We start from the raw sequence: 142895 nt of genomic DNA on the forward strand, positions 1-142895 counted from the left end.
CATAGCTCTGCCATATAGTGCTCTGCACCGTTGCCCCATAGCTGTGCCATATAGTGCTCTGCACCGTTGCCCCATAGCTGTGCCATATAGTGCTCTGCACCATTGCCCCATAGCTGTGCCATATAGTGCTCTGCACCATTGCCCCATAGCTGTGCCATATAGTGCTCTGCACCGTTGCCCCATAGCTGTGCCATATAGTGCTCTGCACCATTGCCCCATAGCTGTGCCATATAGTGCTCTGCACCATTGCCCCATAGCTGTGCCATATAGTGCTCTGCACCATTGCCCCATAGCTCTGCCATACAGTGCTCTGCACCATTGCCCCATAGCTGTGCCATATAGTGCTCTGAACCATTGCCCCATAGCTGTGCCATATAGTGCTCTGCACCATTGCCCCATAGCTGTGCCATATAGTGCTCTGCACCATTGCCCCATAGCTGTGCCATATAGTGCTCTGCACCATTGCCCCATAGCTGTGCCATATAGTGCTCTGCACCATTGCCCCATAGCTCTGCCATATAGTGCTCTGCACCATTGCCCCATAGATGCTCCACATAAATCTGTGCTGCTGCTGCAATTAAAAAAAAAAAAAAACACATACTCACCTCTCTTGCTTGCAGCTCCTCGGCGCCATCTTCCCGGCGTCTCTCCGCACTGACTGATCAGGCAGAGGGCGGCGCGCACACTATATGCGTCATCGCGCCCTCTGCCTGAACAGTCAGAGCGGAGAGAGAGACGCCGGGAAGATGGAAACAGCGCCCGGCGGGTGGAACGAGGACAGGTGAATATGCGATACTTACCTGCTCCCGGCGTCCCGCTCCTTCCCCCTGCCTGTCTTCGGTGCCGCAGCCTCTTTCTCTATCAGCGGTCACCGGCACCGCTTCATTAGAGAAATGAATATGCGGCTCCGCCCCTATGGGAGGTGGAGTAGCCTATTCATTTCTCTAATGAGCGGTCCCACGTGACCGCTCAGGGGAAGAGGCTGCGGCACCCGGAGACAGTGGGACGTGCAGGGGGGGCGACAGGAGCCCCAGAAGCAGTTAAGTATATGACAGTGCTCACCCGCCGACCCCACCACCGATCATGACTCGAGTATAAGCCGAGGAGGCACTTTCAGCCCAAAAATTTGGGCTGAAAATCTCGGCTTATACTCGAGTATATACGGTACATATGTGGTGTAATACTAAGTTTGGGGTGTTGCTTTGTGACACGGTGACTGATTTTCCATGGTGTCGCACCTCAAAATGCAAATTACAGCATCTGAGACACAATTACAAATGTTTTCAAAAGTTTTATCCAACTGCAATTTGCATGATACCCTTCTGCAATTTTGAAGTTTTTTTACAACGAAAATTTCAGCTCACAAACAGTCGCCCAACAGCAAGTCGCGCAAATGTTTTTGATCAAGCAACTTGTCTGAGGATTAGTGTCGTGTGAAACATGGTTGCTGTTCTACCCCAGCCTTGCTCTGCATTTATTAAACCGGCATTGGACAGATGGGATAAAAGCATGACCAGTGTCGGACTGAGGTGCCAAGGGCCTACCAGTAACCAACGCAGGGCCCAACTTTTCAGCCTCATGTAAATGTGACATTTTCATCAATCATAGATTTATATAACAATGGACTGTGTAGATTGCTAAAGGAATAAGATGCCGCCTCTGTCTGTACATAGTGATTCAAGTACATAGTGCCAAGTACTGCTCATATAAGAAGGTGGTGGCCTACCGGAGGATTCTCCTGTTCTCCTGTGGGCCAGTCCAAGCATGAGCATGACCATGATGGAGGCAGTCAACACCCACGTACAGGAGCGGACACGGACAAGACCACTGTGCAAGAACAATATATGGGGCCTTTGCAGTGCAATATCTCATCATGATGCACAATTCCACCTGCTTTGGAGGTGGTAGTGTCCCTCTTACCTCTTGGAACCCTTTGTGCACCAATGGTATGTCTTTTCCTGCTCGTGTATGTGTTCATTAACAAGACGGAATATGCAGTGACGCTGGATCATATCTAGCCTTTTTTCATTCTATAGCCTAGGCACAAGAGAGGGATGACTCAGCTTGGTGTAGAGTCCCATCTATGTCTTCATATCTATCATCCTGCTTCTGTAATAGACTTATCTGTCCACCACAGTTCGGCACTGACTACCTTGATAGGAGTTGGTGCTCTTTTCTGCTGAGCTGTCCTGACTGCTCTTCGGTGGGGGTGGTGTGGACTTCTCTGCTTGGTGGTCATCTTTGGGGACAACTAATAAAGTATCCAACACTAGTGTGCTCATACCGGATTGATCCTTTGGATCATTACCCAGCTTTGTCCCTTGTTTATTCCACAGTTGATAATCTTCTGGATTTGACTCGAAGGTCATCTGTTTATTCTTTTGCCCAATATCTCAGTCAAACTCTCTGGACATGAACCCAACTAATCCCCTAAATCATCTAATTTTGGCATTGTCACCATCTTTCTCATTCTGAAACCTGTACCATCAACTCGCTCCACCGGCCAGCAGCTACTCCATAAATACAACCCGGGGTTCTCTACAGCAAAGGCCAGAACCTCATTTACTGATTATAGAGTGACCTTAGACCTGGCCAACGGAGTGAGGTGTGCCCGGTCTGACTGTCAGTGGTGGTCTTTTAGAACTGACGGATACATTATCGCTTCAAGCAGAAAAGTTGTCAGGGATGTTTTACCAACTTACCTGTTCTCCCAGAGGCACATTCCTCAAATACTGTAAGTGTTCAATGTGTTTGATCTTTAAGGAAATCTTTTGTAGACCAAATGTATGCAAAATACCACTCTAAAATGGAATATTCTAGTGCCACATAGTATTATTCTGGCCACTATCGTAATATTTCAATTTCCAAGGCAGCCCTCTATTGTACTATCGATAAGTACATTTATAGAAATTCCTGATTATTCTATGAGAAAGAAGCTGGCCTTTCTAGAAGATGGCATAGAAAGAAAAGCTAAAAAAAACACCACCTCCTAGAGACAAAAAGACAGTAAAATGGTGAAGAAAAAAAAATATAGAAGTAAAAAGAGTTTTCTAAGCTTAACCCCTGTCACCTGCTGCACATTTAAGGTGCAACTCGGTAGTGGGTGTATGGAGCAGGCTCATGCGTTGAGGGCCCCCCATAAAGGGCAGGTGACACTTGTGTATTACAGCCAGGACCTGCCTCTAACAAATGCAGATTGCGCAAAGCATGTGGGCAGGCTTCAAAGGAGACCATGATTTTTGCTATATGCAGCAAAGCTGTGGCACTGCTGTATATAGTGAGTCGCCCGCTAGGGCGTGGGGTACCCAGTACCGGGTCCAGTGTTCACAGGGGGATGTCACGGTGGCGGCCCGATCCGTGGCCCTCGGCACCCATGTAAAAGGGGAAATTTGAATAAAGTTTATGTTCGTGACGCCACCTGTGGTATTCGGTCAGTGGGGACCGACGTTGCTTAGAGGGGTCCTCTAGGGTGATGTTATGGCAGCTAGATGGTATAACTTCCCACAGGTGAAGTATATCCCCAGGGCTCCTGGTGTGTAGATGGAAGATGGTGAATGGTGCAGTAAGGAATGAGGACACGGGTTTGCAATCTCTTTACCTGGTTTACTGAAGACTTCAGGCAGCCACAGTCCAGGGTACCAAATCACAGGGCAGGCAGGGTCCAGCCGGCTTGGAAGCGAATCCAGAGTCCCCTTTACCAGGTGGAGATGAAAGCCTTCCTCTAGCGCGGTGGTGTTGTAGTCTCTTACTGCTTATGGCTTCAGATAAGGTCCTCACAGTTCTTCTCTCTGTCCCCCATATAGGATAAGACAATACCTGCATGACAGGTAACTCAAGCCTTTTTACAGGGACTCTAGCACACCCCGGGCTCTATGTGTCACTGTGTCTTCAGGTGTGTGTGGTGGACAGGTAACTTGCAATTCAGCTGTCCTGCCGGTCTCTGATGTAAGTCTTAGAGTCCCTTACAACCTCGGTAATCCGGTTACCGGTTATCTGCGCTTCAGAGGGAGATAGTTCACTCGCAGCTGGTCTCCCCTCATGTCACTCTCCTGTGCTTCGCTCTCCTGCACGCTCACTGAACAATGTCCTTTCCTTTTGTATGTCTCTTTCTCCAGGAGCTGTAGTACTTCAGACTACACGGCCCCTTCAGACGTTCTGACACTCTGTCGATCTGCTCTCTTCTCTGTCTCTCACTTTCTGAACGGAACTGAACTCTTTCCTTCCAGATCAGAATGTATTTATAGGGGAGTTCACCCTAAACTAGGCTTAGAGCTCCCCCTTCTGACCTGGAATGTGAACAATGTTGTATGCATAGTGATTACCTGATAAAATATATCCTTCATTGCTTCCAAACGTAACATCACTCTCCCCATGAGGAAAGCAATTCTACTGTGACGACCAGGACCCTGGGGCGCCACAATGGCACAAACGATCACACAATGGCAGCTTCAAGTCCCCTAAGGGGACTAACAAGTACAATAAAAAGTTTTAAAAATTATGAAAGAAAAAAAAAATTAAAAAAGAATTAAGAGTTCAAACCACTCTACTTTTCCCCACGAAAAATAAAGATAATAAATATAAACGAAACACACATGTGGCATCGCCATGTCCAGAAAAGTCCGATCTATCAAAATCTAAAAATAATTACCCCAATTTAAACACTGTAAACAGAAAAAATTAAGAATGTCAAAATTACGTTTCTTTGGGCGCTGTAATATCAGTGCAGGTTCTAGTGGTTAAACCCCCACCGATCAACAAGTTATTACGGTACATATTTTGCTCCCTTAAAGGGACTCTGTCACCTGAATTTGGAGGGAACAATTTTCAGTCATATGGGCGGGGTTTTCGGGTGTTTGATTCACCCTTTCCTTACCTGCTGGCTGCAATATTGGATTGAAGTTCATTCTCTGTCCTCCGTAGTACATGCCTGCACAAGGCAATCTTGCCTTACGCAGGCGTGTACTATGGAGGACAGAGCATGAACTTCAATCCAATATTGCGGCCAGCATGCAGCCAGCGGGTAAGGAAAGGGTGAATCAAACACCCGAAAACCCCGCCCATATGACTGAAAATTGTTCCCTCCAAATTCAGGTGACAGAGTCCATTTAATGAGGGTCTATCACCAGTTTTTATCATTAAATTTGATCTTACAGGGATTTTACGAAAGCTTGTTTGGCAGCGGTATGTCAGAGTCGGATCTCCATAAATACCGGCCGAAACTGTCAATGTAAATATAGGTATGATTTGTTTTTTGTGTGTTTTACTGGTGGGCTGTAAAAAAAAAATCAAGCATTAATGTTTTATTTTAAAAAAATATTTTACTTTTTTTTATTATGTAAAATCTGAAAAATAAGTTTAAACGTTTTAATATTTTCAACACTAGCTACTGACATTTGCCATGAAAACCTAGTGTACTGCTAGCTCGGATTACGACTGCTGTAAATGTGGGTGGGATCTGATCACGTGTGTGATGTCACTCCTCACCTGCCCTTCTGGATTTTTGCAAAATGCTAAAGTTTAGAATTCTAGTGCAGAGGCATTTTGTTGGTGATTAGAGATGTGAACAGTGTCACTGAGGATAGAGGGCAATGCCGATCCGGTTGTTTACTGGTCTTTGCAGAGATCTGTGTGGAGCAGTAATATCATTGCAGATGCAGCGCTTAGATCACAGTAATTACACAGCTCAGCAGTTAGTATTAGTGATGTGCGAACAGTGGATGTTCAGGTCTTTGCAGATTCAGCTGAGTTTGGTTAGGGTACTAAAACAGTACGCAAACTCGAACCCGGACTTTTTTAAGATGAATTGTAGGCCTGGACATCTGTTGTTTTCCATGCCGTTGTCTGCGTGACATCGGCGGTAATATCGTAAGAGCTGCGGTTCCAACGTTGTCAGATGACAGCATGTGAGCCAGCAGCTGTGACCGTCGATAAAAAGGTTAATGACAGTCACAGGCGTTGGCTGATGAAAGAGTTCTACTCTCATCAGCGTGATTCCTCATGGAGAAAGCTTACTCGAAACGCACATCCGGGGTGGCCTCAATTTTTTGGCCCGTGCACCTTATACAATAGGTAAATGTCTTTGATATGAGCTGTCTTTGCATACACATGCATTTTTACTAGGTGCTTCATTTACACAGATCAGCAAACAGGGCAAAACGTATCTCTTAGCACAAGCACTTTCCTTTATGATATGGTCTTTACTATGAATGAAGTTAAGGCTTAATCATTTGCACGCAAAGAGTTGTTTACACTAAGTTTTGGCATTATATATTGATGTTTTTTGTGGAATTTTTCCTTGGCCAATTTTCCATTTCAGCGTTGCCAGTTATGAATCCTATCTTTATCTACCTCTGTATTTTTGTTTGAATTTTTTTGGTTATATTATGTATAATTGTAATAATAAAATCATGTTTATTTTATGAAGTCAGCACTCCAATTTTCTTGTTAATCTCATCAGTGTACACCTGCTGTCGCTGATAGTAGCTAGAATAAGCTGGAGTATTCTCCAGTCGGCGCCTGTGCTATAAATAAATACATTAAAAAAAAAAATAATGTGTGGATCTCTTCTATTTTTGATAAAAGATGCAGGCAAGACCAACAACTGCAACCCTCAGGTGTCAGCTTTATCATGGCCATTTATCAAAACTAGAGCAGTCCCATGTCATTTTTTTAAATTATTTAAATAAATAATTTAAAAAATGGGTTGGTGTCTTCCCCCATTTTTGGCAACCAGTCAAGCTAAAGCAGACATCTAGCTAGGGCCTGGTACGGTAAGACTGGTATGCTTCCCCTCCCCCAGCTTAAAAATAGCAGCCTGTAGCCACCACAGAAAAGGCACATTTATTTATTGGTTCAGCTGTTTTATGACCGCTGATATCAAGTGCAGGAGTTAGTAATGGAGAGGCATCTATAAGACACCACCGTTACTATCCCCATAGTTAGGCTGGCGTCACACTAGCGAGTTTTACGGACGTAAGAGCGCAGAAAATACGTCCGTAAAACTCACCAAACAAACGGCACAATTATTCTCAATGGGTCTCGTCCTATCAGACGTATATTACGGATCCGTATTATACGGCTTTCTATGGCCGCACAAAATCGCAGCATGCTGCGTTTGTCAGCGTATTGCGCAAATAATACGCCAATGAAAGTCTATGGGGGCGAGAAAAATACGGATTCCACACGGACCAGCAGTGTGACTTGCGAGAAATACGCAGCGGTGTTAGTGAACAGCCGGTAATTCAATTGCCTGCTTTTCATTTCTCCTTCCCCAACCCGACAGGATATGAGACATGGTTTACATACAGTAAACCATCTCATATCCCCTTTTTTTTTTGCATATTCCACACTACTAATGTTAGTAGTGTGTATGTGCAAAATTTGGGCGCTGTAGCTGCTAAAATAAAGGGTTAAATCGCGGAAAAAATTGGCGTGGGCTCCCGCGCAATTTTCTCCGCCAGAGTGGTAAAGCCAGTGACTGAGGGCAGATATTATTAGCCTAGAGAGGGTCCATGGTTATTGGCCCCCCCTGGCTACAAACATCTGCCCCCAGCCACCCCAGAAAAGGCACATCTGGAAGATGCGCCTATTCTGGCACTTGGCCACTCTCTTCCCACTCCTGTTGTGAATTTGGATTCTGGGCTCCCCCGGTGGCCGCTTGTGGAATTGGACTTGTCATCCTCTTTCCTGTTTCACCTGGTTCCATCAGTAGTGGGTGTCGCTATTTAAGCTCATTTCTCTGGTGGTTTCTTGCCGGTCAACAATGTTATCTGATGCCTCTCAGTGCTTGTTCCTGCTTCTAGACAACTTCTAGATAAGTTGGACTTTTGTCCATGTTTTGTTTTGCCTATTTGTTCCAGTTCACAGCTGAAGTTTTGTTACTGTGTCTGGAAAGCTCTCGTTGATCAGGGATTGCTACTCTGGCGTTATGAGTTAATGCCAGAGTTTAAGGTAATCTCTGGATGGTGTTTTGTTAGTGTTTTTCTGCTGACCATGAAAGTATACTATCTGTCTTCTGCTATCTAGTAAGCGGACCTCAAATTTGCTAAGACTATTTTCCTGCTGCGTTTGTTGTTTCATCTGAACTCACCGTCATTATATGTGGGGGGCTACTGTCTTCTTTGGAATATTTCTCTAGAGGTGAGCCAGGTCTTATATTTCCCTCTGCTAGCTATTTAGGTCTTAGGCCAGAGCTGGGCATCTAGCGATAAATAGGAAATGCTACCTGGCTATTTCTAGTTGCGCGGCAGGCTTAGTTCATGGTCAGTATAGTTCCATCTTCCGAGAGCTTGTCCCTCTATAGGCTTGCTATGATCTCTGCCTGCAGAGATCATGACAGTTTGACCGGCCACTAAAGTGTTAAAGACCCAGGTTGAGAAAGGAGAGTTATAAGAAGTCTGCTGGAATTTTTTTTTTTTTTTTTTTCCTCCAGTTTGCCTTGCTGCAGTCTTTTTTTTCTCTCTCTCCTCCTAATCTCTGTATGCTCTGTGTGCACCTGACAATAATGGATCTCCAGAGTGTAACTGCGGGTTTGAATAATCTCATCACGAAAGTACAAAATTTACAAGATTTTGTGGTACATGCTCCGGTATCTGAGCCGAGAATTCCTTTGCCGGAGTTCTTCACAGGGAATAGAGCTAGCTTCCAGAATTTCCGAAATAATTGTAAGCTTTATTTGTCCCTGAAGTCTCGTTCAGCTGGAGACCCTGCTCAGCAGGTTAGGATTGTGATTTCCTTGCTCAGGGGTGACCCTCAAGATTGGGCCTTCTCATTGCCAGCAGGGGATCCTGCGTTACGCGATGTGGATGCGTTTTTTCTGGCCTTGGGCTTGCTTTATGAGGAACCTCATTTGGAACTTCAGGCAGAAAAAACTTTGATGGCACTATCTCAGGGGCAAGACGAAGCTGAAGTTTTCTGCCAAAAATTCCGTAAATGGTCTGTGCTTACTCAGTGGAATGAGTGCGCTTTGGCGGCAACTTTCAGAGAAGGTCTCTCTGATGCCGTTAAGGATGTTATGGTGGGGTTCCCTTTGCCTGCAGGTCTGAATGAGTCCATGACAATGGCTATTCAGATTGATAGGCGTCTGCGGGAGCGCAAACCGGTGCACCATCTGGCGGTGTCTATGGAAAAGACGCCAGAAAGTATGCAGTGTGATAGAATTCTGTCCAGGAGCGAGCGACAGAATTTTAGACGGAAGAATGGATTGTGTTTCTATTGTGGGGATTCTACTCATGTTATATCAGCATGCTCTAGGCGTACAAAGAAGCTTGATAAGTCTGTTTCCATTGGCACCATTCAGTCTAAGTTTATTTTGTCTGTAACCCTGATTTGCTCTTTGTCATCCATTGCCACGGACGCCTATGTTGACTCTGGCGCCGCTCTGAGTCTTATGGATTGGTCCTTTGCCAATCGTTGTGGTTTTAATTTAGAGCCTTTGGAGACTCTTATTCCTCTGAAGGGGATTGACTCCACCCCATTGGCTAATAATAAACCACAATACTGGACACAAGTAACCATGTGTATCAATCCGGATCACCAGGAGATTATTCGTTTCCTGGTGCTGTATAATTTACATGACGATTTGGTACTGGGATTGCCATGGTTGCAGTCTCACAACCCAGTCTTGGACTGGAGAGCAATGTCTGTGTTGAGCTGGGGATGTAAGGGTATTCATGGGGACGTACCTTTGGTTTCTATTTCGTCGTCCATTCCCTCAGAAGTCCCTGAGTTCCTCTCTGATTATCAAGACGTCTTTGACGAACCCAAGCTTGGGTCGTTACCTCCGCACCGTGAGTGCGATTGTGCCATAGATTTGATACCGGGTTGTAAATATCCAAAGGGTCGTTTGTTTAATTTGTCTGTGCCGGAACATGCTGCTATGCGGGAATATATAAAGGAGTCTTTGGAAAAGGGACATATTCGTCCATCTTCTTCTCCCTTGGGAGCTGGGTTTTTCTTTGTCTCAAAAAAAGACGGCTCTTTGAGACCATGTATTGATTATCGGCTTCTGAATAAGATCACTGTTAAGTATCAATACCCATTGCCATTGCTTACTGATTTGTTTGCTCGTATAGAGGGTGCTAAGTGGTTCTCTAAAATTGATCTTCGTGGGGCGTATAATTTGGTGCGGATCAGGCAGGGGGATGAGTGGAAGACCGCATTTAATACGCCCGAGGGCCACTTTGAGTATTTGGTCATGCCTTTTGGTCTTTCTAATGCCCCTTCAGTTTTCCAGTCTTTTATGCATGATATTTTCCGCGATTTTCTGGATAAATTTATGATAATATATCTGGATGATATTCTGATTTTTTCTGATGACTGGGACTCTCATGTCCAGCAGGTCAGGAGAGTTTTTCAGGTTCTGCGGTCTAATTCTTTATGTGTGAAGGGGTCTAAGTGCGTTTTTGGGGTCCAGAAAATTTCCTTTTTGGGGTATATTTTTTCTCCCTCTTCCATTGAGATGGATCCCGTCAAGGTGCAAGCTATTTGTGACTGGACTCAGCCCTCCTCTCTTAAGGGTCTTCAGAGATTTTTGGGCTTTGCCAACTTTTACCGCCGATTTATTGCTGGTTTTTCGGATGTCGTTAAACCACTGACTGATTTGACCAGACAAGGCGCTGATGTTGCTAATTGGTCCCCTCATGCTGTAGAGGCCTTTCAGGAGCTTAAGCGCCGTTTTGCCTCTGCCCCTGTGTTGCGTCAGCCTGATGTGAATCTGCCTTTTCAGGTTGAGGTTGACGCTTCGGAGATCGGAGCTGGGGCAGTGTTGTCGCAGAAAGGTTCCGACTGCTCCGTCATTAGGCCTTGTGCCTTCTTTTCTCGCAAATTTTCGCCCGCAGAGCGGAATTATGATGTTGGGAATCGGGAGCTTTTGGCCATGAAGTGGGCGTTTGAGGAGTGGCGCCATTGGCTCGAGGGGGCTAGGCATCAGGTGGTGGTATTGACTGACCACAAAAATTTGATTTATCTTGAGACTGCCAGACGCCTGAATCCTAGACAGGCGCGCTGGTCTTTATTTTTTTCTCGCTTTAATTTTGTGGTGTCATACCTACCGGGTTCTAAGAATGTTAAGGCAGATGCCCTTTCTAGGAGTTTTGACCCGGACTCTCCTGGTAATTCTGAACCCACAGGTATCCTTAGGGAGGGAGTAATTTTGTCGGCCGTTTCTCCTGATCTGCGGCGGTCCTTGCAAGAGTTTCAGGCGGATAGACCGGATCGTTGTCCGCCTGATAGACTGTTTGTTCCGGATGATTGGACCAGCAGAGTCATCTCTGAGGTACATTCTTCTGCATTGGCAGGTCATCCCGGAATTTTTGGTACCAGGGATTTGGTGGCAAGATCCTTCTGGTGGCCTTCCCTGTCACGAGATGTGCGAGTCTTTGTGCAGTCATGTGACGTTTGTGCTCGGGCCAAGTCTTGTAGTTCTCGGGCTAGCGGACTGCTGTTGCCCTTGCCTATTCCTAAGAGGCCTTGGACACACATCTCGATGGATTTTATTTCGGATCTGCCTGTTTCCCAGAAGATGTCTGTCATCTGGGTGGTCTGTGACCGTTTCTCTAAAATGGTCCATTTGGTTCCTCTGCCCAAGTTGCCTTCTTCTTCTGAGTTGGTTCCTCTGTTTTTTCAGAATGTTGTCCGATTGCACGGTATTCCTGAGAATATTGTTTCTGACAGAGGTACCCAATTTGTGTCTAGATTTTGGCGGGCATTCTGTGCTAGGATGGGCATAGATTTGTCTTTTTCATCTGCTTTTCACCCTCAGACTAATGGCCAGACCGAGCGGACTAATCAGACCCTTGAGACATATCTGAGGTGTTTTGTCTCTGCTGACCAGGATGATTGGGTTGCTTTTTTGCCATTGGCAGAGTTCGCCCTCAATAATCGGGCCAGTTCTTCCACCTTGGTGTCCCCGTTTTTCTGTAATTCGGGGTTTCACCCTCGATTTTCCTCCGGTCAGGTGGAATCCTCGGATTGTCCTGGAGTGGATGCGGTGGTGGAGAGATTGCATCACATCTGGGGGCAGGTTATGGACAATTTGAAGTTGTCCCAGGAGAAGACTCAGCGTTTTGCCAACCGTCATCGTCGTGTTGGTTCTCGGCTTTGTGTTGGAGATTTAGTGTGGTTGTCTTCTCATTTTGTCCCTATGAGGGTCTCTTCTCCTAAGTTTAAACCTCGGTTCATCGGCCCTTATAGAATATTGGAGATTCTTAATCCTGTTTCTTTCCGTTTGGACCTCCCTGCGTCCTTTTCCATTCATAACGTTTTTCATCGGTCGTTATTGCGCAGGTATGAGGTACCTGTTGTACCTTCAGTTGAGCCTCCTGCTCCGGTGTTGGTTGAGGGTGAGTTGGAGTACGTTGTGGAGAAAATTTTGGACTCTCGTGTTTCCAGACGGAAACTCCAGTATCTGGTCAACTGGAAGGGTTACGGCCAGGAGGATAATTCTTGGGTCAATGCATCTGATGTTCATGCTTCTGATCTTGTTCGTGCCTTCCATAGGGCTCATCCTGGTCGCCCTGGTGGATCTGGTGAGGGTTCGGTGCCCCCTCCTTGAGGGGGGGGTACTGTTGTGAATTTGGATTCTGGGCTCCCCCGGTGGCCGCTTGTGGAATTGGACTTGTCATCCTCTTTCCTGTTTCACCTGGTTCCATCAGTAGTGGGTGTCGCTATTTAAGCTCATTTCTCTGGTGGTTTCTTGCCGGTCAACAATGTTATCTGATGCCTCTCAGTGCTTGTTCCTGCTTCTAGACAACTTCTAGATAAGTTGGACTTTTGTCCATGTTTTGTTTTGCCTATTTGTTCCAGTTCACAGCTGAAGTTTTGTTACTGTGTCTGGAAAGCTCTCGTTGATCAGGGATTGCTACTCTGGCGTTATGAGTTAATGCCAGAGTTTAAGGTAATCTCTGGATGGTGTTTTGTTAGTGTTTTTCTGCTGACCATGAAAGTATACTATCTGTCTTCTGCTATCTAGTAAGCGGACCTCAAATTTGCTAAGACTATTTTCCTGCTGCGTTTGTTGTTTCATCTGAACTCACCGTCATTATATGTGGGGGGCTACTGTCTTCTTTGGAATATTTCTCTAGAGGTGAGCCAGGTCTTATATTTCCCTCTGCTAGCTATTTAGGTCTTAGGCCAGAGCTGGGCATCTAGCGATAAATAGGAAATGCTACCTGGCTATTTCTAGTTGCGCGGCAGGCTTAGTTCATGGTCAGTATAGTTCCATCTTCCGAGAGCTTGTCCCTCTATAGGCTTGCTATGATCTCTGCCTGCAGAGATCATGACACACTCCCGTGTAGCTGCTCATGGTTGTAAAAACCCCGGGTGCTGAAAGGAAAGCTGGGTGATCTGTACTTACATTGAGTTGCGGTGAGGCGCCCTCTGGTGGATGTTCTCATGAACTGCAGCCTTGGAAAAGTTCCCACGCTCGAGTTCATATGAGTTCATCCAGCAGAGGGCGCCTCACCGCGACTCAATGTAAGTACAGATCACCCTGCTTTCCTTTCAGCACCCGGGGTTTTTACAACCACGAGCGAGTGCTTTAGCGCAGCTCCTGGCTGTAAAATGATTTAACCCCTTCAGATGGATTTACTTCGTGGGACCTGACAGTTCATCCGAAGGTATGTATATTGTTGGTTTATTATTTTGCCAAGCGAGGGTCTTCTGGATGGATTGAGAGAGCAATAAAATACTAAAACAACCTGTTTGTTTATTTCATTAAAATACTTTTTAATAACGTGTGCGTGTGTTTTTTAACCCTTTCAGACAATTGGATTAATAATGGATAGGTGTCATAATTGATGCCTCTCCATTATTAATCTGGCTTAATGTCACCTTACAATAGCAAGGTGGCATTAACCCTTCATTACCCCATATCCCACCGCTACACGGGAGTGGGAAGAGAGTGGCCAAGTGCCAGAATAGGCGCATCTTCCAGATGTGCCTTTTCTGGGGTGGCTGGGGGCAGATGTTTGTAGCCAGGGGGGGCCAATAACCATGGACCCTCTCTAGGCTATTAATATTTGCCCTCAGTCACTGGCTTTACCACTCTGGTGAAGAAAATTGGGCGGGAGCCCACGCCAATTTTTTCCGCCATTTAACCCTTTATTTTAGCAGCTACAGCGCCCAAATTTTGCACATACACACTACTAACATTAGTAGTGTGGAATATGCAAAAAAAAAGGGATATGAGATGGTTTACTGTATGTAAACCATGTCTCATATCATGTCGGGTTTAGGCAGGAGAAATGAAAAGCCGGCAATTGAATTACCGGCTTTTCACATATATCGCGCTGAACTAAATATAAATACATAATATATATATGTGTGTCTCAATTACATATATATATATACTGTATATATGTTTTAGCGGACATTTGAGCACATAAATCCATTAGATGTCGGTTTTGCAAGCCTGCGAGAAAATATCGCAGTACGGATGCCATACGGATTACATACGGAGGATGCCATGCGCAAAATACGCTGACACACCCTGCCTACGGAGGACATACGGATCACTATATTGGGAACATTTCTCTGTATTACGGCCGAAAAAACGGACCATATTGTCTTACACTGAGTGTGACGCCGGCCTTAGACTGTAAAAAAGACAGCCAGAATAAAGTAGTTTAATTGAAATAAAGACACTGACACCTTATTTGAAATAAAAATAAAAAAACAAACATATACTTGCCTTTACAGCTAATACACTGAAGCCCATGTCCCCTGTAAAAGAATAAAAATAATAAACCACCATAATCCAAACCTGTCTGATGAGAAGATAATCCACTAAAACCCATGTCCTCTGTAAAAGACAAAAAATAATACACCACCATATTCCTCACCTGTCCGATGATAAATCCATATCTGTCCCATGAAGATCTGGATGATTTGGATAGCGGTCACATCAGTGATGCGACTTCTATCCATGCCAGCCGGCTCACACTGAGACAGGAGAGTATTCAAGCTCCTGCAGTGTGTAGCACTGAGCTGACATGAGCAAGGTCACTGAAGTTCATAGCTGACTGAACCAACAGTGACCTTTCTCAAGGCAACTCAGTGCTACACACTACAGTACCGTGATTACGCTCCTGTCTCACTGATGTTACTGCTCTCCAAATTATCCGGATCCTTCTGGGACCAATAAGGATTATCTCCTCATCGGACAGGTGAGGAATATGGCTGTTTATTATTTTTTGTCTTTTACAGGGGACATGGGCTTCAGTTGGTTAGGCATAAAGGTGAGTATAACTTAGCTTTTTTATTTTTATTTCAAATAAACGTGGCAGTGTCTTTATTTCAATTAAAGGACTTTAATCTGTCAATACAAAGCTGACATAAAGGCCAATACTATTACCCCAATTGCCACCACTGCAGGGCAATAGGAAGAGTGAGGCTAAAAGCTATAATTGGTGCATCTAATGGATGCACCATTTCTGGGGCAGAGTCAGCTTATGATTTAAGTTTGGGAGGGGGCCAATCTCCATGGCCCCTTCGTAGACTATTAATATCAGTCCGCAGGTGTCTGTTTAACCTTTGCTGGTTACTGAATATTATTATTATTTATTGTTATAGCGCCATTTATTCCATGGCGCTTTACATGTGAGGTGGGACCCCACATTTTTGGGGGGTCTCCCCCATAATAACCAGTAAAGACTAAGCAAACAGCTGTGGTCGGATATTAGTAGCCTGGGAACCTTTATTGATATTGGGCCATTTCCAGAATATTAATATCAGCCCCAGCTTTCTCTAAGCTTATGAAAATTACTGGGGGAACCCAAGCAATTTTATTTTTTTTCTTACTTATTAACAAGTACAGTAAGTTTTTAGCAGCTGTATAACTTGCTTTGCAAGCACCAGTGCCAGACTGAGGATGGACTGCGAGTTCGGCATTCATCAGTCCGATACTCGAGCTACCATGAGAACCAGTGAATGTGAACTCAGATAAAAGGTTACCAGAGTTAACAGCCACCAGATCTCCAGCTCCCAGACTAAAAAAAAAATCAGCTCTAAGCAGCCCCAGATATGGTGCATCCATTAGATGCGACAATTTAGGTGCTTAGACTCGCTTTTCCCACTTGCCCTGGTGCAGCGGCAAATTGAGTAATAGTTGTGGGGTTGATGTCAGCTTTGTAATGTCAGCTGACATCAAGCCCATGGGTTAGTAATGGAGATGCTCAGGTCACAATAATTACTGTTTAGCCCAAGTCCAAAGTCCAGGACTTCGGCAGTGACTTCCCCCATCAGGGGTGAGCATAGTCACTGAATGAAGACATCGCTGCAACACTGGTGCCCGGACCTGTGCTCCCTGGCAATTACTTTGATCAGAGTGTTGCAATGACGTGACTGATCCACTCAGACCCAAATCATTACAGGTCATAGGGGGAAGTGGAATCACAGCACTGGGCTGCAATATAAAAGTGTCAGGCTCCACCTACAGCTGTGAACTGGTCATGCCAAAGAGTGGGCACAGTTCAGAGCTTATGTGGCCACAGTATGGGAAATAGGGTTGAACATAGACCACAGTCTATGATATGGGGCTGCTGTATTTGCTGTGTGTAAGCGTCGTGCTTGACACAAACAAAACAAATTACACCATTTAATTTCATACACATTTTAATAAACTTTTTAACATAAAGTCCAATCATTTAAAAAAAGAATTTGTTCCTTTAATGTATCTAAACTTCCTGTGCATTTATAAATTAATAACTAATGTGCTGGTGCCATCTGGTGGTGGCATGAATGTAAAACAGTAGGCTAGAATGTTCCTCAGTAGTATACAGCCATACAGACAAGAACAAAAGTTTTGAGACTGACACAAATTTTTGGTTGTCTCACAATTTACTGCTTAAATGTTTTTAGATCTTTTACTTTGATTTTATGGATATTGAAATCCATCCACTCCTGTGGCTTCGGATCCATCCCTGGAGAGGGGTGTTCTCAGTGCGACGTCCAGTACATCCCTGGAGAACGGTCCACACCTGTTGCTTCCGATCCATCCCTGGAGACGGGTCTACTCCCAGTGACTTCCAGTCCATCCCTGGAGAAGGGTCCACTCCCTGTGAATTCTGGTCCATCCATGGACAAAGGTCCACTCCTGTGGCTTCCGATCCATCCCCGGAGAAGGGTTCATTCCTGTGGCTTCCAATCCATCCCTGGAGAAGGGTCCCCACTCACAGGGACTTCCGGTCCATCCCTGGAGACGGGTTTCCTTGGTCTGTTATGATGTCCTCAGTTTCGTAGGATTTTCTCAGTCTTTTGTGGTGTCCTTGGGCTCATGAAGAAACCTCAGATTTGTGGAATGACCTCAGGCATATAGGGTGTCCTTTAGCAGATTGATTGACTTTAGACACCTGAGATGTCCTCAGGCTTGTGGGATGACCTCAGGCTTGTAGGTTGGGTTTCGGCTTAAGGGGTGACCTTGGGCTCAAGACTACCAAGGTCAATAACCTCTTTACCAAGAAGACTCACCCTTCCCTGCTCTAAACTACCAACCATATTAACCCCTCTAATACCCCCTAACCACAGGAATGTAATCCTTTAACCACAGTACACCACCAATAATAATAATAATAATTTTATTTATATAGCGCCAACATATTCCGCAGCACTTTACATTATAGAGGGGATTTGTGCAGACAATAGAAATTACAGCATAACAATAATCACAGTTCAAAACAGATTCCAAGAGGAGTGAGGGCCCTGCTCACAAGCTTACAAACTATGACTAAAAAGGGGAGACACGAGAGGTGTATGGTGACAATTGCTTTTGTTGTTCGGACCAGCCATAGTGTAAGGATCGGGTGTTCATGTAAAGCTGCATGACCCAGACACAGAGGCTATTAACTGTATAAAGTGCATGAGAACATGATGAGAGGAACCTGATTATGGTTAAGTTTTTTGAATGGGCCACACAGGGTTAATTAGGTTAATGCGTTGAGGCAGTAGGACAGTCTGAACAAATGCGTTTTGGGGGCGCGCTTATAACTGTGTAGATTGGGGATTAATCATATTAACCTGGGTAGTGCATTCCAAAGAATTGGCACAGCATGTGAAAAGTCTTGGAGACGGGAGTACGAGGTTCTGAATATTGAGGATGCTAACCTGAGGTCATTAGCAGAACGGAGAGCACGGGTAGGGTGGTAGACTGAGACCAGGGAGGAGATGTGGGGTGGTGCTGAGCCATGGAGTGCTTTGTGGATGAGGGTAATAGTTTTGCACTGGATTCTGGAGTGGATGGGTAACCAGTGTAATGACTGGCACAGGGTAGAGGCATCGGTGTAACAGTTGTGAGGAATATAGTCCTGGCTGCAGCATTCAGGACAGATTGGAGCGGGAAGAGTTTGGTAAGAGGGAGATCGATTAAAAGAGAGTTACAATAGTCAAGACGAGAATGAATGAGTGAAACAGTAAGTTTTTGCAGTGTCGAAAGTAAGAAAAGGGCGAATTCTAGAAATGTTTTTGAGATGCAGATAAGAAGAGCAAGCCAGTGATCGGATGTGGGGGGTGAATGAACGCTCAGAATCAAGTATGACCCCAAGGCAGTGGGCATGTTGCTTGGGAGTAATGGTGGAACCGCACACGGAGATGGCAATGTCAGTCAAAGGTAGGATAGTAGAGGGAGAAAGCACAAGGAGTTCAGTTTTTGACAGGTTCAGTTTCAGATAGAGGGGGGACACGATGTTAGAGACAACCGTAAGACAATCACTAATGTATTCTAAAAAGGCAGGCATGATATCAGGAGAAGTGTATAATTGGGTGTCATCAGCATAGAGATGGTACTGGAAACCAAATCTACTGATTGTTTGTCCAATAGGGGCGGTATACAAAGAGAAGAGGAGGGAGCCTAGGACTGATCCTTGAGGAACCCCAACAGTAAGGGGAAGGTGAGAGGAGGAGGAACCAGCAAAATATACAGTGAAGAAGTGGTCAGAGAGATAGGAGGAGACCCAAGAGAGAACGGTGTCCTTGAGGCCGATGGAGCGGAGCATAGTGAGGAGGAGTGTAATGAATCCCCAATGGCTAGGGATAGCACAGGACAAGCAAAGTACAAATAGATAACGGACGAGCTCTAGGGTGATGGAACCTGGGCTGACCGCTGCCCTACGCCTGACAAACGCAACTAGAGATAGCCAGGGAGCGTGCCTACGTTGGTTCTAGACGCCACGCACCAGCCTAAGAGCTAACTAGTACTGCAGAGAAAATAAAGACCTCACTTGCCTCCAGAGGAATGAACCCCAAAAGATATAGTTGCCCCCTCACATGTATTGACGGTGAAATGAGAGGAAGGCACACACATAGAGATGATATATATAGTTTTAGCAAATTGAGGCCCGCTGTAAACTAGAAAGCAGAACGATACAAAAGGGGACTGAGCGGTCAGCAAAAAACCCTAATCAAAAAAACCATCCTGAGATTACAAGAACCCATGTGCCAACTCATGGCACATGGGGAGAACCTCAGTCCACTAGAGCTACCAGCTAGCATAGAGACATAATAAGCAAGCTGGACAAAAAAAACAAACAACTGAAAATCAGCACTTAGCTTATCCTGAAAGATCTGGGAGCAGGTAGGCAGGAACCAAACAGAGCACATCTGAATACATTGATAGCCGGCAAGGGAATGACAGAAAGGCCAGGTAAAATAGGAAACACCCAGCCTCTGATGGACAGGTGGAAACCAAAGGCCGCAACCCACCAAAGTCACCCAGTACCAGCAGTAACCACCAGAGGGAGCCCACAAACAGAATCCACAACAGTACCCCCCCCTTGAGGAGGGGTCACCGAACCCTCACGAGAACCCCCAGGGCGATCAGGGTGAGCTCTATGGAAGGCGCGGACCAAATCATTCGCATGAACATCGGAGGCGACCACCCAGGAATTATCCTCCTGACCATAACCCTTCCACTTAACCAAATACTGGAGTTTGCGTCTGGAAACACGAGAATCCAAGATCTTCTCAACAACATACTCCAATTCTCCCTCCACCAGCACCGGAGCAGGAGGCTCAACCGAAGGAACAACGGGCACCTCATACCTCCGCAACAATGACCGATGGAACACATTATGAATAGCAAACGATGCTGGGAGATCCAAACGAAAAGATACAGGGTTAAGAATCTCCGAGATCCTATAAGGACCGATGAACCGAGGCTTGAACTTAGGAGAAGAGACCGTCATAGGGACAAAACGAGAAGACAACCACACCAAATCCCCAACAAGAAGTCGGGGACCCACGCGGCGACGGCGATTAGCAAACTGCTGAGTCTTCTCCTGAGATAACTTCAAATTGTCCACCACGTGATTCCAAATCTGATGTAGCCTGTCCACCACCACGTCCACTCCAGGACAATCCGAAGACTCCACCTGACCAGAGGAAAAACGAGGATGAAACCCCGAATTACAAAAAAAAGGAGAGACCAACGTGGCAGAACTAGCCCGATTATTAAGAGCAAATTCGGCCAGTGGCAAAAAAGCAACCCAGTCATCTTGATCAGCAGAAACAAAACACCTCAAATAAGTTTCCAAGGTCTGATTAGTTCGCTCCGTCTGGCCATTCGTCTGAGGATGGAATGCAGACGAGAAAGACAAATCAATGCCCATCTTGGCACAAAACGTCCGCCAAAATCTAGACACAAACTGGGATCCCCTGTCAGAAACGATATTCTCCGGAATCCCATGCAAACGGACCACGTTCTGAAAAAATAAAGGGACCAACTCAGAGGAGGAGGGCAACTTAGGCAAGGGCACCAAATGAACCATCTTAGAAAAGCGGTCACACACAACCCAGATAACGGACATTTTCTGTGAAACCGGAAGATCAGAAATAAAATCCATGGAAATGTGCGTCCAAGGCCTCTTCGGGATGGGCAAGGACAACAACAACCCACTGGCCCGAGAACAGCAAGGCTTAGCTCGAGCACACACTTCACAAGACTGCACAAAGGTACGCACATCCCTAGACAAGGAAGGCCACCAAAAAGACCTGGCCACCAAGTCTCTAGTACCAAATATTCCAGGATGACCAGCCAACACAGAAGAATGGACCTCGGAGATGACTCTACTGGTCCAATCATCCGGAACAAACAGTCTTTCTGGTGGACAACGATCCGGTTTATCCACCTGAAACTCCTGCAATGCACGTCGCAAATCTGGGGATACGGCGGACAATATTACCCCATCCCTAAGGATACCAGTAGGCCCAGAGTCTCCAGGAGAGTCAGGCACAAAACTCCTGGAAAGAGCATCTGCCTTCACATTCTTTGAACCTGGCAGGTATGAAACCACAAAATTGAAACGAGAAAAAAACAACGACCAACGAGCCTGTCTAGGATTCAAACGCCTGGCAGACTCAAGGTAAATGAGATTCTTGTGATCAGTCAAGACCACCACACGATGTTTAGCACCCTCAAGCCAATGATGCCACTCCTCAAATGCCCACTTCATGGCCAAAAGCTCCCGATTACCCACATCATAATTGCGCTCGGCGGGCGAGAATTTTCTAGAGAAGAATGCACATGGCTTCATCACCGAGCCATTAGAACTTCTCTGTGACAAAACCGCCCCCGCTCCAATCTCGGAAGCATCAACCTCAACCTGAAAAGGAAGTGAAACATCTGGTTGACACAACACAGGAGCAGAAGAAAACCGGCGCTTAAGTTCCTGAAAGGCCTCCACGGCCGCAGGAGACCAATCAGCAACATCAGCACCCTTTTTAGTCAAATCAGTCAATGGTTTGACAATACTGGAAAAATTAGCAATGAACCGACGATAAAAATTAGCAAACCCCAAGAACTTCTGAAGGCTCTTAACAGATGTAGGTTGTGTCCAGTCACAAATAGCCCGAACCTTGACGGGATCCATCTCAATAGTAGAAGGAGAAAAAATGTACCCCAAAAAAGAAATCTTCTGGACTCCGAAGAGACACTTTGAACCCTTCACAAACAGAGAATTGGCCCGCAGAACCTGAAACACCTTCCTGACCTGTAGAACATGAGACTCCCAGTCATCAGAAAACACCAAAATATCATCTAAATACACAATCATAAACTTATCCAGATATTCACGGAAAATATTGTGCATAAAGGACTGAAAGACTGACGGAGCATTGGAGAGTCCAAAAGGCATTACCAAATACTCAAAATGGCCCTCAGGCGTATTAAATGCGGTTTTCCACTCATCACCCTGTTTTATCCGCACCAGATTATACGCACCGCGAAGATCTATCTTAGTGAACCACCTAGCCCCCTTAATGCGAGCAAACAAATCAGTTAATAATGGCAATGGATACTGGTATTTGACCGTAATCTTATTCAGAAGGCGATAATCTATACAAGGCCTCAGGGAACCATCTTTTTTAGCCACAAAAAAGAAACCTGCTCCCAGAGGGGACGAAGATGGATGAATATGTCCCTTTTCCAAGGACTCCTTAATATAATTCCGCATAGCAGTATGCTCTGGCAGTGACAGATTAAATAAACGACCCTTAGGGAACTTACTGCCAGGAATCAATTCTATAGCACAGTCACACTCTCTATGAGGAGGGAGCGAATTGAGCTTAGGCTCCTCAAAAACATCCCTATAGTCAGACAAAAACGCAGGGATCTCAGAAGGAGTAGATGAAGCGATTGAAATCGGAGGTGCATAATCATGAACCCCCTGACATCCCCAGCTTAACACAGACATTGTTTTCCAGTCCAGGACAGGATTATGAGTTTGTAACCATGGCAGACCAAGCACTAGTACATCATGTAAATTATACAGTACAAGGAAGCGAATCACCTCCTGATGAACGGGAGTCATGCGCATGGTCACTTGTGTCCAATACTGCGGTTTATTCATAGCCAATGGTGTAGAGTCAATTCCCTTCAGAGGAATAGGAACTTCCAGAGGCTCCAGACTAAAACCGCAGCGTTTAGCAAATGACCAATCCATAAGACTCAGGGCAGCGCCCGAATCCACATAGGCATCGACGGAAATGGAAGACAGTGAAAAAATCAGAGTCACAGACAAAATGAACTTAGGCTGCAGAGTACCAATGGCAAAAGATTTATCAACCCTTTTTGTGCGTTTAGAGCATGCTGATATAACATGAGCTGAATCACCACAATAAAAACACAATCCATTTTTCCGCCTATAATTTTGCCGTTCACTTCTGGACTGAATTCTATCACATTGCATAGTCTCAGGTGCCTGTTCAGAAGACACCGCCAACTGGTGCACGGGTTTGCGCTCCCGTAAACGCCGATCAATCTGAATGGCCATAGCCATAGACTCATTCAGACCTGTAGGCGTAGGGAACCCCACCATAATATCCTTAATGGCCTCAGAAAGACCATTTCTGAAGTTTGCAGCCAGGGCGCACTCATTCCACTGAGTAAGCACCGACCATTTCCGAAATTTTTGACAATATATTTCCGCTTCATCATGCCCCTGAGAGAGGGCTAATAAAGCCTTTTCAGCCTGAATCTCTAGGTTCAGACATGGGAGTGTGAACAACAAAATCCTGTATGTTTTGAACTTTTGCCGCAAGATTACTCAGGCTGGAAGCCAAACTCTGGACATCCATGTTAAACAGCTAAGATCAGAGCCATTCAAGGGTTAAGAGGAGGTAAGACGCAGCTAGACAGCAATTAAGGGCTAGGCAGCAAAACTCTGAAGGGAAAAAAAAAAAAAAAAAAAAAAATTTCCCTTAAACAGTTCTATTTCTCCTGCTTCAGCCCAAACAATTAACTCTTTGTGGGCCGGCTATACTGTAATGAATCCCCAATGGCTAGGGATAGCACAGGACAAGCAAAGTACAAATAGATAACGGACGAGCTCTAGGGTGATGGAACCTGGGCTGACCGCTGCCCTACGCCTGACAAACGCAACTAGAGATAGCCAGGGAGCGTGCCTACGTTGGTTCTAGACGCCACGCACCAGCCTAAGAGCTAACTAGTACTGCAGAGAAAATAAAGACCTCACTTGCCTCCAGAGGAATGAACCCCAAAAGATATAGTTGCCCCCTCACATGTATTGACGGTGAAATGAGAGGAAGGCACACACATAGAGATGATATATATAGTTTTAGCAAATTGAGGCCCGCTGTAAACTAGAAAGCAGAACGATACAAAAGGGGACTGAGCGGTCAGCAAAAAACCCTAATCAAAAAAACCATCCTGAGATTACAAGAACCCATGTGCCAACTCATGGCACATGGGGAGAACCTCAGTCCACTAGAGCTACCAGCTAGCATAGAGACATAATAAGCAAGCTGGACAAAAAAAACAAACAACTGAAAATCAGCACTTAGCTTATCCTGAAAGATCTGGGAGCAGGTAGGCAGGAACCAAACAGAGCACATCTGAATACATTGATAGCCGGCAAGGGAATGACAGAAAGGCCAGGTAAAATAGGAAACACCCAGCCTCTGATGGACAGGTGGAAACCAAAGGCCGCAACCCACCAAAGTCACCCAGTACCAGCAGTAACCACCAGAGGGAGCCCACAAACAGAATCCACAACAGAGGAGCTGATGATCCACAGTATTGAATGCTGCAGAGAGATCCAAGAGAATTAGCATGGAGTAGTGAACATTAGATTTAGCTGTTAGTAGATCATTAGAGACTTTAGTGAGGGCAGTTTCAGAAGAGTGTAAAGAGCGGAAACTGGATTGTAGAGGGTCAAGAAGAGAGTTATCTGAGAGATAGCGGATAAGACGGGTGTGGAACAGGCGTTCCAGGAGTTTAGAGATGAAGGAAAGATTAGAGACAGGTCTATAGTTAGCGGCACAGTTTTGGTCGAGGGATTTTTTTTTAAGTAATGGATGTATGATGGCATACTTAAATGAGGAGGGAAAGATACCAGAAGAGAGAGAAAGGTTGAATATTTTTGTTAGGTGAGAGGTGACAGCAGGGGAAAGGGACTGGAGATGTGACGGAATGGGGTCACTGGTGCAAGTGGTCGGGCGAGAAGACGCAAGGAGCATGATTACTTCTTTTTCTGTAACTGGTTCAAAATCAGAGAGTGAACTAGATGCAGTACAGGTACATCATAGGTCACCTCCCTCTCTTTGAATTCATCAGCTGACATGTGCATGGTATGAAGGGATTGGGAGATAATTTCCTGTCGGATATGGTCAATTCTTTCTTTGAAGTAGTTGGAGATCCGTGGTTGGGGCCTGCACTCTTGGTAACAGTGGTAATGTTTTTGCCACTCTATCCCACCAGGGAAAGTGCTTATTTAGTGCACTTATAGAAAGCCACAGCACTTTACAGACAATATCTTCACTGTCTTCATTGGGGCTCAATCTAAATTACCTATCAGTATGTCTTTGGAGTGTAGGAGTAAACCGGAGAACCCGGATTAATCCCACGCAAACGCCTCGCAGATGTTGTCCTTGGTGGGATTTGAACCCAGAACCTCAGCACTGTAAAGCAACAGTGCTAACCACTGAGCCACCACATTCATTGCTAAATGTACCCTATGTATAGGTACATCATAGGTCACCTCCCTCTCTTTGAATTCATCAGCTGACATGTGCCCCTAAGAGCCGTGGGTGGAATCCCAATCCACCCGTAGCTGTTAACATGTAAAAAAAAAAAAAAAAAAATCAGAACTCCTAAATTACGTTTTTTTGGTCGTCGCAACATTGCATTAAAATGCAATAACAGGCGATCAAAATATTGTATATATCCCAAAAAGGTATCAAAAAACGTCAGCTCGTCACACAAAAAATAAGACCTCTCCCAGTCCCAGCAATTATGTTGGTATGGGTCTTGGAAAATGGCAACTTTTTCTTTTTTTACACCACTTAAATAAAAAAGAACATAGACATGTTTGGTATCTCCGAATTCGTAATGATCTAGAGAATCATAGTGGCAGGTCAGTTTTAGCATTTATTGAACATGGTTTAAACAAAAAATTGTGAAATTGCCCTTTTTTGCCATTTTATTGCATTTTTAATTTTTTTCCCCATTTTCCAGTACACTATATGGCAAGACCAATGGTGTGGTTGAAAAGTACAAAATGTCTCGCAAAAAAAAACCAAGCTCTCACCTGGCCATATTGGTGAAAAAATAATTTAAAAAAGGGTTATGGTTCTGGGAAGAAGGGGAGAAAAATCAAAAACTCAAAAATGGAAAAACCCAACATGGTGAAGGGGTAAAACCACAAGGCAAATAAGCTTTTGTACCGCTCTAGACGAGAAAGACAACCTAGATCATTAAAGCAATCTTAGTTTTAGACAAACCTCTTTTTGACAGAGGGTATCTGACAGTGATTTATCAATCAATTTTCCTGCAGTGCCCCCACAGGAGAAGAGAAGAATTACAATTTATCCATTGAAAACAATGGGAGAAAAACAGTCCTCCAAGCATAGTAAATCATGTTAAAAAGTGCATAAAAGTAAAATAAAAAAAATACAATATGCATGAAAAGGGAAAATTTCTTATAAATGATAAGGATCATTTAAACTTTTGACTTATGAAGGTAATTAATATACAAGTAAAATTAATACTGGTATCAAATGAAAAATCCAGAATCAAAGACATATTGCTAGAGCTAGTAACCCTTTAACCCCTTTCTGACCTCGGACGGGATAGTACGTCTGAGGTCAGAAGCCCCGCTTTGATGTGGGCTCCGGCGGTGAGCCCGCATCAAAGCCGGGACATGTCAGCTGTTTTGAACAGCTAACATGTGCCCGTAATAGGCGCAGGCCGAATCGCGATCCGCCCGTGCCTATTAACTAGTTAAATGCCGCTGTCAAACGCAGACAGCGGCATTTAACCGGCGCTTCCGGCCGGAAATGAGCGCATCGCCGACCCCCGTCACATGATCGGAGGTCGGCGATGCTTCTACATTGTAACCATAGAGGTCCTTGAGACCTCTATGGTTACTGATCCACGGTAGCTGTGAGCGCCACCCTGTGGTCGGCGCTCACAGCACACCTGTATTTCTGCTACATAGCAGCAAACATCAGATCGCTGCTATGTAGCAGAGCCGATCGCGTTGTGCCAGCTTCTAGCCTCCCATGGAGGCTATTGAAGCATGGCAAAAGTTAAAAAAAAAAAAAAAAGTAAAAACAAAAATGTGAAAAAAATAAAAAAAATATAAAAGTTTGAATCACCCCCCTTTCGCCCCAATCAAAATAAATCAATAAAAAAAATCAAACCTACACATATTTGGTATCGCCGCGTTCAGAATCGCCCGATCTATCAATAAAAAAATAACGGGCGATCAAAAGAACGTATCTGCACCGAAATGGCATCATTAAAAACGCCAGCTCGGCACGCCAAAAATAAGCCCTCACCAGACCCCAGATCATGAAAAATGGAGACGCTATGAGTATCGGAAAATGGCGCAATTTTTTTTTTTTTTTTTTAGCAAAGTTTAGAATTTTTTTTTTTACCACTTAGATAAAAAATAACCTAGTCCCAAACAAAAAACAAGTGTGGGACTGCACTTTTTTTTCAATTTCACCGGACTTGGAATTTTTTTCCTGTTTTCTAGTACATGACATGGTAAAACCAATGATGTCGTTCAAAAGTACAACTCGTCCCGCAAAAAAATAAGCCCTCACATGGCCATATTGATGGAAAAATTAAAAAGTTATGGCTCTGGGAAGGAGGGGAGCAAAGAACGAACACGGAAAAACGGAAAATCCCAAGGTCATGAAGGGGTTAAACACTAGATCAGTTTTAGAGGGTATGAAAAAAATTATTATATTTGTATTTCTTTATTTTTACTCTTTGCACTCCCGCAGTGGTCCCTTTTTTATTTTTTTTTAGGCTGCGATAACAGTACCCTATATAGGTTGATTTTTAATTTTTTATGCCATACAACAATTTCATACAGTTCCTATGACTAAGGGCGCCGTGGTGCGCCAGAAACGCGTCAGGCAAAGAGAGTTTTTTTCTCTTTTTTTAATATTGTTTTTTAAAATGTCCTAATAAATTTTGGTTATTTTACTTATACTGGATGGATGTGCTGGAAATCCCCATTTCTCCTCTCGTCTACATCAGCTGTTAATCACCAGCAGGTACGGCACCCACCGGTTATATTCATTTGCAACGGTTCTTAGATGCCTGTCTCGGCGTGTCAAGCTTCAACCCTTCCTCTTCCCCCTCCTCCCCTTTCTGAATTGTACAACAATTTCATAGATGATGCTGAGAGGACACTAAATATCTGCATCTTACTTGATGATGATCTTTATAAGGAATTTTTTTTTTTTTATTATGGATCTATACTAATATATTTATTAACCCCTTCCCGACCCATGACGCCACGTAGGCGTCATGAAAGTCGGTGCCAATGATCGCTGTTGTGAATTCCGTTCTCGGGCTCCCTCCTGTGGTCTTGAATGGTACTTTGGTGAGTTCTGTCCTTGGACACCCTCTGGTGGCTTTGAGTGGAACTGCTGATCTTTGAGGTTGGCTTTCTCAGCTGCTCTCGTTTATTGCTTCTGCTGGCTTCCCTATTTAACTCTGCCCAGGTCGTTAGTTCATGCCAGCTGTCAATGTCTCAGTACTGGTTCAGATCTCTCTTGGATTTCTCAGATGACCTGTCTACTCCAGCAGAAGGTAAGTCCTTGCTAGCCATTTGCTGTTCATCGGTTTTTGTATATATTTTTCAGTACATGCTATGTTTCTAGTCCAGCTTGCTATTATGATATTTCCTTGCTAGCTGGAAGCTCTGGGGGTGCAGAGCTGCACCTCCACACCGTGAGTCGGTGTGGAGGTCTTTTTGCACACTCTGCCTGGTTTTTGTAGTTTTTAATACTGACCGCATAGTTCCCTTTCCTATCCTCTGTCTATCTAGAGAAGTTTCGGCCTCCTTTGCTAAAATCTGTTTCATTCCTGTGTTTGTCACTTCCCTCTTAACTCACAGTTAATATTTGTGGGGGGCTACCTTTACTTTGGGGAATTTCTCTGAGGCAAGGTAGGCTGCTATTTCTATCTTTAGGGGTAGTTAGCTCTTAAGCTGTGAAGAGGAGTCTAGGGAGAGTTAGGGACGCTCCACGGCTATTTCTAGTGTGTGTTATAGTATTAGGAATTGCGGTCAGTAGAGTTACCACCTCCTCAGAGCTTGACCCAGGTTTTCTGTTTTAACCATCAGGTCACTTCGGGTGCTCCTAACCACCAGGTCCATAACAGTACAGCTGGCCTACAAAGTGTTAATGCATCTCAAAAGAGGGATAAGAGAAGTTCTGAGTCAATTTTTTTTTCTTTGCAGCTTGTTTTGTCTTTCTTTTCCCCTTAACCTCTGGGTGGTTCAGGACTCAGGTGTAGATATGGATATTCAAGGTTTGTCCTCTTGTGTGGATCAACTCACTGCTAGGGTACAGAGTATTCAAGATTATGTAGTTCAGAATCCGATGTTAGAGCCTAGAATTCCAATTCCTGATTTGTTTTCTGGGGATAGATCTAAATTTTTGAATTTCAAAAATAATTGCAGACTGTTTCTTGCTCTGAAACCCCGCTCCTCTGGTGATCCCATTCAGCAAGTAAAGATTATTATTTCTTTGTTGCGTGGTGACCCGAAAGACTGGGCATTCTCTCTTGAGCCAGGAAATCCTGCATTGCTTAATGTGGATGCATTTTTTCTAGCGCTTGGATTGCTTTATGACGAACCTAATTCTGTGGATCAGGCAGAAAAGATCTTGCTGACTCTATGTCAGGGTCAGGATGAGGCAGAAGTATATTGCCAGAAGTTTAGAAAGTGGTCTGTGCTTACTCAATGGAATGAATGTGCCCTGGCAGCAATTTTCAGAAAGGGTCTTTCTGAAGCCCTTAAGGATGTTATGGTGGGGTTCCCCACGCCTGCTGGTCTGAATGAGTCAATGTCTTTGGCCATTCAGATTGATCGGCGTTTGCGCGAGCGAAAAGTTGTGCACCATTTGGCGGTGTCCTCTGAGCGGAGGCCTGAGCCTATGCAATGTGATAGGACTTTGACCAGAGCTGAACGGCAAGAACACAGACGTCAGAATGGGCTGTGTTTTTACTGTGGTGACTCCTCTCATGCTATCTCTGATTGTCCTAAGCGCACTAAGAGGTTCGCTAGGTCTGTTACCATTAGTACTTTGCAGCCTAAATTTCTCTTGTCTGTTACTCTGATTTGCTCACTGTCGTCCTACTCTGTTATGGCATTCGTGGATGGACTTGGAGTTTGCCAGGCACTGTGGTTTTTCCTTGGAGCCTTTGCAGAGTCCTATTCCCTTAAGGGGGATTGATGCTACGCCATTGGCCAAGAATAAACCTCAGTACTGGACTCAGCTGACCATGTACATGGCTCCCGCACATCAGGAAAATATTCGCTTTTTGGTGTTGCATAATTTGCATGATGTTGTCGTGTTGGGTTTGCCATGGTTACAGGTTCATAATCCAGTACTGGATTGGAAATCAATGTCTGTGTCTAGTTGGGGTTGTCAAGGGATACATGGTGATGTTCCTTTGATGTCAATTTCTTCTTCTACTCCTTCTGAAGTCCCTGAGTTTTTGTCAGATTACCAGGATGTATTTGATGAGCCCAAATCCAGTGCCCTACCTCCTCATAGGGACTGTGATTGCGCTATTAATTTGATTCCTGGTAGTAAGTTCCCTAAGGGCCGACTGTTCAATTTATCCGTGCCAGAACATGCCGCTATGCGGAGTTATGTAAAGGAGTCCTTGGAGAAAGGGCATATTCGCCCGTCTTCGTCGCCGTTGGGAGCAGGGTTCTTTTTTGGTGGCCAAGAAGGATGGCTCTCTGAGACCCTGTATAGATTACCGCCTTCTCAATAAAATCACTGTCAAATTTCAGTACCCTTTGCCTCTGTTGTCTGATTTGTTTGCTCGGATTAAGGGGGCTAGTTGGTTTACCAAGATTGACCTTCGAGGGGCGTATAATCTTGTGCGTATTAAACAGGGCGATGAATGGAAAACAGCATTTAATACGCCCGAGGGTCATTTTGAGTACCTGGTGATGCCATTCGGGCTTTCTAATGCTCCATCTGTGTTTCAGTCCTTTATGCACGACATCTTCCGGAAGTATCTGGATAGGTTCATGATCGTATATTTGGATGATATTTTGGTCTTTTCGGATGATTGGGAGTCTCATGTAAGGCAGGTCAGGATGGTGTTCCAGGTCCTTCGTGCTAATGCGTTGTTTGTGAAGGGCTCTAAATGCCTCTTTGGAGTTCAGAAGGTTTCCTTTTTGGGCTTCATTTTTTCCCCTTCTACTATCGAGATGGATCCTGTTAAAGTTCAGGCCATTTATGATTGGACTCGACCTACATCTGTGAAGAGTCTTCAGAAGTTCCTGGGCTTTGCTAATTTTTACCGTCGCTTCATCGCTAATTTTTCTAGTGTGGTTAAGCCTTTGACTGATTTGACGAAGAAAGGCGCTGATGTGGTGAATTGGTCCCCTGCGGCCGTTGAGGCCTTTCAGGAGCTTAAACGTCGTTTTACTTCGGCCCCTGTGTTGCGTCAGCCAGATGTTTTGCTCCCTTTTCAGGTCGAGGTTGATGCTTCTGAGATTGGGGCAGGGGCTGTTTTGTCTCAGAGAAGTTCTGATGGCTCCTTGATGAAGCCGTGTGCTTTCTTTTCTAGAAAGTTTTCGCCTGCCGAGCGTAATTATGATGTCGGCAATCGGGAGTAGTTGGCTATGAAGTGGGCATTTGAGGAGTGGCGACATTGGCTTGAGGGAGCCAAACATCGCGTGGTGGTCCTGACTGATCACAAGAATCTGACTTACCTCGAGTCCACCAAGCGGTTGAACCCTAGACAGGCTCGATGGTCACTGTTTTTCTCCCGTTTCGATTTTGTGGTCTCATACCTTCCGGGATCTAAGAATGTGAAGGCTGATGCCCTTTCTAGGAGTTTTTTGCCTGATTCTCTGGGAGTCCCTAAGCCGGCTGGTATTCTTAAAGAGGGGGTGATTCTGTCTGCCATCTCCCCTGATTTGCGGCGGGTGCTGCAGGAGTTTCAGGCTGATAGACCTGACCGCTGCCCAGTGGAGAAACTGTTTGTCCCTGATAGATGGACTAGTAGGGTTATTTCTGAGGTTCATTGTTCAGTGTTGGCTGGTCATCCTGGGATTTTTGGTACCAGAGATTTGGTTGCCAGGTCCTTTTGGTGGCCTTCCTTGTCACTGGATGTGCGTTCTTTTGTGCAGTCCTGTGGGACTTGTGCTCGGGCCAAACCTTGCTGTTCTCGTGCCAGTGGGTTGCTTTTGCCTTTGCCTGTCCCGAAGAGGCCCTGGACACATATTTCCATGGATTTTATTTCTGATCTTCCTGTCTCTCAAAGGATGTCTGTCATCTGGGTGGTTTGTGATCGGTTTTCTAAGATGGTCCATTTGCTACCCTTGCCTAAATTGCCTTCCTCCTCTGATTTGGTTCCATTATTTTTTCAGCATGTGGTTCGTTTGCATGGCATTCCGGAGAACATTGTGTCGGTCAGAGGTTCCCAATTTGTTTCTAGGTTTTGGCGGTCCTTTTGTGCTAAGATGGGCATTGATTTGTCTTTTTCTTCAGCTTTCCATCCTCAGACAAATGGCCAAACCGAACGAACCAATCAGACCTTGGAAACCTATCTGAGATGCTTTGATTCTGCTGATCAGGATGATTGGGTGACCTTCTTGCCATTGGCCGAGTTCGCCCTTAATAATCGGGCTAGTTCTGCTACTTTGGTTTCGCCTTTTTTTGTAATTCTGGTTTTCATCCTCGTTTTTCTTCAGGGCAGGTTGAGCCTTCTGACTGTCCTGGTGTGGATTCTGTGGTGGACAGGTTGCAACAAATTTGGACTCACGTGGTGGACAATTTGACGTTGTCTCAGGAGAAGGCGCAACGTTTTGCTAACCGCCGTCGCTGTGTTGGTCCCCGACTTCGTGTTGGGGATTTGGTTTGGTTGTCTTCTCGTTATGTTCCTATGAAGGTTTCTTCTCCTAAGTTCAAGCCTCGTTTCATTGGTCCTTATAAGATTTCTGAAATTATCAATCCTGTGCCGTTTCGTTTGGCCCTTCCAACTTCTTTTGCCATCCATAATGTGTTCCATGGGTCGTTGTTGCGGAGATATGTGGCGCCTATGGTTCCTTCCGTTGATCCTCCTGCTCCGGTGTTGGTTGAGGGGGAGTTGGAGTATGTGGTGGAGAAGATTTTAGATTCTCGTATTTCGAGACGGAAGCTTCAGTACTTGGTTAAATGGAAGGGCTATGGTCAGGAGGATAATTCCTGGGTTGTTGCCTCCGATGTCCATGCTGCCGATTTGGTTCGTGCCTTTCATTTGGCTCGTCCTGATTGGCCTGGGGGCTCTGGTGAGGGTTTGGTGACCCCTCCTCAAGGGGGGGTACTGTTGTGAATTCCGTTCTCGGGCTCCCTCCTGTGGTCGTGAATGGTACTTTGGTGAGTTCTGTCCTTGGACACCCTCTGGTGGCTTTGAGTGGAACTGCTGATCTTTGAGGTTGGCTTTCTCAGATGCTCTCGTTTATTGCTTCTGCTGGCTTCCCTATTTAACTCTGCCCAGGTCGTTAGTTCATGCCAGCTGTCAATGTCTCAGTACTGGTTCAGATCTCTCTTGGATTTCTCAGATGACCTGTCTACTCCAGCAGAAGCTAAGACCTTGCTAGTCATTTGCTGTTCATCGGTTTTTGTATATATTTTTCAGTACATGCTATGTTTCTAGTCCAGCTTGCTATTATGATATTTCCTTGCTAGCTGGAAGCTCTGGGGGTGCAGAGCTGCACCTCCACACCGCGAGTCGGTGTGGAGGTCTTTTTGCACACTGCCTGGTTTTTGTAGTTTTTAATACTGACCGCATAGTTCCCTTTCCTATCCTCTATCTAGAGAAGCTTCGTCCTCCTTTGCTAAAATCTGTTTCATTCCTGTGTTTGTCACTTCCCTCTTAACTCACAGTTAATATTTGTGGGGGGCTACCTTTACATTGGGGAATTTCTCTGAGGCAAGGTAGGCTGCTATTTCTATCTTTAGGGGTAGTTAGCTCTTAGGCTGTGAAGAGGCGTCTAGGGAGAGTTAGGTACGCTCCACGGCTATTTCTAGTGTGTGTTATAGGATTAGGAATTGCGGTCAGTAGAGTTACCACCTCCTCAGAGCTTGACCCAGGTTTTCTGTTTTAACCATCAGGTCACTTCGGGTGCTCCTAACCACCAGGTCCATAACAGATCGCGTCCCTGCAGATCGGGTGAAAGGGTTAACTCCAATTTCACCCGCTCTGCAGGGACAGGGGGTGTGGTACTTCAGCCCCCCCCCCCCGTGACTACGATCGCTCTGATTGGCTGTTGAAAGTGAAACAGCCAATCAGAGCGATTTGTAATATTTCACTATGAAAACTGGTGAAACACTGGTCTGCACCCCCCCACCGCTACCGATCTCCTCCCCAGTCTTCCATCCTGTGCTCCGCTCCCCTCCGTCATCCTGTCCGCTCCCCCGTCCTCCTGTCCGCTCCCCCTGTCCTCCGTTCCCACCCCCCCTGTGCTCCGATTCCCCTCCCTCATACTTACCGAGCCTCCCGGTGTCTGTCCGTCTCCTCCACGGGTGCCGCCATCTTCCAAAATGGCGGGCGCATGCGCAGATTCGTTCCAGCTACATTTTGATCACTGTGATAAAACCTATCACAGTGATCAAAATAAAAAAAATAGTAAATGAAACCCCCCCTTTATCACCCCCATAGGTAGAGACAATAATAAAATAAAGAAAATAATTTTTTTTTTCCACTAGGGTTAGAACTAGGGTTAGGGGTAGGGTTAGGGGTAGGGTTAGGGGTAGGGTTAGGGTTAGAACTAGGGTTAGCGTTAGAATTAGGCTATGTGCACACGATGCGGATTTGGTTGCGGATCCACAGCGGATTGGCCGCTGCGGATTCGTAGCAGTGTTCCATCAGGTTTACAGTACCATGTAAACCTATGGAAAACCATATATGCTGTGCCCATGGTGCGGAAAATACCGCGCGGAAATGCTGCGTTGTATTTTCCGCAGCATGTCAATTCTTTGTGCGGATTTCACAGCATTTTACACCTGTTCCTCAATAGGAATCCGCAGGTGAAATCTGCATAAAAAACACTGGAAATCCGTGGTAAATCCGCAGGTAAAACGCAGTGCCTTTTACCTGCGGATTTTTCAAAAATGGTGCGGAAAAATCTCACACGAATCCGCAACGTGGGCACATAGCCTTAGGGTTGGAATTAGAGTTAGGGTTGGAATTAGGGCTACGGTTGGAAATAGGGTTAAGAATAGGCTTGTGGTTAGGGTTATGGTTAGGGTTAGGGGTGTGTTGGGGTTAAAGTTGTGGTTAGGGTTGGGGTTAGGGTTGGGATTAGGGTTAGGGTTGGGATTAGGGTTGTGGTTAGGGGTGTGTTGGGGTTAGGGTTGTGATTAGGGTTATGGCTAGAGTTGGGATTAGGGTTTGGGGTGTGTTGGGGTTAGTGTTGGAGTTAGAATTGAGGGGTTTCCACTGTTTAGGCACATCAGGGGTCTCCAAACGCAACTTGGCGCCATTGATTCCAGCCAATCTTGCGTTCAAAAAGTCAAATGGTGCTCCCTCCCTTCCGAGCCCTGACGTGCGCCCCAAACAGTGGTTTACCCCCACATATGGGGTACCAGCATACTCAGGACAAACTGGGCAACAATTATTGGGGTCCAATTTCACCTGTTACCCTTGCGAAAATAAAAAATTGCTTGCTAAAACATAATTTTAGAGGAATGAAAAATTATTTTTTATTTCCACGGCTCTGCGTTATAAACTTCTGTGAAGCACTTGGGGGTTCAAAGTGCTCACCACACATCTAGATAAGTTCCTTGGGGGGGTCTAGTTTCCAAAATGGGGTCACTTGTGGGGGGTTTCTACTGTTTAGGCACATCAGGGGCTCTGCAAATGGAATGTGACACCCGCAGACCACTCCATCAAAGTCTACATTTCAAAACGTCACTACTTCCCTTCCGAGCCCCGACTTGTGCCCAAAAAGTGGTTTACCCCCACATATGGGGTATCATTGTACTCAGGACAAACTGGGCAACAAATATTGGTGTCCAATTTCTCCTGTTACCCTTGGGAAAATAAAAAATTGCTTGCTAAAACAATTTTTGAGGAAAGAAAAATGATTTTTTATTTTCACGGCTCTGCGTTGTAAACTACTGTGAAGCACTTGGGGGTTCAAAGTGCTCACCACATATCTAGATAAGTTCCTTGGGAGGTCTAGTTTCCAAAATGGGGTCACTTGTGGGGGGTTTCTACTGTTTAGGCACATCAGGGGCTCTGCAAACGTAACATGATGCCCGCAGACGATTCCAACAAAGTCTGCATTCCAAAACGTCACTACTTCCCTTCCGAGCCCCGGCATGTGCCCAAACAGTGGTTTTCCCCCACATATGGGGTATCTGCGTACTCAGGAGAAACTGGACAACAACTCTTGGGTGAGATTTCTCCTGTTACCCTTGGGAAAATTAAAAAATTCTGGGCTAAAAAAATATTTTTGAGGAAAGAAAACACATTTATTATTTTCACGGCTCTGCGTTATAAACTTCTGTGAAGCACTTGGGGGTTCAAAGTGCTCACCACACATCTAGATAAGTTCCCTTGGGGTTCTAGTTTCCAAAATGGGGTCACTTGTGGGGAGTTTCTACTGTTTAGGCACATCAGGGGCTCTGCAAACGCAACGTGACGCCCGCAGAGCATTCCATCAAATTCTGCATTTCAAAACGTCACTACTTCCCTTCCGAACCCCGACGTGTGCCCAAGCAGTGGTTTACCCCCACATATGGGGTATCAGCGTACTCAGGAGAAACTGGAAAACAACTTTTGGGGTCCAGTTTCTCCTGTTACCCTTGGGAAAATAAAAAATTGTGGGCTAAAAATCATTTTTGAGAAAAGAAAAATTATTTTTTATTTTCATGGCTCTGCGTTATAAACTTCTGTGAAGCACTTGGGGGTTCAAAGTGCTCACCACACATCTAGATTAGTTCCTTGGGAGGTCTAGTTTCCAAAATGGGGTCACTTGTGGGGGAGCTCCAATGTTTAGGCACACGCGACATGGTGTCCACTAATGATTTGAGCTAATTTTCCATTCAAAAAGCCAAATGGCGTGCCTTAACTTCTGAGCCCTGCCGTGCGCCCAAACAGTGGTTTACTCCCACATATGGGGTATCATCGTACTCAGGACAAACTGGACAACAACATTTGGGGTCCAATTTCTCCTGTTAGGCCGGCGTCACACTGGGTATTGCATACGATGCGAGAGCATCGGATGCGATATGCTAATGACCCTCGGTTCCTGCTCGCAGCAGAGCAGGAGCCGAGTGTCATGCGTCTGTGCTCCGATTCTCTCGCACAGGGAGGATCGGAGCACAGCTGCAGAGGAGGCGAAGAAATGAATTTCTCCATCTCTTCCATTGCTGGGGTCCGCTTTTAACGCACGTCACTCGGATGATGTCCGAGTGGTGTGCGCTGTCTCACTCGCACACATAGGCTTATATGGGTGCGAGTGAGACCAGAGTTTTCCTCGGTCCGAGACAATCGCAGCATGCTGCGATTGTCTCGGACTGAAGAAAACGGCCGACAAAAAGTCGGCTGCTGGGAGCTGCCCCATAGCTGAACATTGGTCCGAGTGCAATGCGATTTTTTATCGCATTGCACTCGGCCGTTTAAAACGCCAGTGTGACGCCGGCCTTACCCTTGGGAAAATAAAAAATTCCGGGCTAAAAATCATTTTTGAGGAAAGAAAAATTATTTTTTTATTTTCACGGCTCTGCGTTATAAACTTCTATGAAGCACCTGGGGGTTTAAAGTGCTCACTATGCATCTAGATAAGTTCCTTGGGGGGTCTAGTTTCCAAAATGGGGTCACTTGTATGCATCTAGATAAGTTCCTTGGGGGGGTCTTGTTTCCAAAATGGGGTCACTTGTAGGGGAGCCCCAATGTTTAGGCACACAGGGGCTCTCCAAACGCGACATGGTGTCCGCTAACGATTGGAGCTAATTTTCCATTCAAAAAGTCAAATGGCGCGCCTTCCCTTCCGAGCCTTGCCGTGCACCCAAACAGTGGTTTACCCCCACATATGAGGTATCGGCGCACTCAGGAGAAATTGCCCAACAAATTTTAGGATCCATTTTATCCTGTTACCCATGTGAAAATGAAAAAATTGAGGCTAAAATAATTTTTTTGTGAAAAAAAGTACTTTTTCATTTTTACGGATCAATTTGTGAAGCACCTGGGGGTTTAAAGTGCTCACTATGCTTCTAGATAAGTTCCTTGGGGGGTCTAGTTTCCAAAATGGGGTCACTTGTGGGGGAGCTCCAATGTTTAGGCACACGGGGGCTCTCCAAACACGACATGGTGTCCGCTAAAGATTGGAGACAATTTTTCATTCAAAAAGTCAAATGGCGCTCCTTCCAAGCCCTGCTGTGCGCCCAAACAGTGGTTTACCCCCACATATGAGGTATCAGCGTACTCAAGACAAATTGGACAACAACGTTCGTGGTCCAGTTTCTCCTTTTACCCTTGGGTAAATAAAAAAATTGTTGCTAAAAGATCATTTTTGTGATTAAAAAGTTAAATGTTCATTTTTTACTTCCATGTTGCTTCTGCTGCTGTGAAACACCTGAAGGGTTAATAAACTTCTTGAATGTGGTTTTGATCACCTTGAGGGGTGCAGTTTTTAGAATGGTGTCACTTTTGGGGATTTTCAGCCTTATAGACCCCTCAAACTGACTCCAAATGTGAGGTGGTCCCTAAAAAAAAAGGTTTGTAAATTTTGCTGTAAAAATGAGAAATCACTGGTCAAATTTTAACCCTTATAACTTCCTAGCAAAAAAAAATTTTGTTTCCAAAATTGTGCTGATATAAAGTAGACATGTGGGAAATGTTATTTATTAACTATTTTGTGTCACATAACTCTCTGGTTTAACAGAATAAAAATTCAAAATGTAAAAATTGCGAAATTTTCAAAATTTTCGCCAAATTTCCGTTTTTTTCACAAATAAACTCAGAAATTATCGATCTAATTTTACCACTAACATGAAGCCCAATATGTCACGAAAAATCAATCTCAGAACCGCTAGGATCCGTTGAAGCGTTCCTGAGTTATTAACTCATAAAGGGACACTGGTCAGAATTGCAAAAAACGGCCAGGTCATTAAGGTCAAAATAGGCTGGGTCATGAAGGGGTTAATATTTTCCTTTTTTTAAAAATTAGATTTTTCTTCTCCTAAATGGTCGGTCCTGTGTGTACATTAAGTTATTTTAAGGAAGGCCGATTTCTGCCATTTGTAAAATTAAATAATTTATAGGCTTGGGAAAATAAAATAATAACAAAAAATAAAAAATAAAATACAAATCTTACTCACCCTCCCCAGGTCCAGTCCCGAGTCTCTGCTGCTGCCCCCAATGTCTGAAGACATCGCTACAGCCAATCACTGAGCTCAGCGCTTCTGTCCGAGCATCTAAGAGCAACTGAGTTCACTGATTAGCTGCAGCGCTGTTGATGTGAGATCAGCGCTGCGCACAATTACAGACACCGAAACTTAGTGCTGGACCTGGGAAGGGTAAGTAAAGGACACTGACACCTCCCAACTGGAGACCCTAATCCCAGCCGACCCCGGGACCGTAGAGGAAAGCTGGAAGTGACGGCCCTGCTCACTCGCACTGTCCTTCCGAAGTCGCAGGGCGCGTCCTGCCTGTTACTGTCTCCTCACGGATCTTCTCGGCTTGACCAACGTCGGGAGTCTCTCAGGACTGGACCGAAGTGGACTAGGCCTCGGCTCTTGATGGCCGACGTCTGGTCTCTTGAGCTGTACCGGTGTAGGACCCGACTAGCTCAGAGTCCTCCTGTGCGGAATATGGGCCTTGTCAGGCGATGGCCGACGCCTCGATGTCACAGGCCTGTAACGCCGGCCTCAGCGACATCCCTGGCGCACGTCTGCTTCACTTTCTTCTCTGGCGCCAAGTCTACCTGCGGGTTGGAAAGCATTCAGGAAGTCCTTCCTGTGGGTCACCTGATCAGATCCAGCACAGCACACTAAGTCGCTCCCCCTGCAAATCTTCCAGCACAATATGGTTCCGCTTGATTTCATCTGGCCAGCAGATGCCAGTCTCTCCTCAGTAATGGCACGTCATTGCTCTTCAGAGATGTCCCTGCTTCTTATCACACCGTCGGGAAGGACTTTTTCACCCTGAAACAAAACAGATCTTTGCAGGTTGTGACTTTTAGACGTTTTTGGTTTGGAGCCACTGTTCTGGATTATTATTATTATTATTATTTATTTATTTATAAAGCACCATTGATTCCATGGTGCTGTACATGAGAAGGGGTTACATACAATTTACAGATATCACTTACAGTAAACAAACTTACAATGACAGACTGATACAGAGGGGCGAGGACCCTGCCCTTGCGGGCTTATATTCTGCAGGATTATGAGGAAGGAGACAGTAGGTTGGGGGCTGCAGGACCTCCGGTGTTGGTGAGGCGGTAGCTTCGGTAGTGATGAGGAGGCAGCGGGGTCAGTGCAGGCTGTAGGCTTTCCTGAAGAGATGAGTTTTCAGGTTCCGTCTGAAGGATCCGACTGTGGTTGATAGTCGGACGTGTTGGGGCAGAGAGTTCCAGAGGATGGGGGATATTCGGGAAAAGTCTTGGAGGCGATTGGATGAGGAGCGAATAAGTGTGGAGGAGAGAAGGAGGTCTTGGGAGGACCGTAGATTACGTGAGGGAAGATATATGGAGATTAGTTCAGAGATATATGGAGGAGACAGGTTATGGATGGCTTTGTAGGTCAGTATTAGTAATTTGAACTGGATACGCTGAGGGAATGGGAGCCAGTGAAGAGATTTGCAGAGGGGGGAAGCGGAGGAGTAGCGAGGAGAGAGATGGATTAGTCGGGCAGCAGAGTTAAGGATGGACTGGAGAGGTGCAAGGGTGTTAGCAGGGAGGCCACAGAAAAGGATGTTGCAGTAGTCAAGGCGGGAGATGATGAGGGCATGTGCGGCGCGCCCCCACACCGCCGCAGGGCCGAGGGGTACCCGGAGCCGGGCCTCTAGTTCTCAGTCTCGGGGTTGTCACGGTGGCTAGACCCGGTCCGTGGCCCTGTCCGTCAGTGGGGGACGTCCGGTGTAATAGGTGGTAGTAATGGTACGGTTGTGGGGTGTAAGTCGCGGTAAATAACGAGGACACCAGGTTGCAGTCTCTTTACCTCTTTACTGGAGATCTCTGAGTCCTCAGTCCAGAACACGGTTCACCAGGCTACGCAAGTCCGGCCGGTCCAATGGCACCTCCAGAGTTCTCCTCTCAGGTGGAAATCTGTGCCTTCCTTCTAGCGCTATGTGTTGTAGTCCTTCCCTGCTGTGCTCACGGAAAGTAACCCCACAACGGTTGTGTCTGTTTCTTAAGTTCCCTCACAACTCGATTTGATGTTCCTCTGTAATCCACCCCTTCCCTGTATTCAGGTTGGAATGGCACCCGTTTGTCAGGTAGGCCTGGAGTTCTTCCGGGACCCTAGAGTCGCTCCTCTCCCGCAATTGCCCCCCAAGACTTCATAGGTGATATGTGGTAGACAGCCCGCCTGAGACCGACTGTCCTGCCGCTGTTTGGAGTATGGCTTGAAGCTGTATTCTAATCCACTCCCTCTGCGTTCCGGCCACCGGTATTGCGCCTCAGCAGGGTGCTGCCTCTTTCAACAAAACCCCTGCTGGTATTCTCCTTCTGCTTGATCTCGTTTCTCACTCAGCACAATCTATCTCGCTTCTAGTCCTTTCTTGAGTCCCGCCGCTTCCAGGAGCCTGCGCGGACCCGTTACGTTCTTTCTATGCCAAGCCTCTGCCAGGATCCCACCCCTGGCAGAGACCCTACAGTCTCTCCCTTCACAACACCCCCTGCCACAGGGTGTTGCTCCGTTCAATCCCGTCAGCGTTCTCTTCTAACTTCCTGCCTGACCCCCAGTTTACCCACTATGGTGGGGAGTGGCCTAATGAATAGCACCCTTAGCTCCCCCCGGAGGCCCAGCTGTGAAACATATTGGTGTCTGTGATACCTGATTGGAGGAACTCCTTCGGTGCCATCGAACGTACCATGGCTCCCCTTAGCGGCGAAGCCACAGCACTGCAACGACCAGGACTCTGGGGCGCTGCACTCCCCCCTGGTTAAACACAGTACTCCGGGACTGGGAAGAAAAACAACAATACAGATTAGCAAAAAGACATACAATTTTTTTGAGTGCAAAACGATAAGTATACTTGAACAGGCTTCCCTTTATGGGAGGTGAGGACACTTTTAACGTTACAAACATGGTCAACATTATAAATTACAGGCTATGCATAACTCCTGTTACCCAACCGGGTATTCTACTTAGTGCACATTCTGGAACAATAAATTAACATTGCCTTTAAGAAACATACACTCTTAGTTTACCAAAGGCCTTCCTATAATCACATTACAGGGTAAGGTAACTTCACATTCTCCTACTTTGAACCTGCAGGACCGCCTGTCCCTATGGCACCAGACCTACTGCCTCTCCTTTCTTTTACAGGACCGCCCCGTTCAGCCAGGGCCTACTGCCTTTCGCTACTATACATAGTATAGACATAACATTCCTTTCGTTTAAAGAACTCTGAGCCCGCTCTACTCGGCTCCTTTAAGGACTCACTCTCTAACCCCTACGGGTTCGCTTTCTGTCCTTAGTAACAAAGTAACTTTCTATGGGGACGCAGGGTTGACCTTCTATCCTCACCTTCATCATTACTTCTTTTACTTTCAACTATGCAGACCTCTACATCTACCCCTACGGGCTCTCTGCATCTTTTCTTTCTGCAAAACATTATTTAGATTTCACATTTCAACAAATTCAACACATATAACTTAGCATGTAAAACAGTTACATTTCTTTTCAAGGCATCATTATGGCATTACTGTTCTGCAACAGTATCTCTCTCAAGTTCAATTTCTCACATCCCCTTTAAGAGGGGACCAAGTCTTTCTGAGGTAGCTCGTCTTCTCAGCCTACCAGTCCATGCAAAGGTTCCGGTATGGTATCTTCGCAAAGTGTCTTTAACTAGAACCGGTAGGAAAGGTATCTTCACAAAGTGTCTTTGGCTCAAACCAATAGGGCAAATATCTTCGCAAAGTGTCTTTGGCTAAAACCAGTAGGGAGCACCTTTAAGAAGGTGCAAACTATTTACAAAAGAAGTTCGAATCATGCACAGTCCATGATTACTGCAGTTTGTATAACTTTGTGCAAAAACTTCAGAAAAAAGGAAAACAAACAAAGGGGATCCCGGGTCAACAGAGGGATCCATTAACCCTGGGCGGGTTTAGCAGCAACAGGAACAGTTAAAACAATAAAGTAGCAACTATTTACATTTTCAGGTTTCCGAGGTTTACTCTTTTTCAGGCGGCTCGGGCTCCTGCCCCCCAGCCACCGTGGTGCCAGCGTCCGCGGTTCGAACGTGAAGATGAACTCGACTGGCCAACTCGGTGGCCGCAACCAGGCGCACCGTTGCGATGGTGACAAGATCGGGTGCTCCTGGGACCAGGTCCGAGGCAGTAAGGGTCGCGGCTCCAGACATACACCGCCGAACATTCCGTGCATACCACCCGAGCGGGTTCTGGTGGCGGCTGTAGGTCACCGAATCCCCCTTTTGCAATGGTTCTCCACTTCGGCCACAGCAGGGAGCCCTCACGTTACAGTGCGCAACAAAAACGTCAGTATCCAATCCTGGCTCGTGTATGAGGCCCCACCCTCTTCTTGCATGGTAGGCCAACACAGTGCCCCGCCTTGTCATGTCTCTGTCATCCCATGCCGGAGGGGATTGTTGTATTCTCGATGGACCCATCGGCTCGGCCTCTTTCCGGCCTTTCCACTGTAGAATCAAGCACTGTCTATATTGTTCCCATGTAAGCACCGCAAGAGTGGACCCGTTCTCCCGGGATCCATCTGCTCTAAACCAGGGGGTGTCCCACCGAAGAACTACTCCATCTAAGCTCACATCCACAGGCTCCCCCACTCCAGTCGACAGCGGTGGCACCATCCTCCCCAGGTCATCGGGGGATAACACCATTAGCCCTGCCGAGATAAGTCGCTCCCTACTGCGATAGAGGTGGGTCATGGAAGCGGGCTCGCGGAGGGGAGCAGGGACGTCGGCCATACCTGCGCCTAATATAGTTCCATCGGTGTCGCTCCGGTCCGTTAACGAGGACGCTGGAGTCTGCTGCAGCCCGGACCGGGGCTCCTCCAATGGGATGCTCGGATTCGGCTCCGCTGGCTGTGGTTCCTCCTCCTCTAACTCCGAGGTCGGGATTGGTGGACGTAACTCCGCTGTCGGGTCCGCAGGCTTCCGGTCCATCTCCGGTGAAGAAGGGCAGGCCGGAACTGCTTCTTCCTCGCTCAGGCACTCGCCGTTCATCATCGCTGCCTGATAGTCGGTGGCAGTGCATGCACCTAACTCCGCCATTTCTCCGAGGTCGGGCTTCTCCGTCACCAGCTTCCCACCGTTGCATATCAAGGGGTGTTTCTCTTCTGCTTTGGGGCAGGTCATTCCTCTGCAGCCAGAAGTGCAGGGGGCGGTAGCCATTTCTCGCGCCACACTGGGAGTCTCCGCCCATAACACGCCCTCCTTCCCCTTCGGTGTAGCAATGGCGGCGCCTTTTGGCGGGAACTTTTGGCGGCTAATGGCGCAGCACAGTCTTACAATAAAGTACAGTCCAAGCACAACAAATCACAGTCTCTAGGCACACATGACCTGATTCTTCAGGCTTAAGTAGATCCTGTTCGTGACGCCAAATCTGCGGCGCGCCCCCACACCGCCGCAGGGCCGAGGGGTACCCGGAGCCGGGCCTCTAGTTCTCAGTCTCGGGGTTGTCACGGTGGCTAGACCCGGTCCGTGGCCCTGTCCGTCAGTGGGGGACGTCCGGTGTAATAGGTGGTAGTAATGGTACGGTTGTGGGGTGTAAGTCGCGGTAAATAACGAGGACACCAGGTTGCAGTCTCTTTACCTCTTTACTGGAGATCTCTGAGTCCTCAATCCAGAACACGGTTCACCAGGCTACGCAAGTCCGGCCGGTCCAATGGCACCTCCAGAGTTCTCCTCTCAGGTGGAAATCTGTGCCTTCCTTCTAGCGCTATGTGTTGTAGTCCTTCCCTGCTGTGCTCACGGAAAGTAACCCCACAACGGTTGTGTCTGTTTCTTAAGTTCCCTCACAACTCGATTTGATGTTCCTCTGTAATCCACCCCTTCCCTGTATTCAGGTTGGAATGGCACCCGTTTGTCAGGTAGGCCTGGAGTTCTTCCGGGACCCTAGAGTCGCCCCTCTCCCGCAATTGCCCCCCAAGACTTCATAGGTGATATGTGGTAGACAGCCCGCCTGAGACCGACTGTCCTGCCGCTGTTTGGAGTATGGCTTGAAGCTGTATTCTAATCCACTCCCTCGGCGTTCCGGCCACCGGTATTGCGCCTCAGCAGGGTGCTGCCTCTTTCAACAAAACCCCTGCTGGTATTCTCCTTCTGCTTGATCTCGTTTCTCACTCAGCACAATCTATCTCGCTTCTAGTCCTTTCTTGAGTCCCGCCGCTTCCAGGAGCCTGCGCGGACCCGTTACGTTCTTTCTATGCCAAGCCTCTGCCAGGATCCCACCCCTGGCAGAGACCCTACAGTCTCTCCCTTCACAACACCCCCTGCCACAGGGTGTTGCTCCGTTCAATCCCGTCAGCGTTCTCTTCTAACTTCCTGCCTGACCCCCAGTTTACCCACTATGGTGGGGAGTGGCCTAATGAATAGCACCCTTAGCTCCCCCCGGAGGCCCAGCTGTGAAACATATTGGTGTCTGTGATACCTGATTGGAGGAACTCCTTCGGTGCCATCGAACGTACCATGGCTCCCCTTAGCGGCGAAGCCACAGCACTGCAACGACCAGGACTCTGGGGCGCTGCACATGCACAAGCATTTTAGTAGATTGAAGGTTGAGGAAAGGACGGATTCTGGAGATATTTTTGAGCTGGAGGCGACAGGAGGTGGAAAGAGCTTGGATGTGCGGTTTGAAGGACAGGGCAGAGTCGAAGGTTACTCCGAGGCAGCGGACTTCCGGTACGGGGGAAAGCATGATGTCATTGATTGCGATAGATAGGTCAGGTAAGGAAGATCTATGGGATGGAGGAAAGATGATGAGTTCAGATTTGTCCACATTGAGTTTGAGGAAGCGAGAGGAAAAGGAGGATATAGCTGATAAGCACTCTGGGATTCTGGATAGCAGAGCGGTGACGTCTGGGCCAGAGAGGTAGATCTGAGTGTCATCAGCATAGAGGTGGTACTGGAATCCATGGGACTTTATGAGTTGTCCCAAGCCAAGTGTATAGATTGAGAAGAGTAGGGGTCCTAGAACAGAGCCTTGGGGGACTCCAACAGAGAGAGGGTGGGATGAGGAGGTAGTGTGGGAGTGGGAGACGCTGAATGTGCGGTTGGAAAGGTATGAGGAGATCCAGGATAGGGCGAGGTCTTTGATGCCAAAGGAGGAGAGGATCTGTAGTAGGAGGCAGTGGTCAACTGTGTCAAAAGCAGAGGACAGGTCTAGAAGGAGGAGTACAGAGTATTGTCCATTAGCTTTGGCGGTAAGTAGGTCGTTAGTGATTTTGGTCAGGGCAGTCTCAGTTGAGTGATGGGGGCGGAAACCAGATTGTAGATTGTCGAACAACTAGTTAGATGAGAGGTGGGAGGAAAGTTCGGCGTGGACGTGCTGCTCCAGGAGTTTGGAAGCGAAAGGGAGCAGCGATATTGGGCGGTAGCTGGACATAGCAGTTGGATCGAGGGCTGGCTTTTTAAGGATAGGTGTGATTGTGGCATGTTTGAACGCAGAAGGGAAGATGCCAGAAGTTAGTGATAGGTTGAACAGGTGGGTTAGGGATGGGATAAGTGTGGTGGTGAGGTTGGGGAGGAGGTGGGATGGGATGGGGTCGAGCACCCAGGTGGTGAGGTGCGATTTGGAGAGGAGACAGTTAAGCCCCCGTTCAGTGATGTTGGATAGGGAGGTTATGGGGTTTGGGCATTGGTCTGGTATACAAAGGGGTTGTGGTGGTTGAACAATGAAGACTTGCCTTGTTTGGTCGATCTTATTTTTAACCCCTTCCTGACGTCGGACGGGATAGTACGTCCGACGTCAGGTCCCCTGCTTTGATGCAGGGCTCCGCGGTGAGCCCGCATCAAAGCCGGGACATGTCAGCTGTTTTGAACAGCTGACATGTGCCCGCAATAGCGGCGGGTGAAATCGCGATTCACCCGCAGATATTAACTAGTTAAATGCCGCTGTCAAATGCAGACAGCGGCATTTAACCACCGCATCTGGCCGGGCGGCCGGAAATGACGTCATCGCTGACCCCCGTCACATGATCGGGGGTCGGCGATGCTTCAGTATTGTAACCATAGAGGTCCTTGAGACCTCTATGGTTACTGATCGCCGGTAGCTGTGAGCACCACCCTGTGGTCGGCGCTCACAGCACACCTGATTTTCTGCTGCATAGCAGCGATCTGATGATCGCTGTTATGTAGCAGAGGTGATCGAGTTGTGCCTGCTTCTAGCCTCCCATGGAGGCTATTGAGGCATGGCAAAAGTAAAAAAAAAAAGTTAAAAAAAATGTGAAAAAAATAAAAAAAACCAAATGTTTAAATCACCCTCCTTTCGCCCCAATCAAAATAAATCAATAAAAAAAAAATAAAACCTACACATATTTGGTATCGCCGCGTTCAGAATCGCCCGATCTATCAATAAAAAAAAAGCATTAACCTGATCGCTAAACGGCGTGACGAGAAAAAAAATCGAAACGCCAGAATTACATTTTTTTGGTCGCCGTGACATTGCATTAAAATGCAATAACGGGCGATCAAAAGAACGTATCTGCACAGAAATGGTATCATTAAAAACGCCAGCTCGGCATGCAAAAAATAAGCCCTCAACCGACCCCAGATCATGAAAAATGTAGACGCTACGAGTATCGGAAAATGGCGCAATTTATTTTTTTTTTTAGCAAAGTTTGGAATTTTCTTTCACCACTTAGGTAAAAAATAACCTAGTCATGTTAGGTGTCTATGAACTCGTAATGACCTGGAGAATCATAATGGCAGGTCAGTTTTAGCATTTAGTGAACCTAGCAAAAAAGCCAAGCAAAAAACAAGTGTGGGATTGCACTTTTTTTGCAATTTCACCGCACTTGGAATATTTTTCCCGTTTTCTAGTACACGACATGGTAAAACCAATGATGTCATTCAAAAGTACAACTTGTCCCGCAAAAAATAAGCCCTCAGATGGCCATATTGACGGAAAAATAAAAAAGTTATGGCTCTGGGAAGGAGGGGAGTGAAAAACGAATACGGAAAATCCCACGGTCATGAAGGGGTTAAAGTGTGTGGCAAAGTCCTCAGCAGAGATGAGGGAGGTTGGAGGGGGCAGTGGGGGGCGGAGGAGGGAGTTAAAGGTTTTGAATAACTGTTTGGGGTTGTAGGATAGGGAAGATATGAGGGTTGTGAAGTAGGCCTGTTTAGCAGAGGTGAGAGCAGATTTAAAAGTGAGTGTTGCCTGTTTGAATGCAGTGAAATCGTCTTGCGAGTGTGTTTTCTTCCAACGCCGCTCCGCAACCTTGGACACATGCCGGAGCTTTTTAGTGGTGTTATTGTGCCAAGGTTGTCTATTGATGCGTCGCACTCTGCCATGGACGAGAGGAGCAACCGTGTCAATAGCTGATGTGAGAGTGGCATTGTAGAAAGCAGTGGCAGTGTCTGTCGTGGAGTGAGGATATGGATGCCAGTGGTAGGATGGAGTCAGAGAGCGTGTGGGTGTCTAGGTGTGCAAGGTTTCTGCGTGGGTGCTCATGTTGCTGGACGTGGATGACCGGTGAGGAGGACAGGGATGAGAAGGTGAGCAGATGGTGGTCGGATAGAGGGGAGGTGGTGACGTTAGATAGAGAGCAGAGACGGGTGAATACCAGGTCTAGTGTATGTCCGTCTGTGTGGGTGGTTGCGGAGGACCATTGAGTAAGTCCAAAGGATGAGGTAAGGGACAGAAGTTTGGAGGCTGTTGACTGAAGGGTATCAATGGGAATGTTGAAGTCACCCATGATGATGGTGGGAATGTCAGCAGAGAGAAAGTGAAGAAGCCAGGTGGAGAATTGGTCAATAAAGGCAGTGGCCGGTCCTGGAGGCCGGTATATGACGGCCACTTGGAGGTTGGAGGGAGAGTAGATGCTGACAGAATGGACTTCAAAAGAGGGGAGACTAAGGGAGGGAAGAGGCGGGATTGGGTTAAAGGTGCAGTTTGAGGAAAGGAGAAGACCCACTCCTCCACCATGTTTGTTGCCGGGTCGAGGAGCGTGGGTGAAGTGGAGGCCTCCGTAACACAGAGCAGCAGGGGAGGCGGTGTCAGAGGGTGTTAGCCATGTTTCTGTGAGACCAAGGAAGGCAAGATTGCGAGAGAGAAAAAGGTCGTGAATCACATGGAGTTTATTGCAGATTGAGCGGGCATTCCAGAGAGGGAACAGGGCGGTGGGCGTCAGGGGCACGGGTTTTATGTTGGATAGGGAGCGATAGGAGGGAGTAGTAATGGGAGGTATGAGATGTGAAGGTCCAGGGATGGGAAATATGTCTCCAGCAGTGAGGAGAAGCAGAGAGAGAGAGAGCAGGTGGGAGAAGGAGAGTGGCCGACTTGTTTTATGTTCTCTTAGGACAGATTTGAGGTTGAGGATCAGGTCAGCAGAGGAGGACAGGTGAGGAGGTAAGAGGGAAGGGGAGATGATTACTAGGTTAGAGAGTGCTGGGGTTTGTGATAGCGAAGGAGAGAGAGGATTAGTGGAGCAAATACTGTAAGGGCACATGTAAACATGGTGAAGGAGTAAGGGTACCGTCACACAGTGCCATTTTCATCGCTACGACGGTACGATTCGTGACGTTCTAGCGATATCGTTACGATATCGCAGTGTCTGACACGCAGCAGCGATCAGGGACCCTGCTGAGAATTGTACGTCGTAGCAGATCGTATGGAACTTTCTTTCGTCGCTTGATCACCCGCTGACATCGCTGGATCGTTGTGTGTGACAGCGATCCAGCGATGTGTTCGCTTGTAACCAGGGTAAACATCGGGTAACTAAGCGCAGGGCCGCGCTTAGTAACCCGATGTTTACCCTGGTTACCAGCGTAAACGTAAAAAAAACAAACAGTACATACTCACATTCCGGTGTCTGTCCCCCGGCGTCTCAGCTTCTCTGCACTGTGAGCGCCGGCCAGCCGGAAAGCGAGCACAGCGGTGACGTCTGACGTCACCGCTCTGCTTTCCGGCTATGGTGCTTACACAGTGCAGAGAAGCAGAACGCCGGGGGACAGACACCGGAATGTAAGTATGTACTGTTTGGTTTTTTTACGTTTACGCTGGTAACCAGGGTAAACATCGGGTTACTAAGCGCGGCCCTGCGCTTAGTAACCCGATGTTTACCCTGGTGTTAGAGCAGAATCCATTTTATCTTGCTTGCCTCCATTTTGTATAAGTGTTATTAGAGGTCAGAAAAGTAAGATATAATTCACTATTCTTCATTGTGCTGTTATCGCGAATTCCTAAGAACTAATTGAAGGAGTGAATGTCCTTGGTAAGATAACGAATGATGTACTGTGTAAAATATGTTTGCAAAACTGTAGGGAGATTAGGGATTAAAACACTCCGACGCTTAGCCCATACATGGGGAATCCGCCTCCAACACAAGAATGCATAAAAGTGTGTGTAAGCTCATTAAAAACTAGAGATATTTCAAATACAGCCCTGGCGTACTGTGTCTTATCTCTCTGGTGCCGTGACTTCATCTCTACAGTGGACTCATCAGAGAGTAGGTCGAGACCTGCGACAACACTGGTTACCCGGGGACTTCGGCATCGCTCCAGCGCCATGATTGCAAAGTGTGACCGCAGTCTACGACGCTGGAGCGATAATCATACGACGCTGCGACGTCACGGATCGTGCCGTCGTAGCGATGAAAATGGCACTGTGTGACGGTACCCTAAGATGGGTTAATAGAAAAGCAAGGTCCAAGTAGTAAGAAGTGCTTACTCAGCAGACATACCCAGAAGAGACAGATCATAGAGTGGGGTCCTGACTAACTGCCGTTGAAATAACTGCAGCGTCTTAATGCTTTGCTGCAGAAATGCGCGTGCCTGACCCCACACGCGTGTCCCCCTTAAGAAGCTACTAAATTTATAGGACTGAGTAAAGGATCAGGTGAGAGGGATTGTGGGTCCTTATTTGGGATAAATTAGCAATTGGCCAACACCCCAGGGGAGGTTACATGATCAAAGGCACTGGGCCTGGCTGCAAACATATGCTCTAAGGGTATGTTTCCACGTTCAGGAAACGCTGCGTTTTTTACGCTGCGTTTTTCCGCAGCGTCAAAAACGCAGCGTCCAGATGTTACAGCATAGTGGAGGGGATTTCATGAAATCCCAACTCCACTATGCGTTAAAAAACGCATGCGTTTTTGCCGCGAAAACGCATGCGCGGTGCGTTTTTTCAAAACGCAGCATGTTGCTACAATGAGCAAAACACGCAGGAACACCGCAGGTGACCTGCCAGTGACCTCAGGTGCAGTTTTGGTCAGGATTTTACTTGCATAAAATCCTGACCAAAGCCTGAAGCAAACCTGACCGTGGACACATACCCTAACACCTTGAACACGCTAATATCTCCTGTGACCCCAGCATGGATGTACAGCAGTAATACAATGCAACAAATGAATTTAACAAACATTCAGCAGGTACATTAAAGGGAAGGTTGCAGGATCATAGGTGGGTGGCAGATAACAGCAAAGGATGAGGGGAATATACCAGAATAGGAAGCGCATTCCTTTATATCTGCAGTCTGGTACCCCTGCTCCTGTCTGTCTGCTCTCCACTGCCTGTCTGCTCTCTGCTGCCCTCCGCCTGCTCTCTGCTGCCCTCCGCCTGCTCTCTGCTGCCCTCCGCCTGCTCTCTGCTGCCCCGCCTGCCCCTGTCTGTCTGCTCTCTACTGCCCCTGCCTGCTCCTGCTCTCTGCTGCCCCCACCTGCTCTCTGCTGCCCCACCTGCTCTCTGCTGCCCCCACCTGCTCTCTGCTGCCCCCACCTGCTCTCTGCTGCCCCACCTGCTCTCTGCTGACCCACCTGCTCTCTGCTGTCCCCGGTAGTTAGTAGTTACTGTTTGACTACCTCTAACTAGTCACTATAGAGAAGGGGCAGCAGAGAGCAGACTGCGTAGTAGAGAGCAGGCAGGGGTAGCAGAGAACAGACACAGACAGGAGCAGGGGTACCAGAATGCAGATATAAAGGAATGTGTATAAATCCTGGTATATGCCCCCCCCCTTCCATGTACCGTATATGCCAACAAATCCATGTATATGCACCCACATCCTGGTATATGCTCCACCACCCTAAATATGTTCCCTAAATCTATGTATACAGTATGTTCCCCCAATTCATGTATATGCCCCCACCCTAGTATATGACCCCTAATGCATGTATATGCCCCGATCCATATATGTTTCTTTATTTACTCACATAGCGCCATTAATTCCTCAGCTCTGTATGTTCCCCAATCCTGGTATATGCTCCTCCAATCCATGTATATGCCCCCATCCTGGTATATTCCCCAGCCTTGTATATGCCCCCATCCTGGTATATTCTCCAGCCTGGTATATGCCCCCATCCTGGTATATCCTCCATCTCTGTATGATTGGCCGGGATCATGTATTGTGGCGCACAGTCCTCGGATGCACATGAAGTAACGGCCGGCGTCGCCGGGCTCCTCATCCGCCGGGCCACCGATAGGGAACGGCGATGGCGTGCGTGCACACAGGGTGGGCTGGTGGTTTCCCACCACTGTGCTATGTGCAACTCAGAACCACGCAGAAATAGTCACAAACTCTCTTGTCAGACGCCATAACGAGCTCACTGATGGACTCTCAGTTAACTCATTCTGCAGCAGGAGACAGAGCAGCGCAGAGGGCAAACGCTGCTACATTATTGACAAATCCTTACAGCAAAAACGATATTTAGCCCAAAATACAGGCATCTAATTTTAGATAAATCCTCCTCAAAAGAGGAAACCCCCATTTAAATATTATGTTGATGTCTCTGAAGACTAATCCACGTTCATTAAACAAAATAATAAAAGTAAAATAATATAGAATATTACAGCATGATCATAAACTCCCCAAACCCTCAACCACAGGCGAAAAAGACCGAGACTCGTCCGCTATTCCAATCTCCTGCTGTAAATCTATCGCATATCAAACATACAAGCTAAAGAAGTCTCCCTGAGCTCCACAAAAATGGCCGCACTGCAGACATCGACTACATTGGTCTAGCCCTCTAGCGTTTAGCGATGTCACTTCCTAGGCTCCACCCACAAAGTCCAAAAATGGCCGCGCCGGTCCGAGCTTCACCCCTATTGCCATAACGTGTGGGAGACACGCCCACTGCCAGTGTGATTACCTCATTTCCGCCCTGTGGGAGTATTTAAGCGGCCGCGTAGCGGCGGAAGTTCCTTTTTCATTGCAGCGTGCTCGGCTGGAAGGTAAGCGCCTGGTCGCACAGGGCGGCGTGTGTTCGGGTTTCTTTGTCTTTTGTTCCTGTGAGTGATGTAGCAGTGCTGGGACTGTTCTGCATCATAAACGTCGATGCTGGCTGCCCCTGCCATCTTATGGGTGGTAATTAGCTAATTTGTAGGAATGTTTACTTAATGGAGAGTGTGTCTGATAGAAGAAAAAAAAAAATATATATATATCTATCTATCTATCTCTATCACTCTTTAGGGCATCCCATGTAAGAATGGCTGTTATAATAATGTTTTTTAGAGACCGGCTCTTACACAGCCATTCTGACTTGTATTTTCAAAGTAAGTATACCAGCCTCATCAGGTACACAATCTGCTCAATGCTGTATATAGTTTGAATTATGAAATCTGGTGACTGATTCCCTTTAGTTTGGTTTGCAGCATGTCTGTCCGGCCGTGAGTGAAGGGGCTAAGCTGCTGGCCGGTGTCTTATTTCGCTTATTAGTGAAGGATTGGACATGCTGAAATCCAACTGCCCCACCATTATTGGCCTCCTGGGTGGAGTTGCAAACCTCTACATACACTTTAAAGCCCCCCCCCCCTGTTTTATGTTTTTGGCCTATCCTCAGTCTGGGTGTGCTGCCCACCGACTGGGGGGGGGGGGGTCTCATCCTTGCGCCCCACTGCCCATAGAGAGCTTGCGGCACACTTAGCTGCTTTTTGCCCTTGCTGATTGCAGGGAGAGAAGGGATTTGGGGGGCCTCAGAGCTGCGCCCTGCATTTAGTGTCAGGATCCAGTTCCAATGGATGCTGCTTCCAAGCCCCCCCCAAAAGGGCATGTAAACGGATAACACAAAGCATTGTATTGAGGACCCTTTTTGCACCTTTGTCGCTCCTGCAAGTTCTCCCCTGCTGTGACAATTCCAGGATGTCTGCTGTGCAGATTACCAGATCTAGTGTATGGTGCTTGGCATCTAGCTAAAAAGGACAGCAGAGCCCATGTGCTGCTCTATCCCACCCCCTGTGTTGTCAGGACTCCTGTAATGCTTCTGCCACATGTCCTTTTCAGCTGGATGCCAGGCCCCACTCTTATCGCTTTTTACCTGAACTATGATGAGTCTATCCCGAACCTGACCTGTCTGATGAGACGCCTTACTATGGATCTGACTGCTGAGTTCATGGTGGTCCGGTCTGGTTGACCCAAAGCTCTTACACAATTCTTTTGTTTTCTGAATCTGATACATTGCATAGGCATGTGTACACATGCTGCCACCTAGAGGGCTTGCTGAACACTGCACCAGCTTGGTTGTGTGCTTTGTTGTCTCCAGGTTATTATGTAATCTGAAGCCTGAAACCCCCGATTCCAGTGATGTCACTTACTTGGCCTCTTAATCTGTTTTCTCTGAATGCCGGGCTCAGTCTAACTCTGTACACCTCACTGATTGGCAGGTCTATGTGTTCACTGTGCATAGGCAGAAAGCTGGCAAACAGCAAGAGGTCTACATGGCACAAGACAACTAGTCTTATATTGATCAGTTATCTGCAAAAGAATATCAAAATCACAATTTGTCACTGGAATCAGGGTCTCTGCACCTGCATCATAATAACCTACTGACAGATGGTATGAATTGAGTTGGTGCCCTGAATTTCACCCTGAATATGTAAATTTATTTATTTATTTTTCTAATCTTAAGGCACAAAGATGGCCGCACAGAATGAAGCACCATTGTGGGGTCTTAGGTGAGGACTTCACCACTGCTTATTAACTCCGTTCCTTGGTCATTAGCGCAGATGATGTTTATTCTCACGATGGTCTTCCGAGCCTCAGGCGAGGTCCTGACGACACTGCCTACTGGCGTTACTGATGCTGTTCCTGACCCTGGATATGTCATCAGCACAAAGTTCCCGTAATAACGAGGCTTTGTTTTGCAGGTTGTTGTCACATGGTGAGCTGAAGACGAATAAGATGTAATGGAGCGGGATTACTCCTAGGTGAGGGGGAACGTACTGTTATCCTATAGGCTGTATGTCTCCACACTGTATGAGGTGGTGGTGCCTCTGTGCTCCTGCTCACTGTACACTCCTACTCACCAGAGGTTGCTGCGACTCCTGCTTGTCTAACAATCTTTTGCCTGAACTATGATGAGTCTATCCCGAACCTGACCTGTCTGATGAGACTCCTCATTACGGATCTGACTGCTGAGTTCAGTGGTGCTGAAGACTGATGCTATTATACTATGCCTGGTTTGCTTCTTAAAGGGACAGGCCTACTAAATATCATGGAATAAACTGCTCCTGCCAATCAGGAGCTGGCCACATAGCATGATCTTTTAATGTGCATCTGTGCCAAGTCTGAAGATGGAGACCCTACTTCATGCTTGCTGACTGGCACCCAACTAGTGTAATGAATGGGTCCAAGCTTAATTTATAGGGACCAAGCAGGATAGTTTTAAAGCAACTGGATGCTCAGTGAGTGCATTATATTGGGGGAACCCTCAGAGCAGATGTACTTTTTTTTTTTTTTTTTTTTGCATATATTTAATCACAGAAGTGGATCTATACAAAAATATATCATATTACATATCTGTAAAATGTTTTACAGAAGTGTGTGTGTTATAGTCTGTATTGCTGGCTCCAGAATGAGTTTACTGAGAATCTCAGTGAGCAAATTCTGTCTTTCAGATGCTCAGAAAGGGCAAATTTGTTAAGCTCAACCTTGATGTTGTGAACGGACTCTGACAGGCTCTCGGCTAACTCATTCTACAATGAAAGGTATAATAAAAAAAATATATACATATAACTATATACTAAATTTTCCCTGTCATTCAGCAATGTACTTGGTAGATGCCTATTCATTCCAATGCTGGCTTTGCTTGACATGTGCTCTTGTATTTTAGGTAAAGCCATGGCCAATGAGATCGGAGGTAAGACATCAGCGCTGAACATACTACATGGGAACATCTTAATGCAGATGATGTTTATTCTCACGATGGTCTTCCGAGCCTCAGACGAGGTCCTGACGACACTGCCTATTGGCGTTACTGATGCTGTTCCTGACCCTGGGTATGTCATCAGCACAAAGCTCCGGTAATAACGAGGCTTTATTCTGCAGGTTGTGTAACAAGCTAACCGGAGGCTGAACATGGCCCTCGCTGATCCTGGAAACCTGCAGGTATAAAATGTTGGAGGACTCTGTTCCGTCATTTATTTTCTTTAGAACTATTACTATTAGACTTGATCTGATTTTTGCTTTATTCGAACCATGATGAGTCTATCCCGAACCTGACTTGTGATGACACAACTCCTTACGGATCTGACTACTGAGTTTACCTTAAGGCTGTGTTCACATGCACGAGATTTCTGAAGCCTTATTGCTGTGAAACGCTGCATGTGAACATGGTCTTATACAAGTGTTGGTCTGCAGAAGGCAGCGCAGACATTCTGGTGGCTCCCATGTAGAAAGCTTGATTGTGGCAGCCATGCCTTCCACTTGGATCTTGAGGTCTTGCACAACTTATTTCTGAAAGCTAATCTTATTTTTATTCCCACAGGTTCCTGGAAGAGGATGAATGAACTGTGAAAATGTTTTAAAGGTAATTCTGTGCTGATTGCTTAAAGGGGATGTTCTGGCTCTGCTCGCTTCTGCATTGGGAGGTGGTCGGTGACATCACATCTACTGGTCAACATAAGAAGTAGTCACTGGACATCTTTGGCCTCCGACTGGAAGTGAGCGAAGCTGGAACACCCCGTTATTGGGGAGGCAGATGATTTTTACTCACGATGGTCTTCCAAGCCTCGCTGGTGAAGAGGCTCTGACGATGACGCCAAGTGGCTTTGCTGATGCCTATGTAGTCTTATCGGAAGTCTGGATAAGTAGTTGTCTGGTTATTGACTTGTGACTTGGCTTTTTAGGTTCCTGAGTGGGGCTGAGCCCAGCCAAATCTGAAATGGGTTTTATTTGGAGGATGAGAAGCTGAAGTCTTCATCAGGTATGTTCTTCAATCTGATTTTTAGGTCTTAAAACAAACCATTATTGTTTAAACTACAGAAATCCTGAAGAGTTTAAAGCAAAAAAACAAACATATGCAATAGTATCCAGAACACAAAATACATGAGAAAATGAGACTTCTCCACCTGGTTATGGATCTGTATGATCTGAACTGTGATGAGTCTATCCCGAACCTGAGTGTATGATGACACTTGTCTATGGATCTGACTGCTGAGTCCTGTGACCATCCCTCTAGGTTGTCCAGATGATGAGTTGAGGTCACTAATGTCTGGTTTTCCTTCCAGGGTCTCTGGGATTCTGGCTGTTACCCAGCTTGCCTGCTTTATGGTAAGTTGCGATTGGCAATCCCCCACAGTTACTTGCCTATATCCTGTCGATGATGCCTTGTAATTTACCTACATTGCTTGATTTGCTGTGAGAACACTCTGATACACTGAGACAGTCAAGGTCTCCGCTAGTGACGACCTGCCAGTGGCTGAATATTAACTTTAAATTCCTCCCTAGGAAATTGGATTGCCGAAAACTGACGACTCGGTGTCCTGTCTGGTTCGGGGGGCTCAGCTGTGTTGACCCTACAGAGAATGTCATTGCACACTGTACTCTATGCATTTATCTTCATAAACTAAATAAAATGTATGCAATAAACTGTGGTGCCTTTCATTAAAGGTTGAGATGGAATTTCCGCCCCCAAAGAAAAGCAAGAAAATTGAGCTGCTCCCAAATCGGCCAGTGCAGACTAACTGTTGCAAAATGTTTGCCAACAGTAGAATGACATTACCAGGCTCTAAAGCCCAGCCAAGTAGTGTCTGTTACGTATGGCTGTGGGTTTTCCTCTTGGGCTGGTGTATTGGTCAGTGGTTCATGGCCAGACTACTTATTATTATGCCATTTATTCCATGGCGCTTTACATGTGAGGAGGGGTATACATAATAAAAACAAGTACAGTCTTAAACAATACAAGTCCTGGTACAGGAGGAGAAAGGACCCTGCCCGTGAGGGCTCACAATCTACAAGCGATGGGTGAGAATACAGTAGGTGAGGGTAGAGCTGGTCATGCAGCGGTTGGGTGGATCGGTGGTTACTGCAGGTTATAGGCTTGTTGGAAGAGGTAGGTCTTCAGGCTCTTTTTTGAAGGTTTCGATGATAGGCAAGAGTCTGTGGTAGAGAGTTCCAGAGTAGGGGTGATGCGCGAGAGAAATCTTGTATGCGATTGTGGGAAGAGGAGATAAGAGGGGAGTAGAGAAGGAGATCTTGTGAGGATCGGAGGTTGCGTGCAGGAAAGTACCGGGAGACGAGGTCACAGATGTATGGGAGAGACAGGTTGTGGATGGCTTTGTATGTCATGGTTAGGGTTTTGTACTGGAGTCGCTGGGCAATGGGGAGCCAGTGAAGGGATTGACAGAGGGGAGAGGCTGGGGAATAGCGGGGGGGACAGGTGGGTTAGTCGGGCAGCAGAGTTTGGAATAGATTGGAGGGGTGTGAGGGTGTTAGAGGGGAGGCCACAGAGCAGGAGGTTGCAGTAGTCCAGGTGAGAGATGATGAGGGCATGGACTAGGGTTTTTGCAGATTCTTGGTTGAGGAATGAATGGATTCGTGAAATATATGAGTTTAAGTCGGCAGGAAGTGGAAAGGGCTTGGATATGTGGTTTGAAGGAGAGATCAGTGTCAAGGATTACCCCGAGGCACCGAGCTTGTGGGACTAAGAGTGGGCAGCTATACACTGTAAATGGATAGGTTCGTTGGGGGGTCGTGTGAGATGGGGGGGAAAGATGATAAATTCTGTTTTGTCCATGTTAAGTTTCAGAAATCTAGCGGAGAAGGATGAAATGGTGGACAGACATTGAGGGATTCTGGTTAGTAGGGAGGTGATATCTGGTCCACAGATGTAAATCTGTGTCATCAGCATAGAGATGATACCGAAAGCCATGAGATTCTGAGTTGTCCCAGGCCAAAGGTGTAAATGGAGAATAGCAGGGGCCCTAGGACTGAACCTTGTGGGACTCTGACAGGGGGCGAGGTGAGGAGGTGTGGGAGATGCTGAATGTCTGGTCTGTTAGGTGTGATGAGATCAGGATAGGGCCAAGTCTTGTGATGCCAAGGGATGAGAGGGTCTGTAGTAATAGGGAATGGTCCACTGTGTCAAAGGCAGCCGACAGGTCCAGGAGGAGGACAGAGTAGTGTCGCTTGCTCTTGGCGGTTAAGAGGTCATTGGTGACCTTGGTTAGGGCAGTTTCAGTGGAATGGTGTGACAAGAAGCCAGATTGTAAGCAGTCGAAGAGGGAGCAAGAAGAGAGATGGGAGGACAGTTCAAGGTAGACGTGGTGTTCCAATAGCTTGGAGGCATAGGGGAGAAGTGATAAAGGGCGATGGCTAGATACAGAGGATGGGTCGAGAGGGCTTTTTAAGGATAGGTGTGATGGAGGCATGTTTAAAGCTTGAGGGGAAAACACTAGTTGGTGATAGGTTGAAGAGATGGGTTAGGGTTGGGATGAAGACTGTGGTGAGGTTTGGGATGAAGTGGGAGGGGATCGGGTCAAGTGCTGAGATGTGATCTTGAGAGTAGAGTGGAGAGTCGATATTCTGTAATGGTGGAGAAGTTTGTTTTGGAGGTGGAGGGCTGGGAAGTCGGGAGGAAGGGCTCTGGGGGTTGACACAAATGGGAAGGTGGCTTTAAAGGCTCGATCCTGCAGACTTGTGTGTAACACTGGCTCAGAGCGCCCATATATAACTGCTGTGATCTTATTGGTGACTCCTGCGCTTAAAATCTCTGCCCAAGCACTGATCACAAGTGAGTTCAACTCTGTATTTCCCAGCCTTTGTCATTCCATATGGTGTCTTGTACCTTACATAATGTTAGTTTGCATATCAAGGTTTCAATTAAATCACTCGATCACATGTACTATACATTGCAGTGCAAAATCAGTCTCCTATAAATGCTCATTTTCACAGGAGAATCATCATGAGAGGTCTTGGCAGACCCTGATAACCCATCAGTGTCCTGCAATCATGTCACTGCTGTCTAGAATTTAGCATGTTAGGTGGTCGGACCTCCGCTCCACCCACAGCTGGTAGAGGAAGATGATGGCTGAATAATTTAGCCAACATCTGCAGGGAAAGATGCAGGCTCAGCTTGCATCAGTCATGGACCTGACCATTGGTAACTGGTAAGTTATGTGTTGAAGGGTTTAAAGCTAGCAGAAAAAAAGTATAAAAACAATACTTTGCAAACTCCAGCCATTCTATCACTGCTGCTTGTGCTAAGTAGTGCTCAGCATTGGACTGATTTCCATGGAGAAATCCCTTTAGTCCAGTACTGATCGCTCATCGGCGACGTGCCGGTAACACTGTACAGGGCGAGTGCTTCTGACGTTCAGTTGGGGATCCGTGGTGTTTATGGCACGGGGTAACCTGCACCCATCCCTAGGGCCATACTGACGTATTGAGCCTCGGTTTCTTGCACCAGGAGACTGCACCGCTTTATAATGTGGAGATACCATTTATTCCCGTCGGAAGCGCTCTGCATGTACAGTTTTAGCACTCGGTGCTGGACAGGGTGTGGAGCTGGTAGAGGGATTCCTTGAGGGAATCCCAAGTCTGCCACTGAAGTCTCCAGGAGAGCAGCAGTCATTGTGCCCTGACCAGCGGTGTACCTATACTGTATATGCTCAGCCCAGGTTATATCACATACCACTCGACTGTTAATTCTTGTGTGGCTCCGGCCTAAGGCTAAGTTCACATTGGTGTTTGAGTCTGTGGTGTGCTGTGGACTGAAATGCGAAGGTAAGTCCAGCCTTAGTCAGTCTCTATACACCATTTATTCCTGTCAGAAGCGCTCAGCATATACAGTATTAGCACAGGGCCAGCCGGGGCGCAGACCAAATCCCTCTACAGCCCCAGTGCTGAGCAGTCACTGTGCGTCCTGACAAGACACTTGCACCCTGTTGGCTATAAGGTCTCGTGTAGCATACCAGTTATGTACACTATTACTACGACTGAGCTTCTATACATGCTGTGCTTTACTCTGTACCCACAACCGGCCTGTAATCTGAGCGTGTCTCAGGACACCGTAATCCCAAGATGGCCGCTCCCATCAACTGGGATTCTCTCAACATAATTCTTCTACTCATAGATATTACGCTTCCAAATGTGGTCTCCTAACTATGATATAACTGTGAAGGTGATGGGTCCTCTTTAAGTGTTTGGCATATCCAGTAGACAGATACATGTTGGTCATAAAGGTTGCTTTTTCTTCTGTAGAAACTAATTCCCACTTTTCCCATTTATTCCATGTTTAGGAGTAGAGAAATAGAATTGATGGAAGGAAAAAAAAAATCTGCTTAAATGAAGTACAGGGAACCAATTTATTTAAAAGGCCATTTTATCACATGGATCTTTCCTTGGTTCTAAACTTGAAAGCCACATCATTCTCGGAATAATGAATTGAGGCCAGACCAACAGTATTGCTGAGCAGTAGTGTGAACATGTCTGTAAAGGGCAAATCCTGACCCAGGAGAGGGTTCACAATTGAGTTTTAACACCAAATTCTTTTGGTCATTGGGAAGAGAAGTCCACACTTTTTTTTTATCCCCTGAGAAATGTTTAGGCTGAAGTACACTTAAATAAATCCACATCAGTATCTTAATTTATTGATTATTAGGACAGGTAGTCACTCATTCTTATAGACACCGAGCTGAGTATGGACCTCTTCCATGATGCTGGCCAACAGCTCACTTTCCCCTAAGCTCATGATAGGGCTTTCTTTCAATTCTGAAATAGACAAGTTATACATGGCTGAATATGGAACGTTTGACTTTAATCCAAGTTTTCAAATGACATGGAAGATCTTACCATTAGGTTGTTCCTCGTAATGACAGTTCCTGTCTATATGCCCCATTAGATGAGAAGTATCACCACCCCTCTGAGCCCCTGTGTAAAAGATCTTCTCATGATGTTTGCTGTGGCCAACCAGCAGACTGCCTAAACTGCTTTTCCCCTCCCCAATTTGGACCTGGTTCCATTTTTGGAAAGGAATGGCCAGAAACGTGTTTCTAGGAAGCTTCTGGGCAAGGAAATAATATTGCTTCCAATCTACCTACAGAAGAAAGAGGCTTCCTGATGTTGACTGTGGGCTAGATGGCATTAGGTGGTTCTGGTGGCATAATCGCACCTTATAGCCATTTTCATCATGGGCTTCACATCACATTTGGATTAGGTTTTGCGTGGCATATTAGATATCAACTTAGTACTGTAGCATACGCCTAGTTTACATGATTACACCATCCAAAGCACTATCCTGTAAAAATGTATGTTAAAAAAAAGGGACTTGTGTTTGTGACAGATCCCATAGTGATATCACTTAGAGGAATCCACTTGTCCCACCAAATGCATCGGCTGAAGTCACATCCAGAGTACTGCAGCCAGTCTGTGAGTTCTGTGAATTGTGCTGGCTACTCGGGCAGAGCCGCTGAGCTATTACTGGCTGCAGCCGTGTAGATGTGAAGTCAGCGCTGCAGACAACACTGGGGACAGCGGCGCAGACTCAGCGCTGGACCCAGAGAAGGAGTAAAGCACTGTTTTTTTCTAGAAAAACTGATTTTCTGGAAGTGGAAAATCCCTATAAGGTAGGGATTTAATTTGGGCAATGCTATAAAGTACATGTCCCATAACCCATTCCCTTCACATCTAAACATCTTGTTGGGACTCAAAGGAAAAAAAAATTGGTGCTCCATGTAGTCCAAGCGAAGGATGGACATGTCATTTTGTCCACTGGTTTTACCATAGGAACCCTGATTCTATACCCTCCGTCATATGGTGAAAACTGAGCAGATGTGAAGAAGCCTTAGGTTTCTATTAACCACCATTTGACTGTTCTAGACCAATTCTGGGTATAGCGCATATACATGTTGGATGAAAGTTGGCCGAACCCACCACTGGACTGAGAAGGATCGGTCAGGTGGAATTACAATGCCTGTTCCTTTTGATTTTGGGTGACATAAGCCTCTGCCAATGGCTTTCTCCTCTCTCCCACCATTGAAAACTAATGCCCGGTAGTGATGAGCGAGCATGCTCGTGTCCTAATCAAAGTATTTTGGCGTGCTCGGAAAATATGGTCCAGTCTCTGCCACTACATGTGTTGTGGCTGTTCGAAGCTGCAACACATGCAGGGATTCCTGTTTGTTAGGCAAATCCTACAAGTGTTGCGCCTGTCGAACAGCCGTGAGACATGCAGCCGCGGGGACTCGGAACATATTTTTCGAGCACGCCGAAGACACTCGATTAGGACACGAACATGGTCGCTCATCACTAATGCCCATTCATTCAGTATGGTGTAGTCGGGAGAAAGCAGTCTACTGGACGATAGGCAACCTCATGAGTCATGACCACATTGGGCCCAGAAGATAAGTAATGGCTTCCAGGAGCTTTCCTATTACCTTTCAGCAGACACTGCCTCACATGTTCTGCTTCATAACTCAGACCCGTGCTGTTATTGAAGTTCAGGTGTTTTGTAGTAGGAGGAAGAGCAAATTTGGTTTCCTTCCCATTAACCATTAGGGACGTTGGTGACCACATAGAGGAAGGGATCTGGGGAGGAAAAAATGACAACAAGATCATACATCTAATACATATTATTTATAAGGAGGCTACATTCCACGATGAGTTTTTGGTGTGTTTTTCAAAAATTTGTAGAACCTAATTTACTTAATGGGTCCAGAAAATCAAAAGCTCATCGTGGGACCGTAGCCTGAATGTTCTACACATCAGTTATGTCTGAACATCCAACAGGCACATCAACGAACTAAAATTAGAGGCTTTGTCCACTTAAGACACCAGACAATTAGGAAAGTATGGAGTGCAGACTGTAATCTGCCAGAATGTGTTTGGTTCCTGTAATTCAGAGTAGTGCTTGCCTATAAGATCGTCTACCTCCAAGACCACAAGAGGTGAACGTTAACCTAGGCAAACCGTAAAATCTAAAATTACAAATTCCTTCCGTTCTTGCGAGGATTTTTAAGCAGTATTCACATGTAGCGTAATTGCTGCATATATTTTGACAAGCAGTAACGATCTCTGATTATTGCTTTTTTTCTGCATTTTCCCTTTATTTTATACTTTGTGTAGATTTATAGCCTGGTTTTTAATGCATTTTTAAAGTACCGATAAACTTTAATTTTGCACTTAAAAAATGCAACAATCATTGGAAAAAATGATCATATACTTTTAGCCATTGCATACCTGGATGATTCCCTTGGTGCCAGAGATAACGGCCTGATTTGGCATTTCGGACACCATGGTGCAGGTGAGGATGGCCTGGCGTTTCCTGGAATACTGCAGAATGATTGTCACTGTCTCATCAACACCTAAGGATTTGAGGAAAATTAATTGGGTTCCATCATATAACTCGTTGTAGGAACATTCCCGTAAAACTGTGGTTCAGCTTTGCACTTTTAGGCTTATACCTTAGGTGTAAAATAAAAACTGGAGTCTGGTTGACTCAAGATTGATAGGGAAAAGAGGTGGGAGAAGGATTGGGTTTGATGAATTTCAACAATCCCTCTGTTCTTCTGGGAGATAAGCCACCACCAACAAAGGTTCCCCCAAGGTGTTCCATCAAATCGAATGGAATATTTGACGGAGGCTCTTCACACATATGGATAGTCCAACATTCCCCTTTATGAGCTTTCTTCAGTCTTGAAAACCCATGCATGGTTGGCAGAACCAATGCTCATGTATGGGGGAGATGAAAGAATGATCAACCAAATGCTCCATATGTTGGAAAGCTATCTAAGGAATATGGGCAACCTAACAGAGTCAAAGAATCCCAAGCAGAGAATCCTTGTGTCATGGTCTTCAGCCCCTATTCTACCTTTAGCACACTGTTAGATTCGGCTAGAACGTTCCTATAAAGAGTTCTTCAGATATTACCATCACTGAATGATCTCTGGGGACCAACCTTCACGGATTCAAAGGGAGGCAGTGCCCAATACAGTTTGCCTTTATTCCTCTGCATCAAAACGTTTCTGGCCATCTGCAGTACGGCATCTTTTTGATGAAGGGGGCAACTGCAGTTTCAACAGGTCCGGTTAGCCACAGTGGCTGCTATGCAGGGTAAAAATTAAGCAGACGCAGAGCTGAAGCAACACTGCAGCCCGTTATGTCCTTGACTTGGTCCTCGGATGTCATGAAGTGATGACAGATCCTAACTGGAAACTGTCACTTATAAAGATCAAAATAGACCTAGAAATTCTAATTCTTACATTCTATCGGTCTGACATATTACGTTGTGAGAGAAGCTTACCGGTTTCATGCAGAAATCCTTTGGCAGTTATAGACTCCGGTTTTTCTCCATTAAATACCATGGAGGCAAACTGGATACAATAGCAACCAATATCCAGAATTGCTCCTCCACCAAGTTCTTTTTCGACTGACCGCGCCACAGCAAGCAAGTTTACACCGAACTCTGCCCGGACAACATTCACCTCTCCGATAACTTTCTGATGAAGCAGAGAACGGATCTCTTCGTAGACTGGAAAAAAACGGCTCCAGAAGGCCTGTATGAAATGCAATATACCAGTGATGAAAAGGGTTATCTGGTTTTAAAAAAAAAAAAAACACACTTCTCACTTTCTCTCTCCCCATCCAGTAGTGAGGCTTTGGCGGTCTACCAGGTCTTCGTGTACAAGCGGCCAGCCTATGACTTCTGTAACCAATCATTGGCCTCTAGTCAGGAATTGCACCACTGGCATCATGGTCCATAAAGAAGATCGAGAATGGATAAACTAACCTCCATTAAGAAGAGATTGTGTTTCCTTGCAGATGAGATGATCTCCTTAACTTCTGTAAGATTCATGGCCATCGGTTTTTCACATAAGACATTTTTTCCATGGTTAAAAAACAGAAGAACCAAATCCCTGTGAGCAGGATGAATGGCCCCAACGTAGATGATATCTCAAGAAGAAAATTAGATGAAAACATCAAGATGATCATCTTAGTACGTGAATTAAACATTAAGGTATAATTGCAAACAAAATTATCCAATCTCCCCCACAGCAAAATTGACAAACTTTCTGCCGTTTTCAATAAACCAATGAAACGAGCAATGTAAATATCTCAACACATCTTCCCCCACGTCATCACAAAATGTCAATTTTACTGATTAATATAGTCTCAGAATTATTCACCCAATACATGACAAACTTTTGTTGTAGAGGATCTCTGGCTGTTATAACCTGCTGCAGATGTGATGTATTACAACACACCAGCTTCTGGGGAAGTTCATGAAACCCAAGAATATTGTATTGACCCGGTAGCCATTGCCCTTGTGAAATGAGCTAAGATTCCTCGGGAACGTGGACAGAAGCTTGTGTCTGGCTAGGCTTCGCGATCGCAGCAGGTCATAACAGCCAGGGAGGCTCTACTAAGTTGTGAAGATGCTTGTTATGGAGGGGGGGGAATAGTTCTTTGTCAGAAGTGCTGTGGTATATGTATGTCCAGTTGATTGAAGGGAACTTTGCACTTTTATTACCGGGGAAGGGGGGGGGGGGGCATAACTTTGGAATGGAGAAGCATAGAAAAAAAATGCTGTCCGTGAAAATAGCCTAACAGTGCACAATAACCTGGTGTCAGAGATTTCACTGCTTACCCACTTCTGGATCTTTGGCAAGTTCTTCATATGCCCCATAAACTTTAGGAATGTTATGATTTTGGGCAAATTCCTTGGCACGGTCCAGGTCTCTGGCTGCCACCGCCGCTACCTGAAAAGGTTAAAGGAAAATCATCTACTAAGTGCAATTATCAGGGAAAGAAGAAGATTTTACCTTACTTAAGTTATGTGTTTTCACCCTTTTATCGCTGTTAAAAATAAGAGTAAAATAACATTTGGTATCGTAAAAGTCTACGTCTATAAAAATTATGGAATTAATTAAGCTGATTGTTAAATGCCGTGAAGAGAAAAAAAAATCAAATTGCCAGAATTGCTGTTTTTTGGTCACCTTCTTAAAAAAAACCAACATTTTTTACAATATTATAACAAAAATAATAATATAAATAAGTTCACTATTTCATCATGCTTGGATTTTTTTCTCAAGTTTTGGCACATAATATGGTAAAATAAATGGTGCTATGGAAAAGTGCAACTCGTCTCAATGAAAAAAAAAAACAAGCCTTCATATGTTTATGGCTCTTGGAAGAAAGTGAGATAGCAACAAAAAAAACACAAAAAAAATCCTTTGTCCTTAAAGGGGTAATCATGTCATTAAATCAAGGCTACAAACTTAATTCTTAAAGTGAACCTGTCAGGAGGATTGTGCACAGTAACCTACAGACAGTGTCCGGTCGGCGCCATTATACTGATTACAATGATACCTGGTGATGAAATCAGTCTTGTGGTTGTTTATGCAAACTAGGGGGCAGGTCAGTGAGGGATCAGTGACCTGTCAGCAGTCTGCATTATGAATACCTAATCAGAGCACCACATGAAGACCCCCCACAGGCCGCCCCGGGGCACGAGCATATCATTAACTCAAAACTGACAAAAAAGATTTAAAAAACAACCACAAGACGGATTCCATCAACCAAGGTATAATTGTAATCAGTATAATGGTGCCAACTTGACACTGTCTGTAGGTTACTGAGCACAATCCTGCTGACAGGTTCCCTTTAAACCTCAGATGCCAGTGATTTTTCTCGTACGCAATAAAAAAGTACACGTTTTTCACAAATCATTGATGGTAAATTTTTCATGCATGTGCTGTCTAAGATTTTCATGGGCCCAGATTTGCATGGGTAATTTTGATTTGTGATGCTGAAGAAGAACAAACCATGGATGTTGGGAATTAATCAAATTGTCCTGGGTAATACATAGTAAGGCCGAAAAAAGACATTTGTCCATCCAGTTCAGCCTATATTCCATCATAATAAATCCCCAGATCTACGTCCTTCTACAGAACCTAATAATTGTATGATACAATATTGTTCTGCTCCAGGAAGACATCCAGGCCTCTCTTGAACCCCTCGACTGAGTTTGCCATCACCACCTCCTCAGGCAAGCAATTCCAGATTCTCACTGCCCTAACAGTAAAGAATCCTCTTCTGTTGGTGGAAAAACCTTCTCTCCTCCAGACGCAAAGAATGCCCCCTTGTGCCCGTCACCTTCCTTGGTATAAACAGATCCTCAGCGAGATATTTGTATTGTCCCCTTATATACTTATACATGGTTATTAGATCGCCCCTCAGTCGTCTTTTTTCTAGACTAAATAATCCTAATTTCGCTAATCTATCTGGGTATTGTAGTTCTCCCATCCCCTTTATTAATTTTGTTGCCCTCCTTTGTACTCTCTCTAGTTCCATTATATCCTTCCTGAGCACCGGTGCCCAAAACTGGACACAGTACTCCATGTGCGGTCTAACTAGGGATTTGTACAGAGGCAGTATAATGCTCTCATCATGTGTATCCAGACCTCTTTTAATGCACCCCATGATCCTGTTTGCCTTGGCAGCTGCTGCCTGGCACTGGCTGCTCCAGGTAAGTTTATCATTAACTAGGATCCCCAAGTCCTTCTCCATGTGAGATTTACCCAGTGGTTTCCCGTTCAGTGTGTAATGGTGATATTGATTCCTTCTTCCCATGTGTATAACCTTACATTTATCATTGTTAAACCTCATCTGCCACCTTTCAGCCCAAGTTTCCAACTTATCCAGATCCATCTGTAGCAGAATACTATCTTCTCTTGTATTAACTGCTTTACATAGTTTTGTATCATCTGCAAATATCAATATTTTACTGTGTAAACCTTCTACCAGACCATTAATGAATATGTTGAAAAGAACAGGTCCCAATACCGACCCCTGCGGTACCCCACTGGTCACAGCGACCCAGTTAGAGACTATACCATTTATAACCACCCTCTGCTTTCTATCACTAAGCCAGTTACTAACCCATTTACACACATTTTCCCCCAGACCAAGCATTCTCATTTTGTGTACCAACCTCTTGTGCGGTACGGTATCAAACGCTTTGGAAAAATCGAGATATACCACGTCCAATGACTCACCGTGGTCCAGCCTATAGCTTACCTCTTCATAAAAACTGATTAGATTGGTTTGACAGGAGCGATTTCTCATAAACCCATGCTGATATGGAGTCAAACAGTTATTCTCATTGAGATAATCCAGAATAACATCCTTCAGAAACCCTTCAAATATTTTACCAACAGTAGAGGTTAGACTTACTGGCCTATAATTTCCAGGTTCACTTTTAGAGCCCTTTTTGAATATTGGCACCACATTTGCTATGCGCCAGTCCTGCAGAACAGACCCAGTCGCTATAGAGTCCCTAAAAATAAGAAATAATGATTTATCTATTACATTACTTAGTTCTCTTAGTACTCGTGGGTGTATGCCATCCGGACCCGGAGATTTATCTATTTTAATCTTATTTAGCCGGTTTCGCACCTCTTCTTGGGTTAGATTGGTGACCCTTAATATAGGGTTTTCATTGTTTCTTGGGATTTCACCTAGCATTTCATTTTCCACCGTGAATACCGTGGAGAAGAAGGTGTTTAATATGTTAGCCTTTTCCTCGTCATCTACAACCATTCTTTCCTCACTATTTTTTAAGGGGCCTACATTTTCAGTTTTTATTCTTTTACTATTGATATAGTTGAAGAACAGTTTGGGATTAGTTTTGCTCTCCTTAGCAATGTGCTTCTCTGTTTCCTTTTTGGCAGCTTTAATTAGTTTTTTAGATAAAGTATTTTTCTCCCTATAGTTTTTTAGAGCTTCAATGGTGCCATCCTGCTTTAGTAGTGCAAATGCTTTCTTTTTACTGTTAATTGCCTGTCTTACTTCTTTGTTTAGCCACATTGGGTTTTTCCTATTTCTAGTCCTTTTATTCCCACAAGGTATAAACCGCTTACAGTGCCTATTTAGGATGTTCTTAAACATTTTCCATTTATTATCTGTATTCTTATTTCTGAGGATATTGTCCCAGTCTACCAGATTAAGGGCATCTCTAAGCTGGTCAAACTTTGCCTTCCTAAAGTTCAGTGTTTTTGTGACTCCCTGACAAGTCCCCCTAGTGAAAGACAGGTGAAACTGTACAATATTGTGGTCACTATTTCCTAGATGCCCGACCACCTGCAGATTTGTTATTCTGTCAGGTCTATTAGATAGTATTAGGTCTAAAAGTGCTGCTCCTCTGGTTGGATTCTGCACCAATTGTGAAAGATAATTTTTCTTGGTTATTAGCAGAAACCTGTTGCCTTTATGGGTTTCACAGGTTTCTGTTTCCCAGTTAATATCCGGATAGTTAAAGTCCCCCATAACCAGGACCTCATTATGGGTTGCAGCTTCATCTATCTGCTTTAGAAGTAGACTTTCCATGATTTCTGTTATATTTGGGGGTTTGTAACAGACCCCAATGAGAATTTTGTTACCATTTTTCCCTCCATGAATTTCGACCCATATGGACTCGACATCCTCAATACCTTCGCTAATATCCTCCCTGAAAGTGGACTTTAGACAAGACTTTACATAGAGACAAACCCCTCCTCCTCTTCGATTTTTACGATCCTTTCTAAACAGACTGTAACCCTGTAAGTTAACTGCCCAGTCATAGCTTTCATCTAACCATGTCTCGGTTATTCCCACTATGTCAAAGTTACCTGTAGATATTTCTGCTTCTAGTTCTTCCATCTTGTTTGTCAGGCTTCTGGCGTTTGCGAGCATGCAGTTTAGAGAATTGGCGCAGCACGTGAGAAGTCTTCAAGACGGGAATGGGAGGTACAGTTTATTGAGGATGTTAGTGGAACGGAGGGCACAGGTACGGTGGTAGACAGGTGAGGGAGGAGATTAGGGTGGTACTGAACCGTGGAGCGCTTTGTGGGTGAAAGTGATACATTTATATTGGACTCTAGCAGATGGGCAACTAGTGCAATAGCTGGCACAGGGTGGAGGCATCGGTGTAGAGGTTGGACAGGAACATGATCCTGGCTGCTGCTTTCAAGACAGATTGGAGAGGGGAGAGTTTGGTAGAGAGTTACAATAGTCCAGACAAGAGTGAATAAGAGCGACACTAAGTTTTTGCAGAGGATAAGAAAAGGCTGTAGAAATAAGTGAATGATTTCTGAAATCTCCTGCACATGCTGCTTAATTTTTCCTTACAGATTTGAATATTCAAAGCATTTTTTCACATCTTCAGAATGACAAGTTTTTCAGTGTTTTTGCAGTTTTAACCCATTCAAAAATATGAGTAAAAAGCTGTATCAAAAACGCGGCAACAATGCACATATTTTACACAGCGTGTTTACTGCCAAGACAGGTCTGCTGCAAATACTAAACGTGTGTACAAACTCTTAGATGGGAGAAACTGAAAAAACTTTTTTTCCTGTTTCCCCTCATCTCTGCTGACACCCTGGTCAAAACCACTCCATTCCTTTTGAATGGATGGAAAATGGCTGTAATATTTGACAATTACTTTTTTTTTAATTTTTGGGAAGTGCAATCCACAAAGTTGGCGTTACAATTAATGCAAGACCAAGGCATATCTGGCGCTGTCGCGCTTGGGTCCATGAATAGCAGTCCGTTCTCAGACAGCAACACACGGTTGTGGCTAAGGGTAATCAGACATTACTTTTTCGCATACAAGTCCTTACCGTATTTTTGACGGCTAGAACTCGTACCCTTTATGGAGTATGGGCTGTTCACGGGTCAATGTTTTTTTTTTTCAGACTGAGTGGTCCGCACCAAAACACAGAGCCATTTCCGACTTTGATGTAAGTCACGCATTAAACTCGCGCCAATGCAAGTCTATGGGTCTGTGAATAAAAAAAGTTATTGGGTGAAAAAAATAGGAAAAAAAATATTGGTGAAAAAAATATATTAGTAAAAAAATATTGGTAAAAAAGAAGATATTGGTGAAAAAATATATATTTGTAAAAAACAATTAGTAAAAAAAATATTGGTAAAGAAATATTGGTAAAAAAAAAAATATTGGATAGCCTACAGGTGCCATACATGCACTGTTCGGTGCTTTAGAAAACTTTTTGTTTGTAAGAAAAAAACACATAAAACTGTGATGGTAAAAACTGGAACATTGATGGAAATTAGTCTGTTTTGGGTTTTCTTTTTATGCTGGCAAAAGAAAAGAATGACGTCTGAATGATCCGTTGTTCTGCGCAGTGCGTTGCCTTAGGCTAGGTTCCTACAATGAGATTTTGATGTTGAAGATTTTCTTCAACCATTAAGTCTTGTATTTTTTGTAAAATACGCAACGTAAAAAAAAATTCACCCAAAACTCATCACCTTAGGGCTCCGAAGCATTACAGTATTCTCACTCTAGAAACTTTGGAGGTCTGACCTATAGATTTGGGTGAAGGGCCTGCAGCAGGGTCAGAGGTGGAAACATGAGGATTGTTCTGCTGGTCACACTATTGTAGACGAGGAGATGGCAGCTGGGCAAAGTTCGCGTCAGCTCGGATGAGCGCGCTACGTTACTTCTCGTACTCAGATCTGCACCCACCTGATGATCCTGAGCCGGTAGGGTGTGCAGAGCCACCACGAAGTCATTACTTATTTTGCCAGCAGAGCAGATGCCCCATCTTGTGGCCATTGTTGACTCACTGACTAAATCCGGATTTTGTCAGAGTCAGGAAAAAGACTGCTGCTTTAAATAGGTCAGGAAAGGGGAGTGAATCACAGTCTGAAGCCAGGAAGCGATCCAGTGTGACGTGTGCGCGCTGTGTCTCCCAGCAATCTGTGTGTTAAAGGGACTCTGTCCATGGAGCACCGAGCACCTGTACTTGGTTTGAACAGTCATTCTGTGCTGACAGAGCATGTATAAGGGCCAGGGCTATACTGCAGTCTCATGCAAGATCTTTGCTCTACAGCTTCCAAATGCTGCGACAAATCTGCGTGGATCGTTGGATCAGTGTCCCTGTGCTCCTCCAATGCTGCGAGGGAAAGGTGCCTCTTCTTGCAGCATGGGATCGGGCCAAAATAGTGCTGCCACTGCTGCTGGTCAGGAATGTAAATTTTCAGGAGTGCACCTCCCGAAGTAAGTAGGAGGTTGGAAAGCGGTGCACACCTGAAGATACGAATATGGGACAAACCGTTTAAATATCCAATCTAGAATGAGACTATAACATAGCAAGATATGGAAACAGTACGTTTGTGAGATTACTTTCTGAATACCCTGTACATTCACTAAACATTATTGATATGGGTTCATACCTTCCAACTGTCCTGGATTCACCAGGACATTCACAGATTTAGAGAGCTGTTCTGTTGTCTTTTGAGGTTGACAGTGTGTTCTGGATCCAACTGTATCTTCATCTTGAGAACATAGTGGTGGAGCGAAGAGCCGTCAGCTCCCTGCTCCACCCTCCAACCTGTAAGTTCTACCTAAGGATCAGCGCTGGAGGAGTGATAACATCGCACCTAAGACACCTGCTGAGATGAGCCTCACACAGTGTAGACAGATGCAGGTCCACTCCACTCACCGTGGGAATGGGGCTAGGTGATTTTATTTTAGCCTTTTCTGAGTGGAGGCATCATAATGTATGAAGGGCACTGCTGGGACATCATAATGCGTGCTGTGATGTTTTGTAGTACGTGTCCCTTTTTCCTGTCTTTCAAAGTTTGGAGTTGCTTTGCTCTTATGAATTGAATAACTGCTTAGTTATGAAGTTGTGACATTACTTTCTCCCAGATATGTGGGGGGGACTTTTCATTATCATAACCAACCAGCTGAAGCAGCTCTTGGCTTTTGGCCAAACATCCACCTGGGGTTGGTCCTAGCAAGCAACAGAAGAATGAGGTTCACGAAAAGGTAGTTACCACATGGATGGGGCTGTGATGAATCTGAGTAGTCATCGATAGAAGAATAGAAAACCGAGGTAGAAAAAGTTGAGGGCAAGGATGAGATGGAGAACAGGTGGGCAGCTTTAGAGGCGTTTGTATGGCAGGTAATGGAGCACAGTGTGGGCTAGTCTTACCTGAGGAGATGTGTTTCCTACCATGTGAACTCAATTTTGGTCATAAAGACAGATTGTGACACTTCACCTGCTCGGTGACATCGGTTCTTTGGTTTTGACAAACTTAACACTATGGTGGCTTATCAGTGGGCAACAGAAGTTGGTTGTGTTCCCATTTAGATGAGTTTGGGTGTTCTCCGAGGTTTTATGTGTTTATTTGGGTTGTTCGGGAGTTTAATATATGGCATCCCAAATTTATGGTTAATTGCTAAACATCTGCTGGATAAAAAGTGAAAGTACTTTACAATAATTATAGATACTTTTATTTAAATTTGATTTTTTTTTTATTAAACATTTATAGGTGTTCATAGGTGTGCACCTATGAAGAGTAGAAGGATCAGGCTTTGTCTTGGGGAAAGTGGACTCCAAGTTGTTTGCGAACCTCTTCCATTATGGTGGCCAGAAGTTCACTATCGGCCAAGGTCATCAGTGGACTTTCCTTTAATCCTGAAACAGCAGAAGAAGCCATTAGAGCCTATTATATTGGACATATCAGTGGAATGTACGGACGCATGGTCAGTCGATACTACCTTTAATCAAACACTGGCGTACGTGTTCAGCTTCATAGCTCAGTCCTGTGCTGTTTGTAAAGTGCATGAACTTCGTAGACTGCGGGAGAGGATATCTGGTTTCTTTACCATTTAAGATTACTGCGGTGGGACACCACATGCACGAGGGAACCTAAGGAGACCATACATTGAGATATGATCTGTGTCAACAGGCCACATAATAGGTCACAGGGGTCTCTCGGGAACCATTTTCATCCATCGTACAACATATCCAGCAAAGTGATAAGACTTTTGTTATGAGCAGGTGTAACTTGTTGGCACAGTGCTCAATCGGTCAACAGCCATCTATCCTGACTGCCCCATATATGTGGACTGAGGATGCATGCGTTTTCAATGAGCTGGGAAAACAAAAGGATCTGCATTGTAGTTCAACATGACTGATCCTTTTCTTCGTGACGTCATCTGTGTACTAAGAACTGGTTGATCCTCGAAGATGAGGACTCTTGCACAACAAACCTTCCTTGTATTTTACTTTTTAGACCTGGTTTTAAAAGATAGATCTTCATCTGATCTCGCGGACACGTTTACCAAGAGCTAAGGGTGTGAAGTCTGAAACAAGTGCAACCACTCTTCCTAAACATTAATGGGACTCTAACTACCAGCCCTTTCTTCTCAGGAATAATAGGGGTTCCAGAAAAATAGTCTTGACCTATTATATGTTTATCATCCATCTTGTTGATGGGTCTTTAGTGTTAAAAAAGTTATTTTAGGGTAAATCATTTAATGTTAAGAGATAGTCAAACCCTATGGAAGCACCAAGAGACTGTGAAATTCTAAGAAACATTAATTCAATTTCCTCAAACGAAGACGTTACAATTGAATCTACAACAAAGGCAATACCTCAATCATGCCCGTAGAACCGCCAATGGCAGCGTGGTTTGGCATCCCAACCATCATAGTGCACGTGAGGATGGCTTGTCTTTTGCCGGGGTACTGCAGAATAATAGTCACAGTTTCATCAACCCCTAAAAGATAAGAAGCAGTGAGCAACCATTGCAGTTTTTGTAATGAATTGTTGTTCTTTATAGACATACCAGTCTCATATAGAAAGCCTTTAGCTGTCACAGACTCTGGCTTTTCACCATTGAATACCATCAATGCAAACTGGAGACAGTAACAGCCAATGTCTAGGAGAGCTCCACCACCCAGCTCCTTCTGCACCGCCCGGGGAACATGATATTGGTTGGAGCCAAATTCTGCCCGTACGACTTTGATATCCCCTATGGCCTTTTGGGATAGAAGAGTGCGTATCTGCTCATAGACCGGAAAGAAGCGACTCCACATTGCCTAAGGTACAATAGGAAATTCTGAAAATTACTAGTTGTCCTCTCCAGCCAAGTTGCCCCAGTTTCGATATCATGCATTCATAACATCCCATGTCGTAGAAAGTCAAAGGATTAGCCGAAGCAAATATGAAGAACCCAACTCAGTGAACGATATTGGGGGAAATAATATATTGATGTTTTTGACTGTTCTAGGGGTGCTTTTCATGGATCCTTTTGTCCATACCGAGAGCAATTCATGAAGTTGACCAATGCTAGTTCAAAGGTCCTTGTAAATGGGCCAATGCAAACTCTACTGGGGTGAGCATGGGTCAATGATCAGGAACCAGCGTTCTGCTGATGATTTGTCTAAAAGGCTCTCAGTAAAGGTAGAACCTCCTTAAGATCTATAAACACATCTTTTATTCAGATGGATTCCACCTGGAACCTGCCTGAAAAAGCATTAAAAACTGCTACAAAAAATGAAAATAATGCACAGCAATGTCAAACAACATTGCTGTGCTCACGTTCCACCTTTTCTCACTTCTTTTAATGGATCCGAGCTTCCAAAGCAGGAAAAAGAAGTGACCAGACCATTCTTCTGGCGGTTTTTGTTTGGAATCTACTCACTTTTAATACATACAGTTTTTTATACAAAGCGATAAAGTTTCCCTAAAAGATGTCAAAAAGGATGTAAAAAAAGGCACTTAAGGAAAAGCACCATCAGCGTTTTCCTGAAGTGTCTTCTGCAGGAAAAACTTAAGGTGGGAAAGATGCCGAGTGCACATACACTTATTTAACTTAAATTGACCATAGTGTGGGTGTCTGAAACATGCAAATTAAGCAGACACATGCGCCAACAGGGCCATAGACTATAATGATGCCGGCAAAGTGAATGTATTCTCTGCCGTGTGTCATTTTCAGGCATGTACACCTACTGGAGGCGGACAACCAGACGTAGTAGACTGCGTCTGTAAGTCCACTTGCATTAGACGTACATGCTCGAAATTGTGGAGGAAGTTCGTACATATGCCCCAACTGGGCCACCTAGTGTGTACTAAACGCAATGTGAAAGAACCCTTAAATTTTTTCAGCTGAACCCACTGATTTTGACATAACAGGGTGACCATCCAAAGTAAGGAAAAAAAGAGGTAGAGCCTGTTTGTTAGCGAATTCCCTCATGTGTTGAGGCTGTCTAACAGCCATGAACTATGCAGCCAAAGAGACTCGAAGATAATATGTGAGGACTTCCAGATTATCGGATAATACCCCAGTATGCTCGAATAAGACATTATCCGAGTATATTCGCTCATCAATTCCTCTTACACATAAGATGGTTCACCGATTACCCTAAATTGGTTGCTTGTGATCTTCATTAGAGACAGAGTGAATAATGACAATTAGTGATGAGCGAATATACTCGTTACTCGAGATTTCCAGAGCTCGCTCGGGTGACCTCCGAGTATTTTTTAGTGCTCGGAGATCTAGTTTTCATCGCCGCAGCTGAATGATTTACATCTGTTAGCCAGCATAAGTACATGTGGGGGTTGCCTGGTTGCTAGGGAATCCCCACATGTAATCAAGCTGGCTAATAGATATAAATCATTCAGCTGAGGTGAGGAAAACTAAATCTCCAAGCACTAAAAAATACTCGGAGGTCACCCGAGTGTGCTCGGGAAATCTCGAGTAACGAGTATATTCGCTCATCACTAATGACAATCTTTGTACAACGCTGTAGAGTATATTGGTGCTATATGAGAAACAAAAAGTACCTCCATAAAAAAGACTTTGTGTTTCCTTGCAGCTGCAATCATCTCTTTAACCTCTGATGAGTTCATGGCCAATGGTTTTTCACACAAGACATTTTTCTTGTTCTGCAAAAACATCAGCACTACTTCTCGATGGACTGTATGCAGGACACCAACGTAGACGATATCTGCAACATAGAATAGTTAGGGGACCGATGGAGCCTGTGGTTTTCTGTAGAGTCTGACCTTGTTCCAATGATGGTGCTATACTGCTCATGGTCGAATGGAAACTCAGGGCAAAAAAATTATTCATTGGAGCCCTTCAATCCAAATCCAATAGAGATGAGCGTATCAGTTTGCGGAATCATAGTTGTATCAATTGATGGAGCAGAAGCCCTGCAATCTGCTTCCTATCTCCCTGAACCTCTGATTAGTAGGCCTGGTGCAACGTCATACATGATTACGATGACACCATGCTGGCCAAACAATTTGACGAGGTGTCAGGTATGCCGTCAGTTAGGCTGTGGTTTGCAGGGCTTCCATTCGGTGGCCATGGACTACTAACGTGGTCGGTAGGCTATGGGCCTAAGAATTGATTGGCTTGTTAGTTTTTTTGGCCCATCGTTTTACATATCAATAGACTAAATATATTCTGCTTGGTGAAATGGAAGAATTGCCTCTTGTAGAGATCAGAATGATGCTACATTGTGGACCAACACCTCGGAGAGACTGAAAGATGGATGCTTCTCCTCTTTGCTGGGATTGGCATGTCTAGCACTTGTGGGACATCCAGCAGAGGTCATCCTAATTCATTTATAGGCGAATATCTATATTCCCATATAACAATAGGGACCTATTATGCCAAAAGTGGATGAGCGAAAGTTGTAGGTACAGCTGCTTTTGGAACTGATCTGTCCTTCCAACTCCTTGTAATCTTCTGCCAGTCATCATTAGCACTCATGTAGATGACAGAAAACTGGACAGTCTTGAAAGACTGATGTATGAACGTTTTCATTGATCCACGGTAGCCTGGATGGTTACCAGCAGGGGGGGACGCTTCCTATCAGATGTCATATAGACTCATTGTTATATAGAGTGCACTGTCCTGCACCCCTGCCCAGTGCACAATGGTGTCCCTTATCACTGTATTCCTTTTAGCACCATGGCAGAGCAGTGTCTCACCAATATTTGGGTCAGTGGCAAGTTCTTCATATGAGCTGTAGACCTTTGGTATATTGTGAATTTTGGCAAATTCTTTAGCGCGTTTCAGATCTTTTGCTGCAACAGCCACAGCCTAAAGGGAACAAAAATGTGGATAATTTAGTACTAAATCTGGATGTTGTGTAGTGAAACATTACACTATTGGGTGCATGGATCCTGCCTCGTGAAAGGTCACTTTAGTTGTTTGTCGGTTAATTGGATCATTTATGCCAGCATAAAAATCATCTTTATTGGCCAGAAAGATGGTAGATGTGTTGAATATAGCACAATCTTATCAATCCATCTTCTCTATCACAATATCCTCTGTGCCGTTCTTCACTCTGAGCTGGGGCATCCATAGCTGAGTAGGCCTCTAACTTCACGTGCATTGCCTGAGGCACTGATTAGGCTTCTGGTGATCCTTGCTGGGCCATCACGCCATGCACTGTGACATCCAAGACCTACTCGTTACGGAAAGCTCCAGCTCAGAGTGAAGAAAGTCAAGGAGGGTGTCACGTAATGGGGGAAGACAGAAGGAAGAATCTGGATGACGCGGAAGACCAGACAGCAGGCTGTGGTGGCAGTGGGATAGGTGGCCGGTGTGGTGAGTATATTTTTTTTACCCTTCTTCCAGCACTCTGCAATTCAACAAATGCAGAATTTGCACAAAGTGAATTGCAAAAAATGTGTATTCTGTTGATTTTGATATTTTTCTTTCTAAATCTGAGACAAAATCAATTCCTGAACAAAATGACTCACCTCTATTGTATTGTGCTCAGGCTAAGATAGATCCAACTCTGGTACGATGATGATAGTCTGCAGCAATGTATGGAGGCTAGTAGGAATCCATTTTGAAGCAACAGAATAATAACTGTCTCACTTTACAGCTGGCAAGAATTACTAGCCAATAAAGTAACAAAAGACCCCCAAATCATCACACAGGGTGTCAAGAAAGTTTATTACAGGAGAGAGGATTTACTAACTTTCACTAAACTCAGGTGAAATGCTAGGAAAGTTAGCAGAGCCTGTCTGCATGAGCTGAGGTAGCCTGCCAGTCATACTGATAGTCCCACCCTACGTCCTGTGATCCATTTTGTGTCTCTGTTATCAGATATAGATAACAGGCAGTGGGCAGCAGATTAGGAGGAAGGGTGTCCGGGAACAGCCAGGGGACCAAGGAAATATCTCACCACTGGCACCAATTTGTCATGAACCAGAGGGGGGGCTGTAGGAACGGAGTTAAAGAAAGCCCCCCATGACTGCGTTGCCAAGGGAACGCAGGGGAGCAATTTTTAAATAATAATGCAGGGAGAGAGGATTGGTTTAAGGGATGGGGAGGAGTAGGGGGAGTGGTCCAGAATGATGGGGCGGGTTATGGCAAAAGTGCGGGAAAGGGGGCCATTACTTTTGGATATCCGACCTGAGAAGACGTGCACGATGTCCTCCGTCGACGAAATCCTTGGGCAGCTGAGGGAGATGGCGAGGTCGCGGCGTGGAGGCTGGCTGGAGGACCAGCTGGCGTCATTACTGGGCAGTCTGGGTGCCCACGGGACCAGATCCAGGAGGACTCGACCCCCGGAGCGATTGTCACCGGAGATTGGAGGGCGCGGCAACCGCCGGCCACGGAGCCCCTCTCGGGACCCTGCGGAGTGTGTGGGCCGGCGGTCACCTTCCCTCCCTGGCCCGTCCTCTGGCAGGAATCCACAGGCCGGCGCTGCTGGCGCTGGACGACGGCCGGGAGCAGCGGCGGTGCAGGCCCAGAGAGACGCGCAGGCCGCACCGGAAGTGCCTGGTGGAGTTCCGGGTCAAGGCTCCAACATGGCAGAGGTGAGCAGGAGCGGTACCCGGCGAGCAGCGGCGGTGTCTGCGGCGCCGGCAACGTCACCGGCGATGAGGAGCAGAGCGCAGGGAGCGGCGGCGGGGCATGCGAGGAGCAGCGGAGCAGCGGCGGGTACCTCGGGGTTTGAATCACCCCGGGGGCCCGGCAGGGGCGGCGTGGCAAGAGGCAGAGCGATGGGCAGGCGTACCTCAACCCCACAGCCTGGCCCAGCACGGCGGGGGCGATCGTTGGCAGCGGCTGGGGCTCGTGGCAGAGCCCAGCAGGAAGACAGGTCCGGAGTCGGGCTGGCGGCTGCCAGGTCTAGGTCACCCAGAAGGTCCAGAGAGAGTTCCAGTTCGCCTGCTCCGGTCCCCCCTGGTGACGAGGAGGCCAGGGGCGCGGGCCTGGAGCAACACAGCGGCGCAGAGGATTCCGGTTCCAGGAGCGACCCGCGCGAGTTCGGTGATCGCACGGCTGGCGGGGACACAGCACCTGCGCAGCTTAGTGAGTATGCGAATAATTCTGTTGTGGGGTGGGATAGTGGTGCTCGGGCTGGGGATAGTTGGTATGGGGGGGTTGATTTGGCAGGGAGTGGGGGGCCCAGCACCGGGGGGGTCTCGGGGGCAGGGAGCTTATGGCGGGCGTGTCCCAGATTTTGAGGAGATTGGATGGGGAGGGACGGGATAGCTTGCGGTCGTCTCCGTTAAGTGCTTGGTTGCCGGCTTCTGGTACTGGTTCGGGAGTGGTAGTCGGGTCCGGTAGGGCTAGTGGGGTTGAGCAGGCGTCGACGGGAGGGGTGTCGGTGTCGGTACAGACTGACAAGGATAAAGGGGACAGGATTAAGTTGGATGATAGAGCTAAGGGGGAGGTTTATGTGTGTTTCGAAGGGCCGTTAGGGGCTCATTTAAAGAAAGAGGTTAAAGAAAAAATATGGAAAGATGAATACGTAGAGATTTTCTCCTTGTTGCCCCTGGAGAAGTTTAATCTTGACAAGGGTAAGAAGGAGGATAGTAAAAAGGAGGAGGAGGAGAAGAGGCGTTGGCGGTTGATACCGCAGACGTTTGCGAATTGGCAGCAGGCGTTCTTCATTTTGGCAGGCGTTATAGGGGAAAAGTTTCCGGAGAATTGTGCAGGTTTGTTCTGCTATGTCGATGCGATAGGGGAAGCATACAGGGCGTATGGGGGTCAGGCGTGGTTACGCTATGACGAGCAGTTTCGGCAAAGGAAGGCGATTAGACCTGAGATAAAATGGGAGCAGAAGGACATAGGTTTGTGGTTGAAGGTGATGGCTCCGACGTGGTTTGGGCAGTCCTTTCATGGGGGCGGAGGGAGTAGCGGTCAGCAGTCAGGCCAAGGAGGTGGGGGACAGGGGTCACAAGGAGCTAAGGACAAAACAGGGAAGTGTTGGCAGTTTAACGACGGCCAATGCAAATACGGCAGTACATGCAAGTTCAAGCATGTCTGTTCCCACTGTGGAGGGGCCTCGCATGGAGTGGCCAAGTGTTTCAAAAAAGCAAGGGGCAAACCAGCAGTGGGAGGCAGTCATGGGGGTGACGCCGGTGAAGGTTCTAAAGATGGCCCCTTATCTAAGTAGGTATCCGGATAGAGAAAAGGCTAGGTTGTTGTGGGATGGTTTTTCGGAGGGTTTTAGGATTCCTCATCCGGCTCATGCTATCCCCTTTTCTACAAAGAATTTGAGGTCGGCTAATCTTCAGGCAGATGTGGTTACGGCAAAATTGGCGAAGGAGGTTGAGTTAGGGCGTATGGCGGGGCCGTTTAGCGATTTACCTGTGGAGGGGGTGGTCGTTTCGCCTTTGGGGGTTGTCCCTAAAAAAGAGCCTAATAAGTTTCGCCTTATTCAACATCTGTCGTATCCAAAGGGCCAGTCAGTTAATGACGGGATAGCGGAAGAACTTTGCTCTGTGGTTTATACCTCCTTTGATGCTGCGGTGCAATGGGTGCGTAGGTATGGCACAGGTGCACTAATGGCTAAGACAGATGTTGAATCGGCTTTCCGTCTACTCCCGGTTCACCCCGATAGTATTCCGTTGTTAGGATGTTTTTGGAATGGGGGGTTCTATTTGGATAGGTGTTTGCCTATGGGTTGTTCGATTTCCTGCTCGCTGTTTGAAGCCTTTAGTACTTTTTTGGAGTGGGTGGTTCGGGATGTTTCTCAGGTTCCGTCCGTTATTCATTACTTAGATGATTTTTTGTTTGTTGGCCCCCCGGATTCTTTGTTGTGCGGTAATCTGTTGGCTATGATGGAGTGGGTGGCAGGACAGTTTGGTGTGCCCTTAGCGCGTGATAAAACAGAGGGACCTGTCACGGTGTTGAGTTTTTTAGGCATTCTCATAGACTCGGAGATGATGGAGTGTCGCTTGCCTGAGGAGAAGCTGTTGGCTTTACGGCAAGAGGTGATGAGATGCGAGAAGTTGCGCAAGGTTACGTTGAAAGAGCTACAGTCGTTGTTGGGGCGGTTGAACTTTGCGTGTCGCATTATGCCTATGGGCAGGATATTTTGTAGGAGATTGTCAAGGGCTACGGCTGGAGTGCGTTCAGGGCATCATTTTGTACGCTTGAACAAAGAGCATAGGGAGGATTTGGTGGTTTGGAGGCGTTTTTTGGACAGTTATAACGGGAAGTCCCTGATCCAACAGGAGGATTTGAACGATTTTGATTGTGAAATTTTTACGGACGCGGCTGGTAGTGTCGGATATGGGGCTTATTGTGCTGGAAAGTGGAGTGTTGGGGGATGGCCTGAGTGGTGGCGCAAAGCGGGTTTTACAAAAAATTTGGCGTTGTTGGAGCTGTTTCCAATTGTGGTTTCGGTGTTCATTTGGGGCAGTACTTTTCAGGATAGGCGGATACGTTTTCATTGCGACAATTCGAGTGTGGTGTCGGTGATCAATAGTCTGTCTTTATCATCTCCTCCGGTAATCAAATTGGTTCGGGAGTTAGTTTTGCGGTGCCTGGAGTTGAATACATGGATTTCGGCTGTGCATGTTCCCGGCGTTCAAAATTCTATAGCCGATGCTCTGTCTCGTTTACAGTGGGAACGTTTCCGGGAGTTGGCTCCAGAAGCGGAAGATGCAGGAACGACATGCCCTTTTCATTTGTGGCAGATTGTTGCGGACGAGGAGGTCGGCTGATACAGTCTTCGGTGTCCGGAAGGACGTGGTCAGGTTATGAGGCGTCATGGCATTTGTGGGAAGGGTGGTTGGAGCAATTGGGTTCAGTTGAATCAGATGGTGACAGGGTGATGGCGATTTTGCTTTTGATTGGATCGGCGGAGGAATGGGGTTGGTCTGTGTCGAAATTGAATAAATTTATAGCTGGCGTTGCTTTTGGTTTTAAGCTTCAGGGTTCCGTCGATGTCACTAAGGATTTCTTGATTCGGCAGGCATTAAAAGGTTTTAGGAAGGGTTTTTCAACTTGCGATACTCGACGGCCCATATCCTTCGGGATGTTGGAGCGTCTGGGGGTAGCATTGGGGGAAGTTTGTAGTTCTGGCTACGAGGCGGCTCTGTTTCGATTGGCATTTTCGTTGGCCTTTTTCGGGGCGTTGAGAGTAGGGGAGCTGGTTTCCCCTAGCAGGTTTACAGCCGGGGGTTTGTTGGCGGAGGATATTGAATTTTGGTCAGGTGGGGTTGCCTTTTGGATTCGGCGGTCGAAGACTGATCAATTTGGAAAAGGAAGACGTGTGGTTTTGGGAAAAGTGGTTGGGGGGGCGATGTGCCCTCATCGGTGTTTGGAGGATTATTGGGGATTGGATCCAGATAGGTCTGGCCCACTTTTGAGGCATCGTCAGGGTGAATTTTTATCACGGTTCCAGTTTACGGCAGTATTGAGACAAGCGTTGACGATTTTAGGCCTGGATCCCTTGTCATTTGGGACACATTCATTTCGAATTGGGGCAGCATCTGAGGCTGCTGGTTTGGGGCTGGGACCTGAGGTTATTCGTCGTATTGGCAGGTGGTCGTCGAATCGTTATTTATCTTATGTGCGTAGTTGATTTTGTGGGGGTATTAATTATCGTTGTATTTTGCAGGTCGGACCCCACTTCTGGCGTGGATTTTCGGACATTCTTTTGTGCATTGGGGGGCGATTCGTGCCGATGTTAGACAAGATGGTAGGCAATTGGGATTTCGAAGGGAGGCGGTGGTGGTCCGATGGTTGGGTTTTCGGGGCATGTTGTGGCGCGGGTTTTTGACCGAGTTTTCCAGATCGGTTAGTTTGGATCGTTTCCCGGACATTGTAGTGGTACATTTGGGTGGTAACGATTTGGGGTCTAAGCCGGTGAGAGAATTAATTAGGGATATACGGTATGATTTTTTACGATTGTGGGTATCTTTCCCAGGGATGGTTACGGTGTGGTCCGACATGGTGCCCAGAAAAACGTGGAGGGCAGTACGCTCTATGAAGGGTATCAATAGGGCCCGGATTAAGCTAAACAGGGCTGTGGCGAGTTTTGTTTCTCGTAACGGGGGGGTGGCGGTTCGCCACTTTGAGTTGGAAGCTGGTGTTGGAAATTACTGGAGGAGCGATGGCGTTCATTTGAACGATATTGGCTTGGATTTGTGGATGTTGTCAATTCAAGAAGGGGTGGAGAGGGCCATGGCGGTGGTGGGGCACTCGCGAGCCTGAGGTGTTCAGTGCTGCTCGTGGTTGGCGGGGGGCGGGGTTCTTGGAGTTGGTTTCATGGGGCTGATCTGGCTTTGTTTTACTGGCTCTGGACGGGGATTTTACCCCCCTCGGGAGCTTTGGGGTTGGTTTGCCCGGTAAACGGGTTACATGGTGCCCTCGAGCTGGTGGTAACGGCTGAGGGTAAAGAAGGGTTTTCTTGTTGGTTTTGGGCTTTTGCCTATTAGGTGCCAGACTTATTAGCTCCAAGAACCCTCCCCTCAAGTTTTTATACAAATGTATAAATGGTTGTTTATGTTTGTTATTAATAAAATGGCCGCTGTGGCCAAATTATCCAAAAGAAATAGTTGTCGTGTTTTAATTTAGGGGTAGTAATAATTCTGGGGTGTTAGGATCGATGGGGTAAGATAGGCTTGGTATCTCGGAGGTCCCATCTTGGAATACGCAGTCAAGAGGGGGGCTGTAGGAACGGAGTTAAAGAAAGCCCCCCATGACTGCGTTGCCAAGGGAACGCAGGGGAGCAATTTTTAAATAATAATGCAGGGAGAGAGGATTGGTTTAAGGGATGGGGAGGAGTAGGGGGAGTGGTCCAGAATGATGGGGCGGGTTATGGGAAAAGTGCGGGAAAGGGGGCCATTACTTTTGGATATCCGACCTGAGAAGCCCACCCACCCTCCCTTGTTTTGGTCCTTGCTTCGGGCGCTTTATAGGGGTAATGGGGGAATGGTGGGGGAATTTGGTGCTAAATTTGTCCTTTGTAGGGGTTTTTTGTTGTACTGTTGTCACAGTGGCTGGTTGGCGGGGGGCGAGGTTCTTGGAGTTGGTTTCATGGGGCTGATCTGGCTTTGGTTTACTGGCTCTGGATGGGGATTTTACCTCGGGAGCTTTGGGGTTGGTTTGCCCGGTAAACGGGTTACATGGTGCCCTCGAGCTGGTGGTTACGGCTGAGGGTAAAGAAGGGTTTTCATGTTGGTTTTGGGCTTTTACCTATTAGGTGCCAGACTTATTAGCTCCAAGAACCCTCCCCTCAAGTTTTTATACAAATGTATAAATGGTTGTTTATGTTTGTTATTAATAAAATGGCCGCTGTGGCCAAATTATCCAAAAGAAATAGTTGTCGTGTTTTAATTTAGGGGTAGTAATAATTCTGGGGTGTTATGATCGATGGGGTTAGGCTTGGTATCTCGGAGGTCCCATCTTGGAATACGCAGTCAAGTGTTCCGCTGCCTCCAATCATCAGGACAATAACGCAATTGACTGACAATTGAAGGATGAGGCCACAGCTGCTTAGCGTCAGTATTATAAAGCCAGAGTATTTTCCTCCAGCACTCTAAAGTTTTGTGAAAAGAAAAACTGCCACCACCAATCGTTTATACAGACCGACTGGATGCCCATGACTGGTAACCTGCTACCTCATAAGACTTCAGGAGTACGGTTTACAGAGCAAGAGGAACAAAGCGATTCAATCTATTATATACCGTATATACTCGAGTATAAGCCGAGTTTTAAGCACTTTTTTTTGTGCTGAAAACGCCCCCCTGGGCTTATACTCGAGTCTTTGTCCCAGTAAATGGAGGGGGAGCAGCAGCGGAGGCAGGAGTCGGCTGTTGCGGCTAACTCTTGTGCCTGCTGCTAAAGTAAAATGTAAAAAGACTGGTACCTCCAAACTAGTGTGAGCAGGTGCATACTAGGAGCCGCCATCTCCATATACAATAAGCAAAAAAAAGTTGCACTCTGTAGTGTTAGGCTCTTGAATAATACCTGTGATGGTGGAGCACTCCTGCCTTGGCTGCTATATCTCCTGAGGAGTTCTCCAAGGATGAAACGCGTTGGGAGGTGGCCCCTTTGTGGATTGACTCAGTGAACTCTATCCTGGCATGGAATAATGCCCTTATCGGTTCTGATTTTCTGCTCCATAGGAGGTTCTTTGTACAACATTGGAGAATCCATTATTTACAGATCTGGTGAGATCGTTCCAAACCTTGTTATATGGATCTCCTTTGGGTGGTTTGAGACCTAGAGGGGTAAATGTGCTAGTTGCACTGATGGATATGTAAAGTCCCCCATGTCCTTTTTTTACAACGCATTTCTTGTATCATAATCAGTCCCCAGTATTTTTGTGGCTTACAAGGTAGGCGTTCTGATTTCTATGTGTGTTGTGTCATGTCATTTTAATGGTAATATTAAATGTTAAGTTAAAGTTCACATCAGCTGAGACGAGGTTCCGTCAACATTAGTCTAATGTGTATGTAGTCTCAAGTTCATAAATGGGTAAAATTGTGCAAAGTACTTCTAAAACCAAGCAACTTTGCAATTTACCCCTTATTAAAATTCCTCTCTGTTCTTGATTTTTTATTTTGTAGTGTACGGCTCATTGCCTAGGTTGCCGGCCACTCCGCAGCCCCAGTGTGACTAGTTTCCTACACAAGGAGCACACGACACAAGTAGGTTTTATTCGCTATTTGAAGGTGGCAGGATCTGGCCACTTTCAGTCCTTCAGTGCTTCTCCCATGCTAGCAGCCTGGAAAAATACTCAGGTTGGAACTGTCAATTCTCAACATCTTGAAAACCTTAATCCGCTTTAAAACACTGTCCATTAGATGATATGCACTTGTCCCAACCTAGCCCCGTGACTTCTTCTTATTCCCAAGAATGAAGGATAACCTAAAGCAGTGTCTACCAAACTCCAGTCCTCATGGACCCCACAGGTCATGTTTTCAGGATTTCCTTAGTATTATACAGGTGGTGGAAGTATTCTCAAGGCATCAGGAATTCTCTCACCTCTGCAACACTATGGAAATCCTGAAAACATGACCTGTGGGGTCCGTGAGGACAGGAGTTTGGGAAACACTGGCCTAAAGGGAAAGGTTCTCAGGACGTAGAAGAGGTTAAGAAAAAATAGATGGAGGCGCTTACCAGCATTAGATCAGAAGAATATAAAAAATGTTTCGAACAGTGGAAAAAACTTTGAGACAAGTGCAGATCAATGTGACTATTCTAAAAAAAAGGAAACAGACTTGTGCCAACTTTTGTAGACCTCACCTGGTGGTCCTCAGCCGGCAGGGTCTGTAGAGCTACCATGAAGTCATTGCTTATCTTTCCTGCAGAACAGATGCCCCATTTTGTGGCCATTGCAGCAGAAGAAATCCAAGCTTCTCAGATCCAGCGAAGATTCTCACATCACCTGATTACTTGGCCTTATACTGTTGGAAGATGGGAGGCTCTAGTTTGCCACCAGTCAAATTTTAGCTGATGTCACAACCCAAGACCCGACACGACCTGCACTTGGTGGAGTCAGCAGAGGGCGCTAAGTAGATGTTCTACATGTTTTACTGTGTTGTGAAAACACTGAGACAAAAACTTTATTTCACTTTGTATTGTTTTTTATGTCATCAGTATTGTATAAGAAAAATATGCAGAAGATGTAGAAAAGACCTCAACCGCTTAAAAGGTAACATGGAAAAACCCTACAAATGTTCTTCTGCATTACTCAGGTTACTGATACATTTACACATAAATACTAATCTAATATTTGGTTAGGTTTAATTAATTCACATTCTTATTGCTGGGGCATAGTAATGTCCAAACACGTCATATTACTGTGTCTCCCGTTCTGCAGCCCCAAACGTTTTCACACATTTGTAATCTTAAAGAACTATACTTTCTAATAACTTTTTAGAAACTGTCCTGTGTGTATACACGAAGAATAACACTATTTCTGACCATTATATAACGTATATCCTGCGTTTTGACCAGTTTTCCCCTTTTCGTGTTCTATCTGTAATTTTCAGTTGACTCTGAGCTGGTGGGTGGAGACTAGCTGCTATGATGCCTCCCACAAAGAGAATGATTGCTGCTCTTTTTTCCTTTTTTTAGCACACAGAAAGATTAGCTGCTATGATGCCTCCCACATAGAGAATAATTGCTGCTCTTTTTTCCTTTTTTAGTACACAGAAAGAAGCAGCATCAGTGTGAAGGAAATTATGCAGCCCTACTGAGCAGTGTAGATGTGAATCCAGCTCTGTGTTAAGATAAATTAATTTCTAGAGAAATTGTAGCAATGTTCTCTTACTCTGACTGTGTCAGTGCCTTTTAATCTTTCCACCTCCCCTCCTCATAGACTTCAATATGCTCTGTAACCTGACGCGTCACTTAGCTGGCAGTCCGTCTTATGTTGAGTAAAAGGGATTTGAGCAGTTTTGGTTTTTTGAAAGTGGATGTCGAGTTCAGGAAGAAGGGAGAAGTGGCTGGTAAGTGGAGAAAGAAGCACAATTCTGTAATAGGATGTATCACAAGGTTTCTTATATTTGCCGGTATTGTTGATTTATGCAAAGTATTTACTGGAGGAGACATGTAAGGATTGTGGAAAAGTCCCCTGATTTCCATGGACAGCTTAGTTTTCTGCTTTATTTAGACTTTATTCGCAGGCGAGTTTGCTATCAAAGCTGGACATGCAGATGGAAAATGCTTGTAGGGCGCACAGTGGATGGCTGAAATCCATGGTGAAAACATCCTCTGCGACGCGGCCAAACTGCATCATGATGTGTTCAGCTGCATCAGAAAAAAACATTAAAACAATACATAAAAAAAAAGAACAGTAAAGGTGAACAGTAAACTGAATATCAGCTCTGGGGTGGCATGAGGCATCACCGATGTTTTTACGGGTGTTGACTTCTAACATAAGTGGCAATGTGAAATCAAAATTGCACCCCTAAAGGCTTATTCAGACGTCAGTATTTTTCATGTATGAAGAAAACGGGCCTATTACACTGGTCAGACTGTGATCAGAATGGCATCAGTTTTCCTCATTCGTGGAGAGAAAAAAAAAACGATTTGGATTCATTTTTGGTCCATGCGTCCATTTTTACCCCAACTTGTGCCATCCTATTTTCTTATATCCAAAAAATAAAATTTTAAAGCTTCTCCTACCCATTAAACAGTAAAATAAAGGACAGCACTTGCATGACACATAGAGTTTTATGGACCCATTGGTTTGAATAGTAGGGTTTGGTCCATAATTCAGATAGAAAATGGACACTTGGTCACAAAAAAAAGCAAAAATTGTGAGCAGCTCCATAGATTATAATCAGTACATGCTCTAGAACATGCATATGAAAAATGGAAAGAGTATCAAAGGGTACAGAAAATGTGCAGTATTCCCCTAGTCTAAACATGAACTTACGGTCATCAGTACTAATTATTTGGAAGTTCTTCACAGAAGCCTGGGTGACACGTCCATGGAAGTTCAGCACGTAAGACTGAGTCTCCTCATTCCATGATGGTGTTTTGTTGTGGAGAACTGAGATATTTTCCATATTTCCATTTTGAAATCGAGCTAAAAGGGTCTCATGATCCTTCACATAGAAAAGAGAACACAACAATATTAAAGAACATGGGTAACAGAAGCAGGGGAGGTGAGCCACATGCCTTCAAAGAATGAAGATGGTGAAGGTCTTTACATTCTCTAGAGAGAACTTCTGGTTGAATTGTCAGGACAATGATGGGTGCTTCCTTCAATATCAACTGGAACTTGGCAATAACTAACCTTGAGAACCATGGGGGCCTTATCCCTTTTCCTTAAAGAGATGTGGCCATTCAAGCACTCTCTGTTGACATCTGTTTAAGTTTGGCAAACCTCCAAGTGGCTTCCATCGCTTTTTTTTAATTCGGAAAAGAATGACCACTCATGCATGGCTTCCCCTTCAAAGTAATCAAGCACAAGGACACTGCCATTTTTGAAGATGCCTTACTGATTTGGCAGCTGGCAGACATACTTATTCCAGTCCATTGGCCAAGAAAGTGGTCTGTGGCTCCTGGACAGGAACAGGAGAACCGCCTCTTACCTGATGGCCTCCATGGCTCATCTTTTGATTAGCCAGACCTGGTGCACTGTCACGCTTCAACGATGATGCCGCACCAAGTCAGCTAATCAAAAGAAGAGCCACATATGCCATCAGGTTAGAAGTGGGTTTTACTGCTCCCATCTCGTGGACACAGACCACTGTCATTGCCGATGAACTGGGAGACGCAAAATTATTCATACCAACTGTAATTGGCATGTAATAGGTATAATATTTGAAAAAAACATTAAGGTTTTGTCCAGGGAAAACAAGTTATCACCTATCCACAGGATAAGTGATAACATACAGATCAGTCATCTTCCGACCAATGGAACCTGCACCAATTGGCAGAACTGGAGATAGTTATCGCTGTTACAAAACAAGGCAGCATTTCGGTAATCCCAACCATCACTCAATTCTTTCTCTTTGTAAATGCTCGGCAGTCCCAAAGGGAATGAATGGAGCGGCGTTGAGTATGGGCATTGCCGCTCCATTCTAGCAGGTATAAAAGTTCTTAGTTCTGTTGATTGCAGTGGGTCCTAGTGGTCGACCACCCACCGGTCAACAAGTTATCATCTATCCCGTGGGTAGGTGATAACTTGTACTCAACAGACAAAGCCTTTAAGTTCACTTTCATATACTTTCTTGACCAAAAGTCCCCCCAAAAAAGTACAAACAACTAAGCTTTCAACATGAGAATGACTCCAGTCATGCTCATTTGTTGGACTCACATTGCGTGGCCTTATGCATACTCTTTCACAGTCCTGGTTCATCCCGGGAATTATCACCGTCATTTTTCGGGGTCCTCTGAAACCCATCACGTTGGTTTCCTGTTTGAACGATAAGGGCAATAAGATGAAATGTCAGCTATTCTTGGTTTCCACGTGTAATGTTTCACCACCATGATGTGTGATCAGCACATTTCGAAGTGTTTTCTCCGTCCTTTTGCTACATCACAAACTGTTAATGGCAGGGTGTAAAGGGCATTTCGAGGTTGATTTAACAATGCTGACGATTACGTCATAAACTAGTTAATACTACGGATATTAAGCTGTAAACCACATTTATTAAGGCCTGTGCACAATGAATGTAGGGTCAGTACTTAGTAATATGGCCAGAATCCATACTAATAGAGCAAATATTAATGATAAAATTGGTGTGAATCGAGTCACAGGACCCAATTGTCAGTAATCTGTGGCCGCTGGTTGGGAACCCTAAGGACCGTTTCGTATTGTGATTACTCGTCACCATTGCAGTGTGAATCACATGTAATGTCACGCCATGCCGGCTAATCAAAAGAAAAACAGCAGATGCCGTCAGGTAAAGAGGCGGTCCTCAGGCTTCCCGTTGAGTGGCCAAAGATTATTGATGTGACTGAAGGACTAGGTCATGCCAATCATTTCGCACCAACTCTTATTAATAGCCATATTACACACTGTGGTTAGCATGGCATAACCATACACTTTGCATTAACTGGGTTATCCCGCAAACAACATTTATTGCCTATCCAAAGGATTGGCGTTGACTGTACTACACTTTCTCAGAGTCCTCATGGAGGTACAGTCCCCACCTCCCAGGCAATCATCTGATCACAATGAATCAAGGACAAACTAAACTTAATATTAATTGTTTGTGTTTTTTTTCATCTTCATTGAATGTTTAAAATCAAGCAGACGTTTATCTGTAAGTTTTTTTTATATTCTGTGATTACCTTTCTCTGCTGTTTTTTCATGATTACCCCTTTATCCTGCTTCAATCAAACAGTGCACTGAAAATCTGCAGCTGCATCCCCCTCCTCCCCTCCTATTTACTTTTTTTTTTACAATTGACAGACATTTTGCTGACTGAGGATGATTTACATTTACTGAGAAAGGAAGAGAGCAACAAGCTGATGGAAGGTGAGAAAAATGTCACTTCTCAATAATAAGAAACTTTCCAAAAAAAGTCAGTGACTTACATATGACACAGACACCAATTCCTGCCGGAGCGATTCCTTCTCCTGCACAAAGGGCTGCTTGTCAGGGTTTACTCCATTGTCGAATACTGTAAACTTGGTTCCAAACATATTTGACCTGGCATCATAAATATTGCAAGATAAAAATTATGGATCTAGATTAATTTGATTTATGGCCGTAGTGGTAAGAATATCAAAGACTATGGTGGCTTGCATTGATGTTGGTTTCTAATGTCAGAAAACAGAATATTAAATGTTATTCTGGGCTATATAATCCAGGTTTTTACTAATACATTTTGCTCTGGTCACGGTGGCAGGCATGGAAGAGAGGTGGCCCCATATAAAAAATCAAAATGGTCCCGGTTGTCCAATCCAAACATTTCCTGTCCATCCATTTGTCATGATTTTTGCTTTCTAAAAATACAGTTTCTCTAAAGAGGAAAAATTAAAATTATCTCATCGAATAGGAAGAAGACTTAAACCCTAGTGCAATCTACTGGAAGTGGCAATCCTAAAAGTTAATATTGACCTACTAATGAGCCTTGTCATGTGATATCAAAATCTGAGTTTACAGACACATGTTTCAGGGTGTTGCCCCTCTTCAGTGCAAAGCATGAGATCTGATTTGGCGTCTCTCCTTGTGGAGAGTGACATATCTGACATGCCAGTGTAAGGAGACTTACAGGCCATGCAGACAAGAATTTTAAGGCCAATAAGTCTCCTTACACTGGCATATTAGGCATGTCACTCTCCACAAATAGAAATGATACCCTTAGACTCTAGAGAGTAAAAAGATGGATGCAGAAATTATGAAGTAATTTTCCTCTTAAAGAGAACCTGTCACACCCAAAATCGATGAGCTAAGCCCACCAACATCAGGGGCTTATCTACAGCATTATGTACTTATGGACTTCCTTACCCCCACCCTGCACCCCATCCATCGTTCCCACAGTCCCTATCCATCGTCCCCGCAGTCCTCACCCATTATCCCCACAGTCCCTGCTCCCTATTCCCTATTGTACTTGTGCTTTGGCAAAACTGATGTTTATTTGGTCCTGCCAATAAAGCTTCTTTGATTGATTGATTGATTGATTGATTGTATTCTGAAAGATGAGAAAAAGAGGTTAGATTATACTCACCCAGGGGCGGTCCCACTGTGGTCCGGTCCGATAGGCGTCACGGTCCGGTCCGGGGCCTCCTTTCTTCATAGGATGACGTGCTCTTCTGGTCTTCACGCTGCGGCTCTGGTGCAGGTGTACCTTGTCTGCCCTGTTGAGGGCAGAGCAAAGTACTGCAGTGCGCAGGCATTGGGCCTCTCTGACCTTTTCCGGCCTGCGCACTGCAGCACTTTGCTCTGCCCTCAACAGGGCAGACAAGGTACACCTGCACCAGAGCCGCAGCGTGAAGACCAGAAGAGAACGCCATCGTAAGAAGATGGGAGGCCCCGGACTGGACCGCGACGCCCACCGCAGCGGGACCGCCCCTGCGTGAGTACAATCTAACCTCTTTTTCTTATCTTTCAGGATACATCGGGGGCTTATCTACAGCATTTCACAATGCTGTAGATAAGCCCCTGATGCCAGTGGGCTTAGCTCATCATCAATTTTGGGGGTGACAGGTTCCCATTAATGAAGTTGCACATGTAATCAGTCACCTGACTTTTCCAATCACGCTTTCTCCTCCTTTAGAAAGATCCGTGGGATCCACTGAGATGAGATAATTTGAGGTTTTGCATTTCTTTCTCTTCCTTCCAGCCATGAGAAAAAGCTTCAAAAGGAGATGATAAGAAATATTACTATATTGTGAGTCTCGCATTAAAAGAGTTTGCAAATGGGGAGGTGCTAGAAAGATATGTACCCAAACGGCATGGTGCAAAAAACAGACAGTTACACTAACAACCAGATTGGGTTAACAACTCATCTGTGATTGATCTTGGTATCAGTGATATAGTGGATTCCATTGCTTATGGTTCTTTCCTTCTACATCTCATCACAAACCAGCATGATACTAAAATAACCTCTATCACGGAACTTTGAATTACGGTACCTTGGATCAAAATTTATGCAAAACTCCCCAAAATGTCATGATTTACTGGGCACTTTCCATTCTACAGTAGAGTCACTCAACCCTTTCATAAAAGGCTATGAACGCACCTAAATCTCTGTAACTTCCCCTGTAACAATTTACATGCAGTATTTGTAGGCTGGCCAAAAATGGTAACCATAATGCTTCACGAGTGATGATTGACCTATTGTGTGAGAACGTCTGCTGGTCTTACCTATGAGAAAGGTCCTTTGTAAAGCTAGACCAATATAGTAGTGTTAGCTTTATTGATCCAAAAATCCTAGAATTTTCTAAAAAAAAAAAATTTCCATAAAAGGTGATTCTTTCAGAAAAAAAGGTGCTCGAATTTAACTTGATATAGGTATATTACCTCTAAAGAGGACCTATCACCAAGTCAAAAGTGAACAGTTTTTGCTCATATTTTATTCTTGCTGCTTCTTTGAGTTTTCAATTATTTTTTTTTAATCTGCCATAAGGTTCTAGAGATATAAACCTTTTTAGTTAGTTCTAATTTCTATGGTCTCTATCAAGGGGGCGTGGCTCACAGAGAAATAAAGCAGAGCAGCCTAAAGACACGCCCCAGAGGATCCTGTGAGCCACTCCCTCTTTGTACACACCATAAAAAGGCTTAAATCTCTAGAAACGTAAGATGGGAATAAAATAAGAGCAATAACTGATCACCCTTGACAATAATTCTTTTAAATAGTTATATTTAGTCATTAATAAGCACAAGTTCTCTGAATGAATTTTGTATTTAGCGTAATTTTTGGGTCGCTTGATTAATAGAAGACCAGGTGGAAACATATTTCCCCAAGTAAATTTCAATTCATCTCTGGGATTAAAAATGTTTTCTATGACATTTTGATGATCTATCCTTAGGTCATCAAAATTGGATCCATAGGGGTTTGACTCCTAGCACCCTAACCAATCAGCTGATTGAAGATCCCATGTTATTTAGGTTAGAAAGTTATCTTTCGTTCTTCTAACAAACATCATTTTTCATCGACTTTTTATCATCTGACCTCCATTTTCTCATATGCAGAAAAAAAAATTCTGAGATTCTGCTAATCCATTGAAGAGTAAGAAACCAGACAAAACTTAGAGGAGATATGGATGACGTACAAAAGTTATGTGTTTTTTATTGAACCCATTCATTTGAAAGGGAAAGTTGTATCCCTATTCTGTCCACAAAAAAATGTGAACAGACGCATAGGCTGCTGAGTTCTATCCATGAAAAACACTGATAGGACACATACTTGAAACACGGACATCTAAATGAGGGCACACTTTCTAATTTCTAGGGTAAGACAATGTTTTGGAAGACAGAAAATACATACTGATAGAGTAATGGGAGTACTATGGAGACTTGGGCTGAGGCATACCGTACATGATTTTTATATTTTTTTTCATTTAAAACACTTAAAGGGAATATGTCAGTAGGATCAAATCACGTAAGCTGTCCATATGGGTATGTAGCTCATGGGAGGCTGAGTAAAACTATACCTTGATATCTGCAATCTGATGTCTTATTCCAGAGAAATTGACATTTTTCTTCATATGTAAATGAACTGTTAAGATCTATGGGCCGGACATAGATCTGCTGAGACTCCACCTCCAGGTCTTATTTTAAGTGAAAGGGGGCATTACCAGTATGAAACATGTAATGACTGACGGTCTGCTCTCCTGATCTACATATCTCCCACTGGTAATGCCCCTTTCACTAAAAATAAGCTCTGGAGGCAGATTCTCAGGGAGATCTATGTCCAGCCCATAGATCTTAATAGCTCATTTACATATTAAGAAAACATGACTTTCTCAGAATAAGACATCAGATCGCGGATATAAAAGTTTCATTTCATTCAACGTTTTATGATCTGCAAGCCCTTATAGACGGCTTTGGAGAGTTGATTTCCTTTAAGTTTGTTTAGTTTTATCAAGTTTGCAAATTACAGTGAAAAAACATAGGGATAGCACAGTTATTCATTACTTACTCTTTTAAGATCTCCTCTCTCTAAATGGAGGTAGTAGGTGGGGTAGAGTCCTCTATCTACTCCTTTCTTGTCTCTAGTGATGCGGCACTGAAAAGTTATACTACGAGGAGCTGGGCGCAAAGCAAAGCCTTTCAGATCATCAATTTCCGAGGGGGCAGCAATCTGGGGGTCTTCTTCCTAAAAAGAGGCTCTGCATTAAGTTAAGCTACAATATAAGTGTTGGTCTATCATCAAAGGGGACCTGTCGGCAATGTTGACATGTCTGGAGGAAATAAATGTATTCCTTATGAATAACAATTCTGGAGCATCCTTAATTTTTCCCTTGTCCAATTTCTCTGTTATTTCTCTTAGAAGGTTATGAATGAATTGACAACCAGGTTTTACCAGTAAGGGGGGGGGTGTCCCTGCAACAGTCTGACACTGTCCAAACAGTATTGAAAGTTTCAGATGGGTAAGGATACAACCCATACCAAGTTGTCAATTTATTCCAAAATTTCAAAGAGGAATAAATGAGGGATGGAACATCACAAAGATCTACCAGAAGATGCTCCAGTCATCTCAAGAGGGATATTGTGTTCTCTCGAAAACTTACCTTACTCATGGAAGATGATGGTCTTGTATATAAAACACTGCTGAGGATATCTGAATCTTCATCAAAGTCATTGTCTTCATTGGTTTCCCCTTTATTGGAATCCCGTTTTCTTCTGGATTTCGCTGAGGTCATCATCATCAAGAAGTATAAATGAGGCATTGTTAGGCTGGACTTACAGGTCATATAGTTGAGGTCTCACAATGAACTATTTACAGAACATAAATGTATTTTGCAAGAATTCTAACTAAAAATACATTTCTTCACCTCACAAGGAAGTTTCCCTTCCATTCGTTGTTTATATACTGGACATGAGACAAAAATTATGATGTAGGTCAAGTCTAAATGCCTGTGAAATCCGAAGGTTCAGCCAACTTTAGTCTAATATGTTTTGTGTCCTTTATGTTCTTCACGTCTGAATGTTTTCGAAGATGACTTACCTGGAAGAATAGTGTTCTCCGTGTCTTCATGTTGTCAAGGAATTGTGATCAATACACAATATAGAAGAGTGGCTACAATATGGACATATATGATGGACTTTCCCATTATCTCCACCATGGACACTTCCATTTCTATGTTTAGGCTTCAGTTTCTTACAAGAATGTCATCATTAAAGGAATCCATATATACCTGTTTTCTGTAGCTTCTTTTTATGGCGTTGCTTGATGGGTGCAGGAGGAACTGTTCGATTCCCTGTTCTCAATGAATTTTGTTCATCACTGGAATTCTTGAAGGCAACCATCTTATCTGATGTTATTTCTTGAACTAAATCTTGGGTTTGAACATCGACACCTATACAAATGTTGAAATGGTAACTTATTGCAACATTATGGTGTCTCATGACTGTTGTCAAAAAAATGTGTTTACCCTAGACCTCCCAATATGGCCAAGAACCATCATCCCTACGTTAGATTGGTGGCTGGTCCCACCAAAATTAGTGTTCAGATGACTGTTCTTGCATGTTTATGGCCCAGTAATACCCAAGTCAGCACCAATACTCTCATAACAGATACTACCTTTATTCTGAGGAGTGTTCTCCTTCTCACAATCAAGAGCAGATGTTTTACGAGACTTTGACACCTTGGGTGATGGTTTCTTGGGTTCTTTCGCATCATGTTTTCCTGGATACAGTAAAAAAAACTGTATAGTGATAATACATAGACATATTTTCGGATATAAATCTGCCTTCTTTCAGAAACGGAAGACAGCAGTAGATAAGAATGGTAAGAACTCTCTGCATTACACCAGTGTTCCCCAACTCCGGTCCTCAAGAGCCACCAAGAGGTCATGTTTTCAGTATTTCCTTAGTATCGCACAGGTGATAATTGCATCACCGGCACAGGCAATAATTCCATCACCTGTTCAATACTAAGGAAATCCTGAAAACATGACCTCTTGGTGGCTCTTGAGGACCGGAGTTGGGGAACACTGCATTACACCATATTGTGGTAGAACATTTTTGGAAGCAGAAAAGACCTTAGAAATGTACAAACGCTACATTGTACAAACTACAGTATAGACCAGATTCATCATTGCATTTTAGTCCAGGGATAATTCTCTTTTGGTGACTTTTTGATTTCTGAGTAATTCATCAAACAAATTGCACCTTTTTTTAAATTGCCATTTATTTAGTTATTTTTTGTGACTTTTTACATCCGTGTGTCTTTTCCAGATGTTTTAAATTGATTCATCAAATGCTGTACTTAAAAAAGTTGGACTTCAGTGCTTCCCACCTCCCTGGAGTGATTTTATGCCCACTGGTTATTTTGGCACATTTGCACAATTTTACAAAGTGTGCTACTTAAACAAGTTACAAAATGGGTGAAAGACAACAAAAATATAATTTAAAAAAATTCCATGTGCGCCAATTTTGAAGTAGGTAGTAGGTCATTATCAATTATCTTTCTACCACAACTTGAATAATAACTAATAATGCCAAGGTCACATGTGCATATAAATAATTATCCAATTTTCATCACAAAAATTGGATTCTATACTGTGGCTCCGGATTGGTCTGATTTTTTTTTTGTGCACCTACAGACTTAAATTCTCAAGTCTCATCCAAAATACGGAAAAGACTAGTGCATTCTGTGATTTTATTCACAAGGACATTCGGTCTGAGCAGAAAAAACTGCCATCTAAAGACTTTGGTCCATGTGAGGTCATGGACAGCACTCGGATCGAAAATTTTGACTCGTGCACATGGCCCTATTTTCTGTCCGAGTGCGATCCGACAAAACATCAGATCTCGCTGGGACTAATTCTATTCTTTGGGGCTGTTCACATGTCCAATTTTTTTCCTTGGACCGAGGACAAAAAATGCAGCATGCCCGAATTAGATCCAAAATTCCAAGTCAATGAGTCTGTGGAAACCATCTGACTCCACTCAGATGACATCTGAGTCCAGTCCGGTTTCCGTGGCCTCATTTCATGGAAAAAATTGAGAATTTTTTATTCTCCATCTTCTCCTCATCTCCTCATCCAAGAGAATCGGATCACATTATGCTGACACTGATCAATGTGATTAGCATAATTGATCCGGCATCAGATGAGAGAATACACGGTCATATGCGCTTAGCCTAATAGTAAGGATTTTTACAGTAGAGGGGACACACTCCACTTATGGGGGTGGAGACCATGAAACCATAGTTGTATAAAGGCCAAACATCAAATTAATAATCTGTTAACGAAAATTTTCATCACTGTTGATTATTATATGCCATAAGCAGTTGATAGGCGGGGGTCATATCACTGGGACACTAACCTTGCCACAGCTCACATTGATGTGCCATCCTGGATGAGCTGCACTACCTGAGCCACTTGTGTGGGTTGTAGAAGAGGTGGCCGCGCAGACTTCATTCACTTTTAAGGGAGTTCTGAATTATTACCAAACTTTCTAGTCAATTTTCCAAACTCCCATTCAAGTGAATAGTGAGAGCTGCAGGCGAAGCTACTGTACCTCTCCACTCCCTATAAGATGGGGATGAGTTCTTGAAATAGATGTGGGAGACATTGGTGGGACCCACATCTATCAGATCATATAAAGATAAAACCATTCATATGAAGAAACGATCGTTGAGGCGATAATCATCCTGTTTAAAAGACATTTTCATGACACATACCTGCCTTGGTTTTGGTCTTCTGCTTCGGTTTGGCTTGGAAGTGTTCTTTCCTGCTCGTTAGGGTTTTGGTGTCTTCAAGAACTGTCTCCTCTAGATCTTCTTCTGAAATCTCTATTCGAAAGAAAAGAAGAAATTCTTGAAGAGTTTTTCCCCTTTCATAAAACTTTCACCTATACAGTTTGTTGTAAAAAAAAAAACACAACTGGCTTTATTCACCCTCCCCAGGTCCAGTGCATAGTCTAGTCTTCTGTGCTGCGATAAAACATTTTTTTTAATACAGTGATGACACCATGGTATCAACACTGCAGCCAATTGCTGAGCTCAAAAGCTCTGCCCATGTAAATGACACAAACTGCTAAACTCAGTGATTGGCTGCAGTGGTGTCAACGTCATGTTATGCTTCAACCAAAGTGCTGAGAAAAGAGCTGTGGCGGAGGCTCAGCGCTGGACCCAGGGAGGGTAAGCAAGCCACAATTTGTTTTCTTACAAAGAACTGAGAATATAGGGGAAAATTTTATGAAAGGTGACCATCAATTTAAATAGGACTTCTCCTTTTGGACTCCATTTTTTTAACTTAAGGGGTACAAATATTTTTAACTGTTGGGTTGTTTCATTAAAAATGTTGCACCTTTTCTCTTCTATGGCCTCTGTGTAACATTGTCTATTGCTGACAGTGGGATGAGTTAGCTGAGGATCTGTCAGTGAGTTTGCTCTGATGGGCGATTAACATTTATCTGTCTTTTTCTGAACTCCTCAAAGCTAATATATGACCAAAGTTAGATGTGTATGGAAACAAAGAGTCGATAAAAGACAAATGGAGCAAAATTTTGAATGAAACCCAATTTCAAAACTTATTTATTTCTCACAATACATGCATTTAAGTTACAAAAATGCCTCCAAAGGTGGACAACCCCTTTAAGGTTTTAAGGTAGTGATATAAAAATGAAATTAAAATTGTCATTAATGAAAAGACATACCTCCACGGTGTTGCACCTTCTTCTCGATCTTGCAATCAGCCTTCATTTTCCTTCCTGTCGGAGTGTAGCAAACGCTTTCATGTATTCCCTCTGAGAGCATAGGATTAGTAATACCTTCACATTTTTATAACGGAGTAACAAAACAAAAGTAATGTATAATAGCCCATTAGTGTGTCCAGTATAATGATCCTTGTAAATGTTACCTAATATCAATACTCCTCATGGTACCGGCTATGTTATCAAATTAAAATATAGCAGGAAATCAGCCATTCTCTGAAATAAAAATGTGCAAAAACTTTATTGTAAATTTGGATAAAAACAGGTCATTACCAGTACTAGAAAAAATAAAAAAATATATGTTTAGCAAAGGCAGGCGTGCTAGGGTTAAATCCTAGTTCTACAGGCGCCGATTATTTGCACCTCGCTGGCTCTGCATATAACCAGGCTAGCTGCTGTTCACCTTAGTTTTAATCAGTAAGCTGCGGAGGGAAGCTGACCAGAGTGGATGTGTATTGGGGCTGAAGAGAGAGACAAGCTGGAATCCCTCTCTGAGAAGTGACTGCACAGGCCGTGTGCACCAAACTACAATCATGGGTGGTTTCTGTGGACAAAAGCTGTTTTGTGTGACCGAGCTGGGGCTAGCTCAGCCGTGTATGAGTAGTCAGGGTCTGTTCTGTTTCGCTAGTGGCCAAGGATCACTGGTAACTTTCTTCTGGGTGAGCTTGTGATCTCTTGTTTTTTAATGGACCTTTTCATTATGGAAATTGTGGTCTTGAACCCTTTTTTCATCTTATACCCCCAACCTTCCAAATATTTGTTGAACCTCTTTTTCTTTCAATGAACTCTCTCCCTCCTTGATGGCTCATCGAATTGACTCTTGTGTTACATCACACATAGGTCTACTTTTCTGTGCCATATGGTCTCTTAACATATCTGGACTAGTTTTTTGTTTTTTTTACCCTCCCCCCCCCAAAAAAAAAAAAAATAAAAAATACAAAATTTTAAAAAAAATACCTTGTGAGGGTGCACCTATGTAATATTTGGGGCCTCTTGGCTACATGATGGCCCAGAGCACTGCCATGGCGGTCCACCAACTTTAAATTGAATCAATCACATTGGTGTTGGGTAGTCTGAGACGCTCCATCTGCTATTGGATTGACTGTCATAATCCGTGCTGGTCACTCCAAGAACAGGGGGAGATTCTCAGACTATGCCCCCAAAAAAGTGTGGCAGCAATGTTGGGCTAAGGTAGACGAGATTGTTAAATTTTCGAAGGGAAGCAAAAGGAAGACCCAGGTATATTTTCTCTTCATACCCCATGACATTTGATCTGTGGGTCGGAGGGGCACTTTAGGGTTGTAGTTCAGAGTGTTTTTACCTCCCACTCCCGAATAAATGCTGGACACGGTACATGGCTCCACCAGTAGTACTTGCTCCTCAGACTTTGGACACCTCCGTGGCTTTGCCTTCATATCTGGATTGGCTTGAAGCATTAGAGGATCCAGGCGCTTCCTCCTTTGTTTCTTCTCATGAATATTTCGCTTGGGAGAAAACATTTCTTATAATGATTATGGCATTTTTATTGCGATAAAAATCTCTATTTGGTTGACAGTTCAGTCTATTTATCTGTAATATTGAGATGTTTTAATTTTGTTTCCTAATTAGGAAACGTAATATATCTGATAAGAGATATCTGCTTCTTTCTGCTCCTGGACTGAGCTTTCAGTCTCAAAATTCTCAATTCACTGGTAAAATCTGCCTTCAGTGAATACAGGTTTTCCCATTTCTGAGATAGGAGGTGAAAGCTGGTGCTCATGAGGTTCTATGGAGAACTGTAGCTGCCGTTTCAGTAGAACCTACATTTCAAAAGACCCAACTGTCACCTCCTATCTCACAATCTGTCTTTACCAAATACAGACTTTCCCCATTACTGAGCTAGTAGGTGACAGTTGGTGCTCATGAAGTTCTATGGAGAAGTATAACTGTTGCTTCTGGATTACTTGCTGCAAAATGTCTGTCTGCCGCTAGCTGCCCATTTCTTTGGATTTAAAAACACCAACTGTCATCTCCTATCTCAATAGTGGAAAATCTGTATTCGCTGATGACAAATTTAACCATGAAAATGGAATATTGAGTATTAATGATCAGTCCGGAGAGGAGAAAAAAGAAGAAGACTCCTCTAATCAGATATATTACAAAGTTGCTTATTTTCCCATGTACTGTTAATGAATGAATGAAATAAAAATTTAAATGCCGGTTAAAGGAAATAAAAATGATTCGGAAAAAGGATTGAAATTTTAATTTAAAATAAAAATAGTAATACACACAGTGATCTCATCCAACTCCCATTCTTAGGTTTACCCATTCCTTTCTGGTCTCTACTTCCTGTTCCTATCACAACATGCCAGAAAGGCATGGAAATGTTCGACCAATCACTGGCTGAGGCATTCACTGTTGGGGAAAGTGATTGGATGGGAGGGCACTCTTGGTATGTAGAGATGGAATCAGGAAGTAGAGACCAGCAAGGAACAGGTGAACCTCAGGACGAAAGCTGCAGGGAATCGGTAAAGGTTAGTACTACTTCTTTTACTTTTGTAATATTATTCTGATCAGTTTGATCTGATCTAAAAAATAATTTATATTCTCCTTTAACAAAGTACTACAGTAATCACAAAGTATTACTTGTGTTTATAGCTGTGTAAATTGTTTTGCATAATGTTTTCTAATTACTTATTGGAACCGTATAAAACAGGAACCAAGAATTGTACAAACCAAAGGAGGACTTGGATCACTAGTGAATCCTTGGATAACCCATAACAGAATGGCTACAGCAGTGCCTTATCTGATGAAAGCAGAGCAGATCACTGGCGGACATATGCTAGTTCTGTATAGTTGGATGGTGGGCCTAAACGCGATAACACAACCCTACACCGGTCCAAACATACATCCATGATTTTACCTGCTTCTCCAGTTTTTTCTGACGCACGTCGTGTCCATCCTCTTTAAATTTACTGCATTGAATGAAAAAAAAATATTGTTCATAAAATATATTATTTAGCCAAAACGCCTTCTTCCTGCACGTTGTAAGACTTTGTTCACACCTGTAATCAAGCTGTTTATATTAAAAGGAAAAGTTCAGCATGCTGCACTATTTTACATTTTTTGATTATGATGGACAAGCTAATAAAAACCCAATTACAGTCAATGGGCTCCGTCTGGCGCTGTTTTTGTTCGGCATATGGTGGATCCGTTTACTGATTGAGTATTTGATGTTCATATGGTTTCAATTTTGAGATCTTTATAGGGCGAACAAGTCTACAAAAATTGTTGGGGTATTTAAAGGAAATAAAAGAATACTCTGTGTGAACATGATTTTGTGGGATTTTACATTTAGAATGTATCCTTAATTGGCAGGGGTCCTAAATAAGTCAGCTGAAAATAATAAAATCATCCTTCCAATAGGCCATCAATGTGTGTCTGGAGTGTGTCTGAATCCCAGGAAACCCATTGACCATCAGAACACATACAGGCCACTTTAATGAGGACCTGTCACAAGGTCAAAAGTGGCCAATCTGTGGTCTAATTTTATTCCTGCTCCTCTCCTGAGTATTCCTGATTTTACTTTTTTAAAATCTGTCATACAGTTCCAAAGATATGGGCCTTTTTAATTAGTGCTCCTTTTATGGCGCATGTTCTACAGGTTAACAATGCAAAGCATTGTAAAGACACGCCCCTGAGGATCTGGTGAGCACTGCCCCCATGAAAATTGGTGCTAAACAAAAAGGACTATATCTCTGGAACCTTATAGTGTATATATAAAAAAAAAAAACTGGCATATTCAGAGGAACAGCAGGAATAAACTAAGGGCAAAACGTACAATTTTTGACCTGGTGGTAGGTCTTCTTTAATGTTAGTCTTGGCACCTGGGCTCTCGCATACATATGACTGTACCAATTATTTCAACTTTCAGCCATCCATTTGATGATCAGCAGGAGGGGGAAAGGAGGGAAGGAAGGACAGAAAGAATGAAGGAAGGAAGAAGAAAGAAAGAATGAAGGGAAGAAGAAAGGAAGGAAAGAAAGAATGAAGGAAGGAAAGAAAGGAGGAGGGAAGGAAGGAAAGAAGGAATGAAAGAAGGAAGGATTGAAGAAAAGAAAGAATGAAGGAGGGAAGGAAGGAAGGAAGAAGAAAGGAAAGAAAGAATGAAGGAGGGAAGGAAGGAAGGAAAGGAAGAAGGAATGAAGGAAAGAAAGAATGTTGGAGGGAAGGAAGGAAAGAAAGAAGGAATGAAGGAAAGATAAGGAAAGAAAGAATGAAGGAGGGAAGGAAGGAAGGAAGAAAGGAAAGAAAGAATGAAGGAGGGAAGGAAGGAAGGAAAGAAAGAAGGAATGAAGGAAAGAAAGAATGTTGGAGGGAAGGAAGGAAAGAAAGAAGGAATGAAGGAAAGAAAGAATGTTGGAGGGAAGGAAAGAAAGGAAGAAGGAAGGAAAGATTGAAGGAAGAAGAAAGGAAAGAAAGAATGTAGGAGGGAAGGAAGGAAAGAACGAAGGAATGAAGGGAAGAAAGAATGTTGGAGGGAATGAAGAAGAAAGTAAGGAAAGATTGAAGGAAGGAAGGAAATACTTATATAGCTTTGATAGAATTGGCCCTATATAAGAGCTGTAAAGTAGATGTACAGATAGTATTATCTGAGGAATAACGCATTTGTACATTTTTTTACCTCTTTCGTAGGTTAACAGCTGAACTATTTTCTGGCCTGTATCAAAAAAGCATAATTATTATATTAATAGGGATAATATAAAGGGCTTGACTCAAATACCCTATTAGGCCTGTTTCACACGTCAGTGGCTCCGGTACGTGTGGTGACAGTTTTCTCACATACCGGAGACACTGACTCACGTAGACACATTAAAATAAATGTGTCTCTGCACATGTCAGCGTGTTTTCACGGACCGTGTGTCCGTTTGAAAAACACGGAGACATGTCAGTGTTCGTGGGAGCGCACGGATCACACGGACCCATTAAAGTCAATGGGTCCGTGTAAACACGTACCGCACACGGATGCTGTCTGTGTGCCGCCCGTCTGCCGACTGAGGACCACATGGACAGTGCAGGAGACAGCGCTAGAGTTAAGCACTGTCCCCAGCGTGTGGTGGGGGTGGAGCCGCATATTCATCACTGTAATGAGCGGTACCAGGTGACCGCTCATACAGGACAAGCTGCGGTGCTGAGAGGAAGCATCGTGGGAGCTGGGTGAGTATTTTAATGCCAGCGGGCGGGCGCACAGGGGGTGAGAGGCGGGAGGTGACCAGGAACTTTATTTTAAACACAAAAAAAGAAAAAAAACATTGATTTTTCATTCCTTCTCTCCAGCGAAAGCTGCTGGGAAGAAGGAATGAATGGCGGCTTCAGCACCACACGCTGGGGACAGCGCTTAACTCTAGCGCTGTCTCCTGCATGGTCCGTGTGGCCCTCAGTCAGCACACGGCTGCCGCACGTGTGCCACAGTGATGTGCCACGTGAGCACACGGACACACGGACACGGATAACTCCGGTACCGATTTTTCCGGTACCGGAATTATCTGGACGTGTGAGACTGGCCTTAGGGATCTGTCTAAGTCAAAAGAAAAGAGTCCTTCAATTTAGATTTTCATCAATTGGCCAAAGCAGAGAACAGCTATAAAGAGCGTGTCTACGTGTACAACACGGACTGACCATTCATTTCATAAAGGCGCTATGCAATGTTTTATTTCCCGTGCGGTGGAGCTGCAAAGGAAATGAACATTTGCAGCTACGTTTTGATGCAAATTATAGGTGATTTCTGGAGAGCCCAGTAATGAGATGCCATATCAAGAAAGGGAAGCGGTTGCAAAAAACAATTGTACACAAAAGAGATCCCAAATGACTGCAAGTTGTCAGTGAGACTTCTGCACCTGCCTCTGACTTACAGGTGTGATGCAGCGATGTCCTTGCTGTGCAGTGAGAAGGCAATGACCCATATAAAGTTCAAAAATAAAGTCTTGTTTATTTTATAGCATGCTCACAAACCGAAAAAATAAGCAAACAAGTCCTTCGGTACGCAGCCGGGAAAAATAAAGATAGTCCACAATCCGTTGCCGTGAACGTAAACACCACCGTGTACGCTGGGGTGTCCGGCTTTTTAGGCTCTGCCTGGCCCGTGTTGCTCCACACGGAAAGAGCTCCTCATAAGCCTCCTGCTAGGGCCATGGGCCACTATAAGATCTGGGCTGGAGGAAACGGACCGGCCCCACTACCTTCCTGCAGTCCGTTTCAAAAATAAAAGCCCATACCGGGTTTTCTTGAATAATTTCTGGGTCAAATAACTTGACCCAGTTCACACTCACTTTTATTCTTCCCTGTGTCTCACAGGCAACCTGCTGTGAGCACAGTGCACTCCAACGGATCTAATATGCTTCTAAGCACATCCTGGGGGATACATAGCCACCCTCACATATGACACCGGTCACTGCCTCACACAGGTTACAGGTGACAACCTATTACATTTTAAATATATGCATTTATTTGATTTAACTATCTATATAAAAATGTCGGTATTTAAGAGGTACATCGATGAATAATTAATGTCAGTACAGCAAAAAGCAATCTATATTTTCCCCATAATTTGCATATCCTTGGCAATGTCTACAATAACAGTTTGGTCTTTTATTTGCTGTGTTAATAATTTTCTGTTTACTTCGGTAATGAGTTATACTCGGGCGGTAATTTCCTCCGGGAGAAGATAATTAATTTTCAGCAGATGATCCGTCATCTCATTGGTTGCTGCTGATATTGTCAATAATTTCACCTGAATACAGTTATGTTAATATTGATTGCTGCAGCACCTGCCCAGACACACAGGATTAAGATGGACACCAAAGCTGCTTATGTATTAGCCAAGGGCAGCTCAGCTCCAGTGGACTTAGTCTGTAACTTGTTGTAAATGATTAATCGTATTGCTGGAATACACAGCAAATCTGCTTCCCAGCACTAAAGCAGCCCATTTGAGACATTGGTAAATTTGCAAGAATTAAAAAATAAATAAAACAACTTATAAGTATATAGTATATGTGATACCGCTTGTGCAAATAGGGTTTTTTTTGGCTCAGGTTATATTAAGCTGTTATTTCACATGATCACTTCATGCTTTTTAGAAGCTGCTTTCATCTGCTGCTCAGCAAGAAATTGTGCACTGTATTTATTTTGTGTACAGTAATTCTCCAGTTTTAGTGCAGGGGTTGGGAGCAAAGAAGCTAAGACAGGTTAATGTAATATAGTGTACTAATCTTTGCTGAGCAGCAGATGAAAGCAGCTTGTAAAGGAGCATGAGATAAGAGTGGAAACAACATTTCAGCACAGCGTTTGGAAGAGAAGGAAGAAATAATGCTCAAAGGGTAATTAAATGTATAAAAAAAAGTTTGAATGTGCTCTAAATGAAAATCTATTGATGAGGTCAACATAGACATATTAGAAAGTAGCATTGGTGGTGGTTCATGATTCTGAACCTCATCCCCTTTAGTCATGGTCACACAGTTACGTATATTATCGGAAATCTCGGAAACCCTACTTTTAACCACCCCCAGCATTCAACACTCAGGACACAAACCCTACCAAGCAGTTAGCTACACCCAGGCTAAGACTTGCCCACAGGGGAACAGGTGAATCCCCCAGTGGACCCTTGTGTAAAAGTAGGCCCAGCAACCTTTATTGTTTGGCACAGTACACTTGTACAGACAAGGGCAGCATATCATCATTCATATATACCATTTTCCATTCATTGGTATATAGAAACATAGACAAATTGGTGAACAGAGGTCAGGTTATATTGCGTGAAGCTGAACAGTGGGCTCCCCTGAATCAATGACAGAAAAACGACTGGCACATCCAAACTAGTGTGAATAGGTGCATACCAGGAGCAGCTACCTCCATATATAATATACAAAAAAAGGTTGCACTCTATCGTGCCAAAACACGTCAAATATGAAATACATGAAATATGAATAGCAAAATGGCTTTTTGAACATTAGGAAAAAAATTTTTTGAGACGCTTAGCACAGAATTTGGCCAAATAGTGTGAGCCCATCAACCATCGTCAAGGTGGTCTCATTAAACTGATGGGTACCTGACCTCCCTGTCCAAATGTGAATACTTACCGAAGGCTAATGTCTGTATGCTTGGGTGAATATGGACACCTCTCTCAGCAAAGCCTACATATGGGTTGGCCGGAACCAAGTGTGATTAGATGTAATTAAAAACCAGATGGTGAAGGGAGGAGTGCTCAGTCAGTAAGCTAACATAGAAATGACAGAAAAACGACTGGCACATCCAAACTAGTGTGAATAGGTGCATACCAGGAGCAGCTACCTCCATATATAATATACACACTAGTTTGGATGTGCCAGTCGTTTTTCTGTCATTTCTATGTTAGCTCACACTATTTGGCCAAATTCTGTGCTAAGCGTCTCAAAATTTTTTTTCCTAATGTTCAAAAAGCCATTTTGCTATTCATATCCCCTGAATCAATGTCACCGTTGGGCTCCTGTCCAACCATGGATACACCCTTCCATAATGACGTGTTGTAGTGCTCCAATGTGGAGGAAGTCATATGTGCTTAAGCTTGGATTGAAAGTGATATGTCAGAGGAATACCTTGGATAGATCATCCTTTCAAGTCAACCTTAGGTGACATGTTAGATATATTTAAAGGATTTTAGAAGGGTACGCTCTGGGTTTTTTTTTCATCTAAAGCAGCATTTCCTAAAACAAGAAAGAAAACCTCAACAGGTCAAGTCTTGAAGATTTCTTGAATGTTTCACTAAATTGTTACCTCTATAGGAAATCCTCATCACGACCTGTTGAGGTTCCTCATCACGACCTGTTGAGGTTCCTGATCATAATCTGTTGAAGTTCCTCATCACTACCTGTTGAGGTTCCTAATCACGACCTATTGAGGTTCCTCATCACGACCTATTGAGGTTCCTTGAGGCAACAAATTATGCCGAAGGAGACATCGTCTATTAACTGCATGGAATACTAGTTATACTTATTAGAAAAATAAAATATGACTTACATTTCCATCTCCCACAATGAGTTAAGACTGCCAGTATCCCAAGACAATCTGCAAGCAACTCACTCTTGCATGAGAGGTACAAGATATCTCGGGTTAGGATATATACGTATCTCTGGCAGTCAGGTTCCTGATGGCAGCACAGGCTAGGAAGAAGACGATGCTATTACGGCACAAAGGGAGGACACGGTGCATGTGTAATCTTCCTATCGGCATGGACATCAGTAAATTGGGATTCTCATAATCAGCTTTGTTAGCCTGGCTTATTAGCCTGCTCACACAACACATTTCTATGACATGGCAACAACCTGCATAGTAGTAGACAAGATAAAGATTCTGATATATAAACAATTAAAGATATATGAAATGTCAGAAAATGGAAATATTTTACATTTAGCGCTGCCGAAACCTACAATATTCTTCAACAATTATCGCATTGAAGATTTCCAGATTCAAAAATTAAGTTGTTTTTTAATCTTTTTTGCTAAATACTTTTCGTTCACCTTTTCTCGGCAGCTTCCCTGTAACGTGGGCCAGAAGGTTTCAGGTTTTTCTACATCAGTTTAATTTTTCAATGGCACCATGTCGGGATATACAGTGCCTACAAGTAGTATTCAACCCCCTGCAGATTTAGCAGGTTTAATAAGATGCAAATAAGTTAGAGCCTTCAAACTTCAAACAAGAGCAGGATTTATTAACAGATGCATAAATCTTACAAACCAAAAAGTTTTGTTGCTCAGTTAAATTTTTATAAATTTTAAACATAAAAGTGTGGGTCAATTATTATTCAACCCCTAGGTTTAATATTTTGTGGAATAACCTTTGTTTGCAATTACAGCTAATAATCGTCTTTTATAAGACCTGATCAGGCCGGCACAGGTCTCTGGAGTTATCTTTGCCCACTCCTCCATGCAGATCTTCTCCAAGTTATCTAGGTTCTTTGGGTGTCTCATGTGGACTTTAATCTTGAGCTCCTTCCACAAGTTTTAAATTGGGTTAAGGTCAGGAGACTGACTAGGCCACTGCAACACCTTGATTTTTTGCCTCTTGAACCAGGCCTTGGTTTTCTTGGCTGTGTGCTTTGGGTCGTTGTCTTGTTGGAAGATGAAATGACGACCCATCTTAAGATCCTTGATGGAGGAGCGGAGGTTCTTGGCCAACATCTCCATGTAGGCCGTGCTATCCATCTTCCCATGGATGCGGACCAGATGGCCAGGCCCCTTGGCTGAGAAACAGCCCCACAGCATGATGCTGCCACCACCATGCTTGACTGTAGGAATGGTATTCTTGGGGTCGTATGCAGTGCCATCCAGTCTCCAAACGTCACGTGTGTGGTTGGCACCAAAGATCTTGGTCTCATCAGACCAGAGAACCTTGAACCAGTCAGTCTCAGAGTCCTCCAAGTGATCATGAGCAAACTGTAGACGAGCCTTGACATGACGCTTTGAAAGTAAAGGTACCTTACGGGCTCGTCTGGAACGGAGACCATTGCGGTGGAGTACGTTACTTATGGTATTGACTGAAACCAATGTCCCCACTGCCATGAGATCTTCCCGGAGCTCCTTCCTTGTTGTCCTTGGGTTAGCCTTGACTCTTCGGACAAGCCTGGCCTCGGCACGGGAGGAAACTTTCAAAGGCTGTCCAGGCCGTGGTAGGCTAACAGTAGTTCCATAAGCCTTCCACTTCCGGATGATGCTCCCAACAGTGGATACAGGTAGGCCCAACTCCTTTGAAAGGGTTTTGTACCCCTTGCCAGCCTTGTGACCCTCCACGATCTTGTCTCTGATGGCCTTGGAATGCTCCTTTGTCTTTCCCATGTTGACCATGTATGAGTGCTGTTCACAAGTTTGGGGAGGGTCTTAAATAGTCAGAAAAGGCTGGAAAAAGAGATAATTAATCCAAACATGTGAAGCTCATTGTTCTTTGTGCCTGAACTACTTCTTAATACTTTAGGGGAACCAAACAGAATTCTGGTGGGTTGAGGGGTTGAATAATAAATGACCCTCTGAAAAAACTTTTCACAATTTAAAAAAAAAATAAACAAAGAAATAACATTCTTTTTTGCTGCAGTGCATTTCACACTTCCAGGCTGATCTACAGTCCAAATGTCACAATGCCAAGTTAATTCCAAATGTGTAAACCTGCTAAATCTGCAGGGGGATGAATACTACTTGTAGGCACTGTAGATCCCTTATTGATTAACTTTCTTTTGTTGAGTGGATGGAAAAAAAAACAGCAATTCTGAAATAATTTTTGCTTGATTTGTTTTAAATGTCATCTATTCACAATAAATAAATAGCGTATTTGGGTGAATAAGGTTACGGAAGAGCTAAATATGTATGGTTTTTATGTTTTACTACTTTTGCATTATAAAATCTAATGAAAAACGAGTTGTTTGTAGTTTGGTGTAGATGTTGATTTGTGGATATTTCTATGTGTGATAAAAAAGGGTTTTATTATATTCCTATGGCCGGTGTGTGTTCGGTTCTCCTATAGGCTATGCCAAAGGCCGTCCCTGAGAATGCGGGAGGTCTGTCCACTAGGGGGACCACACTAAGTACAGGAATATAGTTTACACTACACTAGGGATTAGATAGTTAAAGTTAGGATTACCCCACAGTTTAGGAAGGTTTAGACCAGTTTTGTAAGTATAGGTATCCAGGTTAGGGGCAGTCAGTCAGAGTCCAGGACTCCGTCAAGTGCAAGCTCAAAAAGAGAGTCTACGGATAGTGGAAATAAAGCTGGACAAGACAGAGTTAGCAGGTGCAAGAAGAGGCAGATGCTGAACGGTTGATGTCAATCCAGGTTTCCCCACAGAATGAGGACACATTCTAAGTTTCATCTGGACGCCGGGACAGTCTTGGGCTTGAGGTCCGGAAAGGTTATCGAGAGCCATACCCCTGTCCCCCTGTGAGAAAGGTGTCTGCATTCACAAAGAAAGAAAAGGATGGTGATTCTCAGGGAAGCTGTTAGGCCAGGAGGAGAGTCCCTAGGGCCGGCTAGGACAGTTGGGCAAGGGACAAATAGGGCAGAAAGGAGATGAAGACTGGCCAGGAGACATAGGAAGCATCACTAAAATGGGATTATTACTTATTCTGTATGCTGCTAGAGCCGGACCCGATCCCATGGATGGGAAGGTAGAAGGTACTCCTGAAGGAACGGTGAGTAAAGAACCCACTTCATCGCACCTCACACTCATGACTGACTGCTATTTAGAAGAGGGGTTTCAGGGCAATGAGCCCACAGCAAACTGACCCTATGCGCCCCTTCAACTGGCACTGTAAGCAGGGTCAGGGCCTGGAAAATGAAGAAAAAGAGGAAACCAAAGAAAACAAGGAAAAAGAAGAAACAGGAAAACAAAGCGTTTAGCTTAAAGGTGAACAAGATGGTGGACAGCGACTTGAGCGCCAATATGCAGATGGTGGCCTGATTCCCAAAATGGCAGACAGTAGCTTGAGTCCCAAGATGGTACTACAGGGGGTCTGAAGAAGAGACATCTGGCCCATCACGGAGGTAGTCAGCATCTGATGGCGTGAAAATCATGTGCCCGGCCCACCAAAGAAACGGCCACCAAGTGGTGTTCTGGATTCAGGATCCATCCCAGAAAAGGTGGAGCGACTCAGAAAAAGGTGCAACCCACAAAGAGAAATGCCTCACCTGGTAAGAGATGACTAGATCAGAGGGCGCATCTAGGGGCGGAGTCAAGAGGAGTGACAGCGAAGATATCGGCCACATCATTGGTGTGACCGCAGGAAGGGTGGAGCCTATCAAGCGGGGAGCGCACTAGAACTGACTCACCAGCCCCATTCTGTTTTCTGCGCTTTAACAGAGAAGACATATTAATAGAGATCATGAAAAGGAGTCTCGCTAGTTGTGTTTCCCAAGGGGCCAAGGCGATGGACTTGATCTCCGGGTGAGGAGATTATATACCTCACCCACCCAGGGGCGCCTCTGGAAAGATTCCCAGCTGGGACCAAAGAAGAAGATTCTTCGCTGCCCGTCGCGGTCTATTAGGAGGCCACACCATGTCCAGAAGTGGGCCTTATTCAGCACAAAGGTCACCTCATGTATTGGAGCCAGATAGGTGGGGAAGAGAAAATCCTGGCTTTGGAATACGTACCACCCGAAGGTCAGTGAACTCCCCCCTGGGCCGTCCACGCCTTCCCAAGTGGACGGAGGAGGAGGAGAAGGAAGCCTCACTACCTGCCCTCGTCTCCCTGCCTCGGGCTATGCCCGAAGCCTTTGATTGGGATTTTGGATGCTGGGATCCCCCGATCCCGGAGAAGCTGGTTTTCCCTGGCTTTTGCTGGCTGGGGGAACTCCCTAACATGGCAGAGGAAAGGATGCAAGCTGATGCTCTGGCCCGGGAGTGGCTGGCCGAAGCAGGCCCAATTAGTGTACTGAGGGGCTTGTGGTTGACTTCAATCACATCAAGGGCTATGGCTTCATTAAAGAAGGCCTACAAAAATACTCCCATAGAAAGCATTTATATTTAAATCAATAAATCTTAATTTAAACAAAAGTAGGATAAAAGAATATAAAAACAATTAAAAAGGAGATATCCTGCCATCTTTTGCTTTGATGACTGCTTTGCACACTCTTGGCATTCTCTTGATGATCTTCAAGAGGTAGTCACTGGGAATGGTCTTCCAACAATCTTGAAGGAGTTTCCAGAGATGCTTAGCACTTGTTGGCCCTTTTGCCTTCATTCTGTGGTCCAGCTCACCCCAAACCATCTCGATTGGGTTCAGGTCTGGTGACTGTGGAGGCCAGGTCATCTGCCGTAGCACCCCATCACTCTCCTTTTTGGACAAATAGCCCTTACACAGCCTGGACGTGTGTTTGGGGTCATTGTCCAGTTGAAAAATAAATGATGGTCCAACTAAAGGCAAACCGGATGGAATAGCATGCCGCTGCAAGATGCTGTGGTAGCCATGCTGGTTCAGTATGCCTTCAATTTTGAATAAATCCCCAACAGTGTCACCAGCAAAGCACCCCCACACCATCACACCTCCTCCTCCATGCTTCATGGTGGGAACCAGGCATGTAGAGTCCATCCGTTCACCTTTTCTGTGTCGCACAAAGACACGGTAGTTGGAACCAAAGATCTCAAATTTGGACTCATCAGACCAAAGCACACATTTCCACTGGTCTAATGTCCATTCCTTGTGTTCTTTAGCCCAAGCAAGTCTCTTCTGCTTGTTGCCTGTCCTTAGCAGTGGTTTCCTAGGAGCTATTTTACCATGGAGGCCTGCTGCACAAAGTCTCCTCTTAACAGTTGTTGTAGAGATGTGTCTGCTGCTAGAACTCTGTGTGGCATTGACCTGGTCTCTAATCTGAGCTCCTGTTAACCTGCAATTTCTGAGGCTGGTGCCTCGGATAAACTTATCCTCAGAAGCAGAGGTGACTCTTGGTCTTCCTTTCCTGGGGCGGTCCTCATGTGAGCCAGTTTCTTTGTAGCGCTTGATGGTTTTTGCCACTGCACTTGGGGACACTTTCAAAGTTTTCCCAATTTTTCAGACTGACTGACCTTCATTTCTTTACTTAGCTGCTTTTTTCTTGCCATAATACAAATTCTAACAGTCTATTCAGTAGGACTATGAGCTGTGTATCCACCAGACTTCTGCACAACACAACTGATGGTCCCAACCCCATTTATAAGGCAAGAAATCCCACTTATTAAACCTGACAGGGCACACCTGTGAAGTGAAAACCATTCCCGGTGACTACCTCTTGAAGCTCATCAAGAGAATGCCAAGAGTGTGCAAAGCAGTCATCAAAGCAAAAGGTGGCTACTTTGAGGATCCTAGAATATAAGACATAGTTTCAGTTGTTTCACACTTTTTTGTTAAGTATATAATTCCACATGTCTTAATTCATAGTTTTGATGCCTTCAGTGTGAATGTACAATTTTCATAGTCATGATAATACAGAAAAATCTTTAAATGAGAAGGTGTGTCCAAACTTTTGGTCTGTATTGTGTGTGTGTGTGTATATATATATATAGAGATATATATATATATATATATATATATATATATATATATATATATATATATATATATATCATCAAGTTATCTTCCATAAGAAAATGGTACAATATTGCCACTTAGTGGTGTTTGAGAGGTATGCATCTCAACACAAAGTAAATTTATTTCAGTTCTTCAATACAAAAAGTGAAATTCATATATTATATAGAGTCATTACAAACAGAGTGATCTATTTCACGTGTTTATTTCTGTTAATGTTGATGATTATGGCTTACAGCCAATGAAAGTCCAAAAGTCATTATCTCAGTAAGTTAGAATACTTTATAACACCAGCTTCAAAAATTGTTTTAAAATCTGAAATGTTGGCCTCCTGAAATGCGTGTTCTGTAAATGTACTCAATACTTGGTCAGGGCTCCTTTTGCAGCAATTACTGCATCAATGCAGCATGGCATGGAGGCGATCAGCCTGTGGCACTGCTGAGAGGTTATGGAAGCCCAGGTTGCTTTGATAGCAGCCTTCAGCTCTTCTGCATTGTTGGGTCTGGTGTCTCATCTTCCTCTTGACAATACTCCATAGATTCTCTATGGGGTTAAGGTCAGGCGAGTTTGCTGCCAATCAAGCACAGTGATACTCTTGTATATAAACCAGGTATCGGTACTTTTGGCAGTGTGGATGGTGCCAAGTCCTGCCGGAGAATGAAATTTCCATCTCCTAAAATGTCAGCAAAGGAAAGCATGAAGTGCTCTAAAATTTCCTGGTAGACGGCTGCGCTGACTTTGCTCTTTATAAAACACAGTGGATGTACACCAGCAGATGACACGGCTCCCCAAACCATCAGTGATTGTGGAAACTTCACACTAGACCTCCAGCCGCTTGGATTGTGGCCTCTCCACTCTTCCTCCAGACTCTGGGACCTGGATTTCCAAATGAAATGCAAAATTTACTTTCATCTGAAAACAACACCTTGGACCACTGACAACAGTCCAGTTCTTTTTGTCCTTGGCCCAGGTAAGACGCTTCAGGCGTTGTCTCTTGGTCATAAGTGGCTTGACACAAGGAATGTGACACTTGTAGCCCATGTACTGGATACGTCTGTGTGTGGTGGCTCTTGAAGCAATGACTGCAGCAGCAGTCCACTCCTTGTGAATCTCCCCAAATTTTTGAATAGCCTTTTCTTAATCCTTTCAAGGCTGTGGTTATCCCGGTTGCTTGTGCACCTTTTTCTACCACACTTTTTCCTCCCACTCAACTTTCCATTAATATGCTTGGATACAGCACTCTGGGAACAGCCAGCTTCTATAGCTATGACCTTTTGTGGCTTATCCTCCTTGTGGAATGTGTCAATGACTGCCTTCTGGAGATCTGATAAGTCAGCAGTCTTCCCCATGATTGTGGAGCTACTGAAACAGACTAAGGGACCTTTATAAAAGCTTAGGAAGCCTTTACAGGTGTTTTTTGTTAATTATTCTTATTTACTGAGATAAAGACTTTTGGGTTTTCATTGGCTGTAAGCCATAATCATCAATATTAACAGAATTAAACCCGTGAAATAGAGTACACTGTTTGTAATGACTATGTAATATAGGAGTTTCACTTTTTGTATTGAAGAACTGAAATAAATTAACTTTTTGATGATATTCAAATTTTGTGAGAAGCAACTGTACATGCACATGAACCAATATGTTAGAAAATCTATCTTTTTTTCCCATGTCAGGGAAAGTACCAGTGCTCACATACAAAAAAAGTGTATGAAGTGCAAAAGCAAAAAAAATACAAAGTGCAAATGGATACCAGTGAGCTGTCAATAAGGGCATCCCCCCAAAAATGGACACGCAAACATTTCACAAGGAGTATTTCGTATCCAAGTATAGTTACCAGCCTGGACCTTCTAACACACATTTCGCTAGTCGCTTCCTCATAAAGGCTTGATACTCTACATGTGCATGGATATATCCTCTTTGTATTGAGATTTATACCTCCCAAACACCACTAGATGGCGATATTGAACCGTTTTCTTATAGAAGATAAATTGATGATTATACAGTGGGTGAAAAAGTATTCAGTCAGCCACCAATTGTGCAAGTTCTCCCACTTAAAAAGATGAGCAAGGCCTGTAATTGACATCATAGGTAGACCACAACTATGAGAGTCAAAATGAGAAAACAAATCCAGAAAATCACCTTGTCTGATTTGGCAAGATTTATTTTACAAATTACAGTGGAAAATAAGTATTTGGTCATTAACAAAAGTTCATCTCAATATTTTGTTATATATCCTTTGTTAGCAATGACAGAGGTCAAACGTGTTCTGTAAGTCTTCACAAGGTTGCACACACTGTTGGTGGTATGTTGGCCCACTCCTCCATGTAGTTCTCCTCTAGAGCAGTGATGTTTTGGGCCTGTCCCTGGGCAACACAGACTTTCAACTCCCTCCAAGGTTTTCTATGGTGTTGAGATCTGGAGACTGGGTAGACCACTCCAGGACCTTCATATGCTTCTTACGAAGCCACTTTTTTGTTGCCCTGGCGGTATGTGCTTGGGATCATTGTCATGCTGAAAGACCCATCCACCTTTCATCTTCAATGCCCTTGCTGATGAAAGGTTTGCACTCAAAATCTCATGATACATGGCCCCATTCATTCTTTCATGTACACGGATCAGTCGCCCTGGTCCCTTTACAGAGAATCAGTCCTAAAGCATGATGTTGCCACCCCCATGCTTCACAGTAGGTATGGTGTTCTTTGGATGCAACTCAGCATTCTGTCTCCTCCAAACATGACGAGTTTTGTTTCTACCAAACAGTTCCAGTTTGGTTTCATCAGACCATAGGACATTCTCCCAATACTCTTCTGGATAATCCAAATGCTTCACTTCAGACAGCAACGGACAAGTACTGGCTTAAGCAGGGGGACCACCTAAGGTTGTGTTCGGCGGCGCAAATGTTTATATATCCTGTTTCTAAAGGGTGGGGGGAGGAACGAATGGAAGATAGTGGGAAATCTACTGTTGGTTGGTATCGGCTTCTGTGCCACTGCTGGGATAGCAACAGCACGTTCCCCTTTCTCATACAGAGAGGGAGTAGGAGATTGTACGTTGTCTGTTATAACGTTTTTGGGAGGAAGTTATTGAGGGAAGGGAAGGGTAGGGTTAGGGGTTATTCTGTAATAATGAGGGCTTGGGGGGGAGGTTTGGGTAAGAGGGACCAGTTTAGGGGGGTAAAGAAGACCAATGGAGAGAGGAAGAGATGGTTAACTATTATGCAAAATGATGGGAGATAGAGTTAAAATTTTGAGCTGGAATATTAGAGGTCTATCCAATGATACAAAACGTAAGGCTATTTTGCAATATATTGTAAAACAGAGACCCTCGCTGGTGTGCCTTCAAGAACTCACTTACTAAAAGAAAAAACGGGTATATTGCATAAAAGATGGGTGAGGAAGGCCTACCATGCGACATTCTCGACCTACGCCAGGGGAATGTCAATCCTCGTGCATACAAGTGTTCCGTTCGAGGAGGTGGAGGTGGTAATAGATAGTGATGGACAGTATGTATTTCTTGTGTGTAAGGTGTTCGCTAGACTGATATGTGTCGTGTCAGTGTATATTCCTCCACCGCTTTCGGGGAAAAAAAACTACAGGAAATCCTAAACTTATCTGGCAGGTGGGGAGGAGTCCCATTGCTCATAATAGGGGATGTTAACAATATCATTGACGATCATTGGGATAGGGGGCAGCATGCTATGTTGAGGAAGGAGAGGAATTTGACAGCGTTCGGTAGTTATTTGAAAGAAGTGGCATGGAAAGGCTTGTGGAGAGGGTGTAATACTGATACATACTGTTTCCCATGCTGTTTGGCGACATGCGGCTCTCTATCTCGTATTGACAGAGATTGTGATAAAAAGTTGCAAATATTATAGTATGTATGTATTGTCTTTTTTTTTGTTTTGTTTTGTTTTCTCTTCTATCCAGGAGTCATGTTTGGTCGGAGATGGGTCTTTAGAGCGGAGGGGGGAGGGGAGGGGGAAGGGTTGCTTCTTTTAAAACAAAAACACAAATGTACCTTGTTTATTTGTATAGATACTGTTGTATTTGGTATGTACAATAAAAAATATCTGATTCAAAAAAAAAAAAGGGGGACCACTCTGACACTGCAGGATCTGAGTCCCTGGTGGTGTAGTGTGTTACTGATGGTAGCCTTTGTTACGGTGGTCCCAGCTCTATGCAGGTCATTCACTACGTGTGGTTCTGGGATTTTTGCTCACCGTTCTTGTGATCATTTTGACCCCACGGGGTGAGATCTTGCGTGGAGCCCCAGATCGAGGGAGATTATCAGTGGTCTTGTACATCTCCCATTTTCTTATTATTGCTCCCACAGTAGATTTCATCACACCAAGCTGCTTGCCTATTGCAGATCCAGTCTTCCCAGTCTGGTGCAGGGCTACAATTTTGTTTCTGGTGTCCTTCGACAGCTCTTTGGTCTTCACTAGTGTTGAGCATTCCGATACCGCAAGTATCGGGTATCGGCCGATACTTGCGGTATCGGAATTCCGATACCGGGATTCCGATACTTGCCGCGTATCGGATACCGGAATCGGAAGTTCCAAGATTCAAAATGCAGAAATTCAGCCAATGAGAATGATTCCAAGTGTGGGCACATCCTGTTTAGCATGGAGGGCATGAAACTACTGGCAAGGCTGTGATTGGCTGCTGAAATGATGTCATGATGCAGTTTAAAAGTCGCTGGCGCCATTTTGCGATCACTCTGCTGTGAATTCAGTTAGTGACAGGACGCTGTTTGCTGACTGAGGGACAGTTTAGAGATAGCGATTTGCTTCTTTGTGCTTTCCAAAGGCTAATTTAGCAACCGCTGTGTTCACCTACTATTCACCTTGCTTTTGCCTTGTAGCGCTGTTTTCACAGCGATCTGCAAGGTCTGTGTGTGTGTGTGTGTGTGTGAGTGCAGCCCACTCTCTAGTCTGAGTGCAGCCACATAGGCCATCCATAGCTGGTTGTATTCAGTTCAGGGAGGGTGGTTCATTGCCTCATACTGTTCTTTTTTTTTTTTTTTTTTCAAGTAGTGTAGTCTGCTGCTAATTTATTCAAAAAAATCCTATTAGTGTCTTTCCACCCGTCTCCAGCTAATTTGTGGAAAAACACTACATAGGATAACGTAGAGGAGGGTTTTTGGGCCTTGCAGCGCCGTTTACGGCTGTCTGCGCGGTCTCCGTGTGACTGCAGCTCGCCCTGTAGTCTGTGAGCAGCCGTAGCCTGGTTGTCTCCAGCTCAGGGTTGTTCACTGCGTCATACCGCCAAATCAATTTTCATTTTGTTTTAAGTAGTGCAGGCTGCTGCACATTTTTTCAAAAAATTCCTATTAGTGTCTTTCCACCCGTCTCCAGCTAATTTGTGGAAAAACACTAGATAGGATAACGTAGAGGAGGGTTTTTGGGCCTTGCAGCGCCGTTTACGGCTGTCTGCACGGTCTCCGTGTGACTGCAGCTCGCCCTGTAGTCTGTGAGCAGCCATAGCCTGGTTGTCTCCAGCTCAGGGTTCTTCACTGCGTCATACCGCCAAATCAATTTTCATTTTGTTTTAAGTAGTGCAGGCTGCTGCACATTTTTTCAAAAAATTCCTATTAGTGTCTTTCCACCCGTCTCCAGCTAACTTGTGGAAAAACACTACATAGGATAACGTAGAGGAGGGTTTTTGGGCCTTGCAGCGCCGTTTACGTCCGTCTGCACGGTCTCCGTGTGACTGCAGCTCTATCCGTTGTCAGTTCAGCCCCCAAAAAATAAATAAATAATAAAGTTCACCAAACACACCAGTTACACCACTTTACATTTGTGTAGGCCACATTAGCTCATATTAAAGTCTAGTCCACACTTTAGAAAATTAGTGTTTCTTATACCTGTTAGGAGGAGTTGCTCAGGAATAAGCACACAAAGCCGTTAGTACTTTTCTGCTTATCTTTATCAGTCAACCAAGATGAAGAAGGCAGTGAGTAAGGCATGTGGGCGTGGGCGCGGAGCAGGGAGGGGACGTGGGGATTCTGTGCCTGCTGCGGGCACCGGTGACTCATCAGCACCCACATTCACCAGGCAACAGTCGTTCATGCGCAGCTTTGTGTCAGAGCGCCGTACACCGCTGCTGCGTGAAGAACAAATTGAAGCCGTTGTCGGATGGATGGCAGCTAATGCATCAACTTCAATTAGTGCCACATCCTCTCAGACACAGAGCACTGGAGAGCAGCCATCTGTCTCTTCACCACCTGCCAAATTGCCCAGGCAGACAGAGAGCCCAGGACAGGAGCCGTCTCTACTTCTGTTCTCTGAATCTCTTGGCTTGGAAACAGGGGGCCAGCCAAGCAGCATTGGAGAAATGGAAGAAGAGGCAGGGTGCAGTGATGCCCAACAGCTTTTTCTCTCTTCCTCTGAAGAGGCGGGTGGGCCAGTGGCTCCGGTCACCACATCGCAGGCCGCATCAGCTGATGATGACACTCAGGTGCCACTTACTGGTGCGTGCTCTGCTGCTGAGACTACCCAGGAGGAGCAGTTGGGGGCAGAGGGTAGTGTAGATGATGAGGTCCTTGACCCATCTTGGCGTGAGGGACAGGAAGGTGGTGGGAGCAGCTCTGAGGAAGAGATTCCCCGTACGGCCCAAAGAGGGAGAGGGAGGGTGAAGACTGCGGATCGTGCAGCCTCCGCTTTGGCACCCGTTAGGAGCATGTCTCTTCCAAAAGCCAAAAAGGGCGCTCCCAAGACTTGCAGTGCCTGGTCCTTTTTTGACACAGTTGCAGATGACATTTGCTATGTCAGATGCAAGGTGTGTCATCAAAAAGTCAAAAGAGGGAAAAATGTCAGCAACCTCAATACCTCCAACATGTGGAAACATGTGCGCAACAGGCACCCGGCGGAGTTAGAAAAACACACTGAAGAGCTAGGCCAACCAACAGCGGCAGCTACCACCTCTTCAGCTCGTGTTGCCTCTTCCTCTAGCTCACACGCAGCTGGTTCGGCTTCCTCCCAGGATCGCCGTGGAAGAACCTCTGGCCCTGTTGTCCAGAGACCCGCTGTAATTCCACCCGCAGCACCACTTTCCCAGTCATCCACACACTCCCAGCCCACTCTACAGCCATCGGTAGTACAGGCATGGGAGAAAAGGCGGCCTTTCTCGTCAAACCACCCACGAGCACAGGCTCTGACTGCAGGCATTGCCAAACTTCTTTCACTGGAAATGCTGTCATTCAGGCTGGTGGAGACTGACAGCTTCCGTGACTTGATGTCATTGGCAGTCCCACAGTACAATGTGCCCAGCCGCTTTTACTTCAGCAGGCAAGCCGTCCCTGCCCTGCACAAGCATGTGGAGGGACACATAAAACACGCACTACTGAACGCCGTCAGTAGCAAGGTCCACCTCACCACCGATGCGTGGACCAGTCAACATGGACAGGGGCGATACCTGTCCCTCACTGCCCATTGGGTTAATGTCGTTGAGCCGGGTACAGACCGTGCGAGTGGCGCAGGACGTGTCCTGCCCACTCCAAGGATTGCAGGAATCCATTCTGTACGCATTGACTCCTCCTCTTACACCAGTTCCTCAGAATCATCGCTGCAGGAGCCGTCACAGTCCACCTCCACATGGACCCGTGATGAACGTGTACCTGTTACGACCGACATGAGCACAGCCGTGGCCAAACGTCAACAGGCCGTGTTGAAATTAATTTTTTTGGGGAATCGTAGCCACACAGCGCAGGAGCTCTGGAATGCCATCAAGCAGGAGAGCGATGTGTGGTTTGTGCCAGTGTGTGATAATGGCCGAAATCTGGTGGCAGCTCTGGGCCTCGGCAACCTCACTCACATCCCATGTCTGGCACATGTGCTCAATTTGGTCGTGCAGAGCTTTTTGAGGGACTATCCGGATCTTGATGCACTGCTGCACAAGGTCCGCCTAGAGTGTGCTCACTTGCGGCGTTCCAGCACGGCAAAAGCGCGCATTGCGGCTCTGCAGCGCCGACACCGCCTGCCGGAACATCGCATCATATGTGACCTACCTACCAGGTGGAATTCCACGTTACATATGTTGGAGCGGTTGTGTGAGCAGCAGCAAGCTGTAATGGAGTACCAGCTGCTTCAGGCGCAAAGAAGTCGCAGTCAGCGCCGTACAGACTTCACAACCACAGAGTGGGCCACTATGAATGACGTCTGCCAGGTTTTGCGTCCCTTTGATTATTCCACGCGGATGGCGAGTGCAGATGATGCACTAGTCAGCATGACTGTCCCCCTTATCTGCCTGCTTGAAAAATCACTGCAAGCGCTAAGGGATGATGTTGTGGAAGAGGTGGAGGATGAGGATTCACCATTTCCATCATCTTCTGGACAGTCAGCGCCACGTGGTTCCTCACAAACACGTAGGCAGGGGACAGTTTGTGAGGAGGATGAGGAGGAGTCAATGGAGGAGGAAGACATCCGTCCAGAGGAGGGAGTTACCGAATTGTCCAGTACTCAGTGTGTACAGTGAGGGTGGGGTGATGACGAGCGGGCAGAGACCACGCCTCCAGCAGGGGACAGCGTTTCTTGGGCAGTTGGCAGTCTGCAGCACATGGTGGATTACATGCTGCAGTGCCTGAGAAACGACCGCCGCATCGCCCACATTCTCAACATGTCTGATTATTGGGTGTTCACCCTCCTCGATCCTCGCTACCGGGACAACGTAGAAAGCCTCATCACACCGTTGAACCGGGAGCGAAAAATGCGGGAGTACCAAGACACACTGGTCAATTCCATCATCTTCTCCATTCCAACTGAGAGAAGTGCTGCTAGTGCATTCCAAAGCAGCTCAGTGCGTCCAGGCAGTGGTGGAGGCTCTGCACAAAGAGGGAGCAGAAGCAGTGCCTCTGCCCAAGGCAAGACCAGTATGGCCCAACTGTGGCACAGTTTTCTGTGCCCCCCACAAAAGTCTACACCATCACAGACGGCTCCAGTCAGCAGGAGGCAACGGTTCCGTCAGATGGTGACAGACTACATGTCTTGCCCTCTTGCTGTACTCCCAGACGGCTCTTCCCCTTTCAAGTTTTGGGTCTCAAAGCTGGATACATGGCCAGAGCTAAGCCAGTATGCATTGGAGGTGCTGTCTTGCCCTGCGGCCAGTGTATTATCGGAACGTGTCTTTAGTGCTGCAGGTGGTGTACTAACTGACCGTCGCATGCGACTATCCTCCGATAACGTTGACCGGCTTACTTTCCTGAAAATGAACAAGGCCTGGATCTCGCAGGAATTTGCCACTCCTCCTCCTGATTAAATAATTAGGTCACTGTATACGTTATCCAGGTCTCCTGTTGTGTTCATCTTTCTACCACCTGAACTTAAATTCCTGGGCTCCAACACCGCCAGTTGAGGCTCAGAAGTGCCGTCTGCACAGTCAAAACATACGACCCAGTGTTATTGGGTTTCAGTAACGTCAGCTGATCCCCAGCTGTGTAGCCGGCAATGTGTCATGCGACCGCCACGCTGACACAACAACTGAAATGTAAGGGAATCTGTCCCCCCCCCCAAGGCGTTTGTTACTGAAAGAGCCACCTTGTGCAGCAGTAATGCTGCACAAGGAAAAGGTAGCTATTTTGGTTTAGCTCCTTGCACACGCAGAACTTAACACTTATAAAATGTGTCCACTGATACCGTAAAACCGTCCCGGAGGTGGGACTTTCCTTCGTAATATGACGCAGCACAGCCGTCATTCCTACCCCCCCGGCGCTGCGCCCCGGCTCCTCAGCGTTGTTTGATTCCGTCCCGGAGCCTGCGCTGTTATGTTATCCCGTGGCCAGGCACACTTAGCGCTGCCCGTCTTCTGGCATCATTTGGTGTCAGGATGGCTGCGCCTGTGCGGCCGCGCTGGCCGAGAGCCCGCCTCGCAGTGTCTTCTGATTTAATCCCACTGGGGGCCTGGGATCCATGGACATGCGCATTGCATATCTGAACCTCCACCTCTCACTCATCTCCCTATGGCTTCTTCAGACTGTTCGGTGTCAGCTGGTCCCTAATAGCATGCCACGGTCGTGACACCGCACAGTCTTAAGAAGCCGTAGGGAGGGGAGTGAGAGGCGAGGATATGCACTGCGCATGGCCATGGATCCCAGGCCCCCAGTGGGATAAAATCAGAAGACACTGCGAGGCGGGCTCTCGTCCAGCGCGGCCGCACAGGCGCAGCCAGCCTGACACCAAATGATGTCAGAAGATGGGCAGCGCTAAGTGTGCCTGGCCAAGGGATAACTTAACAGCGCAGGCTCCGGGACGGAATCAAACAACGCTAAGGAGCCGGGGCGCGGCGCCGGGGGGGTAGGAATGACGGCTGTGCTGCGTCATATTACGAAGGAAAGTCCCACCTCCGGGACGGTTTCACGGTTTCAGGGGACACATTTTATAAGTGTTTAGTTCTGTGTTTGCAAGGAGCGTGATGAAAAGAGCCACCTTTTCCTTTTGCATCTTTTGTGCTGCACAAGCTGGCTCTTTCAGCTACAAACGCCTTGGGGGGGGTTAAAGGTTCCCTTTCGACTTTCTCAGGCTTCGGCCTACATTGTGTTCCTCTGCTTTTCCACCTGTCCCTGGGCTCCAACACCGCCAGTTGCCATCCAGAAGTGCTGTCCGCACAGTCCCAACAGTCGCTCCTCTGTTATTGGGGTTCAGTAACGTCAGCTGTTCCCCAGCTGTGTGTGTGGCAATCCCTCCTACCTCCTCCACCTCCCCCTCCTGTCCCTGGGCTCCAACACCGCCAGTTGCCATCCAGAAGTGCTGTACGCACAGTCAACAGTCCCTCCTCTGTTATTGGGGTTCAGTAACGTCAGCTGTTCCCCAGCTGTGTGTGTGGCAATCCCTCCTACCTCCTCCACCTCCCCCTCCTGTCCCTGGGCTCCAACACCGCCAGTTGCCGTCCAGAAGTGCTGTACGCACAGTCAACAGTCCCTCCTCTGTTATTGGGGTTCAGTAACGTCAGCTGTTCCCCTGCTGTGTGTGTGGCAATCCCTCCTACCTCCTCCTACCTCCTCCTCCTCCACCTGTCCCTGGGCTCCAACACCGCCAGTTGCCGTCCAGAAGTGCTGTACGCACAGTCAACAGTCCCTCCTCTGTTATTGGGGTTCAGTAACGTCAGCTGTTCCCCTGCTGTGTGTGTGGCAATCCCTCCTACCTCCTCCTCCTCCACCTGTCCCTGGGCTCCAACACCGCCAGTTGCCGTCCAGAAGTGCTGTACGCACAGTCAACAGTCCCTCCTCTGTTATTGGGGTTCAGTAACGTCAGCTGTTCCCCTGCTGTGTGTGTGGCAATCCCTCCTACCTCCTCCTACCTCCTCCTCCTCCACCTGTCCCTGGGCTCCAACACCGCCAGTTGCCGTCCAGAAGTGCTGTACGCACAGTCAACAGTCCCTCCTCTGTTATTGGGGTTCAGTAACGTCAGCTGTTCCCCTGCTGTGTGTGTGGCAATCCCTCCTACCTCCTCCTACCTCCTCCTCCTCCACCTGTCCCTGGGCTCCAACACCGCCAGTTGCCGTCCAGAAGTGCTGTACGCACAGTCAACAGTCCCTCCTCTGTTATTGGGGTTCAGTAACGTCAGCTGTTCCCCTGCTGTGTGTGTGGCAATCCCTCCTACCTCCTCCTACCTCCTCCTCCTCCACCTGTCCCTGGGCTCCAACACCGCCAGTTGCCGTCCAGAAGTGCTGTCCGCACAGAGCCAAACACCTCGCCAATGTGTTAGTGGGGTTCAGCACCGCCAGCTGTTCCCCTGCTGTGCAGCCGGCAACGTGTACTGCGACCGCCACGCAGGCACAACAAGTTAAATTTAAGGGAACCTGTCCCCCCCCCCCCAGGCGTTTGTTACCGAAGGAGCCACCTTGTGCAGCAGTAATGATGCAAAGGGAAAAAGTGCCTCTTTTCGTGGTGCTCCTTGCACATGCTGATCCTAACACTTATGAAAAGTGTCCCCTCCTACCGTGATACCGTCCGGTTGGTGGAACTTTCCTTTGTGATGTGACGCAGCACAGCCGTCATTCTTACCCCCTTGGCGCCGTGCGCCGCCTCCTCAGCGTTGGCCGAGAGCCCGCCTCGTACTGTCTTCTGATTTAATCCCACTGGGGGCCAGAGATCCCTGGACATGCGCAGTGCATATCTGAACCTCCACCTCTCACTCATCTCCCTACGGCTTATTCAAACTGTGCGGTGTCAGCTGGTCCCTAATAGCATGCCACGGCCGTGACACCGCGCGGCCGCACAGGCGCAGCCAGCCTGACACCAAATGATGTCAGAAGACGGGCAGCGCAAAATGTGTGCATGGCCAAGGGCTAACCTAACAGCGCAGGCTCCGGGACTGATTCAAACAACGCTGAGGAGGCGGCGCACGGCGCCAAGGGGGTAAGAATGACGGCTGTGCTGCGTCACATCACAAAGGAAAGTTCCACCTACCGGACGGTATCACGGTAGGAGGGGACACTTTTTATAAGTGTTAGGTTCAGCATGTGCAAGGACCATAATTAAAAGAGCTAAGTTTACCTTTTCCAGCATTAGTGCTGTACACGATGGCTCTTTCAGCTACAAACGCCTGGGGGGGGGGGTTAAAGTTTCCCTTTCAACTTGCTCCAGTGCAGGTTTCGGCCTACACTCTGCTCCCTCTCTTCCTCCTGCTGACCCTGGGCTCTAACACCGCCAGTTGGGGCCCAGATGTGCTAGCTGCACAGAGCCAAACACCAGCCAATGTGTCAGTGGGGTTCAGCACCGCCAGCTGTTCCCCTGCTGTGCAGCCGGCAACGTGTCCTGCAACAGCCACGCAGGCACAACAGACCCAAAGCTGCCGCCAGTGCAGGCTTCGGCCTACACTCTGCTCCATCTCCTCCTCCTGCTGACCCTGGGCTCTAACACCGCCAGTTGGGGCCCAGATGTGCTAGCTGCACAGAGCCAAACACCAGCCAATGTGTCAGTGGGGTTCAGCACCGCCAGCTGTTCCCCTGCTGTGCAGCCGGCATCGTGTCCTGCAAAAGCCACGCAGACACAAGAACTGAAATTGAAGGGAACCTGTCCCCCCTCCCCCAGGCGTTTGTACGTTTTTAAGGCCACCTTGTACAGCGGTAATGCTGCATGTGTGCAAGGTGGCTCATAAACGTATTCTCCTCGCACATGTGGAACTGAAAACACGTCTGAAATGTGTCCTCTGTGTGACCATTTAACCGTCCCGGGGGTGTGACTTTCCTTTGTAATGACACGCTGCAACCCCCTTGGTAGCGCTGCCCGTCTTCTGGCATCATTGTTTGGCTGCCTGCGCCTCTGCGGCCGCCCTGACCCACACAACGCCCCTCGGTGTCTTATTTCTTGGGACTGCGAGGGTGTGATTGATGGGCATGAGCAGTGCATCACTTCGCCTGTCCCTCATCTCCTTCCGCCTTCTTCAGACTGTGCGGCTTCATGGCCGTGGCATGCGATAAGGGATCAGCTGACGCCGCACAGTCTGCAGCGGGTGTAAGGACCCGAGTGCGAGAGGCGAACATATGTGCTGCGCCAGGCCATGAATCCCAGCCCCGCAGTGTTTTAACAATGTTAAGACACCGCGGGGCTGGGATTCATGGTCATCGCGAACCGCAGCGGCCGACATTAAATGAGGTCAGAAGATGGGCAGCGCTAACAGCGCTAGGCCAGGGGATAACACGACAGCGCAGACTCCTGTACAGCAAATAACAACGCTCAGGAGACTGCACCCAGCACCAAGGTGGGATTCTTGACATCTGTGCTGCGTCTCATTACAAAGGGAACTCGCGCCTCCAACACAGTTTGACTGTATAAAGGGCTAAATGTTATACGTGTTTCATTCAGCGTGTGCAAGGAGCAAAATTAAAAGAGCAACCTTTGACTTGTGCAGCACTACTGCTGCATAAGCTGTGGCTCTTCTACTTTGTAACCCCTGAGGGGGGGTTAAAGGTTACCTTTGAAATTGGTTCAAGTAGGCTTCGGCCTACACTCTGCTCCCCCTGCAGAGCCCGGGCTCCAACACCGCCAGTTGGGGCCCGGTACTGCTAGCTGCACAGAGCCAAACACCAGCCAATGTGTCAGTGGGGTTCAGCACCGCCAGCTGTTCCCCTGCTGTGCAGCCGGCAACGTGTCCTGCAACAGCCACGCAGGCACAACAGACCCAAAGCTGCCGCCAGTGCAGGCTTCGGCCTACACTCTGCTCCATCTCCTCCTCCTGCTGACCCCGGGCTCTAACACCACCAGTTTGGGCCCGGTACTGCTAGCTGCACAGAGAAAAACACCAGCCAATGTGTCAGTGGGGTTCAGCACCGCCAGCTGTTCCCCTGCTGTGCAGCCGGCATCGTGTCCTGCAAAAGCCACGCAGACACAAGAACTGAAATTGAAGGGAACCTGTCCCCCCTCCCCCAGGCGTTTGTACGTTTTTAAGGCCACCTTGTACAGCGGTAATGCTGCATGTGTGCAAGGTGGCTCATAAACGTATTCTCCTCGCACATGTGGAACTGAAAACACGTCTGAAATGTGTCCTCTGTGTGACCATTTAACCGTCCCGGGGGTGTGACTTTCCTTTGTAATGACACGCTGCAACCCCCTTGGTAGCGCTGCCTGTCTTCTGGCATCATTGTTTGGCTGCCTGCGCCTCTGCGGCCGCCCTGACCCACACAACGCCCCTCGGTGTCTTATTTCTTGGGACTGCGAGGGTGTGATTGATGGGCATGAGCAGTGCATCAGTTCGCCTGTCCCTCATCTCCTTCCGCCTTCTTCAGACTGTGCGGCTTCATGGCCGTGGCATGCGATAAGGGATCAGCTGACGCCGCACAGTCTGCAGCGGGTGTAAGGACCCGAGTGCGAGAGGCGAACATATGTGCTGCGCCAGGCCATGAATCCCAGCCCCGCAGTGTTTTAACAATGTTAAGACACCGCGGGGCTGGGATTCATGGTCATCGCGAACCGCAGCGGCCGACATTAAATGAGGTCAGAAGATGGGCAGCGCTAACAGCGCTAGGCCAGGGGATAACACGACAGCGCAGACTCCTGTACAGCAAATAACAACGCTCAGGAGACTGCACCCAGCACCAAGGTGGGATTCTTGACATCTGTGCTGCATCTCATTACAAAGGGAACTCGCGCCTCCAACACAGTTTGACTGTATAAAGGGCTAAATGTTATACGTGTTTCATTCAGCGTGTGCAAGGAGCAAAATTAAAAGAGCAACCTTTGACTTGTGCAGCACTACTGCTGCATAAGCTGTGGCTCTTCTACTTTGTAACCCCTGAGGGGGGGTTAAAGGTTACCTTTGAAATTGGTTCAAGTAGGCTTCGGCCTACACTCTGCTCCCCCTGCAGAGCCCGGGCTCCAACACCGCCAGTTGGGGCCCGGTACTGCTAGCTACACAGAGCCAAACACCAGCCAATGTGTCAGTGGGGTTCAGCACCGCCAGCTGTTCCCCTGCTGTGCAGCCGGCAACGTGTCCTGCAACAGCCACGCAGGCACAACAGACCCAAAGCTGCCGCCAGTGCAGGCTTCGGCCTACACTCTGCTCCTCCTCCTGCTGACCCCGGGCTCTAACACCACCAGTTTGGGCCCGGTACTGCTAGCTGCACAGAGAAAAACACCAGCCAATGTGTCAGTGGGGTTCAGCACCGCCAGCTGTTCCCCTGCTGTGCAGCCGGCATCGTGTCCTGCAAAAGCCACGCAGACACAAGAACTGAAATTGAAGGGAACCTGTCCCCCCTCCCCCAGGCGTTTGTACGTTTTTAAGGCCACCTTGTACAGCGGTAATGCTGCATGTGTGCAAGGTGGCTCATAAACGTATTCTCCTCGCACATGTGGAACTGAAAACACGTCTGAAATGTGTCCTCTGTGTGACCATTTAACCGTCCCGGGGGTGTGACTTTCCTTTGTAATGACACGCTGCAACCCCCTTGGTAGCGCTGCCCGTCTTCTGGCATCATTGTTTGGCTGCCTGCGCCTCTGCGGCCGCCCTGACCCACACAACGCCCCTCGGTGTCTTATTTCTTGGGACTGCGAGGGTGTGATTGATGGGCATGAGCAGTGCATCACTTCGCCTGTCCCTCATCTCCTTCCGCCTTCTTCAGACTGTGCGGCTTCATGGCCGTGGCATGCGATAAGGGATCAGCTGACGCCGCACAGTCTGCAGCGGGTGTAAGGACCCGAGTGCGAGAGGCGAACATATGTGCTGCGCCAGGCCATGAATCCCAGCCCCGCAGTGTTTTAACAATGTTAAGACACCGCGGGGCTGGGATTCATGGTCATCGCGAACCGCAGCGGCCGACATTAAATGAGGTCAGAAGATGGGCAGCGCTAACAGCGCTAGGCCAGGGGATAACACGACAGCGCAGACTCCTGTACAGCAAATAACAACGCTCAGGAGGCTGCACCCAGCACCAAGGTGGGATTCTTGACATCTGTGCTGCGTCTCATTACAAAGGGAACTCGCGCCTCCAACACAGTTTGACTGTATAAAGGGCTAAATGTTATACGTGTTTCATTCAGCGTGTGCAAGGAGCAAAATTAAAAGAGCAACCTTTGACTTGTGCAGCACTACTGCTGCATAAGCTGTGGCTCTTCTACTTTGTAACCCCTGAGGGGGGGTTAAAGGTTACCTTTGAAATTGGTTCAAGTAGGCTTCGGCCTACACTCTGCTCCCCCTGCAGAGCCCGGGCTCCAACACCGCCAGTTGGGGCCCGGTACTGCTAGCTGCACAGAGCCAAACACCAGCCAATGTGTCAGTGGGGTTCAGCACCGCCAGCTGTTCCCCTGCTGTGCAGCCGGCAACGTGTCCTGCAACAGCCACGCAGGCACAACAGACCCAAAGCTGCCGCCAGTGCAGGCTTCGGCCTACACTCTGCTCCATCTCCTCCTCCTGCTGACCCCGGGCTCTAACACCGCCAGTTGGGGCCCGGTACTGCTAGCTGCACAGAGAAAAACACCAGCCAATGTGTCAGTGGGGTTCAGCACCGCCAGCTGTTCCCCTGCTGTGCAGCCGGCATCGTGTCCTGCAAAAGCCACGCAGACACTTGCTCTTGTACCTTCTGCTCCCCATCCTGGTTCCAGTACCGTCAGCTGGTTCCGGGCAGAGCCTTTGGCTTAGGTGCCTCCCTCTGGGTATCCGAGTTCCACCAACGTCAGGTGGTCCTTGGTAGTGCTTTCAGGCACGGGTACCTCCTGCTTAGTAACCGGGTTCCAGTAACGTCAGCTGGTCCTCGGTAGTTCCATTGGCTCTTGGACCTTCGGCTACCCATCCGGGTTCCAGCACCGTCAGCTGGTTCTCGGCAGTGTCTTTTGCTCTTGTACCTTCTGCTCCCCATCCTGGTTCCAGTACCGTCAGCTGGTTCCGGGCAGAGCCTTTGGCTTAGGTGCCTCCCTCTGGGTATCCGAGTTCCACCAACGTCAGGTGGTCCTTGGTAGTGCTTTCAGGCACGGGTACCTCCTGCTTAGTAACCGGGTTCCAGTAACGTCAGCTGGTCCTCGGTAGTTCCATTGGCTCTTGGACCTTCGGGTAGCCATCCGAGTTCCAGTTCCATCAGCTGGTTCTCGGCATTTTCTCAGCCTTCTTGTACCTTCTGCTACATTTCCAAGTTCAAGAGACTAAACACGATGACCCGGAAGACCACCCCTAAGATGACGACGACACCAGAGACGACAACCACCGTGATGACGACGACCCTGGAGACGATGACCCTGAAGACCACCCCGATGACGACGACCCCGGAGACGACGACCCTGAAGACCACCCCGATGACGACGACCCCGGAGACGACAACCCTGGAGACGACGACGACCTGGAAGACCGAGAAGCAGAAGAACAAGAGGCTGCAGAACAAAGAGCAGAAGAACATTAAGCATAACACTAAATATCAGAGCAAAAAATATTATCTAAATTATAAGCAGAAGAAGACTAAGCAGTGTATGGGGGTGAGTCCGTTCCTCCTCGTGGTGCCCCTGGATAAAGCCTGATGCTGCAGGCCAAACTGAACGCGGACAAATGTAACTGTTTTGTGACAGGCAGAACGGAAGGTGTAATCTTCAAACTTTTAAAGATAACAACTACGGGAATGCCTGACACAAATAAGAATATGATGAAGAAGTAGAATATGATGAAGATAATAGTAAAATAAAAAGAATATGAACAATGTAACCCAAAAAATAATAGGTAGAAGATGAAGAAGAAGATGAATAAGGTGAAGAAGTTGATGTCAAAGAAGCTGATGATGAGGATAATGAAGAAGAAAGTGTGGGAGAAGTAAAAAAGAAGGTGAGGCCAGACGAGCACAGCCAGAGAGGAGAGGGAAGTTGAACCGTATCTATATCGCTGCTACAGGGACAAGGTGAGCAGCGCAGGGGACATACATTATCTTGGTACAAGGGGAGCTGGCAAAAAACAGTATAACCTGAAGTCCCTAAGAGGAAGGTTCACCAGACACCCACCCCCTACATTGTGGGCACTATCTGGCAGAGTCTTGTAACAAGCAGCAGCGCTGGTGCAGGAGATTGGTTGTGGCACCTCTGATTTGAGTTAGCCGCAAGGAGAGAGACATTTCTGCAAGAAGGCACACCTGCTATAGGGTGATTTACACAATCTGCACAGCAAAAGTCCAGAACTGGCTTTTATTATAGCTATATAGCTTTCACAGTGCCATTGCAATTTATTTGGATGTTACAAAGTCTTAGGGGAAAGAACACCTGATGTGATAATGTAGAAGACATTTGGACTAATCCTCAGATGTAGCTATCAAGCATAGATATCACTATCAACCTAACAAATATCTCAGGCTCCCATCTCACCATGGACAAATACGTGGGCAAGGGTACCAAGGCCGGCAGAAGCTCTACACGTAATCTGGCAGGCACATCTCCGGTATCATCAATTGCAGACACCAACACAGACAACCCACAGTCAATTGCAACCGCTATCATAGAACGGTTGATGCCTGAGATAGACAATCGTTTAGCAGCCTTTCAAACTTCATTGGACACAATAGTCTCACAAGTTAATACCCAGGGAGCACGCATAACAGATGCGGAACAAAGAATATCAGACCTGGAGGACTCTACTTTAGCTCTAACAAACAAACTAGATGATAAGGAAAAAATTATCTCGGATTTGATAGATAAAGTGGATGATCTTGAAAACAGATCTCGTCGTAACAATCTGAGACTTATAGGCCTCCCAGAGTCGATCCCTCCCTCAGACCTAGTAAAACTTACGTCTGAGTGGCTGCCTAAAGCCCTTGGAGTCGTGCCATCATCAGGTATCGTGGCTATTGAAAGAGCACATAGACTAGGACCCCCAAGAGGAGGAGAAGGCGACAGGCCACGTCCGGTCATTTTCAAAATATTGGACTTCCAGGATAAAATTCGTATCTTGGCAGCATTCAGGAAACAACGCACTCTATTGTATGAGAACCATAAACTACTACTATTTCAAGATTACTCGGCTGCATTGGCAGCTAAACGCAAAGCCTTCAATCCTGCTTGTAAAATATTGGTGGATAAAAATATTCGCTTCAATCTGCAGTATCCTTCGATTCTGCGCTTTGCTATGGAGGGGAAGAACTGGTCTTTCAGTGATCCAAGAAAGGCTCTGGAATTCCTTCATGGAGCAACCGGGGCTCGCTCTGAATCTGTCAAATCCTGATAAGAAGGCTACTTTAATATGTCATTACTAAGTGAAGTCATGCTTGTGCTAATATGTTTGTGCCCTTAAGCGGCATGTTTACTTTTTATGTTATGTTCACTTTATGGTTGAGTATACCTGTTATTGTCACAGAGTTAATTTGGGGAGAAAATTTGGGTGGGGGGGTTGGGCTCTGCTTATGTACACTTAAATCTTGGGTCCAGAGAGATCTTACACTCACTCGCTGGGATGGGTGGGACTCTCACTTACAACACATACAGGTGGGTCTGGTGGTCACCCGAAAAGGGATAGGTTAATGACTGATCAGGCTGGCACCAAAGATACTACTATCCGCTCCCTGCAATGGTGCTCATGGAATGTCAATGGTCTTAATTCCCCGGTAAAGAGGAAGAAGGTTATCCATTTCTTGCAAAAACAGAATTTTCACGTTATTTTTCTTCAGGAAACACATTGGGTTAAGGGTAGACACCCCTCACTATTAAGCAGAAAATATACACTTTGTGCTGAGGCCTCATATACAAAAAAACAACGAGGAGTAGCCATACTGATATATAATGGCCTCAATTATGAGATACTAGACACTCTAGAAGATCCTCTAGGCAGATTTCTGCTAGTCAAAATTATGATTGAGGGAATGTGTTTCAATTTAGTTAATATTTACGCTCCAAATACGCCAGAGGTCCAGTTCCAAGTTAAACTTCGAGAGAGACTGGCGGGATGGGATACGTCACGGGTGGTCATAGGAGGTGACTTCAATGAGGTAGCAGACATATCCATGGATAGATCTAACCCTAAAGAAACTCATCGTTCAATGCAAGATGGTGGCATCCAATCTCTGATAGATCACTTTGACTTGATTGACATATGGAGATTACAACATCCATTGGAGAGGGATTACTCCCATTATTCCCATGTACACAATACACATGCCAGGATTGATTGCTGGTTATTACACGAATCTTTGCTACCTTTAGTAACACAATCAAACATACAAAACATTCATATTTCAGATCACGCCCCGGTGACGTTTCAGTCCAAATTAGTATCCCCAATACATCAGGAGCGGAGGTGGCGCTTTCCTTCTTACCTATATCAATCAGATGATTTTAGAAAATACTTACAAATGTCATGGGGAGTATACAAAAATGACAACCAGGTCCACTGTGACAACCCACACCTGTTCTGGATGGCCTCTAAGGCCGTGTTGAGGGGTCAAATCATTTCTTATGTCAGTCACAAAAAAAAAGACATAATGAATAAAGCTAAGGATATACAAAAATCAGTTACCCAAGCATACAAAGATTTCAAACTAAATAACACTCCATTGACAAAGGAAAAATATTTGAAGGCAAAGGAAGAGGCAGACTCTTTAGCCCATGAATTGGCTTTATTCAACTTAGACTACCAAAAACAAAAATATTTTAAATGGGGTAATAAGCCGGGGAAGGTGTTAGCATCTCTCACAAAACCTTATAGGAAACAGACGAGAATACACAAAATACAACAACGTAGCGGTCACACCCTAATTAAAAATGAAGAGATAGTAGATGAGTTTCGTTCTTTTTTTAGTGAGCTGTATAGGTCAGAGAAAGGGGGAGGAAGCGGTGAATTCCTCACAGATGACCTTGCCCCAGCGCTTACAGAGGAAGAAAGAGAGACCATTAACTCCCCAATAACACCTTCAGAAATTGTACAGACTATAACTAAACTTAAAGTATCTAAAGCACCAGGCCCGGATGGGTTCAGCAATGAACATTACAAGATCTTAGGTTCATGTATAGCTCCTTATTTGAGTGAATTATTTAACAAGATAGTTGGATATGGTCACATGCCGGACTATTTCAATGAGGCGGTGGTTATTGTTCTCCCAAAACCAGATAAAGATCATGCCCTGGTCGAAAGTTATAGACCTATTTCATTATTAAATTCAGATTTTAAAATTTTCACAAAAATTCTGGCGGACAGATTACAGAAAATAATGCCAAAATTGATAACACCACAACAAACTGGTTTTATTCACGGGAAATCCATTACATTCAACATTAGGACAGCGGTGAGCGCCATATCTTATAGTAGAGTAAATAAACATACGAAAACCATCGTGGTAAGCCTGGACGCGGACAAGGCTTTTGATAGAGTAGCCTGGAACTATCTGTATGATTTGTTATCATTTCGAAGGTTTGGTCCGTGGTTTAGTGAAGCGGTCAAAACAATTTATAGGAAGCCATTATCTAGGATTTCCGTGAACAATGTTCTATCCAGACCCTTTGAGATTCAGAGAGGGACCCGACAGTGATGCCCCTTGTCCCCACTATTGTTCAACATAGCATTAGACCCATTTCTGAGAAGGCTACAAAACGAAGTGACATTTGAGGGGGTGAAGGTGGGATCTACATCGGTTAAAATCTCAGCCTTTGCAGATGATGTTCTTTTATTTATTGCTAACCCAGTTAAAGCAATCCCGGCCATCATGCTTATTTTAGAAAGTTTTGGTAAATGCTCTGGTTTCAAAGTTAACTACAGTAAATCTGAGGCCCTGGCAGTTTTTAGATCTGGCAGGCTGAGTGACCCCACATTCCCATTCCACTGGTGCCAGGAATCCATTAAATACCTGGGAATAAGGCTGCCTGCAGACCCATCTATTTTATATAGGACTAATTATAGACCACTGATCTCCTCCATAATTGATCTTCTCCACTCCTGGAAACATTTCTCACTGTCATTCTCTGGTAGATGCTATTTAATTAAAATGATAGTTTTTCCCAAACTACTATACGCATTTCAGACTCTACCCCTTCTTCTGACTCAATCAGACCAGGATCTGTTGAACTTAAACTTCCGTAGATTCATTTGGGGGATTGGAGGTAGATCACGCATAAGTCTCGCTAAACTACAGGCGACTAAATTGGAAGGTGGGGTTAACTTTCCTGATTTGGGAAGATATAATTTAGCGGCTAACCTCAGATATGCAATTGATTGGATTAGAGGTCTTTCTCATTTTGCAAACGTTGAAATAGAGCAACAATTTTACCCACACATTTCACTACCATCTTTATTACATCTAGGCGGAGAGGAACTCCCAGTGGGAATACAAGAACACCCATCACTTTGGCAAACGTTGCAGACTTGGAAACAATGTAGGAAGATTAGAGGTTTGAGATATGATTTATCTCCATTCCAGACTTTTGTTGGAAACCCGAAATTCATGGAGGGCTCCACACCAATTTTATATAAGATTCTGGCTTCTCAGGGCTGCAGGCAAGCGGTAGACCTCTTGGATCTTAATTTCTCAATAATATCTTTTGAAAAGGCCTCACAACAATACCCATTATTTAACAATAAACCGTTTTTATTTCTTCAAGCGCGTAGCCTGGTACAGAAATGTCAGACACTGGGGGGGATGACAGAGGGGAAAGCCAACTTAGATGGGTTTATCCGGAATGCAAAATCTAACCCGGCTTCTATAAGCAACATCTATTCAATATTACGTGGAAAGTGGGTGGGGGAAGGGAAGACTACGGGTGTGGCAAGATGGCTGAGGGATATGCCTGACTTGGAGGTGAGTGACCTCTTTGAGGCCACTATGACACAAAGAAAAACTCTACCATATAGCAGCTATACTGACATGGCACTTCTAATATTACATAGAGCCTATATCACACCTTGTATGCAATCTAAAATGTCCCCATCCATCGTCTACTTATGCTCCAAATGTAAAGCCCGTAATACTGACATATATCATCACTTATGGAGTTGCCCGCAAATCCAGGGACTCTGGGGAGAGGTACACAAAGAACTGCAGAAAATCTGTGGTATAGGCTTCACTCTTACCCCACAATGGGCTATTTTTAATATCCTAGATGAAACATCTCAAAAATTACCCAAACACATCAAGGCTACACTTATGATATGGGCCTCAGCGACTAGGAAGAGTATTTTACATCAGTGGTTGAGTCCTTTAGTCCCCTCACTCCCTTTTATTCGCACGAAAATACAGTTTATATTTAGAATGGAGTGGCTAGACGCATTGACTAACAAAGAAAAACAAGCAAGCAAATTCTTTTCTACATGGGTTACTTTTATTCCATCGCTCCCTTTGGAGACTAGGGAGAAACTGAGAGCACAGTTTGAAAATACCCAATGGTATTTGTTGCAGCGGATAGGTGGTGAATCACCAATTCCTTGAGGTATCTTCCTGATTGAGTGTACGCAGAGTCTAGAGGTTTATGTTTTTGGTTTTGATAGGGGTGGGAGGTTTTGGAATTCAATTTCGTTAATAGTGCCACATTACTGTATTCATTGGAAATGTATGACATGTATTTTATTATATTATAAACCCTAATAAAAAGATTTAAAAAAAAAAAAAAAAAAGAAGGTGAAGGGCGTGGAAGTAGTGAAACATCAATATCTGACAAAATAAAAAAAAAATTAACATAGTCAAAATCTTTCTAACGCCGAACGTCATAAAAAAAAAAAAAAAATCCTGCTATTCTATTAGATTGGGCTAAACCTCTGTGCCTTTAATGTCTCCGCCACGTCCCCCAATACAGCCTACATTATTCTTAGTTGTTTTCCTTCATGTAGAATTAACCTACAAGGAAAGAAAGGGTTTATTTTAATTCCGATATTTTCGTCCCATTGACTTGCATTGGGAACGGGTATCGGTATCGGATTAGATCCGATATTTTGACGGTATCGGCCGATACTTTCCGATACCGATACTTTCCGATATCGGAAAGTATCGCTCAACACTAGTCTTCACCATAGTGGAGTTTGGAGTCAGACTATTTGAGGTTGTAAAGTCAGAAAAATCACTGCACTCGTATGTTATTCAGATGCGTAAATTGAAGAATTTATTAAATTGAAGAGCATAGGGTACTAAGCGAATTTGACGTTTCGGCCAACTCGTGGCCTTGTTCACAAAACCGCTGTAACAAGCAAAGAAACAAAAGAGCATTTACAAACAGATAAATATATACATATATACAAATATACAAAAAAGAGCAAAGAATCCATGTCAAAATTGATAAGCTGCCAATGGGCATACTATGAAACGACCAAAACGTAGCGCATTCTATACAACCGGAATATACAGAAAAGGGTGGACTGTACAAAAAGAGGAAAAAGACCATAATATTTGCAAAAGCCGGTACTGGACGAAGAACATACCCTGTTGAAATTCTCTTGCATATAAAGAAGGATTCTTAATTTCGTGTTGAGTTATATACAATGGTATAGCGATATACCTAAAGAGAACAATATAGCATGAGATGATGGCTAAGATTTCATATCCCCAGATAGTGGGTTAGCAAAGACCTTAATTATGTTTATCTAATGGTACAGATTGAAGCGTCCCTTTGAAAGTATCCACATGGTATACGCACCCTGTATGGTGCCCGTGTTGCAAGTACAAAACAAAATACTGACCCAGCAGGAACGCTAAACAACGTATGTCCATGCAAAAGAGCCGTATCTGCGGCTGGAACAGAACCTGTGTTTGTAATATATATGCATATATGAGTATGAGGCATTTATCTTATGTAATAACGGGGTTGTGCAATATGAAAACATAATAATACCTGTCCTGTGGATACAGTGGGCAAAATTATGGATCAGGTACTGGTCTTCCCGTATATTCTGATATGTCCTCAAGATGACATAGAAATATGGTGCTGTGGGCAGAACAGAGTGGAAGATACATGTTGGATCAAGCTCTGAGCGGGGAATAGTCAATGGGACTGATACGTATATGGCATAGCTATACTAGATACCTGTGCTGAGCAGGTAAGCAAGCGACCCTATGGATACATAAAGACGACCTTCCTTGGGCATATGGTATGCTGCCAGTGAATAAA

The 142895-nt window shown here is 45.4% G+C and overlaps 3 protein-coding genes, 1 long non-coding RNA gene and 8 other non-coding genes across 17 annotated transcripts; 9 read left to right on the forward strand and 3 right to left on the reverse strand.

Annotated features, from left to right (window-relative positions):
- The first annotated feature begins 53482 nt into the window (after positions 1–53482).
- On the forward strand, positions 53483–58148 carry LOC143770232 (uncharacterized). 4 transcript variants are annotated; one of them, XR_013214578.1, is made up of 10 exons: positions 53499–53515; positions 53796–53836; positions 55189–55234; positions 55427–55486; positions 56392–56418; positions 56607–56666; positions 57046–57087; positions 57407–57483; positions 57788–57830; positions 58008–58148. It is a non-coding gene; the product is annotated as an uncharacterized LOC143770232 (long non-coding RNA). The 4 variants fall into 4 exon arrangements; XR_013214577.1 differs by having other exon boundaries at positions 53501–53515; positions 53754–53836; XR_013214576.1 differs by lacking the exon at positions 53796–53836 and having other exon boundaries at positions 53483–53515.
- Positions 54600–54671, forward strand: LOC143770857 (small nucleolar RNA SNORD50). Its single transcript, XR_013214765.1, has one exon. It is a non-coding gene; the product is annotated as a small nucleolar RNA SNORD50 (small nucleolar RNA).
- Positions 55281–55368, forward strand: LOC143770850 (small nucleolar RNA SNORD35). The gene has a single exon (XR_013214759.1). It is a non-coding gene; the product is annotated as a small nucleolar RNA SNORD35 (small nucleolar RNA).
- LOC143770856 (small nucleolar RNA SNORD50) lies at positions 55629–55700 on the forward strand. Its single transcript, XR_013214764.1, has one exon. It is a non-coding gene; the product is annotated as a small nucleolar RNA SNORD50 (small nucleolar RNA).
- Positions 56461–56548, forward strand: LOC143770849 (small nucleolar RNA SNORD35). Its single transcript, XR_013214758.1, has one exon. It is a non-coding gene; the product is annotated as a small nucleolar RNA SNORD35 (small nucleolar RNA).
- Positions 56752–56821, forward strand: LOC143770858 (small nucleolar RNA SNORD50). Its single transcript, XR_013214766.1, has one exon. It is a non-coding gene; the product is annotated as a small nucleolar RNA SNORD50 (small nucleolar RNA).
- On the forward strand, positions 57254–57344 carry LOC143770851 (small nucleolar RNA SNORD35). The gene has a single exon (XR_013214760.1). It is a non-coding gene; the product is annotated as a small nucleolar RNA SNORD35 (small nucleolar RNA).
- On the forward strand, positions 57652–57720 carry LOC143770859 (small nucleolar RNA SNORD50). Its single transcript, XR_013214767.1, has one exon. It is a non-coding gene; the product is annotated as a small nucleolar RNA SNORD50 (small nucleolar RNA).
- On the forward strand, positions 57874–57945 carry LOC143770848 (small nucleolar RNA SNORD34). Its single transcript, XR_013214757.1, has one exon. It is a non-coding gene; the product is annotated as a small nucleolar RNA SNORD34 (small nucleolar RNA).
- A 3979-nt stretch (positions 58149–62127) lies between the features above and the next one.
- Positions 62128–73201, reverse strand: LOC143770233 (trans-1,2-dihydrobenzene-1,2-diol dehydrogenase-like). Its single transcript, XM_077259651.1, has 7 exons — positions 73021–73201; positions 67144–67255; positions 66286–66449; positions 65800–66052; positions 64737–64861; positions 63935–64085; positions 62128–62270 (listed from the first exon to the last, which is right to left on the reverse strand). The coding sequence occupies exons 1-7, from the start codon at positions 73108–73110 to the stop codon at positions 62170–62172; spliced, it is 996 nt and encodes a 331-aa protein (XP_077115766.1). The 5' UTR covers positions 73111–73201; the 3' UTR covers positions 62128–62169.
- Positions 73202–74840: 1639 nt separating this feature from the next.
- LOC143768602 (trans-1,2-dihydrobenzene-1,2-diol dehydrogenase-like) lies at positions 74841–88952 on the reverse strand. The gene is made up of 7 exons (XM_077257238.1): positions 88815–88952; positions 79295–79406; positions 78137–78300; positions 76137–76389; positions 75943–76067; positions 75064–75214; positions 74841–74980 (listed from the first exon to the last, which is right to left on the reverse strand). The coding sequence occupies exons 1-7, from the start codon at positions 88902–88904 to the stop codon at positions 74871–74873; spliced, it is 1005 nt and encodes a 334-aa protein (XP_077113353.1). The 5' UTR covers positions 88905–88952; the 3' UTR covers positions 74841–74870.
- Positions 88953–89157: 205 nt separating this feature from the next.
- LOC143770234 (tubby protein-like) lies at positions 89158–111547 on the reverse strand. 3 transcript variants are annotated; one of them, XM_077259655.1, is made up of 15 exons: positions 111397–111547; positions 107030–107065; positions 105269–105320; positions 103688–103850; positions 102310–102363; positions 101333–101443; positions 99227–99331; positions 98841–99002; positions 98214–98335; positions 97622–97798; positions 95221–95333; positions 93570–93684; positions 92344–92442; positions 90955–91126; positions 89158–90323 (listed from the first exon to the last, which is right to left on the reverse strand). In XM_077259655.1, the coding sequence occupies exons 1-15, from the start codon at positions 111402–111404 to the stop codon at positions 90190–90192; spliced, it is 1623 nt and encodes a 540-aa protein (XP_077115770.1). In that variant the 5' UTR covers positions 111405–111547; the 3' UTR covers positions 89158–90189. The 3 variants fall into 3 exon arrangements, with proteins under 3 accessions (XP_077115770.1, XP_077115768.1, XP_077115767.1); XM_077259653.1 differs by having other exon boundaries at positions 102310–102399; XM_077259652.1 differs by having other exon boundaries at positions 102310–102423.
- Between the last annotated feature and the right edge of the window lie 31348 nt (positions 111548–142895).

This window comes from Ranitomeya variabilis, chromosome 4, assembly GCF_051348905.1.
Source record: "Ranitomeya variabilis isolate aRanVar5 chromosome 4, aRanVar5.hap1, whole genome shotgun sequence".
In the NCBI taxonomy this organism is placed as follows: Eukaryota; Metazoa; Chordata; class Amphibia; order Anura; family Dendrobatidae; genus Ranitomeya; species Ranitomeya variabilis.

Coding starts and splice junctions, on each gene's coding strand:
- LOC143770233 (XM_077259651.1), bottom strand. CDS start 73,110: ATGGCCACAAGATGGGGCATCTGCTCTGCTGGCAAAATAAGTAATGAC. Junction 66,053..66,285: donor ACAATCTCTTCTTAATGGAG/GTTAGTTTATCC, acceptor CATTTCATACAG/GCCTTCTGGAGCCGTTTTTT. Junction 64,862..65,799: donor AGGATTTCTGCATGAAACCG/GTAAGCTTCTCT, acceptor TCAAATCCTTAG/GTGTTGATGAGACAGTGACA.
- LOC143768602 (XM_077257238.1), bottom strand. CDS start 88,904: ATGGCCACAAAATGGGGCATCTGTTCTGCAGGAAAGATAAGCAATGAC. Junction 76,390..78,136: donor ACAAAGTCTTTTTTATGGAG/GTACTTTTTGTT, acceptor ATTGTACCTTAG/GCAATGTGGAGTCGCTTCTT. Junction 74,981..75,063: donor ACGCCAGTGTTTGATTAAAG/GTAGTATCGACT, acceptor CTGCTGTTTCAG/GATTAAAGGAAAGTCCACTG.
- LOC143770234 (XM_077259652.1), bottom strand. Junction 99,332..101,332: donor GAAGACCAAAACCAAGGCAG/GTATGTGTCATG, acceptor TACTGTATCCAG/GAAAACATGATGCGAAAGAA. Junction 92,443..93,569: donor AATTGGTGTCTGTGTCATAT/GTAAGTCACTGA, acceptor TCGTTCAAACAG/GAAACCAACGTGATGGGTTT.